This window comes from Schistocerca americana, chromosome 2 (assembly GCF_021461395.2).
Source record: "Schistocerca americana isolate TAMUIC-IGC-003095 chromosome 2, iqSchAmer2.1, whole genome shotgun sequence".
Taxonomy (NCBI): Eukaryota; Metazoa; Arthropoda; class Insecta; order Orthoptera; family Acrididae; genus Schistocerca; species Schistocerca americana.
This window is the reverse complement of record NC_060120.1, coordinates 450426-594604: the sequence shown is the minus strand read 5'-3', so window position 1 is coordinate 594604 and position 144179 is coordinate 450426. Positions and strand designations below refer to the sequence as shown.

The 144179-nt window shown below is 42.2% G+C and overlaps 1 protein-coding gene across 1 annotated transcript; it reads left to right on the top strand.

The window, feature by feature from the left end:
- The first annotated feature begins 40732 nt into the window (after nt 1-40732).
- On the top strand, nt 40733-122288 carry LOC124594880 (cytochrome P450 9e2-like). Its single transcript, XM_047133352.1, has 7 exons — nt 40733-41123; nt 52931-53068; nt 70781-70989; nt 71076-71268; nt 83635-83859; nt 98536-98805; nt 121825-122288. Exons 1-7 carry the CDS (start codon nt 40733-40735, stop codon nt 121986-121988), a joined length of 1590 nt encoding a protein of 529 aa, XP_046989308.1. The 3' UTR covers nt 121989-122288.
- The last annotated feature ends 21891 nt before the right edge of the window (nt 122289-144179 follow it).

Here is a 144179-nt window from a genome sequence, read left to right as displayed (position 1 = left end):
ATTGCTAACTCCTTGTACATGTCTCTCGTGATTGTTAAGCAGAAAGTACTACCTTTTGCGAGGTTGCTGTTACCGTATCTTTCGATATTTGTCCTAAAATTCTTTGTTATGAAAATGTCATCAGGATATGTTTTTATTGTCACTCCCGCATTATGATCACCTATAGTGAAATTGCTCTTACAATGAAGTGCAATGTTCAGATTCCGTTTTTGATGGTGAATTAAAGATATGTCCAGTAAAACCATAACGCTCCACTCCCACCACCCGCGCTTCTGCCGTATCAGTATCTATCGTGTAACAAATGATTTCCTAGCAGATTTTTGTAAAGAAAACATTCCCTGTTTATTTCATTTGCAGTTCACACAGTCCAGTCAAATTAAACAAAAAATCTCCCCAAGATGGACCTTTTAAAAAAAAGCTGAAAACTGGCAGAAACGCTCAGGATGATGTCTAGATCAAAATCCCAATGATCCCCAAAAATATACTTTACCTAAAGTCCGCCATCTTGAAATTTTTTCGTTTTAACCTGTGTAACTGATGAAGTGTGCGATTGGCTTCATTTTTGCGCCCAATTCCCGAGTAGTTGAAAGGAAAAGCATTACCTGTTTTACAGAAAATGATCATGTTTTCAATGAAGCGTGGTGCAAACGAGACGAAAGAATGAGAATCGTCGAAACAGCGGTAACAGTTTTCCGTGAGGAGATTCGCACCCAAGTTAACTAGTGTTTCACCTATCCAACGGTAGAACTAATTTGGTCTGGAAATGCAGAACTGATACCGCCGACCCTTCAGAGTTCCCTGAAAGTTGTTCTTGAAACTCGGAAACCATTGGAAGAAGGCACTGTTACGAAAAGAAAGGCCACAACCGTCACTCATTCGATAGTTGCTGCTGCCCGCCCTCGTTCGTTCATTTCTCGATTGCAATTTGGAACAGGGATAATTCTTCATAGACGCTGTGGCTCGAAGCTCTTGCCTGATGTGCTTTCAGAACTTGGTGTACGCCCGTTGCTGCAGTCTCAAACACATGTTGAGACCGCCACTGCGCAGCAGAGTCAACCCAAAGTGAAAGAATATATCACATCCTGAGGGCATTCGATGGTCACAATACCTTTCACGCTAAAGGGAGGCATTTGCTGCATCACGCCTGCAACGGTTGTTGAAGCATGCGATCCGGTCCCAAGAAGCAACAAGCCACCTTCGACAGCAGAGTTAGAGCGTCTGAAGTTCACTCGATCTGTTACCGGTACTTACGCTGTTAATAAAATATCGACATTTCGATATTTTTTACAGGATATGTCGATACATACCGGATATGTCGACGTAAATAGCAGTCGATATACAACGGCTATGTCGATATATATCGAACATGTCACTTCAGCTTTATGTATATCGATATATCAATATCGAAATGCAACATCGAGGACCGATATTTTTATTTTGTTATATTTTTTCGCATTTTTCGGTAAATATAGAAATTGTAGTAGAATACGTGAAGAAATAGCATACCAGGCGCGTGAAAAAAACTATTCTTATCGCAGCTAGTGTGCTACTTCTTCACGTCGGTATTCTTCAAGAACAGTTGCTAAAAATTATGAACAGAAATATAAATGACCAGACTGCTCTTTGCCGTGGTTGGAGACGTGTGAGGATAAACTCTGACGTAATCAGCGTTCGGCGCTACCAACAGAAACAGCAACGTTTAAATCCACCACGCAGTTTTGACACAACTGCCAGGTCGCTGGCTTTTGCAGAAATAATATTAAAAAAAAACAGGTATGTTGACACGAAGTATATACGAGAAATCCGACGTGTGACGAAACCGAACGACGGACCCATGGAACGTCTTTCACTGTGCCACTTGCGTGCAATAACCATTGTTAGCAAAGTGGCTACCGCGCAGTGTGAACGTGCCTCGTTTTCCTTTCAACTCTTCCTCTAAGGAGGATAATCAGGCTGCTAGCTCGTTAATGTACAGAATATCTAATAATGAATCAATACTTAAAACTACAGCACTAAAACAGGTAATATATTTATGTGTAGCTAATATTTTTACAGGCCGGTACGTCAGTATGTTTGCCGTCGAAATGTTGACATTAATTTTCAATTTATCGATGACCGATTGTACTACTTCTTAAAATATCGATGTATCGGATTTCCGATATTTGTAAAATATCAACAGCCCTAACCTCAGACTCGGGACTGCACACATTGTTGTGCAAAACGTCAGCACCACAATTCCAGCACCCATAACAAAATCTCGTCTCATTAACGTCCTGTGGATGTCGCGGTGCCAGCCCCATAACACGCCAGGATGTGACTGGAATGGATTAATAGATGCAGTTATTAATACCGGTTAATATATGTGCAAAAAGTCTAAAGTTCATCCATTGCCATTCGTCAGTCTAGCTCCTTCCAACCGTACCATCGCTCATACCCGTGTTCTTTCTGTCTTCGAGATGTGAAAAGGTAGAAAGCAGTCCCGATGTGTGGTGACGTTCGATCAACATTGTTTCTTGAACATAGTTTTTTTCAGCTGGGGAAGCCAGCCAGCCCATTGTCTTGTGTTTCGCGTCTCGGTGGGTTTCACATGCTCATGTCGTTCTTGGGAAGCGTTGGGGCAATCGTCAGGAAGCGGACTGGAGGATCTCTCAGAGGTATTTAGCGAGTCGTGGAACGTATATCGGAAAGACAGAGCCCGTAGCAGTGGGAGTGTTCACTGCAGTTCACAGAAATACTGTCTCTGTTGAGGTCGAAGTTGAGTGTGACAGTGAAGTCACGTGATCGCGTGTAACAGGTCTGGGCGCAACCAAGTTAATTGTTGGATGTTTTTTCCGGGCACCCCATTCTGTTGTGACAGTTCTATATACATCTACATCCATACTCCGCAAGCCACCTGACGGTGTGTGGCGGAAGGTACCGTGAGTACCTCTATCGGTTCTCCCTTCTATTCCAGTCTCGTATTGTTCGTGGAAAGAAGGATTGTCGGTATGCCTCTGTGTGGGCTCTAATCTCTCTGATTTTATCCTCATGGTAACGGAAGTCATGCTTGACTCTTCGGTGAAGGTATGTTCTCGAAACTTTAACAAAAGCCCGTACCGAGCTACTGAGCGTCTCTCCTGCAGAGCCTTCCACTGGAGTTTATCTATCATCTCCGTGACGCTTTCGCGATTATTGAATGATCCTGTAACGAAGCGCGCTGCTCTCCGTTGGATCTTCTCTATCTCTTCTATCAATCCTATCTGGTACGGATCCCACACTGTTGAGCAGTATTCAAGCAGTGGGCGAACAAGCGTACTGTAACCTACAAGAGACATTCAAAGAAAATCTACGGTCAATAATACGTAAATACACAGATCATGCAGTACTGGTTGGAGACGACTTTAACCTCCAGAGTACAGACTGGGATGTCCATGAATTCGTTGGAGGGGGGGGGGGGGGGGAGGGGAGGAGGGTACAGACACTGTCATGCGAAATACTTTAGGAGACATTTTCTGAAAATTGTCTTGAGCAGCTAGCTTGGCAGCTCCGACGCAGTGGCAATATCTTAGACCTTGCAGCTACAAATAGGCCGAATCTTATCGACAATGTCAGTACCGAAACGGGGATAAGCTATCATAATGTCATCTCCCCGTATGGGTGACGTAGTAATAAGCACATCTGGCGTAGAGAAACAACCAAAAACTGCAGAGCAAGTAAATCAGCAGGTGCTGATGGAATCACAGTTCGATTTTACAAAGCGTACTCTACGACATTGACCCGTTACCTCTCTTGCATCTCTCGCCCAGCACAAAGTCCCAAGCGACTGGAAAAATCGCATGTTTCTCCAATATGTAAGAAAGCTAAAAGAGAACGGATCCGCAAAAATAAAGACCAATATCCCTGACTTCTGTTTGCTGCAGAATCCTTGGACTTATTCTCAGTTCGAATACAATAAACTTTCCTGAGAAGGAGAAGCTTTTGTTCACGAATCATCGTGGGTACAGAGAACATCGTTCGTGTGAAACTCAGCTTGTCCTTTCCGCACATGATATACTGAGAACTATGGATGAAGAGCAACAAATGGTTCAAATGGCTCTGAGCACTATGCGACTTAACTTCTGAGGTCATCAGTCCCCTAAAACTTAGAACTACTTTAACCTAACTAACCTAAGGACATCACACACATCCATGCCCGAGGCAGGATTCGAACCTGCGACCGTAGCGGTCGCGCGGTTCCAGACTGTAGCGCCTAGAACCGCTCGGTCACTCCGGCCGGCGAAGACCAACAGGTAGCTTGCATATTTCTGCATTTCCGAAAGGCATTTGACACGGTGCCACGTTGCAGGCTGATAACGAAGGTACGAGCATATGGAATAGGCTCACACATATGTGAGTAGCTCGAAGACTTCTTAATAATAGAATCCAGTATGTTGTTCGCTATGGCGAGGGTAACTTTAGGAGTGTCCCAGGTAAGTGTGACACAACCGCTGTTGTTCCCTATATACATAAATGATTTGGCTGAAAGGGTAGTCAGCAATCTGTAGATGGTTGCTAATGATGCCGTGGTGTACGGCAAAGTGTCGAAGTTGAGGGACTGTAGATAAACATAAGACGACTTAGGCAAAATTTCCAGTTGGTGTGATGAATGGCAGCTAGCCCTAAATGTGGAAAAATGTAAGGTAATTCGGATCAGTAGGAAAATCAGATCTGTAATGTTCGGATACAGTATTACTAGTGTCCTAGTAGTCGCTTAAATATCTGGGCATAACGATGCGAAACGGTATGAGGTGGAACAGGGAAGTCAAATGGTCGACTTCGGTTTGTTGGGAGAGTTTGGGAAAGAATAGTTCGCCTGTAGAGGACGCTGGTGCGACCTGTTCTTGAGTACTGCTCGAGTGCTTGGGATCCGTACCATATCGGATTGAAGGAAGGCATCGAAACTGTTCAGAGGCGGGCTGCAGATTTGTTAACGGTCTGTTAGAACAACCTGAAGTGTTACGGACTTGCTTCGGGAACCCAAATGGGAATCCACGGAGGGAAGGCGCCGTTCTTTTCGAGAAACATTATTAAGAAAATTTAGAGACCCGGCATCTGAAACTGACTGCCGAACGATTCTACTGCCTCCAACATACACTTCGGGTAAGGACCACGAAGATAAGATACTAGAAATTAGGGCTCCCACGAAGGCATACAGACAGTCGTTTTACCCTCGGTCGATTTGCGAGTGGAACAGGAAAGTAAATGAAAAGTCGTTGTACAGGGTACCCTCCGCCACGCACCGTACTGTGGCTTGCGGAGTATCCATGCAGATGTAGGGATTGTGTATGTGGGGAATACGGTGACCAACATGATGACCGGACATGCTTATACTCAAGCCATCCACTCACATTTTCTGGTGCGGCTGTACTGGTGATCTTGATCACTAAGGAAATGGAAGAAGTCGACTCTTGTCTCAGTGATCGTTTGAAACAAACGCACTAGGACCTCTTTTCCGGAGAGATTTCTGTTTTTCTTATGTCAGAATTCACCGCCAAGCAGCAGATTTGATCGACGTAAAACTAAATCGCCTTACGTCATCTTGATGGCACGCTGTGCAACTTTGGGTGGCATGCTTCTAAATGGTAAGCATCACGCAACTGTCTGTCAAAGCAGAACTTCGCCTGTTCTGCGTCGAAGGCATGATTCTATTTCTTTACTCTGCGAGACACTTCAGCTAACAAGGGAGGCCACGTCATTGGGAGCACGGATTTACTTCAAACTTTGTACACCTTTAGTAGGCCGTCAAAACAACATAATGTGCAAATAGTAAGTGCGCTACTCTGGCAAATCCTAGGAAACCGCAAGAGAAGTCTTAGGAGTTGTAAGCAGGCTGTTTAGGTTTTTATGTTGGTAACGCCACGTAGTGCTCTGTATGAAAGTCGCTGGCTGCGCTGCGTGCAGTCTGTGGCTGGTTGGACTCATTGTTGGAATATTCGCTAGTGTAGCGTTGGGCAGTTGGATGTGAACAGCGCGTACCGTTGAGCAGTTGGAGGTGAGCCGCCAGCAGTGGTGAATTTGGGGAGAGAGATGCCAGAGTTTTGAGAGGTTACTATGAGAGGACGATCTGGACGTGTGTCCGTCAGAAAAAGGAAATTTGTTTAATTGTATGCCACAAAAGGGTGCTGCAAAGCAGTTCATCACAGCAACATTTGATTTGGCCGCACTTCCACCAACATCCGCTGCGGACAAACACCATTCTTACGGAGCTCAGCACCAGCTGAGGAAGGCGTTATCTTCATTAATCTTGTCTAATATAGACACAAACCATTGGATCTTTAATTGATTTCTATCATTCCCTTTGGGTTCAAATACGAATGGGAAATCACCTTCCGGAAAAAGAATGGTGGTGGGTAGGGGCGTTCATGCCGGTCAGCTTAGGGCAATTCCGACTCAAGACCACCCAGCACCAGAGCAAGTACCTCACATTATGTAATGCAATTGTAAATCTGTTTGCGAAAACATGTGGATAGGCAGGACAAGCTGCCTAAGCTGTACTAATGTGTGTGGCTACCGCGCTTGCCATCTGGGTGCACGAACTGGATGAACTTCGCCGACTCACATCGAAGACGACGTCGAAACGGTAACTGAAGTCCTTGCATAAACACGGTAATAACCACAAAATGCAAAAATCCTGTCCACTGTTTCTTCCATTTTTATAAAAGCAGTTCTGGAGCTAGTTTTTTTTTCAGATAATGTTTTCCTATCATTAAATTTTGGCCAGTGAGTGAACTCTGCCTACTTTTGTCGCTATTTTTCCCTCTCGCCTAAATTATTTACATTGTTTTGTGTTTTTATTGTACGTTACAACATTACTTGTAGTTTTAAAAAATCAGCAAAGTGTGATAAAAGTTGCAAACTTTTAGTTCAATTTTTCTCAGCGCTAGTTGAGTTAAATGAAATATAACTGAAAGGCAAAACTGGACTATAGTAAATAATTTTTAGTACATAGTGATGCGTGAACTCATTCATTTGGCACAAAAATTAACCCAATCGGACGCTTGGTTCAGTTACTATGTTTAAAGCTCGAAAATTCCACTATAGCGGAGATCTTTTCAAGATGGTGGATTTTCCACAAAGTGGATTTTTTGAGACTTGTGGTATTTTGATCTCGACATTATCCTGAACGTGTTCGCCAAGTTTCCCTTTTTTGTGTAAGTGCTCAACTTAACGACTAATTTGATTGAACGACAACAAAAATTCACCAACGTGAGTTTTGACCCCCTGATTGGCTCTACAGCTCAGGCTTAACATCCAGCACAGAATTTTCGTTGCCAGAACTTCTTCATTCCCAGAACCCGTCCAAGCTCCCTCACAGGCCGAAATAGCTCGTGAAAGGAAATCCAAACAAACAGACACGGCCCGCAAGCACCTTCTGTGCCGCTCCTAGAGCAAGAGCGCCACAACGTTGCGTTCCACAGAACTTCAGTTTGAAACATTACTAAATCATTTAATAGTCTTAATTTGACTTTATTATGAGACAGGGTGAAAGTGAGCTTTCCATTTTAATTATATATCAGTTCTTTTAATTCATTACTTTTTCTTTCTGAAGAAAAAGAGCCTATCGTTCTCTAGAGTGCCTGATTTCCTAAAGATTACTGGTATTAAGCGTAAGGATGTCCATCAGATATTGTAAGCGGTTTGGAATATCCTCAGCTGCTGGTACTTTCTCATTTTCATCGCTGCTTTTTGGGTTGTCACCATATACTTCCTAGTGTAGGTAGGAAGGTATCATTGAAAGGCCTTACATAGTTCTTAAGAATTTGGTGGCACGAAACGAAATCTTCACAGATAGCACAAATAGAGATGCACTCTACAGTGAGATATTCCTCAGGAACGCAACATCTTTGTTTCTGAGTCTCGGTCTCGATTGGTGCAGTAACTTATTCCTCAGTTGCCTACATCTTTGTTTCTGAAATTCGATCTTGTTCGGTGTAATAAGATATTCCTCAGATGCACAGCATATCTGTTCGTGATTGGCGGTATGGATCGGAGCAATAAGATATTCCTCAGACATCAACATCTTTTTTTCTTAGAGTTAATGTGGACTATAGTGAGCCTGTTTTTTCACAATTGATTAGGCTTGCACAGACAACGTCAAATCGAATTAAATTCTTTCGTACGGAACAGTGTATCATTCTATGTGAACTATTAAACTAAATCCGAAGTTTTATCGATCAGAAGTGAGTCTCTTCAGGGTGATGGAACCTCTGATTTGGTTTAAATGCTCTAATTCATTTTAGGGAATGACCCTATCTTACACTGAAATACATCCCACTCTTGTTTTCACACTAACTGAAGTGACGTAGAGGATAAGTGCCAGATTACAAGTCCATAGGCGTAGCAATCGATCCCCGGTCGTTTCTAAGACTTTTTTGTCTATCAATGATTTATTAGAGTGAAAAATACCACATGTTCAGAGTTCACGTCAAAAGGTAGGTCCAACTATAAATCACTACTTAAGTCATTTCAAAGGTCAGAGAAAGTCAAGGCCATATCAGTTACGAACAAGGCCGTACCTAGTAAACCACTGTAACATTTGATACAATCTTCGACTGGGAACAAAGAAATCAATTTTAAACCGCTCTGTCCGTGGTTCAAAGTTCTTTGTTTTTATATTAACTATGTTTGGTATCCTTTGCGGACATTAGGAACAAATTTCGTAAATGTGTTGGTGGTAGTATGCTTAAACAAAGTGTTTTGAATAGCAGTAGTACTTGTTGATAGACCTTCAGATGAATCTCGACAACTGATTTTTTAGTAGCTATACCTATGCGACTGTTTCATCTTTTCCAATCCAGACGGTAACCTCTGTCTATTTGAATGTCGTGATGAGCTCTAAACATTTGACTGTGATAGTGTAATCGGACAGTATACACTACCAGGCAACATGACGGCTCCGAGAAGGGAAGGAGGAAACGAAATTACTTCATCGGTTGAGAGGGTGTGCCGTGTTACTTCGGTGCTTAAAAAATCGAGTCAAATTTACAAAGAACTTGGCAGTATGAAGCCACTTGCCAGTACGATGTGCATACACTGGTTTAGCTGAGAAGGGAGTTACGAAGCCGTTGTATTCTCTCACGAGGCAGGCTAACCCACAGCTGCGGTAACTGGTCGCTGGTATCGTATGTACTGGGACTGAAACTGAACGGAGTTGGCGTCCGAGTTAGTCGCACACAAGTTCTATCCAAGAACAGGTCTGAGGTGCTTGCTGGCCAAGGGAGTATCTCAACATCACGCCGATAGATAGTTTACAGAAGACGTGGCAAGCGTGGACAAGCTTCTCTGTGTCCTCCACAGTGGTCCAGCAACATTTGAAACTGTTCACGCGCCTTATAAAGGGTGGTCAGAGACAGTCTGAAAAGTTTGTAAGGGTGTTGCAGCGTAGATTGTGCTGAGAAATACTTAAGGAAAAAAGGCGATATGTAGCGCCGTTTCCATTAGCATTGAAGTTAGTCAATAACGTCGTCGCGCGTGCATTTCAAACAGCCTGCTAGATACAGTTACTAGTGTCAGTTGTTGTCACAACGTAGATGACAGCACACGAGACTGCCCAGCCTTTGGTTCGGGTTCGATCCTTACTACCTCCCCATATCCAATTTTTTAATCTCTCTCCTGTTGGCCTTTATGAAACCAAGCGAAGAATGCGTTTGGCGACACCCCCTCTGGCGGGGCATTTGAATTTCCTCTCGCAACGGCCTGATTGGATAACTTCAGTGCTAATTAACTCGGAAACAGCGCAAGTATAGAGTTTTTTCTTAACAGTTATTTCTCTATCCCGCAACACCCTTACAAGCTTTGTAGAATGTTTATGACCACCCTCCATAGCCTACCAGGCCATAGTTGCCAACATCGATTGGACTTCCTACGCTGGACGGTGTCTTCTTCTGTCACAAGATCTATACGTGTCCGCGTCGCTCCTGCATGATTGGTAATGGCACCTACTTACCATCCATTAGGCCTCCGTCTGATTCTGTTATGGCCCCTTTTAATTCAGCAAAGAGTTTACTTCATTCGTCTTCCATCAATCAGCGTGGCTTTATGTCCCACTCACAACCATTTCATTTTCGTTAGCCACAGAGGTGTTGAAAACTATGTGGACTGATAATGTTGTGTCGGCTACTGTGGGATTCAGCACTGACGCAAGAAAGGAAGGACAAAAGTTGCCATGGCCAGTAGCAGGAATCAAAATGATCTGTGCATAACACTTTCCAATTATGGAATACTTTATAGGATATAGAAAAATTTCCGCTACAAGTCACAATAAGACTATTTATGCGTTACACGACCGGTTTCGGGCTTGTGCCCATCCTCAGGTGTTTATACATTCATGTGCATGTTCATATTGCTGGATATCACTGAATACAAAGAAAATTATTTACTGGCGACTAATCAGATACAAGTGGAACAACTGTTAACTGGCAAAGCAGCATCTGTCGAAAATGTATCTGCATTTACATAAAGATCAAGTACCGGTATCCTTATTATAATTATGTTGTGGCGACAGTTTTTCCATTGAGTTGTACATTTTTTACGATTTTCACATCCATGTTTTAGTTTTTTTTTTATTTTAGCTGCATATTTCACTACTGTGTCATGAACTCGTGATATACCCCGTGTTTACATTCAAACATGTAGATGATGGCCAAAGGACTTCGACATAGGAGGTGCAAAGATGTTGCTCATACAGAAACATGTAGGTTATGGTCAAAGAACTTAGACATAGGAAGTGCAAAGAAGTTGCGCCCATAGAAACTTAAAAAGCTATTATGAATTGCGAAATTTTTAATCCACATTTTTGTCAGAACTTAGACATGGGAAGTACAATGATGTTATACACATGAATTTACTGAGAGCTATTACAAATGACGAAAATGACAGAACTGTTTTGAGCTACGCTGTTGTCAGAGAACTTATATCTAGGAAGTACAATGATGTTCATCACATGAAATTTTGAAAGCTATTACAAATCGCGAAAACGACAGTTAAAACTCGTGTTTACAATATGACTTTTACGAATTCTTACGTCGGATTTCCATAACATATTACTTTGTTATTAGATATCAGAGGATAATGAGTTTTTGTTTCTGAATATTTCATGAAATTGTAAGCTCCACTAATTCGTTGAGAATAAGGTGTGGTGATTAAAGCTGTGGATGTAAACTTCGAGCTCTTCCAGCAAATTCATTTCCTCTCCTTTGTTGAGTGTGTGTAGTGTTCGTTGGTTGTCTGTAATGGCTGTGGCTGAGTGACCATGGTCTTTTAGATGCACTGAAAAAGTGGATTTGTTAAAGTTATTTAGCCAGAAGACATCCATATGCTCACAGTCTCTTGTAGTGAAACTCCTTCCAGTTTGGCGCATGTAGAACTGTGGGCGATTGTCACATAAGAGTTTGTAAATATCTGCTTTAAGTTGGCGTTGCTTACTTGTCTTACTTTTTGGATGATGTGCTGTTGTAGCTTGTTGTTAGTGCTGAAAGAAATTTGAATACCAGTCTTCCGAAAGAGGATGGGAATCACCTATAAAGGGTATGCGAGCAATTGTGGTTTTACCTTCTTGTGAATCTGATTTAGGAGGTGTGAATTGTTTGTTTTTGATTTTGATGATAAGTTTATCAATTACATCTGGGTTGTATCCTTATCTATTTCTACAAGCAATTTCTTTGATAATCTTAATTTCTTTTTGTTCATCATGGGGGCCTGAGTGGGTGCAGTTTACTTTTATCTGCTATTACTGCACGCAGAACTAAGGCTAAGTATGGTCTTCCTATTACTCAGTGCTGATGCTCTCGAAGTCTACCAGCGATGGGTGGCTGCTAAGTCAGCGTGGACAGGGGGCGCTGAGCCCTCGTCTTCCTGGAGGCGTGGCTGGCTCTGCCCGCTGCTGCCACTATCGGGCTGGTCGGCGCCCCCTTCTTGCAGTTTCGCGGCGCTGCGCTGGTCGGTGTACAGTCGTTGCTTTAGGACCGCACAGATAAGATAAGAAATGAGTATGTTCTGAGCAGAATCGGCGAGGAGAGAAACGTGTGAAAAACATCAACAATAAAAAAGGGATAGGATGGTAGGACATGTCTTAAGGCATCAAGGTATAACTTCCATGATGCTACAGGAAGCTGTAGAGGGTAGAAACTGTAGGGGAGGACGGAGACTGGAATACATCCAACATATAATTGAGGGCAATTGGTGCAAGAGCTTCTTTCATTTCAAGGGACATCAAAAGCTTTGTTTTAAATCATGAACGAAGTGCTGACCATAAATTTAGTAAGGGTTAGTTTCATCAGTTTATCTCCACATTCTGCCAACAAATAGTTCCATATGTACCGCTAGAAAACGCTGTCTCCTTTGGTTTACTGCGTTCGTATTCTTACCTTTGAATTTAACCAAACATACAACATGCAATACCTCAAAAGACTTACTTGTTAGTTACCATTTCATTTCGCCGACCCCTTCAACTTTCCGAAATCACTCCATACTAATTTTTAACCCCCCTGTTTATTTCTTTTGCCAACTATTCAGTCATAATCTTCATCTGACCTGCATAGGAAGACTCATGAGCTATTTCTATAATTTCGTTATTAATTCGTACTGTTTTGTTCTCGATTTGTCAGGTGAATCATTATTGTACCAGCATTATAGCTGATTTTCAGGTGTGCTTTCAGATTTTGGCTCTGAAGTTCCTCCATTCAATGTTGTCGTTTATCTGCACTAGATTTAAATAGTACAGTTTCACGAGCAAGTTGAAGGTAATTTCGGTATGTCCACTAACAAGTATTTCTTCTTCCTTTACCCAGTTAGAACCTAAAAACTATGGCTGCTGAGTGCAGTTTTGGTGTTGTGGATATTTTTTACTTATTCCACTTTCAGTTGTGAATTTCCCACGATTCTGATGAAGTCTGATTGGAGGTTTAGTATTGACGTATATATTTTTCTGTGAGCTAACATACAACGAAGAAATGTCTTGTTACTCAACGACTGTTAGACTATATTTTGCTGGACATACGCCAACTACTATTAAGGATATTGGATGTAGCAATTATACATAGTTGATGAGATTGGTATGGACATATATAAACGCATAATAGCAGCAGGAATAGTGTTTGCAGGGAAGAAATGCCAGTTGACAGCCGGACAGTCGGTCAAGGCTCCCCGGGCGCGGCAGGTCGTCAAGGCAAACGGCTCCTGCCTCGTGTACTGTTCCCCACACGTGCTGACAGCCCGTTATGCAACGTTCACCATGTGCAGCGAAATTCACAGACGTTCTCATAGATAAATCGAAGATGTAAGGCGAGTCACTTCCAAGACATATCCTTAGTTTTGAGTTAGAACTCCGTACGAAACATATTTTCACAATTTTGTTGTAAGTTTGTAGTCCGTAAGTATTATAATAACGTGTGTACGCATATATGTGTGTATGTATGTACACTCTAAGACAGACGCATACGAAGGAATTATTTGAATGGGACGGAAATGGGTAGATGTGATGTACATATACAGACAAACAAATGATTACAATTTAAGAATAATTGGATAATGCATTCAAGAGGATGAGTTTCACAAATTCAGCAACTCAATAACGCTTTGGTCCATCTCTGGCCCTTATGGAAGCATTTATTCGACTTGGCATTGATTAATAGAGTTGTTGGGTGCCCTGAGGACTATCGTGCCAAATCCCACGGCTCCAGTTGGACAGGATGTGGCACGGTATCTCTCAGGAGGATACTTAACAACTCCAAGTCGAATAACTGCTTCCATGAAGGCCAAACGTGGACCAACGTGTTATTGACTTGCTCAGTTCTAAAGCTCTTTCTCTTAAATCATCCAGTTTTTCTCAAATGGTATTTTTTTCTTAGTGTATATGTAGGTTACACGTCTCCTCATAAACCACTGGACCGGTGTCAACCAAACATGGTACACATCCCACATTCTAAGTATCACTGTGCGGTAAGAACCACCAACCTATCAAAGTGGAGGGGGGGGGGGGGGGGAGGGGGTGAGAGGGAAAAGGCAGCGTGGAACACGACTTGTGAATACCTGTACTTCAGTCATCCACTATTTGAGAATCAGAGCACACAGAGACTTGCAATAAACTTTACAAACTTAACACATAATTTCAAACCTTCACAAAATGATAAAAGGGAAAATATGAACATTTGCCACATTTTCGCTGTTCACACAGTAAACCTGCCTCATGAAATTTTAATTTATTACTTATTTACTACTGCTAACTGTATTCACGACACATTTTGCGGATACTATTCATCTATTCCTACATCTTCGTGACTACTCTGCTATTCACAATAAAGTGCCTTTCAGAGGGTTCAATGAACCACCTTCAAGCTGTCTCTCTACCGTTCCACTCTCGAACGGCACGCGGGAAAAACGAGCACTTAAATTTTTCTGTGCGAGCCCTAATTTCTCTTATGTTATCCCGATAATCATTTCTTCCTATGTAGTTGGCTGCCAACAGAATGTTTTCGCAATCGGAGGAGAAAACCGGTGATTGAAATTTCATGAGAAGATCCTGTCGCAACAAAAAAGGCCCTTGTTTTAATGATTGCCACTCCAATTCATGTATCATGTCTGTGATACTATCTCCCGTATTTCGCCATAATACAAAACGAGCTGCCCTTCTTTGTACTTTTTCGATGTCGTCCGTCAGTCCCACCTGATGCGGATCCCGCACCGCACAGCAATACTACAGAATAGGGCGGACAAACGTGGTGTAAGTAGTCTCTTTGGTAGACCTGTTGCACCTTCTAAGTGTTCTGCCAATGAATCGCGGTCTTTGGTTAGCTCTATCCACAACATTATCTATGTGATCGTTCCAATTTAGGTTATTTGTAACTGTAATCCTTAACTGTTTAGTTGAATTTACAACCTTCAGATTTGTGTGACTTATTGCGTAATCGAAATTTAGCTGATTTCTTTTAGTACGCATGTGAATAACTTCACACTTTTATTTATTCAGGGTCAATTGCCACTTTTCGCACCATACAGATATCTTATCTAAATCATTTTGCAAGACGTTTTGATCATCTGATGACTTTACAATACGGTAAATGACAACATCATCTGCAAACAATCGAAGACGGCTACTCAGATTGTCTCCTATGTCGTTAATATAGAGCAGGGACTATAGAGGGCCTATAACACTTTCTTGGGGAATGACGGATAATACTTCTGTTTTACTCGATGACTTTCCGTCTATTACTAGTAACTGTGACGTTTCTAACAGGAAATCACGAATGAGGCGATACTCCGTAGGCATGCAGTTTGGTTAGAAGATGTTTGTGAGGAACGGTGTCGAAAGCATTCTGGAAATATAAAAATATGGAATCAATTTGACGTCCTCTGTCGATAGCATTTATTACTTCATGAGTATAAAGAGCTAGTTGTGTTTCACAAGAACGATATTTTCTGAATCTGTGCTGACTATGTGCCAATAAATCGTTTTCTTTGAGGTACTTCATAATGTTCGAATACAGTATATGTTCCAAAAGCCTATTGCAAATCGACGTTAGTGATATAGGCCTGTAATTAAGCGGATTACTCCTACTTCGATTTTTGGGTATTGGTGTGACTCGAGCAATTTTCCAGTCTTTAGGTTCAAATGGCTCTGAGCACTATGGGACTTAATTTCTGAGGTCATCTGTCCCCTAGAATTTAGAACTACATACACCTAACTAACCTAAGGACATCACACACGTCAATGCCCGAGGCAGGATTCGAACCTGCGACGGTATCGGTCGCGCGGTTCCAGACTGCAGCGCCTAGAACCGCTCGGCCACTCCGGCCGGCCCAGTCTTTAGGCACGGATCTTTCTGTGAGCGAGTGGTTGTAAATAACAGCTAAATATGGAGCTATTTTATCAGCATACTCTGAGAGGAACCTGACTGGTATACAATCTGGACCGGAAGGTAAGTGATTTAAGCTGCTTTGTTACACCGAGAATATCTACTTCTATGTTTCTGATCTTGGCAGTGGTTCTTGATTGGAATTCAGGAATATTTACTTCGTCTTCTTTGGTGAAGGAGTTTCGGACACTGTCATTTGTGACTTCACCGTTGTTATCGCGCAGTGAAAGTATTGACTGCGTCTTACCACTGGTGAGCCTTATGCACGACTGTTTCACACGAACTATCTACTTCAATTTCGCTACAAGGCAAACTGCCTCTGACATCAATAAATACTCCACCACAAAATGTATTTAATCTTCCTTTCTGAACACTGTTGGATCGTTTGAAAAAATTTCCGTTGAACATATTTCTGGCTCTCTGTACCTATAACTATTTGTGCTTCAGTGCTTTCTGTTAGGGCTTGGAGCTCTGGTTCTTTCCCAACACAGCTACGATAATTTACAGCTACAATACCAGTCGTTTCTGCAACTACCTTACTGTGTTTTACCTGCCCACTTTTAGACGGACTCCCCTTCTGTGGTTCCCTGAGACCATCTAACCCAAAAAACCGCCCAGTCCCTTCCACACAGCCCCCGCTAACCGTGTAGCCGCCTCCTGTGTGTAGTGGACTCCTGACCTACTAAGCGGAACCGGGAAACCCACCACCCGATGGCGCAAGTCAAGGAATCTGCAGCCTACACGGTCACGGAACCGCCTGAGCCTCTGATTCAGACCCTCCACTCGGCTCTGCACCAAAGGACCACAGTCGGTTCTACCGACGATTCTGCAGATGGTGAGCTCCGCCTTCATCTCGGAAGCAAGACTGGCAATCTTTACCGTTTCCGCTAGCCGCCCGAAACCAGACAGAAACTGCTCCACCTGCTCCAACCTGCAGTTGGTTGCACTCTGTACTCTTCATGACATCTGGAAGCACCCTTTCCACATCTGGAATGACTCCCCCCCCCCCCCCCCCCAGAATGCACCGGAGTGCACACTGGCTTCCTTCCCCTCCATGGCAGCCATGGTCCCAAGGGGCCCCATTACGCGCCTAACATTGGAGCTCCCAATTACCAGCAAACCCACTCTCTGTGAATGCCCAGACCTTGCGGGCCGAGAAGCTTCCTCTGGAACTCTGTGGACGACTGCATCCGGCTCAGAGACATCGTCAGCCACAGATAACGCCCGAAATCTCTTCATCAAACTAACCCGGGAGGCCCTAAGATTGGCCCCTCGGAAAGTTTTTCGCTGCCTGCCAGACTTTGGAATGATCTCCCACTCGGCCACGGGTGAGGGGTCAACCTCAGTGCAGGCAGTACCCGGGGCAGTCACAGCAGTGGACCGATCGGAAACGTGCTCTACGTCCCTCGCATCCCCGCGTTCGATCCCCCACAGTGACGCCCCTTGGCAGCAACCTCAAGCTGTGTTACGGAAGCCATCGCAGCCTGCAGCTGGTTCGCCAACTCATCTCGCATCTGTACACAGCAATCACAGTTCCTATCCATTACTTCATTAGCTCCTGTTTGAAGCTTGCAAAAATACGTAACAAATGAACGGTGTACTCGCCTTACTAGCAGCGGGATATCGAAGTGCTCTCTCGACACTGAGCTGTTCTAACCAAACAGACAAAAGTCTGTACGATACGATGGTCGATCGCAACGGCGGTACTGTACACTATACTGTTATTGAAATAAAAGGTTGTGCCTAGTAAGCACTCGAACACATAAGAAATTACAAAAATAAACTAGTAACTACACAGATAATTGAAAATAAGTTGCTCCTGGTTGAAACTCGTAAAAATATGTAACAAGCGAACGTTGTACTCGCCTTATTAGTAGCAGGAACTCGCGGTGTGCTTTCGCTGACGGTCTAACCGACACATGTAGTACTAAAAGTACCAACAAAATTATATCAGTATACGGCACATAGCGCAAGAAATATGACGTCATAGGCACTGAGATGCATGAAAACCTGCTGTATCATGTACGACGTTTTCATTTATTACTTCCTTACTACCAGCTCTACTCACGTATAGTATCCACATGTACCACATGATGTACCTGCAAGCTATATCATTTTTATGGCATATAGTTCAGTAGAGTTGAGCGAAAATGAAACTGCAGGGCGAAATTCGCTGGAGGTACATGTGAAATATGTGTACGTTTACGTATGAAATGTGTTAAAATACGTGGAATATATTTGACATATGCGTACGTGAGCGAAGCCATGGGTAAAAAGGCTTGTCCGAGATCCACAGAATTATTTCAACCAAATTATACACATTTAGTTAAGATCTGAAAAAATAAATTCTCTGGGAGGGAGGGGGGGGAGAGGGTAAGAAGTACCAGCCTCATATTGGGGTGAGTGTGATAACCCGGAGAGAGAAAGGGAAACGAAGAGACAGACAGAGACGGGAATGGGTTGGGGGAGGGGGGTGGGCGTCAGGGAAGAGGAGGGTTGAGCAGAGAGAGGGAGAGGAAGTGATACACAGAGAGAGGTGGGAGGAGAAGATGGAAAAAGTGAGGGAAGGAGAAGATGGAATTAGAGAAGAGCAGGAGAAGGTAGATGAGGAGGAAGGAGAGAATAAACAGAGGTGTGAGGAATAGATGGACAGAGAGAGAAGGAGGTGGAGGTGGTGGACAGAGAGAGGGCTGGAGGAGGACAGAGAGGGTGTGAACGAGGACTAGTACAGAATTGGAATGAATACCAAGGCAAGGTCGGTTACTCAGATAGTTTCAAAGTAATTTCTTGAAGCACACCAGTTATCTTTGTCAGCATGTACCTTCATTATCGAATTTAGGCGGTTCAGCGCTTCACCCATCAACCCTTTCTGTAGCTCATAATGAGCTTTTGCTAATGGCGAGCAAGTAGCCATTCGGGTCTATTTTTATTTCAATTCTGTAGCCAGGCATCAATCACTCGCAATGAAGATAGCCGGGTGCATCGTCTCGCTGCAACTCGTATGACATTTGTTCTACGTGTATTCTTATTCTAACTTATTATGGTATTGGTTTCCACATGTTTACGCAAACCACAACTTTTTATGTCATTTTTCTTGTCCAAACATGTTTCAGAAAATTTGTGAAATCATCAAAGCGTTCTTATTTCATTGACATATTAATCATTATTGGGTTAGGCTAATAATTAAATCACGCGATGCTGAGGGAACTATGAAATTAGAAACTGAAAACAGTAAACGATTTCAACTGTTTTGGGGGTTAAAATAACTAGCGATGGAGGGGTAGCGTACGTAGTACAGACTGACTACGGCAAGAAAAGCGTCCCTGAACGATGGAAACACGTCAACGTCTAAACTAACTCAAGTGTTAGGAAGTCTTTCCTGAAAGTATTCTTTTGAGAGTAGCCTTGTACAGAAGTCAAACGCGGACTATGAACACCACAGGCATGAAACGAATACCATACTGCAAAATTTAGTCGTACAGATGATTACGGAAGATCAGAAGCGCATATCGGATAACTGACGAAGAAATAATTAATCGACTCGGAAAGGAAAAAAATGCAAGGCGCAACTTAAATAACGGAAGGGATCAATTTACGGGACGCATACTGAGACTTAAGGGAATAGTCATTTCGGTGATGAAGGAAAGTGTGTGTGTGTGTGTGTGTGTGTGTGTGTGTGTGTGTGTGAGGGGTAGTGGTAAAAGGCTAGACAACAGTAAGCAGAATAAAATGCAAATAAGTTGCAGTCGATATGCAGAGATGACGGACAATGCGTATGATAGACCAGCGTGGAGAGCAGCAGCAAAGGAGTATGAGGAGCACGACAACAAGAATAGGCTAAGAACTAAGAATTCAATACAATACGACGACTGCACAAATTTACTGTAGAAAATTTGGAGAGTAAAATTGGTATTAGAAGAATTGTGGTTTGGAACCCTGCACCATATTTTGTTCCACCCAAACAGGTCGATCTTTACCTGTAAAGAGTGGAATACCACCTGAAAATTACACCGAGGTTACCTACACAAAGAGAAGGAACATGAACACTCAGTTCGAAAACTACATTGACGGAAAAAGTCCCAACTCCAAAAAATGATTAATGTAGAGTAATTAAATTTCTAGAATACATTTGACTAGTTAACATACGTATGTGATTAACATTGCAAGATCAGAGGTTAATGTAAGCGGGAGGTAAGCCATTGCAAATACGCGATGCTGATACATCAGTAACTCCAGGCTGTTGAATGGAAGCACGAAAACGTGCATGCATGGTATTGTACAGATTCTGGATGTCGGTTTGTGGGATGCAGTTCCACGCCTGTCGCACTTGGTCGGTCAATAAAGGAACGGTTGATGCTTTTTGTGGGTCACGCTGAAGTAGTTGTCCCTTATGTTCTCGACTGGAAAAAGATCTGGTGATCGAGCAAGCTGAGGGAACATATCGACTCTCTGTAGAGCACGTTGGGGTACAACAGCGGTCTGTCGGCAAGCGTTATCTTGTTGGAAAACACTCCTTTGGATTCTGCCCATGAATGGCAGCACGACAGGTCGAATCACCAAACTAACGTATAATTTTGCAGTCATGGTGCGTGGGATAACCAAAATAGTTCTCCTGCTGTCATACGGAATCGCACCCCAGACCATAACTCGAGGCGTAGCTCAGAGACAGATTGTGTGCAGGCCCTCAACTGACCCCCTTCTAAAGGCCATCGCTGACGCAAAATACAACAGACCTCCACCCTGCCCTACAATGAACTCTCCCTCGCCATCACTAAAATCGCAAACGGTGGTGGTTTGTGGTCGACGAATGAACGCTACAATGCGTCTGGCTCGGAGCTATCCTTGAAGTAACCAATTTGTTGTGTCACGGTGGTGCCAACTGCAGCTCAAATTGCTGCTGCAGAAGCGGTTCGCAGACTCAGAGCCCCACGCCGAACTCGACGGTCTTCGCTGTCGGTAGTGCCACGTGACCGTCCGCAGCCCGATCTGCTTCCGACTGTATTATCATGCGCAAAAGTATCCGAACGACCTGGATTGAGATCCGCCTGATTTGCATGCAACCAACATAAAATGGCTGTCTAGCGGGTCCTCTAATCACTTTGCTGTACAGTCGTTAGACTACGCAAAATGAATAGCACGAGAGACCACTAGACAACACTGTTCTTTAAGGCAATCAGTGCGATGTAACATCACACCATGATACTGCAAAAACTAGAAAAACGCTTAATTAGAGATGAGTTAGTCCTTAACGCTTGTACAGGTTACAATAATTTTCAAAAGTATTACCATCTCATTACAATCTGAAACAATTGACTATGCACATAAACTATGTAGCAACAAAGTAAATGTTTGAATGAACAAGATATTCTGAGACAATGTCTGGACTAATAAAGGTCTATGACAGTTCGAAGTATTTTTCCTCTCTATAAGGTTTTCCCGCTCCTGCTAAATGACCCAGTGACGATTGGTTTTTGCATTAACTGGTCGTTAAAGAACCTAGTTAAAGAAAACACGACAAACAGCTGTAAACGCTCTAAAGAAACCTCAATATTAATGGATTATAATCAGTAACATCACTGCACTAATTATTCATGAAGAATTATTTGGCCACATGTTTGAACTATAAATGACATGATGAAATGTTTTGTCATGGATCTGGACAGAAACCCAGCACACGTAGCCACTACTAACCAAAATACACTTTCGTACCTGCCCGCTACTTGATCAAGGCAACGATCATTAATGCTGACCAGCCGTAAAGAGGCGTGAAATATAAAGGTTTTCACCAGTATTAGTTAACACATGTGAACTTGAAAAGAAATGACGAAATTATTTCTGCTACATCAAAACCATTACCGCCCTGTTAACTAACTATGAAAGACGTTTAATATACTGTCCTTCACAAGCAATCAAGTATGCATGTGCTGAAAATTGAAAAGCTATGAATTAAAAATGTTGTGACGGGATTTTCTACTCAGCACGTTATCGGATTGTTAACTAAGTGAAATCAAATGTTAAAATCGAATTTATTTACCAGCAGCGAGCTGCATCAATACGAGATGAGGGTACAATTTGTTTTGCTTCCCCGGGAATCGAACCCAGTGCATACTGTCGCTGTTTCCCATCCATAAATAGACGTTAAGTATCAATTGCTTGCTCATCAGTAGCGAGATGCTCGCATGTTTCACTAGAAATAACAGTACCTAACGTTATTGTTGACTATTCGTGAACAGACATTAATTATGCAATTTTTTCCGGTGGTAGATTAGTGTGCACATGCTAGGGCATAAAATGAAATTATGAATTTTTTTGTGCTGGACCAGAATTGCAACCCAGACACGTTCCATTCCTAGACATCCGAATTCGAATTCCAGTCGAGGACAGAAAATTGCAACGTCTCAAGTTCAAATTAAATATGAACACGGTGAACGAAATAACCATTCCTACATTAAATGAAATAAACTTTTAGTGCTAGTTTACTGGCGACGGAGTTTGTGCCTTCGGCGGCTGCCGCCTTTGTTATGGCGCCATTTAAACAGGCTCTGACGCTGTTGGTAGTGAAGGGATATTGTGTTTAATGCAGATTCTGAACCACTGTGCGACATAACATTCTGGACTTGGCGTTACCATAGGGGAATTAGATCTTTTCGTGAATGTTAAAAATGGACGCCATGAGTGACAATCGAACCTATACCCCGCAATTATCAAACTACGATCATCCCAGCAGACCACTGCAACTCCCAGGTGGCAAAGACCTGATTGTGTTGTTGTGTCCAACAATGCGCCTAGAAACTGTGAAAAGATCCGGAACTCTCAATTAAGTGGTTAATAACCTGCTAGTGTCTAATGCATGTATTATGCTAATCTCAAGACTGCGTGATATAAGGACAATTCTAGTCTTCATAGCTCTCATTTGATAACAATATGAATTTTTTTTCTATTGCAACTAATGTTTTAGTTCGAGAAGTACAACTGCGACGTGTGAGGTTACCAGATAATTCGATGATTACTGTCATGATTGCTTTTATTATCTTCATTATGCTGCTACTACACATGTGACTGAAGGAAAGGTATATGCTCTTTGATCATTTTTAGAACCATCTGCCCAAATATAGTAATTATGTAGTTCCTTCCATATACAGGGAATACTTAGCGATTTAATGTCGGAAACCCCCAGTTCGTCACATTAAAATTAAGTTGCTGAAACCTTTATTTAAAAGCAGAAATCGTGTTGCCTTTCTTCATTTATTTGCGCTTAGCAACAATACATGTAAAATGTGAAACCTGGAGGTAAAACACTATTCAAAATGCAGGGATGTAAATTTCTGCCGTTAAAATCGAAGTGTATACTTTAGAGATGACTTGGTCAGACTGTTGTGAATCATATGGGAGTTACATTGTTTCTGATTAATATCTCCCTCATTTTTGTGTGTCGTGTTTAATGAACTACTGGAAAGACCATATGCAGTATGCGATATAGTAATAAAAACTGATTACAGCTTATTATGACAACGGTACAAAAATGTCTGGCTTCTTAAGGCAAAATACCCCAAATCTTTAGTAATTAGCAAGAGAAAGTTAAAAAAACCTTTCAGTGCCACACTTGAGCCAATGTCATTGATAGAAGCAGAAAAAAGGGATTAACATGCGTGCAATTCTGTGAAGGTTGTGTCTATACATCCACAGACTAGAGAATAGAGGTAGCGATATAATGGTTGGTAGGTTTTCGTTCAATGTCTTTACTGATTGTTGATCTGCCTTCACGATTTTATTTACAGAGGAGGGAGAAGTACTGTCGCCACCAGTATTTGAACCAGCAGCAAGCACAGTTTGAAATTTCATGTGCAAACACTTTACCCCTACGATAGCAGCAATCCGCAATAAACCTTGCCTCCTTGTCGCCTCAAGCGCAGATTCGTCAGCTAAACAGCGACGTAAATAGCGAAACCAGCTGCAGTTTTTGTTGAAAATTATTGATTTGAAACCTTCTGTATCATCCTCTAAGGGAGAATCATTCAGGATACTTCATGAAAATGATTAGATATTAGAGAGTGAAACTTCCTGGCCAGGAAGTTTCATATCAGCGCCCACTCTGCTGCAGAGTGAAAATCTCATTCTGGATTAGAGAGTGAATTTAGAAGGAAACTTTTGCACCAGTCCAGGAAGTAATTCGAAACTATGTTTGGCTTATAAAATAGTACCTAACTAATGCTTACACCTACTTTTCGCCAACTAATTTATAAATGCAACTTTTATATAATACTGTAAACAACACAAATATTAATATGTGTACAACAAATTTACATTTAAAAATAAAAATAGAACACACTGACGATAGCACAAAAGAGCTGAAACATGTGTGGGTGAAACAAAAGAAAAAAGGTGTCTTGCATAAGGCGGAAGTTCTCATCCCATTTTCTTAGCAACCACGGAGACAACAAGAAGAACTGCACCACAAGATGATTAATTCGAAGGCCACATGGCTGCCAAATGTATGCTGCAATGTTGTCACTTCTCCATTACACTGGTGACAGGCAGAAGACACCTGCTAACTTGAAAAGTCTCTTCAGCTTCTAACTATAGGACACGCTAGCCCCGGTTGCTACTACTTTGGAGGGGACCTGAATTGACAAACGTAAAGGCCAATTAGCTACCGATTGCAACTTGAACATCAGATATAAATATCGGGGTAAAAATTTACGGGGCCCTCCTTTTAAGTAGCTGTCATAGCAATTTTTGTTATTATGTCTTATAAGAACTGCTAACTAAAAAAGTTATTCTCCAGAAGCATATTGGTTCTGTAATACCATCTGACGCCGTTAACAGAATGAGTAAATAATATTATTTTTGCTATTAACTACGTGAAAATAATTTTTATGACGTAAGATTTCATTCGTACTACTGCTGACACAGAATAAAACAGATGAAACCACACTATAACACTGATTACAAAACGCAAACATCAAGAAAGACAGAAACTGCGAATAACACATTGTTTCATCTTCATCTCAAAAGCCGTGTATTAGTGTGTGATACAGGGCAGTTTCTACATCAATATCGCTTCTCCAATTGTTTGCTCCAGGCGGGATGGTTTCGTGGGAAGGACGATTGCTGGTAAGTATCTATGTGCATTCTTATCTCTCTAATTTTATTTTCACTGTCTTTCTGCGAGATATAAGTAGGAAGAAGCAATTTATTGCCCGACTATTCAAGTTACCTACGGTGTAGGTATTAAACTGAAGACCATACCGCCGTGGAGGTTGCCTCTTTTGCACTATCTTCGCCTGGGATTGAATGAGCAATCCTCTGACGCCTTTGTGCTTACTAAATAACCGTGTAACTAACGGTGTTTCTCTTGTTTGGCTTCTAGAATGTTGAGTAGCTTTCGCGTATTTGTCAAACGATTGATTTGTAAGCCATCAGTTAGCACACATGAACCTTAATTTTTCGTGCTAAATGAAGTCCCTTATCTCCCTGTTAACTAACTACGAAAGCCGTTTAATATACTTTCCTTCAGAAGTATCCACCTGAGAATGAAAATTGCAATGGTGTGATGTAAAATTTTGCGACAGTATTTTGTACCCAGCACGTTAGCGGATGGGTACCTAAGTAAAATCAAATGTTAAATATCGAATTCACCAGCAGCGCGATTTATCAATATGTAATAACGATACACTCAATTGCCCAGCAAACAAACCCGGCACCTACTGTCGCCCTTATCCATCCATAACTTGTTTTGAACGGCCAGTGTCGGTTGGTCACAGTCAGTGTGCTCCCTGCCGCCGTTGGATAAGCAGCTGAGCAGCAAGTCGTATACTCCTAGCTCACTCATTTGTTACATAGTTTAATTCTTAATTTCTTTGCGTGTGTTTGGTACTTGCATTGTTTAATTCATAAATTTCGGGCGTATTATAGTATTTGAGAGTTGTAGCATCGCGTTTTAGTACCTGAATAGTGTAAATTCGCGTAGTCGTTTGTCTACTGTTTTTGTTTTGAACGGCCAGTGTCGGTTGGTCACAGTCAGTGTGCTCCCTGCCGCCGTTGGATAAGCAGCTGAGCAGCAAGTCGTATACTCCTAGCTCACTCATTTGTTACATAGTTTAATTCTTAATTTCTTTGCGTGTTTTTGGTACTTGCATTGTTTAATTCATAAATTTCGGGCGTATTATAGTATTTGAGAGTGTAGCATCGCGTTTTAGTACCTGAATAGTGTAATTTCGCTTAGTCTCCTTCCGCCGCCGAGCAGTGTCAGCAGTGCGCAAGTAGCAGCATTACTGCATTTACTAGGCAATCTTGTATTTTAATAACCGTTTAAATTTTGTCGATTTGTTTGCGCTCTCTGTAAATTAGTTCAGACGTTCTTTGCAAAACAGTTTTTAGCATGGATAGGGACTGCAACTGCTGTGCTCGGATGCAGGCTGAGTTGGCATCCCTTCGCTCCCAGCTTCAGGCAGTGTTGGCTTCGGTCACTGTGGGGGTCTGGATGGGGGTTTGTCGGGGATGGCCAGCTCGTCCCACGCATCCCCTGATCGGACTACGACTGTGGTTGCCCGGGATACTGCCCGCATTGAGGCTGATCCCTCACCTGTGGTAGAGTGGGAGGTCGTTTCAAGGTGTGGCAGGGGGCGAAAGACATTCCGGAGGGCTGAACGGAAAGCCTCTCCAGTTTGTCTGACGAACCGGTTTCAGGCTCTGTCTCAGGCTGATACTGATCTTCGGCCTGACATGGCTGCTTGTTCTGTTCCAGAGGTTGCCCCTCAGTCTGCAAGATCCGGGCAGTTGCAGAGGGTGGGCTTACTGGTAGTTGGGAGCTCCAACGTCAGGCGCGTAATGGGGCCCCTTAGGGAAATGGCAGCAAGAGAGGGGAAGAAAACCAATGTGCACTCCGCGTGCATACCGGGGGGAGTCATTCCAGATGTCGAAAGGGTCCTTCCGGATGCCATGAAGGGTACAGGGTGCACCCATCTCCAGGTGGTCGCTCATGTCGGCACCAATGATGTGTGTCGCTATGGATCGGAGGAAATCCTCTCTGGCTTCCGGCGGCTATCTGATTTGGTGAAGACTGCCAGTCTCGCTAGCGGGATGAAAGCAGAGCTCACCATCTGCAACATCGTCGACAGGACTGACTGCGGACCTTTGGTACAGAGCCGAGTGGAGGGTCTGAATCAGAGGCTGAGACGGTTCTGCGACCGTGTGGGCTGCAGATTCCTCGACTTGCGCCATAGGGTGGTGGGGTTTAGGGTTCCGCTGGATAGGTCAGGAGTCCACTACACGCAACATGCGGCTACACGGGTAGCAGGGGTTGTGTGGCGTGGGCTGGGCGGTTTTTTAGGTTAGATGGCCTTGGGCAAGTACAGAAAGGGCAACAGCCTCAACGGGTGCGGGGCAAAGTCAGGACATGCGGGGACCAAGCAGCAATCGGTATTGTAATTGTCAACTGTCGAAGCTGCGTTGGTAAAGTACCGGAACTTCAAGCGCTGATAGAAAGCACCGAAGCTGAAATCGTTATAGGTACAGAAAGCTGGCTTAAGCCAGAGATAAATTCTGCCGAAATTTTTACAAAGGTACAGATGGTGTTTAGAAAGGATAGATTGCATGCAACCGGTGGTGGAGTGTTCGTCGCTGTTAGTAGTAGTTTATCCTGTAGTGAAGTAGAAGTGGATAGTTCCTGTGAATTATTATGGGTGGAGGTTACACTAAACAACCGAACTAGGTTAATAATTGGCTCCTTTTACCGACCTCCCGACTCAGCAGCATTAGTGGCAGAACAACTGAGAGAAAATTTGGAATACATTTCACATAAATTTTCTCAGCATGTTATAGTCTTAGGTGGAGATTTCAATTTACCAGATATAGACTGGGACACTCAGATGTTTAGGACCGGTGGTATGGATAGAGCATCGAGTGACATTATACTGAGTGCACTATCCGAAAATTACCTCGAGCAATTAAACAGAGAACCGACTCGTGGAGATAACATCTTGGACCTACTGATAACAAACAGACCCGAACTTTTCGACTCTGTATGTACAGAACAGGGAATCAGTGATCATAAGGCCGTTGCAGCATCCCTGAATATGGAAGTTAATAGGAATATAAAAAAAGGAAGGAAGGTTTATCTGTTTAGCAAGAGTAATAGAAGGCAGATTTCAGACTACCTAACAGATCAAAACGAAAATTTCTGTTCCGACACTGACAATGTTGAGTGTTTATGGAAAAAGTTCAAGGCAATCGTAAAATGCGTTTTAGACAGGTACGTGCCGAGTAAAACTGTGAGGGACGGGAAAAACCCACCGTGGTACAACAACAAAGTTAGGAAACTACTGCGAAAGCAAAGAGAGCTCCACTCCAAGTTTAAACGCAGCCAAAACCTCTCAGACAAACAGACTCTAAACGATGTCAAAGTTAGCGTAAGGAGGGCTATGCGTGAAGCGTTCATTGAATTCGAAAGTGAAATTCTATGTACCGACTTGACAGAAAATCCTAGGAAGTTCTGGTCTTACGTTAAATCAGTGAGTGGCTCGAAACAGCATATCCAGACACTACGGGATGATGATGGCATTGAAACAGAGGATGACACGCGTAAAGCTGAAATACTAAATACCTTTTTCCAAGGCTGTTTCACAGAGGAAGACCGCACTGCACTTCCTTCTCTAAATCCTCGCACAAACGAAAAAATGGCTGACATCGAAATAAGTGTCCAAGGAATAGAAAAGCAACTGGAATCACTCAATAGAGGAAAGTCCACTGGGCCTGACGGGATACCAATTCGATTCTACACAGAGTACGCGAAAGAACTTGCCCTCCTTCTAACAGCCGTGTACCGCAGGTCTCTAGAGGAACGGAGGGTTCCAAATGATTGGAAAAGAGCACAGATAGTCCCAGTCTTCAAGAAGGGTCGTTGAGCAGATGCGCAAAACTATAGACCTGTATCTCTTACGTCGATCTCTTGTAGAATTTTAGAACATGTTTTTTGCTCGCGTATCATGTCATTTCTGGAAACCCAGAATCTACTATGTAGGAATCAACATGGATTCCGGAAACAGCGATCGTGTGAGACCCAACTCGCCTTATTTTTTCATGAGACCCAGAAAATATTAGATACAGGCTCCCAGGTAGATGCTATTTTTCTTGACTTCCGGAAGGCGTTCGATACAGTTCCGCACTGTCGCCTGATAAACAAAGTAAGAGCCTACGGAATATCAGACCAGCTGTGTGGCTGGATTGAAGAGTTTTTAGCAAACAGAACACAGCATGTTGTTATCAATGGAGAGACGTCTACAGACGTTAAAGTAACCTCTGGCGTGCCACAGGGGAGTGTTATGGGACCATTGCTTTTCACAATATATATAAATGACTTAGTAGATAGTGTCGGAAGTTCCATGCGGCTTTTCGCGGATGATGCTGTAGTATACAGGGAAGTTGCAGCATTAGAAAATTGTAGCGAAATGCAGGAAGATCTGCAGCGGATAGGTACTTGGTGCAGGGAGTGGCAACTGACCCTTAACATAGACAAATGTAATGTATTGCGAATACATAGAAAGAAGGATCCTTTATTGTATGATTATATGATAGCGGAACAAACACTGGTAGCAGTTACTTCTGTAAAATATGTGGGAGTATGCGTGCGGAACGATTTGAAGTGGAATGGTCATATAAAATTAATTGTTGGTAAGGCGGGTACCAGGTTGAGATTCATTGGGAGAGTGCTTAGAAAATGTAGTCCATCAACAAAGGAGGTGGCTTACAAAACACTCGTTCGACCTATACTTGAGTATTGCTCATCAGTGTGGGATCCGTACCAGATCGGTCTGACGGAGGAGATAGAGAAGATCCAAAGAAGAGCGGCGCGTTTCGTCACAGGGTTATTTGGTAACCGTGATAGCGTTACGGAGATGTTTAATAAACTCAAGTGGCAGACTCTGCAAGAGAGGCGCTCTGCACCGCGGTGTACCTTGCTCGCCAGGTTTCGAGAGGGTGCGTTTCTGGATGAGGTATCGAATATATTGCTTCCCCCTACTTATACCTCCCGAGGAGATCACGAATGTAAAATTAGAGAGATTAGAGCGCGCACGGAGGCTTTCAGACAGTCGTTCTTCCCGCGAACCATACGCGACTGGAACAGGAAAGGGAGGTAATGACAGTGGCACGTAAAGTGCCCTCCGCCACACACCGTTGGGTGCTTGCGGAGTATCAATGTAGATGTAGATGTAGATAAACAGATGTAAACTACTAACTGCTCGCTCACCAATAGTAAGATGCTCACATATTTGACTATAAATAATGACAGTTATTGTTGACAATTCATGAAGCGACATTAAAAATGAAAATTATGTTTCGCTAATACTTCAGTGTGCACACACTATGGCTTATAAGGAAATTATATTTTTGTACTGGACCAGGATTCCAACCAGATACGTACCATTCATAGAGAACCGCATTCGAACTCCACTCCATCACCAAAATTTTCTACGTTTCAAATTTACATTAAATATGAGCACTGTGAACGCAATGCCCATTAGGTCATTAAATGAAAAAAAAAATTAATGCATGTTTACTCGAACAGAATTTCTGTCTTCTGCGACTACCGCCTATCTTGTGGCGCAGTTTAAACAGACTCTGACCCTGTTGCTGGCAAAGGGATATGGCGTTTATGCGGATTCTGAACTATGGTGTGACATAATATTCTTCACTTGGCGTTACTAGAGATGGAGTAGATCCGTTAGTGAGTGAACGACCTATTTGAGAATAGAACCCACACCACGAAATTATCAAACCAGGATCCACCACTATACCGTAACAGTAATTTCGTGTGCAATGGATGCATACCGACTGCAGAATGTAAGAATTTAAGGCTCTGCATCCATTCCAGTTCAGGTAGTGCAACATCGTACACTAGCAGTGTGTTCGTGATGTCAACTGTACTGTTCTTTTCACTTGATTCTGTAATCACTGAAATAAAATCACATAACCTCCCAACACGAGAGGTTTAATTGCATTGCTGCATTGCTGCTGGAAGATTTGTTTTCTCATTGATCAGCTCTTTTCCTTCTTGCCAGCGAAATGTGACAAAATGTGGTATGTAATAGATTCACAGCCCGCCATTTTAATGTATTTGTAGGTGAAGGACTTTAGTTTCCTCTTAAAACTTCTTAAGCAAAAACGTTCTCTGATTTCCCAAAAATGAAATGCTCATTGTCGAGGTAGGAACAGTTTTAAATCAAAGTCCCCTAAGTTTGGGCAGTTATATCTCATCGTCTGACGGTACTGTGTAAGTACTTATCCTAAGAGGCATCACAAGTTGTGTTCGTATAGTTGTAGAAATCATTAGTTGAAGCACAGTCTAGCACCTGTAGGTATGGTACTGCTAGAAATACAGAAATATTATGTATTGAAGGCTGAGTTCATCTTGAAAACTAAAGCGTATTTATAATACAGAAGCTACTGGAGATTAAATGTTCTTGATTTTCTCCACAGGGCATTCGAAGGCGTTTACACACAATACTACAAATAATGTAAAAGATAAAAGTAGCATTGTCCATCCAAACTAATAACTCGTTGTTCACATTAAATTAAAAAATTATTGTAATGGCAGGATTAGTACCTCATTCTAAAAGTTTTCGAACATAGCGCTTTAGCTGCTACGCTGATCCTCCACTGACGCGTGTAGCGTGCTTTAGCGGGAGCACCATGACATGAATCAATACATGAATCTAAATGTTGCTTTAAATCTCTGAAAACGATTACATTATTACTATGTATGAAGATTAGAGACAAAATAATTGCCACGATACTAAAAATAATACTTAAGAGAAATTTGTTACATAAATATTTTTCGTAGCATGTAGACGGGAATGAATGTGACTTCTGAGGCGATGAAAGTGCTGTCCCGCTTGTATGGCACTTGGTTTCCTCTTGCCTTGTCACTAGGTACTTACCTGCAATGTCTTAGCTCAAGGAATCCGATAAACGTCGCATTCTTGCGCTTTATGAAGATGGATACTGTATCAGCGCCATTTCCCGTGCCCTAGGACACAGCAAAAATCTACGAGTCATGTCTGGATAAAGAGGTCGGCGGGTGGAGGCCACGCCTACCGCTGTCGTCGCCCTGGGCGTCCACGGACCACCACGGAGTATCACGACAGTAGTGTACTCAGATGCAGTGATGGCGACCCATTCAGGACCAGCGCAGAAATGAGGAACATCCTTCAGCTAAGCGTGAGCAGGTCCACCATAAGACGACGTCTCAACGAGAAGGGAAGGTGTGGACGAAAATCTGCTGTTATGGAAATGTTGAAAGAGCAGCGTAGGGCTGCCAGGTTAAACTAAGCTCTGGAGTACAGGAATAAGTCACTTTCATACTGGGAGCAAGTTATATTTACGGACTAGAAGGTGTTTACCACTGCGCCAAATAGTTCTGTCCTTGTATATCTTCCACGTGGGGTGAGATTTGACAGAAACTATGTTTATCAAAGGAAAAGGTGTGGGGATGGATATCAGCAGATGGTTGTGGCGTTTTGTGGGAACTGGACCGTCCGTTTGCTATTCATTACTACTGCCAAATACTGGAGTACATAATGCTTCCTTCGGTTCGTCAGAGGTTTTCGGGAGGCAGTATATATTCCAACATGACAGTTCCCCAGCCCATACTGCGAATTGTGTAAAACAATGGATTCAAATGAATGGAGACATCGACCTCCTGGACTGGTTTCCAAATGGTGCTCACCTCAATCCTGTAGAACACATGTGGGCAGAGATGGAGAAAATTATTAAGTGTAGAAGACCTACACCAACAACCGAGGCATAGCTGTCCGAAGCAGTTCATGATCCGGGAAGAGCTGTCGCAGAATAACAGATTCATCCGGAAACTTGTTGCCTCTGTACCCTGGCGGCTAAATTCTGTTGTAGTGGAGGATGGAAATTGGACACGATACTGAATCCATTGTGTCATTAGGGAGAAAACTTTATGACAAAAGGACGTTTTGATTACCGTTCGATTACTCTTATTAAGCTTTTACGTTACTATGAACAAAAGGAAAATGTGTTTGCCTCAAACTTTTTCTCAATGAAGGTATAATATAAATAAATCGAAAACCACTGATCATCACCAGCTAAGACATTTAATTGAAAGAAGAAAGCCATAATATACACATAACTCAATTAGTCTATTTCACTCTTTTTCAATCATTTAGAGGACTATTGATTTTAAATTATTTTGTGATCATTCATGAAGAAGATCAAGAGGACTATGGGAAAATATTTTTTTTCACATGGCAAATGTCAAATCCGATGAGGCCATCAAAGTGAATGTGTTTTACATCAATGAGAAGGCATATTACTTTGAGTTATTTGTGCAGGCAGGACTCCAGTACCTTCAGGAGCATAGAACAGAGATTATTTTTATTTAAAACTGAGTGGAAAACACAATACCGAAAGCAAATAATTTGAAAAGTGCGAGTATGACTCGCACTATGTGAGTTCTGTACAAACACAATTACGTTCTCAGATAGCAGTAATTACTTTTGCTTAATGCCCTGGTGCAAGTTTTTGTATTGGACACAACGTCTGTGACTTGTGTGTCCCTAAACTACTCCAGTCATCCAAGTGGGGAGAAGCCAAGTACAGTTAAATTGGTAAACTGAAACACGCGATGTTTCTGGCCAATCGTTACATCATTGAGAGGTGAACACTAGGTTAAAACGAAACCTGAAAAATCCATTGCAGGTGCGCACTTTACCGTTAAACCAACAGGCCCAATACTTCCGACAAATATTCGTCTGTAGCTTTTATGGATTGCGTTTGCGAGTATCAGAACGTCGGACATACCAGGCTGTATCTTTCGTGAGAAATAACTTAGGAGCTTAAATTTATTTACACGGCTACAGGACCGAAGACCTTAGCACGTGGCATAAATTTCTACTTCATATCTTTACATGTCCTGAGAACAAGAGGACTTAGCAGATGGAAAGACAGAGAGATGGATAACAAATGGCAAAGAAAACGTATTTTTCCATGCCGTATCACTACAAATCAACAATTTTCGGATTTATTCCTTTACTTGTACTTTATTTCTTTATGTATCTGCACACACTGCTAAATTCCAAACTTTTGTGGTAGTTATGTGAAGCTCCTGTATGACTGTGGACTGAACATAGACAAAAGCATTTCGCTGCCGAATTTATATAATCTGTTGATAATCCTTAACGATTTGGGGTACTTTGAATTAATCAGACAGACTTTTTTGTACCTTCATCGTGATATTTCATTTTTATGAATATAGTGCATACTAAATATGGGCTTAAGTAACTTCTGTCAACGAAACTTCATCCCCCCTGTAAATCGTCGCATGAACGACAAAAAAGATACAGAACTACGATACCACGGGATAGTAAAGCTACAGAAATCACTCATCAGAAGAATGGGCACAGCACCTGCAAGTATACCAACTGGATTATACGCAAAGTATGCGAAAGAACTTGCTCCTTTCCTAACATCATTTTACCGTAGATGTCGTGATGAGCCATCCTAATGACTGGAAAAAGCACAGGTTATTCTTACTTTCAGGAAGGATCGTCGGAAAATTGCACAAAACTATAGGTCTACATTTCTGATGTCCATCTGTTGTAGAACTTCATAATATGTTTCATGCTCGCAAATTAAACAAGTTTCGGACTTTGAAAATCTCTGTAAAAATCAACACGATTTCCATAAACAATGATTGTGTGCAACTCAGAACGCTCTGTTCGCCCACGAGATTCCAGAAAATAGTACCAAGTGACCACATAGTTGCAATGTTTTTTGACTTCTTACAATCTTGATTTCTTACATTCGTTTGATGAATACTTAAATACTGCTCATCATTCTGAGATCTGCATCAGGTAGGATAGCCAAAATAGAGAATATCGAAGTAATCCTTTAGATACTGGATTATTTAGTAAGCACGAAAGCGTCAGAGAGTTGCTCATTCAATTCCAGGTGAAGGCGCTGCAAAAGAGGCAGTCTTCACTGTGGTAACTTGAATAGTCGGGCAATAAATTGCTTCTTCCTACTTATATCTCACAGAAAGACTGTGAAGATAAAATTACAGAGATAAGAATGTACATAGATACTTACTTACTAGCAATTGTCCTTCCCACGAAACAGTCCTGCCTGGAGCAAACAATTGGAAAAAGTGATATTGATGTAGAAACTGCCCTGTATCACACACTAATACACAGCTTGCGAGATGTAGATGAACAATGTGTTATTCACAGTTTATGAGACGTCTTCTTGATGTTCGTGTTTTGTAATCAGTGTTGTATTGTGGTTTCATCTGTTTTATTCTGTGTCAGCAGTAGTGCGAAAGAACCTTTACTTCATAAAAATTATTTTCACGCATTTAATAGCAAAAATAATATTATGTACTCATTCTGTTAACGGCGTCAGATGGTACTACAGAACCTAATCGCTTCTGGAGAATAACTGATTTTAGTTAGCAGTTCTTATAAGACACAATAACAAAAATTGCTACGACAGCTACTTAAAAGGAGGGCCCCGTAAATTATTCCCCCGATATTTATATCTGATGTTCAAGTTGCAATCAGTGGCTAATTGGCCTTTACGTTTGTCAATTCAGGTCCCTGCCAAAGTAGTAGCAACCGGGACTATAATTAGAAGCTGAAGATACTTTTCGAGTTAGCAGGTGTCTTCTGCCTGTCACCAGTCTAATGGAGAATTGGCAACATTGCAGCATACATTTGGCCGCAAGTGGCCTTCGAATTACTTCCTGGACTTGTGCAAAAGTTTCCTTCAAAATTCGCTCACTACATCGTATCATTCTCATTAAATGTCCTGAATGATTCTCCCTTAGAGAATGATACAGAAGGAATCAAATGAATAATTTTCAACAAAAACTACAGCTGGTTTCGCTATTTACGTCGCTGTTTAGCTGACGAATCTACAATTGAGGCGACAAGAAGGAAAGGTTTGTAGCAGATTGCTGCTATCGTAGGGGTAAAGTGTTTGGACATGAAATTTCAAACTGTGCTTGCTGTCGCTTCAATTACTGGTGGCGACAGTACTTCTCCCTCCTCTGTACAATAGAATCTCGAAGGCAGATCAACAATCAGTAAAGACATCGAATGAAAATCTCTCCACCATTATATCGCTACTTCTATTCCCAAGTCAGTGGATGTATAGACACAACCTTTACAGAATTGCACACATATTAATCCCTTTTTTTCTGCTTCTGTCAAAAATATTGTCTTAAGTGTGGCACTGAATGAGTTTTTACCTTTCTCTTGCTAATTAGTAACGATTTGGGGTATTTTACCTCATGAAGGCAGACTTTTTTGTACCGTTACCATGATAAGTTGCAATCAGTTTTTATTACTATATTGCATACTGCATATGGTCTTTCCGGTAGTTTATTAAACACGACACACAAAAATGAGGGAGATATTAATCAGAAGCTATGTAACTCCCATATGATTCACAACAGTCTGACCAAGTCATCTCTAAAGTGTACACTTGGATTTTAACGGCAGACATTAACATCCCTGCATTTTGAGTAGTGTTTTATCTCCAGATTGCACATTTTACGAGCATCGTTGCTAAGCGCAAATAAATAAATAAAAGTAACACGATTTCTGCTGTCAAATAAAGGTTTCAGCAAATAACTTAATTTTAATGTGATTATCGACAAACTGGAGTTTTCCGACATTAAATCTAAAAGTATTCCCTATATATGGAAGGAACTACGTAATTACTATATTTGGGCAGATGGTTCTAAAAATGATCAAAGAACATATACCTTTCCTTTAGTCACAAGCGTAGTAGCAGGAAAGTGAAGATGTTAAAAGCAATCATGACAGTAATCATCGAATTATCTGGTAACCTCACACGTTGCAGTTGTACTTCTCGAACTAAAACATTAGTTGTCATAGAAAAAAAATTCATATTGTTATCAAATCAGAGCTATGAAGACTAGAATGGTCCCTATATCACACAGTCATGGGATTAGAATAATACGTTCATTAGAAACTAGCAGGTAATTAACCAGTTAATCGAGAGTCGGAAAGGGGAGGGGACATGATGGCGTTAAGAACCTGGTCGCCAGGTTTTGCGCCACAGTCCTTTGCACCTTTCCGCAGTGCCTCGTGAGGTGCTTATGAGGCTACTGATGGTGACCCGTTCGTCGGATGGGGTCGCAAAGCCTGGAGGCCCCCCCTCGGTGTTACTCGCGAGCAGCGGGCCGCGTGCCGGCAACGCAGCGGGTTCCACCCTCTCCCCTCTCTCATCATCATCATCGTCACCGTCATCATCACATAAGATAAATGTTTCACTACACTCTACACACACACACACAGTGTATACAAGTTCTATAACAAATATTGTAACGGAGCATGTTCCAAATAAATAAATGAAAACAGAGCCGAAGAGGTATACCCAGTGTACATGCGTATAGAGTAAACTCTTTGTGCAAGTATGAGAAAGTGCACCAAATGTTTGCGTAGCGAGTATCTGAGGCGGAACGTGGGAAACAGCCTGTTCTTCACCTACTGGGATGTGAGAAAGCGTCTAAAAACCATGTCCGGGCTGACCGGCATGCTGACTTCTCATCGTTAACCCATCGCACAGTGGGCCATCTCGATTCGAAACCTAGACATAATAGAAAATTGGATATAAAATTCTACAAAACTGCGTTCTTATTGGATTTCTGGGGTTACTGATTACGAATCCGATGTCGGAATTACAGAATTCCAAATGGCAAATATTTTGGTTGATCAGAAACCATAAATGTAGCAGATTCGAGTAAAACTTTGAGTATAACGAATTTTAAGGTCACTGATAGCGATGTAGAGGTCAAAATTGCCACTTTGAAACATTTTATTCGGCATTTTACATTTTTCAGTCAAAATCGTAATAAAATTCGTCGTTTGCGTCAACAGCGCTATCAGGAGAGTCGCTGTCCGGTTTTCCGCTGCGAGATGGTTCGAAAGGCAGATCATTCACTTCAGGTTGCCTATGTTTATCTTCTCTGTCATTTCCTTGAACTCGAGATGAGTGAGTCCGAACATGGCAGAAGCCGATGGAGTATATCATACATCGTTTTGTCCCCGGAATATTTGCTCCTAAATCTCGGCGTCGCCAGATACCTTTATTCCGGGCTTCTTGTGTATCTTCAGACAGACGACTAATCGGCAACGGATCAGCTTCGATTATGGCATCTCTGTGCATCAAAACCATGTGAACAGACGCCGGCGTCAGGCAGTACTGCAGAATACTGTGAATTGTTCTGCAATAATCGTCTACCGTGTGGTACTGCTGCGCTGTAGCTAAATGATCGACCACTATAAACGCAAAAATACGCGCTAGCAAATACGTTTGAACTCGTCAGCTATCCTATTAAGGTAGTAAGAGAGCGATTTAGAAATGCGAAGCCACGCACAGGAAATTTTTTAGCCAACGATTTCGGACAATATCCGCAGCAGTTCAGTTTTAAGTCGATATACATGGCGACAATTATTGAACTATATCAGAAAAAGGTAAATTAATTACAAACTACGGCATACACACACTTTATTCAACATGTAAACGTCACCACAGATATTCAGAGTTAGGTTATGACATCTTCGATATGCCTGCCATCATTGGAGATTTGGCGCAAGCGAATAGCGAGATACGCATGAGCCGCTGAAGTGTCGGAACGTGGATGCTGTCGATGACCTGCTGAATGGCTGTCTTCAGCTCAGCAGTGGTTTTGAGGTTATTGCTTCACCTTGTCTTCAATACAGTAGCCCCACAACAAAGAATCACATGTATTCGGATCTGGAGAATGCGGCGGACAAGCGAGGTCCGTGCCAGTGGCCTCTGGGTACCCCAGAGCCAGAACGCGGCCTCTAAAGTGATCCTCCAGGACATCGAACACTCCCCCGCTTCGATGGGGTCGAGCTCCGTCTTGCACGAGCCACGGCTTGCCGAACTCATGATCGCTTTTTATAATGGGGATGAAATCATCTTCCAAAACGTTCACGCACCTTTCGGTAGTCACCACGCCATCGAGGAATATCGCACCGATTATTCCGTGGCACACAACACAGTCACCCATTGCGGGTGAAGATACTTCTCGATCACAAAATGCGGATTCTCAGTCCCCCAAAATGGGCCAATTTTGCTTATTGATGAATCAATCCAGATGAAAGTGGGCTTCGCACACTAATTCGCATCATGCCTCGCAACCAACGGTGCAGTTTGAACGTCCTAACGCAAACCGTTCAGAAGCCGTGACGATTTTATTTCATACAGGTCAATAATGGTGACCCCCGTATGTCATTAGACCGGCTGAAGTATCGTAAACGCACCTCCTGCAGTGCTGCCCATCTTATTTTATCGTGGAATCGGGACGAGATCACCGTCATATGCCAAAGAGACCACACAAACAGTAGCTGAAAAATGCGTCGTTGTCCGGTTCACTGTTTACCGGCACGTACCATTTAAGTTTGTGACTGGAATGCTAGCGCAGCATTGGAAGGTATGCATCGGTGCATTTTACACGAGGTTTAGCGGGATTTAAATCGAAACGCGCACCTTTTTTCTATTTCTACGATGGTCGTTCATTAAGTAATGCCCCACATTTTTTTTTCAGATCATATCTATCGTTAAGAGAATTAGTGACAATATACGTCAACATGTCTTGTCCATGTCCTATTTTTCTACGTAGTCCCCATCACGTTCTATGACCATTCGCCAATGTTGTGGAAGAGCACATATTCCGTGCTGGTAAAAGCTCTTGTCCTGTCCTGTAGCCGTCGCCATGTTTTCGCTGCATGACTGACACTTGTTCATCTTCAAAGTGTGGTCCCGGTAGAGAATCTTTAAGCTCCAACAATTCAGATGAACTGGCCTCTCTTTGAATCTCGTGGTCCGCTGTGAGCATTCGTGGGACCCATCACGAGCACCTCTTCGAATATCGGAGAGTCTCGATCATTGCAGACGCACTTGCAATGCTGCCTGACAAATGTAGAGTCAATTGTCGAGCAGTGATGCACCGGTCGGGACGAATAATGGCATCCGCACGATTCAGCATGTCTAGAGCAGTGGCTGTGACACGACTCCGCGCGCGGCTGATAATCAAGAAGTTCCTGGGTCTATAACTTTCTTTACCCATCCCCCAACTGTACTCCTATCAAATGCAACATCGCCATATACTGTACACAAACGTTTATGGATATTCACCACAGTTTTTCTTTCAGGACACATGAATTCAATAACAGCAGGCTGCTTGTAACGTGAGTCGTATTAGACGCCATTTTGACGCTGTACTACGGTTCTGCCATCTGCCAGAACGGTTCGAAACTTCACTGGTGCACGGAACAAACATCAGATGTGAACCACCAACAAGGACTTTGTCTATGTATATAAATGGCTTTTAACAAAATGTGGGGCATTACTTATTGAACGACATTCGTGTAATGTTGTCCAGGTTTTGAAACTAGCTTGTACAAGGGGCATCAAGCAGATTCGATCCGGCGTTAGCATGCCTGTCCTTGCCAGAAGCGGTCAGGTTAACACGCGCGGCTACCCGGGCGGGTCTCGAACCTAAGACCAGTGTCCTTTCGATTCGTAATCAAAGACGTTATCCCTCGACCAGCCTAATGATTAAAGAATATGTCGTAGTATCATATTCACTTGTAGGTGAAAATATATGAGAAAATCTGCTGGAGGCCTTTATCCAGCAACTGATGTCCAGTTACTGATAATGATGATCTTCACTGATTCTGATCTTGTCTCTAGTGAATCATTCTTTGATCATATGAATAGCACCTCCACATTGCCAGATTATTCTCACAGATCGCTCCACGCGTGTCTCCTGTCTGCAGATGATGTCGCCTGACTGGTGGACGCTGCCGCTGCCGCTGCCGCTGCTGCTGCTGCTGGTGGTGGTGGTGGTGGTGTGGTGGCGCCGCTGGAGCAGACACTTTGCGCGCCAGGGGGCTCCGTCCCTGCGGCCGCTGCCTTTCGTGGGGAACATGCTGCCACTGGCGTTCCGCAAGTTGGCCATGCACGACATCGTCATCCAGCTGTACCACAAGCTCGACCCTCACGCCTACGGAGGATTCTTCCTGTTTTCTGTGCCACTCGTAATGATAAGAGACCCTGAAATCATACGGACGGTCACTGTTAAAGATTTTGACCACTTCACAGACCACTTTGTGCTTTTCGGCAACAGTAAACATAATCCAACGTTGCGGCGGATGCTGTTTTCGTTGAAAGGTAAGAGGAACTCATTGGTACAAAAGGGTATTCCGTGTACAATGAACTACATATTACGAATGTTTTACTTCGTGATATCTCTTCGTGATTAGCTGCTTGCGTCAATGTTATTGTATTTTTATAAACGACACTGTGTCGTAGGAAACCGTTATCTCTGTTGTTATAATAAACAAACACCATCTGGACCACTTCTTTTACTACCGACTACCAGTTTCAGTCTGCGCTGCACGCCATATTCAGTTTTAATTAGAACAGGTAAAAGAAGCAACTCCAAATGGTTACAAAAATGTGACGTTAGTGACACAATCATCACAGGCTGCACCATTAGCAACGAAACATTATAAGAACCCACTCGTACCAGGCGCCGCAAACTACAGTTTGTCAACTAACGTAAAATCTACATCTACGTGATTCCTCTACAATCCACAATGGAGTGCCTGCCTGGCGCAGGGTTCACTGAACCACTTTTAAGCCACTTCTCCACAGCTCCACTCTCGAACAGCACGCGGAAAAACTAGCACCTCAATCTTTCCGTGCGAGATTTGATTTATTTTATTATGACGGTGATTTCCCCCTACGTAGATGGGCGTTGACAAAACATCATCACATTCTGAGGAGAAAGTTGATGATTGAAATTTCATGAGAAGATCCCGCCGCAGAGAAAAACGCCTTTGTTTAATAATTGCGACCCAAAAAAAAAAAAAAATTGTGTCATAAGCGTGGCACTCTCTGCCCTGTTTCGTGATAACACAAACCAAGCTGCCCTTCTTTGAACTTTTTCGACGTTCTCCATCGATCCTACCTGATCCAAATCCCTCTCCGCACAGGAATATTCCAGAAGAAGGCGGAAAAGTTTAATGTAAGTAGTCTCTTTAGTGCACTAGTTACATTTTCGAACTGTTCTGCGAATAAATCGCAATCTTTGCTGTGCTTTCCCCACAACTTTATCTATGTGACCGTTCCAATTAAGTTGTTCGTATCTGAAATCCCTATGTATTCAGTTGTGTTTACAGCCTTTAGATTTCAGTGATTAATCGTGTAACTGAAATTTAGCGGATTGGTTTTAGTGCCCGTGTGGATAACTTCACACTTTTCATCATCTAGTGTCAAGTACCGCTTTTTACACCGTACACATGTTTTATCTAAATTAATTTGCAATTCGTTCTCATCATCTGATGACTTTTCATGACGGTAAATTACAGGATCTGCAAAAAGTATAAGACGACTGTTCAGATTGTCTCATACATCGTTTATGTGGATCTGGAACAACAGGGAGCCTACAAGACTTCCTTGGGGAACGTCAGATATTACTTCCGTTTTACTTGATAACTTCCTGTCAGTTATCACAAACTGTGACCTTTCTGACGAAATCACGAATCCAGTCACAAAACTGAGACGATACTCCATAGACAGGCAATTTAATTAGAAACCGCTTGTGAGGAATGGTGTCAAAAATCTTCTGGACATCTAAAAATATGGAATCAATTTGACGTCCACTGTCGATAGCAATCACTACCTCACGACAATAAAGAGCTAGTTGTGTTTCAGGAGAACAATGGTTTCTGAATGCTTGTTGGCTGTTTGTCAATAAATCGTTTCTTCGAGGTGATTCCTAATTTGTGATGGTATTTTTGATCCGTCGTTGCAACTACAAAAATGAGTGTTTTTCTCACCAGATACGTTTCGCTTTATTGAGGTAAAGCATCATCATTGGTCTGTAATTAAGTTAGTTACATTTTGATTTGCTTTTTAGATCGAAAAACAGTTCGTTAGGAATAGGTTGATTTGTATTTACGGTGACTTTTCGGCTGATTTCTCGCTTACATCGGGAAATGCCGTCTGCTAGAACATAATGTTCAAGCACAGTATATGTTCCAAATCCCTGCGCAAATCGACGGGTCTGTAACTCAGCGGATTACTCCTACTTCCTTTCTTGGGTACTAGTGTGACTTGTGCAACTTTTCAGTCTTTGGGTACGGATCTTCCTACGAGCGAGCGGTTGTATCTGATTGCTGAGTCTGGAGCTATTGTATCAGCATAGTCTGAAAGGAACCTGACTGGTTTAGAATCTGGATCGGAAGCCTTGTCTTTATACTCGTAGACAGGTTCTGGGTCGGGGAAAAATTATTGTAGTCACGTGCATATGTCAAATTTTTTGTAGTCAGATGATTATGGTTCAAATGGCTCTGAGCACTATGGGACTTAACTTCTGAGGTCGTCAGTCCCCTAGAACTTAGAACTACTTAAACCTAACTAACCTAAGGACATCACACACATCCATGCCCGAGGCAGGATTCGAACCTGCGACCGTAGCGGTCGCGCGGTTCTAGACTGTAGCGCCTAGAACCGCTCGGCCACTTCGGCCGGCCACATGATCATGAAATAGATTTCTGTATGTATGATGTGTCATATATTACTGTATATATATATATATATATATATATATATATATATATATATATATATTGTATGATGCATCATAATACGGAAATCGATTTCATTATCATCTGTTTTAGTCCTGGATTTCATTACTTACTGTATTTTAGTTTTTTTTTATGGTGGAGGAATCTCTTTGACTCTGTTTCAATACACTATCCTATGACATACGCATGCGTCACGTGGCTATACAAAATTCGCTGGGCTACGTTATATACATTTGTCATGTAATAAAACAAACAAAATTTACTTCACCCACAATCTTCCTGTTTTATGTTAGTTGCCAGACTGCAATTTGCGGCGGGTATGTGTGGTTTTTCGTAATACGTTTTTGGTAACTGTGCAGCCTCTCGTTATAAGGGGCGTTCAAAAAGACACGAGCCGGAGGCATATTTACAGAAACCAGTACCTGTGTGTTGGAAGTACTGACCCTGGCTGTTGAGACGCTTGTCCCACTGTGACACAAGGCGGTGAATGGCTGTCTCATAAAATTCCCGGGGCTGCGATGTTAGGCAGGTCGGCACGTACAGCTGGACGTCGTCGTCCGAGGTGAGTCGTTCGCCCCTGGAGAGCCTTTTTGAGGGGACTCTGGCTTCCACCGTCACTCGGCGGTCCTGGGTAGTGAGTGGATCCACCAGCTGGACGACGTCGCCGGTGGTGCAGCGTGGTGCTCCACAAACCGTGCGTCATCGGCTGACGGCGCCCGTGCCTCCCTGAAGCGCTTGGGCCGCGCCTCGACCCTTGCAAGGGTCGTGCAGTGCTCGCCGTACACTTGTGACTTCCGCCGGTGACTGTCCGTTCCTCCGGCTCCTTCCGCTGTCAGGAAACGACCAACACCTCTTTGCTCTTCTTCCGACGCCTCCACGTCTCCGTCTGCAAGGCGTCTGGCATCCGGGCAGTGAGCTTGCACGCTCTGGCCGGCGCCACACCACCTCGTCACGCGCTCCACGCACGACACTACCCTCCTCTGGTTTGCGCGTTCCAGACTCCGGCTCGTTTCTTTTTGAACGCCCCTTATATAATGTTTGTAATGTCAGTCTTTCGTAATTTTTATTCTTACTGTCTGTTTTTCCTATTCCAACAAGATCTGAAGCTGAATTGCAGCGCAGATTGAAAATGGTAGTCGGTAATAAAAGAAGTGATCCAGACGGTGTTTATTTATTTGTTATTTTATTTATTTCTTTTATTGCAAGTGTTTTTTCTGATTTATTTGAAGAATGTTTCAGGCTGCTCAGAAAGATTAGCACACTTATGAGAGTCCAAGAACGTAATTTGATAATGAAAGTTATATTATCTTTCTTGGATGAAAATGGATCTTATTAACGTCTTATTAAAGTAACTGATATTTACCTTTTCTTACGATTTCTTTAGTTTAGCACGAGTTCTTTAGTTTAGCGCTGGGCCTATGTTGCCGTACTGCCTTTCCATATCTATTAAAAACTGTACTGCAGTATTAAATATGCAATGAAAAAATGGAAACATGTCAAAAAGAATTTACTTAACATATCTTTTTATTTGCTTCTTTTTATTTGCTACTTTACATTTTTCGTTTAAAGTTAACATGGTATATCTTAAACGTTTACGATGGCAACTATCTTTCTTCCAGTGTCATTCCTAACCAGTCATCCCTAGCGACAGGAACAGAATGGTTAAATTATTCATATCATCTTCACATGTCTTCTCCTATTTTGATGAAAGACGAAACTGAGGTGGCAGGAGAGATACAGTATGAATGCTAAGGCAAGCTCTTAAATAGCAGTAATATACGTCGCGACGAAAAATGTAAATGTTACTGCAAATCACGAAACTAAAGGGATCAATTTTCGTCGTACCAGAAAAAATTATAGGAAATGGAAAACATACTTGAAGAAATTTTAGAACTGCTTAGGAAAAATTAAGATCACTGAAAACGAGGACACGGTGTAAGAAGATGTTAAGGATACAATTCTCATTTCTAAACTTCAGAAAAGTTTTGCACAATTTCGGATGCAAAAAATTTACGTGCTTTGATGAAATACCAGCGGAACTCAGTTTGGGCACCAGTAAAATGAGGGGGATGGAAAGCTAAAACGATTCAGGCTCGCGATTGAAAGTTATCGCATTATAGCACTTCCGAGGAAAAGAAGAGCCCATAGATGAGGTAATTACCATACAACCAGTCTAGTGCGAGATGCATCAAAAGTACGAGAGTATCGAAGAATGAAAGGCAAAACTGAAAGTACCAACAGATTAGGGAGAAGCACGTGGGTTTAGAAGGACCGGAGCCACTCGCGAAGCAACGCTAGTACTGCGGTTAATATAGAATACAGGTCTGGGAAAGATACAACCAGTCTAGTGCGACATGCATCAAAAGTACGAGAGTATCGAAGAATGAAAGGCAAAACTGAAAGTACCAACAGATTAGGGAGAAGCACGTGGGTTTAGAAGAACCGGAGCCACTCGCGAAGCAACGCTAGTACTGCGGTTAATATAGAATACAGGTCTGGGAAAGATACAACCAGTCTAGTGCGACATGCATCACAAGTACGAGAGTATCGAAGAATGAATGGCAAAACTGAAAGTACCAACAGATTAGGGAGGAGCACGTGGATTTTGAAGAACCGGAGCCACTCGAGAAGCAACGCTAGTACTGCGGTTAATATAGAATACAGGTCTGGGAAAGATTAGGAAACATACATCGCATTCACAGATTTAGAGAAGGTTTTTAATAATGTGAAATGGGGTAATTTTTCCATTCTAAGGTTGTCTAGCATCAGTTGCAGGGAGTAAAATGTAAGGCAAACCATGCGAAGTAGACTTGAGTAGGCAGTACCAACGGAGTGATACAAGAGGGCAAAATCAGCAATCGCGGAAAGCGAGGCTGTACGTTGTCACCCACGAGTTTAACTTGAATATTGAAGAGGCAGTGAGCGAAGTTAAGATCTCAAAATAGGAGCTACTTGCAGTAGCATTATCTGACAAGTGCTTTATCTGTAAACTACCTTGAGCAGTTAAACAGAGAACCGACTCTTGGCGATAACATATTAGATCTTCTGGTGACACAGACCCGAACTATCTGAAACAGGGAATCAGCGATCATAAAGCGGTTACGGCATCGATGATTTCAGCCGTAAATAGAACTATTAAAAAAAGTAGGAAGATTTTTCTGTTTAGCAAAAGTGACAAAAAGCAGATTTCACAGTACTTGACGACTCAACACAAACGTGTTGTCTCAAGTACAGATAGTGTTGAGGATCAGTGGACAAAGTTCAATTCCATCGTACAGTATGCATTAGATGAATATGTGCCAAGCAAGATCGTAAGAGATGGAAAAGAGCCACCGTGGTACAACAACCGAGATAGAAAACTGCTGCGGAAGCAAAGGGAACTTTACAGCAAACATAATCATAGCCAAAGCCTTGCAGATAAACAAAAATTAAGCGAAGCGAAATTTAGTGTGAGGAGGGTTATGCAAGAGGTGTTCAATGAATTCGAAATCAAAGTTCTATGTACTGATTTGGCAGAAAATCCTAAGAAATTTTGGTCTTGTGTCAAAGCGGTAGGTGGATCAAAACAAAATGTCCAGACACTCTGTGACCAAAATGGTACTGAAACAGAGGATGACAGATTAAAGGCCGAAATAGTAAAGGTCTTTTTCCAAAGCTGTTTCACAGAGGAAGACTGCACTGTAGTTCCCTCGCTAGAATGTCGCACAGATGTCAAAATGGTAGATATCGAAATAGACGACAGAGGGATGCAGAAACAACTAAAATAGCTCAAAAGATGAAAGGCCGCTGGACCTGATGGGATACCATTTCGATTTTACACAGAGTACGAGAAGTAACTTGCCCCCCTTCTTGCAGCGGTGTACCGTAGGTCTCTAGAAGAGCGTAGCGTTCCAAAGGATTGGAAAAGGGCACAGGTCATCCCCGTTTTCGAGAAGGGACGTCGAACAGATGTGCAGAACTATAGACCTATATATCTAACGTCGATCAGCTGTAGAATTTTGGAACACGTATTATGTTCGAGTATAATGACTTTTCTGGAGACTAGAAATCTACTCTGTGGGAATGAGCATGGGTTTCGAAAAAGACGGTCGTGTGAAACCCAGCTCGCGCTATTCGTCCACGAGACTCAGAGGGCCATAGACACGGGTTCACAGGTAGATTCCGTGTTTCTTGACTTCCGCAAGGCGTTCGAAACAGTTCCCCACAGTCGTTTAATGAACAAAGTAAGAGCATATGGACTATCAGACCCATTGAGTGATTGCATTGAAGAGTTCCTAGATAACAGAACGCAGCATGTCATTCTCAATGGAGGAAGTCTTCCGAAGTAAGAGTGATTTCAGGTGTGCCGCAGGACCGTGCTATTCACAATATACTTAAATGACCTTGTGGATAACATCGGAAGTTCACCGAAACTTTTTGCGGATGGTGCTGTAGTGTATCGAGAGGTTGTAACAATGGAAAATTGTACTGAAATGCAGGAGGATCTGCAAAGAATTGACGCATGGTGCAGGGAATGGCAATTGAATCTCAACGTAGACAAGTGTAATGTGCTGCGAACACATAGAAAGAAAGATCCTTTATCATTTAGCTACAATATAGCAGGTCAGTAACTGGAAGCAGTTAATTCCATAAATTATCTGGGAGTAGGCATTAGGAGCGAATTAAAATGGAATGATCATATAAAGTTGATCGTCGGTAAAGCAGATGGCAGACTGAGATTCATTGGAAGGAAATGCAATCCGAAAACAAAGGAAGTAGGTTACAGTACACATGTTCGCCCATTGCTCCAATATTGCTCAGCAGTGTGGGATCCGTACCAGATGAGGTTGATAGAAGAGATCCAACGGAGAGCAGCGCTCTTCGTTACAGGATCATTTAGTAATCGCGAAAGCGTTACGGAGACGATAGATAAACTCCAGTGGAAGACTTTGCAGGAGAGACGCTGAGGAGCTCGGTACGGGCTTTTGTTGAAGTTTCGAGAACATACCTTCACCGACGAGTCAAGCGGTATATTGCTCCCTCCCACGTATATCTGGCGAAGAGACCATGATGATAAAATCAGAGAGATTAGAGCCCACACAGAGGCATACCGACAATCTTTCTTTCCACGAACAATACGAGACTTGAATAGAAGAGAGAACCGATAGAGGTACTCAAAGTACCCTCCGTCACACACCGTCAGGTGGCTTGCGGAATATGGATGTAGATGTAGATGTAGACTGAAAATTGGCACTGTATGGTTTACCGATGACCTAGCATTAGTCGCCGAAAGTGGAAAACAATGAAGTCAGATCCTTAATGAAATTGGACTTGTCTAAGCTAACATCTATTTTATGCATGCAAACGCAAATAATTCTAAGGTAATGATGTGCACAAAAGGTGAACATTCCGGATCACTAAATGCTAAACTTACACAAGACACATTGTACGAAGTGGACGAATTTTGCTGCCTTGTTACTGGAACAGATAAAGATGCAAGAAAGATGTAACTGCCGTTTTGTACAAGGTAAAACACATTGCTATAAAAGAAAACAGCTGGTAAAATCCAAAAATATAAAACCTGAAACCAAGAAAAGATTCGCCAAGAACTGTGTTCGAACATGCACTGTTGGGTTGCGAAACTGTCGATGTGTAATATCAGCTGTATTCATCAACTAATGGAAAATGAAGTCGTGCAGTGGGTGAACGATAAAGAAGGCCAGTAAAGAACATAATGAACTGAAGAGACAGAATGCTGGGACACATTTACCTGGACAGTTGTTGGAAGCTATATTTAAAGGAATGGTGGAAAGGAGGAATCGCAGGGCACGCATATTGTTATTATTAATTGTGTGCCAACTACACATCACTTCAGAAATACAAATAACATATGCATATATTTTACAAGTATATGAACGTATCATTTATATAATTTATTACATCGACTAAAGTGTCAAAGAAGTCCGAGGGGTTTCCGAGACACGAATTTTCAAAGCACTCTGCTCAGTGTGTCCGACAGTCTGTCTTGGGAAGCTATAATGCAGTCATACAGTTCCCCCATCTGTATCTCCCACGGTTAGTCTGGGGATCCTGCTGAGTGTATACCATGTCCTCTGGAGTAGGTCAAGTTCACATGTTTGTTGCTGCCTTGGAGAAAGGTGTAGAGCTCTGTGGAGTATTACTGCACCATTCTTTCCCCAAAGTTTCGTGGTGACTGAAGTTACCGTTCACCAGGTTGCTACCTGTTCTGAGGTTGGGATGTCGTGAGCGTGAATTGGCGGATAGGTTTCAGTATGGCGATGCACAACATTCTTGAGATGTTGTATATTAGTTATCAACTCGTCGTTTAGCCGTTTTACTGTACGTTATAGGTTTAGTATTTAACCTGTGCTTGCTAAAAGTAAATCAACACTGTGTTGTAAATAGGGTGTAACTAGTGTAATAAAAGCCACTCTCACCTTGAATCAACTTTGATCATCGCGGGTTAGGACCCAGTGACGAACCTGTATTTGTCAAGTGTTGGAACAAAAGGAAACAGGAACACGTTGCAAGGAACACCACAACAACAACAAAAATTTCCACAAATTGTGGAACATTCTGCAAAAATAAGGACTACAAATACCATTCCTCCCAAACAAGTACGTTACAGAAAAATCTAAAAAGTAACGAAGCCTCCACATTTAAATTTATCAAACATGGATTCTGTCAGTTAAGTTGTAGTTCCTGCCAGTCTGTCTACATAGGACAAACATACATGAATTTTAATACTAAGAATTCCGAATACCTCAGAGCCTCAAAAAGTGACGGTACACATTCCACTGTTGCAGACTGCTTCATATAGGAAATCCACCACTGATCTCAACATACTCGAAGAAAGCAATAGACTCTAAGGAAAACTTGCAATAGACGAAAAACAGCACATAAAAAGTATTAATTCCCGTAAATAATGTTTTAAAAACAGGCGTGACACTGTGCAATAAAACAATTTGCAACACTTAATGAATTAAACACACTTCCTCGAATGAAATAAGAGTGTATCAACCATTCTCGATTGATGGAAAACTTCTGGCGCTTCTCAGTCTCTCCCCAACCCTCGCTCTCTCTCTCTCTCTCTCTCTCTCTCTCTCTCTCTCTCTCTCTCGGATTACACACACATGCACAGACGTCAGATGATTTTTCCTTTAGCAGCCATCACAACAATATGCGTCAAACAGTCGAAACTGGCGCCAAATTTGAACAAAAACAAACCGAACAAATGAGCGGCGACAGTAATAAGCGTCTCTCGATGCGAGTAGCGACGTAAGCCGGCCGAAGTGGCCGTGCGGTTAAAGGCGCTGCAGTCTGGAACCGCAAGACCGCTATGGTCGCAGGTTCGAATCCTGCCTCGGGCATGGATGTTTGTGATGTCCTTAGGTTAGTTAGGTTTAACTAGTTCTAAGTTCTAGGGGACTAATGACCTCCGCAGTTGAGTCCCATAGTGCTCAGAGCCATTTGAACCATTTTTTTGAGTAGCGACGTAAGTGTTTTCTCCGATCTCGTTTTTTATGTAACAGATGAGGAAAACAGTATATACCCACAATAGAAAGACAACTGAACTAAAACGTTAGTAGAAGACACACACAACTATTACTCTTGAAAAGGTATTTTCATGATAAACAACTTCTTAAGCATACTCTTCCGACTACTTTGCAGATGACTCTATATGAAACGATAAAAAGGCATAAAATCTAGCCGACATCTACAAATCAAATTCCACAATTAACGTAATTTTCAGGTGAGCAATCGAAAAAAAATAAATGCAAATGCTACAGTTTTTAGGTTCTAAATAGAAAAACCACCACTAAATTGGTTTAATTTTTTAACAGAAATAAATCGACATATACGGAAGGTGATACATGAGTGTCGAATAATGTTGGTGTAAACATAAAAAGCATGATTTTCAGAACCTGAATTTTAAAAACTCACATTTAACTCGCAAACACGGAAAAAATCGTCGACAGGAGATTCCAACAGTAGCAAAACTATTATAAGCTATTTACGTCAAATTATGGTCTTATCACTGAGCAATGGCTTTGTTTCTGAAATTATTACCATGTTGTTGTTGTTGTCTTCAGTCCAGAGACTGGTTTGATGCAGCTCTGCGTGCTAATCTATCCTGTGCAAGCTTCTTCATCTCCCAGTACCTACTGCAGCCTACATCTTTCTGCATATGCTTAGTGTATTCATCTCTTGGTCTCACTCCACGATTTTTACCCTCCACGCTGCCCTCCAATACTAAATTGGTGATCCCTTGATGCCTCAGAACATGTCCTACCAAGCGATCCCTTCTTCTAGTCAAGTTGTGCCACAAATTTCTCTTCTCTCGAATTCTATTCAATATCTCCTCATTAGTTATGTGGTGTACCTACCTAACCTTCAGCATTCTTCTGTAGCACCACATTTCGAAAGCTTCTATTTTCTTCTTGTCTAAACTATTTATCCTTGTTTCACTTCCATACATGGCTACACTCCACACAAATACTTTCAGAAACGACTTCCTGACATTTAAATCAATACTCGATGTTAACAAATTTCTCTATTTTGCTCCCCAAATAGCAAAACTCTTTTACTACTTTAAGTGTCTCATTACCTAATCTAATTTCCTCAGCATCACCTGATTTAATTCGACTACATTCCGTTGTCCTCGTTTTGCTTTTGTTGATGTTCATCTCATATCCTCCTTTCAAGACACTGTCCGTTCCGTTGAAGCGCTCTTCCAGGTTCTTTGCTGTCTCTGACAGAATTACAATGTCATCGGCGAAGCTCACAGTTTTTATTTCTTTTCCATGGATTTTAATTCCTACTCCGAATTTTTCTTTTGTTTCCTTTACTGCTTGCTCAATATACAGATTGAATAACATCGGGGATAGGCTACAACCCTGTCTCACTCCCTTCCCAACGATTGCTTCCCTGCCATCCCCTCGACTCTTATAACTGCCATCTGGTTTCTGTACAAATTGTAAATAGCCTTTCGTTCCCTATATTTAGCACCTGCCATCTTCAGAATTTTAAAGAGAGTACTCCAGTCAACATTGTGAAAAGCTTTCTCTAAGTCTATTACTATACTACATCATAAATTTTGTTCAGCGTAATTAAAGTTAATAAGGCACGTCTCGTATCTTCTTTTAATTACACTCCGTGATACATGCTAATCAGATATCACAACTTACTCTAAGTAGTTTAGGTACTGCCTAAACGCAATCACAAAATGTTTTTGTATCTTAAGGAAAGAGCATCATGGCCTTAATCAGATGCTAAAAGCTAAGAGCAGCGTAGAATATGCATTCTTTTGTTCCAGTTACAATTCTGCCCATTTTGTAGGGAACAAATGCACTGCATAATCTTCACGTCACTTTTCCACCTTAGGTAGAGAGTGGCACGACATGCGGTGCACCCTGAGCCCAGCTTTCTCTTCGATGAAGATGAAGAACATGTTCTTACTGATGACCGAGATTGGACACCAGATGGTCGAGTATTTGACGAAGAAAACAGCGGAGCATGAGAGTGAGTATGTGAGGCTAATAAACAAAATCTGTTTGGACATGCGAACGGATGTCCCCGCTTTTAACCAGGTGCAGCTTTGAGATGGAAATTGGACTTACGAAATGTACTAATTAAGATGATAATATGAAACACACTTCACATGGGTTAATAGTAGTATATGTTCTTACTAATATGTTTAATGTGTGTTACCATGAAAAAGTATAGGATTATCTGTGCCCACCAGTCATTTTTTCCCTTTGTACTAACATCACTAATCACTTTCATTTAATATCTTTTTGCAAAATTATTTGGTTTATTTAGTGTTAACCGGATTATTAATTTATGCAAATAAATATAGCCTGATTATCGCCTCTACTTCCCGTAAGGATTGTGGGTTCTGGAACTTACCGCAAATCCTCCTGCATACAATAATTACTGCAGACATTCTTTCGTTAAAATCTTTTTAGGTGGGCTTTTCTTAATAATCGCAGTATTATAGAGTATGCTAAATCTCTGTTTTGGATGAAGCGTGAGGATCACCACATTGTTACAAGCAAATATGGAAAAAATGTTATGAGTAGTATCTAGCAGTAAATACGGTTATAACATACATGACAGGATTATAATTTACCTGTGATACTGAGAATGGGAATAATTCTAGCGGAACAAGGTTTAAAAACTACAAATCGTTGACTAGCAGCAAAAAATTTCGACATTGTAAAATCAAATGTGAAAAGAGCCTTTTTTACTTGTACTTTTAAGAAATTAGGAAAAATTTATTTCCATTACTCGATCCCGGAATTCTTCCATGGTAGAGGTAGGCAACCATTCAGATTTAATACAAACTGCAATCATGGAAAAGTCTTTATCGCATAATTCTTTATTTAATGTTACGGGTTTAGAAAAATCATCGTCAGACATAAGCTGTGGAAAATGTACATAAATCATGAAAAATAAGTAACACATAATCGTGAAAAAACATTCTATGCTCAATTTTTTCAGTACTTACTCATGAATCTAGTTTTAGGCTCAATAAACTGAGCGTATGGACTGTATATAGCAACGCATTTCTCATTTCATAAAGATTGCTCTTTGTGAAATATTTATGAAATGAGAACTTTAATACTATATACAGTTCATGTGCTCAGTTTCTTGAGACCAAGTTAGATTCAGTATTGAATTAATTACTCAAACAGTGTTTGTCACGATTATGCGTTATACTGGTTTGTGTTACGTATTTTTCATAATTTCTGTACATTGTTCACTGTTTACGTCTCCCGATGATTTTTTGAAATGCGTAACATTTAATAAAGAATTGTCCGACCAAGATTTTTTCCGTAATCGCAATTTGCGTCAAGAAAATTACTGGTTCAGTCCTACTGACAGAATGTGTGGAACTGAATTTGCTGTTCATTATTTTTCTCGGATCATCTGTCTTCTCCCTGATGTGACGCAGCCTGCCGCAACTTGTACTCCTGCGCCAATCTCTTCCCAACGTCCTCCATTATTCGTTGAGTGTTTTCCAATCCCTGTCTTACCGTACAGCTTTATTCCCTTTACGGTTGCCTCTAGTGCAGTGGAAGTTGATCATGGATGTTATAACACGTCTCGTCATCTTGTTTCTTGATATAGTGTTCTGCACATATTCCTCTACTCGCTAGTTCTGTAGCAAATCTCGTCATTTCTTAACAGACCACCTTCTGCAAAACTACAGCAAACGCCCCGGTTCTCTCCATTTACTGCCTCCCTGCAGCCCATGATTCACTTCTATATAAAATGCCGAGCTCCAGAGGAATACGCACAAAAATATTGTCCTTAAATTAATGCCTATGTTTCATATTAACTGGTAGATGTCTTTTAACGTGGCATGGTCATGCGTTGTTTTGTTTCTAAAGTAGCAGACTGAGACATGGAAACAAGAAATTGCTCTGGGCTTGAAATTAGTACATGACATATTTTTAATATAATCACAATGCTTTTTGTAGACGACCTTGCAAGTGTATAGGATAGCGAAACTTCGCTAAAAATATCCGTCTACAGACTTAACCAAATTTCTAAAGAATATAAGATAAAAATATCCGTTGCAAAAACAAAAAGTGATGGCTTTCAAAGGGACAAAACCACTGAGGACTAAGATCATAATAGAAAACAAAACCATTGAAAAAGTTAACTGTTTCAGTTACGTGGGAATTATCGTAAGCCACGGGAAAGAATTCGACACTGAGAACAAACTACAGACATATCAAATAAAGTGCAGAGCAGCCAACAGAACACTGAGCAATAAAGAGAGAAACGACACAAAAAACAAGTTTTATAAGGTAATTGCCACCGCCATATTGCTTTTTAGAAGTGAAGCTTGGACAACTACTAAAAAGTAGAATCTAAGTGGCAGAAATGAAATGTCTGAAACACGTACAAGGCTGCACAAAATTAGATACACTAAGAAAAGAATACGTAAGAGCAAATCTTGGAGTATATGCTACAAATTAGACGATCGAATCTAATCGACAAAGCTGGTTACAACCGCTGCATAGAATGCCAGATACGAGATACGAAAACAAGCCTTAAATTTCAGACTGTTAGCTAAGAGATCCGTAGGAAGACCAAGATTAAGATAGCTGGATACTCAGAAATCGGAACAAACCTATGGCTTAGACCACAATGAAAGAGAAAGACGAAGGTAGCACAAAATCTTCAGTTTGTCTACTATATGGTCCCCGGTTTTGATGTTCAAGTTTATCGCTAATCTCATTTCGCTTCTCCTCATTACTTTTGCCTTTCCTCGGTTTACTCTCAGTCCATATTCCAGTCCCCCAATTACATTCATCTTTCTTCGGTTTACACTCAGTCCGTATCCTGCCACTCTTCTTCACTTTAATATATTACAGCACTGTCATCAGGGAAACTTATCAACAGCATCATTTCACCACAAATTTTAATCCCACATCGGAACTTTTATTTCCGTCATTGCTTCTTCAACAGTAGGGCAGAAACACTGCATCTCTTCATATCCCCTTTTTAACTCAAGAACATCTCTCTTGATCTGCCTTTCTTATTTTAGTAGTTTATTGAGTAGTTACTGAGAAACATCTGTTGTTTGTAACCACCACACCACTTGCGCCAGTGCCTCCGTCATTTGCCAATTACCCACTTCCTTCGCTGCGAACCTTCGAACTTAAGAGACGTTGCTTCAAGCATTGCCTTGTGTACAGAACGTCGCAAATTTGATGGTGAACATCCGCTGCTGTCATGTTCACGAGTCGAGATAGAAAGACAACGTCAATTTCACGTCAAATCTCTCATGCAGCAGTCATATTAAAGTCGGTTACTAACATATCAGCTTTTGCACACTTTTACAAAAATAAAACAATTGCACATGCTGCAAGTCACGTACTCAAAGTGGCACATATTCGTAAAGTCAACTACATCTGTGTTGCTAGAATCCATCAATTGAAATTTCTTGGTGAATACTATACCATATAGGACTGTTAGAAAAAATTTTCATTTATATTTATATCATACTAGAAGAGTTGTAGTTCACAACAGAAACGAGGGAAAGGGGTGGGGGAAGGGCTATGCTATTATCATTATTCATAAAGAAAAAAATTCCGAGTAACTAAAGGCCACGGGCATCGACTCTAAATTTTCATTCATTTCAAGCCGCGAATGCTAATAAAACAGTCGTCCATTCTCAAATCGCAGGCACATGTAGCACTGACTACAAAACAAGTACAAATTTAGTACAATAATGCCTCCAGTGACTTCCATGTAATCACTTCAGTGTCCTGAAAACGTTTCTGTTTTTGTCCTTTTTCATCGTAGAGAACAGGCAGATGTCACCGGAGGTCACGTGCAGAGCTTATGGAAACAGAATTCGAAGCTATCACATTGTTCTGTGATGATCAGCGACTTCGTATTCAACTGCTTCTACGCAAATGGTCAGATTCATTATAGACTAGATGCGCTACTTGTTTCACAAATCCAAACTGACGTTATCCTCAAGGATTTATAATATGTCATAAGACAAAAATACCTAATGCACATTTACGAAAAAGAAAAAAAGATATGGTAATGTGTACATCCTTTCACAGATCTAAAAGCGAAATGGTTCTCAAGAGTGCCTAGGTCATGCTCTGTCCTCGGCAGAATTCCCAATGCTGCGCCACACTTCATCCCCCCCCCCCCCCCACGCACACACACACACACACACACACACACACACACACACACAAACTATCTTGCTACACATATTTGGCAAACAGTATAACACTGCAAGTAGCAAACAGTATAACACTGCAAGTAGGTTTAATAAAATTGAGCCAGTATTAAGAATATTACTTAAGTGAATTATACTGCGATAAAATATTGCCCATAAAACTGATATGTTTGAAGCAAATAAACAATTGTATAATCTCTCCAAAACAGTTGAAAATAAAACAAAATTTTTATTTTATTATTTACAGGAGCTACCACACATTTGTACAGTATGATGTATAACAAAGAAGAGGTTTTATTTGTTCCCCAGAAATTGTTAATAATGCGTAAGTTTCTGTTTTTAGTCTTCAATCTTCTGTCTGGTTTGATGCAACCCACGACGAATTCCTCTGCTGTGGTAACTTTTTCATCTCAGAGTGGCACTTGCAGCCTACGTCCTAAATATTATTTGCTGGATGTATTCAAATCAGTCTTCTTGTATATTTTTATCTTCTATAGTACTTTCTGTTACCATAGTTTTCGCTGACGTCTTAACAGATGTCATAGCATCCTGTCCCTCCTCCTTGTGAGTGTTTGCCATATTTTCTTTCCTCGCTGATTCTCCAAAGAATGCCCTCATTCCCTATCTTATCCGTCCACCTAATTTTCAACATTCTTCTGCCGTACCGCATCTCAAAAGCTTTAGTCTTTCTTTGATTTCTTCACAGACCACGTTCTGTACTCATTAGACTGTTTATTCCTTTCAGCAGATCCTGTAATTCTTCCTCGCTTTCACTGAGGACGTCGTCAGCGAGTTTTATCATTGGTAACCACTCACTCTTTCTTTTATTCCTGTCATTGCTTCTGCAATGTATAGATTGAACAGTAGGTTTGGAAGACTAAATCCCCGTCCTTCCCCCCTTTTAATCCGACATCTTGCTTCTTGGTATTTCAGTTTTATTGTTCCCTCTTGGTTCTTGCACATATTGTGTATAGCCTATCTTTTCTGTAGCTTAATCACAGTTTTCTCAGAATTTCGAACATCTTTGTTCATTTAACGTTGTCGAACACTTTTTTCTGGTCGACAAATCCTATGAACGTATCTTGACTTTTCTTCAATCTTGCTTCCATTATCAACCGCAACGTTAGAACTGTCTCTCTGGTGCATTTACCTTTTCTGAAGACAAACTGATCGTCGTGTAACAGATCCATTCTTTTCTTCTGTATATTATTCTGGTCAACAATTTAGATGCATGATCTTTTAATCTGAAAGTCACAGATTTTTGTACAGTGGTTGGAGGGAGTGTCATTAACAACTTGCTAAAAATTCCCACCGATGGGGTGTGAATGTAGGGGTGGGTGAGCGTTTAAAGACAACCTTCCATGTTCTTCTTGAATAACTCGTGTATTGCGGTTTCTAACGTAAATATTTCCCAGTGCAACATTAAGCTACAACATATCACCTACAAAAGACCTACTCATATATTCTCTAGAACTTAGTCTCCGTGTTGCAAGGAACAGAAGAATTTCAAATTATTAGAAGTAGTGTCTTAAGGGTATAAAACTAGTTTAACGGCAATTATTTCCGAAGATTTATGTAGTATGCGTTTCTTGCACAATAGTATTATTAGTAACCCCTATCTGTGTTCCATGTAGTGTTAACGTATTTTGTGGAAAATAAATATCCCCTTCCTGTCCCCCCCATCCCCTACACACACACACACACACACACACACACACACACACACACACAGACACCTGCGTCACCAGTGATTCATTAGGCAAGCTTCGGAGAGTCGGTATAAATTTGTTAAATATTCTATATTTTGCTTCTTGTGATGTACTTGGGTAGATAGGGTGCGGAATCACCGGCTCGCTCTCATTTTGCAGACCTGTGAAGAAGGGGCCTGCATGGCCACAGTCCAGCAATCTACCTTACCTCCCATTTCCACGGCACACGTCGCCCCTCCTCCCACATGTTATACCCCTGAGAACATAACTTATCCCTAACAGAGCTCTGCTGCACTTATACGTGATACACACATTTAATATTTGCTCTATATCTACTTGTTTTAACTAAACCTTGTTTCCATGCTAGTAAAACACTATTTTTAATAATCTGAGACATTTACATCCCCTACAAAGCGGAAACTATTAGTCTTGTAAGTAGGCTGTTTAGGTTTTTTTTATTGGTAACGCCACCTCTGTATAAAAATCACTGGCTGTGCTGTGTGCAGTCTGTGGCTAGTTTGCATTGTTGTCTGCCATTGTAGTGTTGGGCAGCTGGGCTGTTAACAGCGCGTAGCGTTGCGCAGTTGGAAGTGAGCCGCCAGCAGTGATGGATGTGGGGAGAGAGATGGCGGAGTTTTGTAATTTGTCATGAACTGCTATATATATTATGACTATTAAGGTAAATACATTGTTTGTTCTCTATTAATATCTTTCATTTGCTAACTATGCCTATCTGTAGTTAGTGCCTTCAGTACTTTGAATCTTTCATTTAGCTGGTAGTAGTGGCGCTCGCTGTATTGCAGTAGCTTGAGTAGCGAAGATTTTTGTGAGGTAAGTGATTTGTGAAAGGTATACTTTAATGTTAGTCAGGGCCCATTCTTTGTAGGGATTTTTGAAAGTCAGATTGCGTTGCGCTAACAAAATATGTGTGTCAGTTTAAGGACAGTCGTGTATAATTCTTCAAAAAGGGGACGTTTCATATAAAAAATTTCAGAGGTCGAGAATTTGCGTTGCAAATGTGTAGATACAAAATCTTATGAATATAACAGTGTCCAAAAAATTTTTGCCAGCATTGTGATACAGTCACGCATTTACACACATTTCATAACTCTTAAAGTACGGTTCTTGGTTTCCAACATCCTTTTTCACAAGTCAGAGTCCCTAACCAATACTCATTATTCCTTACCTTATTACACATATACATATTCGTCGACACTTCTTCAATATTTCATCATAATAAATACGTAGCATACTCAAATAACTCATATAGCATCAGCTTATTAATCATAAACATACCGCAAGAGCATAATACACATCATCATCGTAATAATAACATCATAAAACCTCAGCCAAATCTGAAAATCGTCGTAGCTTCCTCCAATAGTTTCAAAATCTAAAAAAAAATTCTCTGCTCATGTCAGTAGTGTCATTTACCTCAAACTTACTTTAAAAATCATGATCCCATACCAAATACATCATTCAAAGCTCTCATAGTATCACAATGGTTCCGAAAAAATATGAACAGTTCACAAAGTACAGACAAAATACAATTTCATAAGTGTGAAGTTACCCAACTGTGAAATTGCGTAAACATGTGTCACTGATGTAGTAAAAAAAGTTTATCTCTCAGTTAAATGATCAGATAGCTGTGTAATTTGTGTATTAGAAAAATATAGTACCGATGTGTAAAGTTGTATAAGCAAATACCATATTAGCTAGGGCTCCTTGTGCTTGCCAAACACATGGTACACAAAGTAGGCGTGTACCCCCCTGAGGATAAATGTGAAACGTCCCCTTATTGAAGAATTAGTGTCAATTACAATTTTGTAACATAAGAATACAATTACAAAGGTACAAAAACATCATTAAAGAACATAACAATACAGAGAACATTTGTAGTACAGGCTTTACAAAAGAATCGAAATAACATATACGTCAGTGTTACAGGAATTATGACATGAGTACATACATAAAAGATCAGAATAACTTTCGAAACATCAACTTCACACATGAGCATTAAAACAAAACAGAATAAATAATGTCTAAACACCTTTATGAAGAAAATAACATAGTATTTGAAAAATTCTACAACATAAATCTTATTAGCTAAACACATAAAGACAGGAAAAACACAACTACACAAGGGAACACAAACACATAGTGGGATAACACAAGGAAAGGACAGGGTTTCCTTTACTGCAGTATTTTGCATGGAGATCTCCCTTTGTTCATCGTTATTCCCAAAAGTACTATCTAAGCCGGCTTTCTGTATTCTGTTCACATCCTCTTTCAAAATAGTTTTTCTCCACTGTACACTACTTTTTTTTTGGCCAAACCATTTTCTTATATCTTCTCAATGCATTTCTTCCAATTCATCATAGTTAGTTTCTTATATAGTCTACCCCCTCTTAAGCTAACTTAAATCTACTGAGCTCAGATGCTAAACTAAGGGACGAGGCAATGCAGCAGCACAAAACAATTAACACAAACAGCAATGACAAAAAATGCAGATTTGCAAAGGAAGCAGCATTATAGAAATTAGCAAAGCAATTGCAATATTACAACTAACATAAGGCAATGTGCAGCAAACAAGAAAAATAAATCTGGCTTAGCAGAGTAACACAAATTAAAATTCAGTAGCACTATGCCTGGCAACCAGCAGCAGAAAATGAAATAACTTATATCTAAACATGACACAGCTCAAGCAGTAAAAAAACATTACACTAAAGACAATAATGCAGACAAGGGAAATGTATATTCACATCTTAATGTCTATGTAATTAAAGTGGTGCACCACAAGAAGTTACTCTACCAAAAAAATTACCAAGTAATTGAAAAGAAAATTATGAATGCAGTTCCTGTGAAGGTAAATGTCTTTTTGTGCTCCCTCTTTTTTTGAAAAAATTATTATTTACTCGATCTGTAGACAGAAAATATTTATATTAGTACATCTATAAAATTTTATTTTAACCAATGCTGCAGTGCAGCTAGAAACTAGATATTAAACAAAATGAGTAAATAAATACATAAAGCAAGCCATATGGCATTTCATAAGGTAGTAAAAAATATCTCTCAACTAGAAAGACAGTAGTCATAATCAGGTGTATAGACATAAAATATTTCTCGTCATTTCATTAGGCATTTCAGTAAATATCACAAATTAAGAGCTCCACAGTGTTATCATATGTTTTCAAATTCGACCATGTCGTTTTTGCGATGCTTTCTACAAAGGAACGTCAATAGCGAGGATAATGGCCTCCCTTTTTTTTTCTCCACCTGTACCTCTGAAAGGGGCACACGCTAATGGCTTTTTTCCAGGCGACTGTCGCCCAGCTGAGTGCCCACGACGCATTACGTGCAGGTGGTCACTTAACTTTCTTAGCGAAATATTTACGACACCAGTTTCCGCTACAGTGACAGTCTCATATAAAAATATTTCACGGGTCGAAAATTTACGTTACAAATGTGTAGAAACAAAATCCTATGAATATAACAGTGTGCAAAAAATTTTCGCCTGCATTGTGATACATTCGCGCATTTACACACATTTCATAACTCTTAAAGTACGAGTCTTGGTTTCCAACAACCTTTTTCAAAAATCAGAGTCCCTAACCACTATTCATTACTCCTTACCTTATTACACATATAAATATTCGTCGACACTTCTTCAATATTTCATCATAACAGATATGTGGCATAATCAAATAACTCATATAGCATCAGATTATTGATCATAAACATATGGCAACAGCATAATACACATCATCATCATAATAATAACATCATAAAACCTCAGCCAAATCTCAAAATCGTCGTAGCTTCCTCCAACAGTGTCAAAACCTAAAAAAAAATTCTCTGCTCATGTCAAAAGTGTCATCTGCCTCAAACGTACTTTAAAAATCATGATCCCATACCAAATACATCATTCAAAGCTCTCATAGTATCACAATGGTTCCGAAAAAATATGAACAGTTTACAAAGTACAGACAAAATACAGTTTCATAAGTGTGAAGTTATCCAACTGTGTAATTGCGTAAACATCTGTCACTGACGTAGTAAAAAGAATGTTTGTTTCTCTGTCAAATAATCAGGTAGCTGTGTAATTCTGTATTAGAGAAAAATGGTACCGATGTGTGAAGTTGTATAAGCAAATACCATATTAGCTAGGGCTCCTTGTGCTTGCCAAACACATGGTACCCAAAGTAGGCGTGTACCCCCCTGAGGATTAATGTAATTATACCCTCAGGTGTTACAGATTACAGCAATGGAATGAAATATATCACGGAAAACCCTTGTATCATTGTACTTCAAATATCTTAAACAATACATGATTTAAGTGCGAAATTAATCACTCAAATACGTGTCCTGTAGTGCTAAATGTGCGTCTTGCTGTAAGTTAAATCTCTGTGGAAGTGTCGTAGTTATCGTCATTCCAGATGTGGAAAGGGTCCTTCCGGATGCCATGAAGGGTACAGGGTGCACCCATCTGCAGGTGGTCGCTCATGTTGGCACCAATGATGTGTGTCGCTATGGATCGGAGGAAATCCTCTCTGGCTTCCGGCGGCTATCTGATTTGGTGAAGACTGCCAGTCTCGCTAGCGGGATGAAAGCAGAGCTCACCATCTGCAGCATCGTCGACAGGACTGACTGCGGACCTTTGGTACAGAGCCGAGTGGAGGGTCTGAATCAGAGGCTGAGACGGTTCTGCGACCGTGTGGGCTGCAGATTCCTCGACTTGCGCCATAGGGTGGTGGGGTTTCGGGTTCCGCTGGATAGGTCAGGAGTCCACTACACGCAACAAGCGGCTACACGGGTAGCAGGGGTTGTGTGGCGTGGGCTGGGCGGTTTTTTAGGTTAGATGGCCTTGGGCAAGTACAGAAAGGGCAACAGCCTCAACGGGTGCGGGGCAAAGTCAGGACATGCGGGGACCAAGCAGCAATCGGTATTGTAATTGTCAACTGTCGAAGCTGCGTTGGCAAAGTACCGGAACTTCAAGCGCTGATAGAAAGCACCGAAGCTGAAATCGTTATAGGTACAGAAAGCTGGCTTAAGCCAGAGATAAATTCTGCCGAAATTTTTACAAAGGTACACACGGTGTTTAGAAAGGATAGATTGCATGCAACCGGTGGTGGAGTGTTCATCGCTGTTAGTAGTAGTTTATCCTGTAGTGAAGTAGAAGTGGATAGTTCCTGTGAATTATTATGGGTGGAGGTTACACTAAACAACCGAACTAGGTTAATAATTGGCTCCTTTTACCGACCTCCCGACTCAGCAGCATTAGTGGCAGAACAACTGAGAGAAAATTTGGAATACATTTCACTTAAATTTTCTCAGCATGTTATAGTCTTAGGTGGAGATTTCAATTTACCAGATATAGACTGGGACACTCAGATGTTTAGGACGGGTGGTAGGGACAGAGCATCGAGTGACATTATACTGAGTGCACTATCCGAAAATTACCTCGAGCAATTAAACAGAGAACCGACTCGTGGAGATAACATCTTGGACCTACTGATAACAAACAGACCCGAACTTTTCGAATCTGTATGTACAGAACAGGGAATCAGTGATCATAAGGCCGTTGCAGCATCCCTGAATATGGAAGTTAATAGGAATATAAAAAAAGGGAGGAAGGTTTATCTGTTTAGCAAGAGTAATAGAAGGCAGATTTCAGACTACCTAACAGATCAAAACGAAAATTTCTGTTCCGACACTGACAATGTTGAGTGTTTATGGAAAAAGTTCAAGGCAATCGTAAAATGCGTTTTAGACAGGTACGTGCCGAGTAAAACTGTGAGGGACGGGAAAAACCCACCGTGGTACAACAACAAAGTTAGGAAACTACTGCGAAAGCAAAGAGAGCTCCACTCCAAGTTTAAATGCAGCCAAAACCTCTCAGACAAACTGAAGCTAAACGATGTCAAAGTTAGCGTAAGGAGGGCTATGCGTGAAGCGTTCATTGAATTCGAAAGTAAAATTCTATGTACCGACTTGACAGAAAATCCTAGGAAGTTCTGGTCTTACGTTAAATCAGTAAGTGGCTCGAAACAGCATATCCAGACACTACGGGATGATGATGGCATTGAAACAGAGGATGACACGCGTAAAGCTGAAATACTAAACACCTTTTTCCAAAGCTGTTTCACAGAGGAAGACCGCACTGCAGTTCCTTCTCTAAATCCTCGCACGAACGAAAAAATGGCTGACATCGAAATAAGTGTCCAAGGAATAGAAAAGCAACTGGAATCACTCAATAGAGGAAAGTCCACTGGACCTGACGGGATACCAATTCGATTCTACACAGAGTACGCGAAAGAACTTGCCCCCCTTCTAACAGCCGTGTACCGCAAGTCACTAGAGGAACGGAGGGTTCCAAATGATTGGAAAAGAGCACAGATAGTCCCAGTCTTCAAGAAGGGTCGTCGAGCAGATGCGCAAAACTATAGACCTATATCTCTTACGTCGATCTCTTGTAGAATTTTAGAACATGTTTTTTGCTCGCGTATCATGTCATTTCTGGAAACCCAGAATCTACTATGTAGGAATCAACATGGATTCCGGAAACAGCGATCGTGTGAGACCCAACTCGCCTTATTTGTTCATGAGACCCAGAAAATATTAGATACAGGCTCCCAGGTAGATGCTATTTTTCTTGACTTCCGGAAGGCGTTCGATACAGTTCCGCACTGTCGCCTGATAAACAAAGTAAGAGCCTACGGAATATCAGACCAGCTGTGTGGCTGGATTGAAGAGTTTTTAGCAAACAGAACACAGCATGTTGTTATCAATGGAGAGACGTCTACAGACGTTAAAGTAACCTCTGGCGTGCCACAGGGGAGTGTTATGGGACCATTGCTTTTCACAATATATATAAATGACTTAGTAGATAGTGTCGGAAGTTCCATGCGGCTTTTCGCGGATGATGCTGTAGTATACAGAGAAGTTGCTGCATTAGAAAATTGTAGCGAAATACAGGAAGATCTGCAGCGGATAGGCACTTGGTGCAGGGAGTGGCAACTGACCCTTAACATAGACAAATGTAATGTATTGCGAATACATAGAAAGAAGGATCCTTTATTGTATGATTATATGATAGCGGAACAAACACTGGTAGCAGTTACTTCTGTAAAATATCTGGGAGTATGCGTACGGAACGATTTGAAGTGGAATGATCATATAAAACTAATTGTTGGTAAGGCAGGTACCAGGTTGAGATTCATTGGGAGAGTGCTTAGAAAATGTAGTCCATCAACAAAGGAGGTGGCTTACAAAACACTCGTTCGACCTATACTTGAGTATTGCTCATCAGTGTGGGATCCGTACCAGGTCGGGTTGACGGAGGAGATAGAGAAGATCCAAAGAAGAGCGGCGCGTTTCGTCACTGGGTTATTTGGTAACCGTGATAGCGTTACGGAGATGTTTAATAAACTCAAGTGGCAGACTCTGCAAGAGAGGCGCTCTGCATCGCGGTGTAGCTTGCTGTCCAGGTTTCGAGAGGGTGCGTTTCTGGATGAGGTATCGAATATATTGCTTCCCCCTACTTATACTTCCCGAGGAGATCACGAATGTAAAATTAGAGAGATTAGAGCGCGCACGGAGGCTTTCAGACAGTCGTTCTTCCCGCGAACCATACGCGACTGGAACAGGAAAGGGAGGTAATGACAGTGGCACGTAAAGTGCCCTCCGCCACACACCGTTGGGTGGCTTGCGGAGTATCAATGTAGATGTAGATGTAGATCGTCCTCCGAAAGCTAAGTTCTGCAGAAGCCAATGTACCAATTTGTAAACTTTTTTGTGGGGAGCATGGGGGCTATGTAAGCAGGCTGTTTAGGTTTACGACACCAGTTTCCGCTACATCTGTATAAAAATCACTGGCTGTGCTGTGTGCAGTCTGTGGCTAGTTTGCATTGCTGTCTGCCATTGTAGTGTTGGGCAGCGGCAGCTGGATGTGAACAGCGCGTACCGTTGCGCAGTTGGAGGTGAGCCGCCAGCAGTGGTGGATGTGGGGAGAGAGATGGCAGAGTTTTGTAATTTGTTATGAACTGCTATATATATTATGACTATTAAGGTAAATACATTGTTTGTTCTCTATTAATATCTTTCATTTGCTAACTATGCCTATCAGTAGTTAGTGCCTTCAGTACTTTGAATCTTTTATTTAGCTGGCAGTAGTGGCGCTCGCTGTATTGCAGTAGCTTGAGTAGCGAAGATTTTTGTGAGGTAAGTGATTTCTGAAAGGTATAGTTTAATGTTAGTCAGGGCCCATTCTTTTGTAGGGATTATTGAAAGTGAGATTGCGTTGCGCTAACAAAATATTGTGTGTCAGTTTAAGGACAGTCGTGTATAATTCTTCAAAAAGGGGACGTTTCAGTCTCAAAGAAAAAGTGAATAGGATGTTTTACAGCAAATTTAATGTAGTTTTTTTTTTTAGTTGATAAACAATTTTTCTCGAAACCGCGGTTTCCGAGTTATTCAAGAAAAACATAAAGAAGTGACCCACCGTGACGTTGACACCCCACCAGTGCGGATTTTTAATATGTTGTTTATGACACTCCCTCGTACCAATGTACAAAAATTAGCGACTATACCATTCTTGTTCTCCTATTCGCCTTTTTCTTATATTTGTTGACTGGGCTTTTACCTTTTCTAAAATGTTCGAGATTTCAGACAAAGGTTAACCTTGTTAAGTTTGTCGGTATTCCTTTGTCTTTTTTATACAATGGCTTACGTCAGCCGTATGTGGAGACGGACATATTCATATTACAGAAGTTACTTGAACTGGCTGGGCCAAGTTATTCCTTGGCTTCATCTACTGAAGCTGATAACCATAACTTTTCAGAAACATTGATAAGATGCTTGTTAAAAATTTTCTCTACATTGCACATATTTGTCACCATCGTATTAGTTACTGTTAATTCTAGCTGGTGCTTTTCATTTCTGGTTGTGTTAATCACTTTCTTCCTATATCCTACAGTGTCTTTATTTTGGTACGTGTTATGACTATCTGTTGCCCGTAATTCATTTGCTTCAATGTATGTATTAATATCTTGAGTATTTATCAGCATATCTTTTAACGAACTATAACATCAACATCAGAGCTGTTTTTCATTGGCAGTTGTTGTTGTTGTTGTGGTCTTCAGTCCAGAGACCGGTTTGATGCAGCTCTCCATGCTATTCTAGCCTGTGCAAGCTTCTTCAACTCCGAGCAACTACTACAACTTACATCCTTCTGAATCTGCTTAGTGTGTTCATCTCTTGGTCTTCCTCTACTATTTTTACCCTCCACACTTTCCTCAAATACTAAATTGATGATCCCTTGATGCCTCAGAATGTGTTAGGTTCAAGTAGGTCTAAGTTCTAGGCGACTGATGACCTCAGAAGTTAAGTCGCATAGTGCTCAGAGCCATTTGATCCAATTTTTTTTTTTTTTTTGTCTTTGTTTTGGCTGTAGCCTGCATTCCTTGTGGGGGTGAACAGCTATTATAAGATAAGGACTTCACTACTGGAAGTGTTTAATTTTTTTTTACTTGTATATACTGCACGTTTGGATGAACAGACATTTTTCTTTCATGTTATGAGCTCCAATTCATGTCTTTGCTGAATTTCATAAGATTGTTTATGGCTTACTGACCACCCTCCTGAACTCGGGTGTTGTAGATTTGCACCCTAATCAGTATTATCGGTATTAATGTTTAACATAAGAAACACAAGTCATGGTCTGAGAGGCCATTAACTAACGGTTTTGTTTGTTTTGTAATATAATTTTGTTCATTAGACCATCTCTAAAGATATTATCAATGAGAAATTAGCTACCCTATTTGAGAACTCTACAGTACGAATTAATTTAATGACAATATTACCGACTGCAATAAAAAGTTATCGTACTAGAGAAATCCTTAAGACAATCTGTATTAAAAGCGCTGGTAACCTCTGTTTCGTTAGTTTTTACTGTTAAATAAGCCAATGAGAGCTTAATGGCGATATTTAAGTTATCTGTGGGTGCTCGGTATATACAATACACTCCTGGAAATTGAAATAAGAACACCGTGAATTCATTGTCCCAGGAAGGGGAAACTTTATTGACACATTCCTGGGGTCAGATACATCACATGATCACACTGACAGAACCACAGGCACATAGACACAGGCAACAGAGCATGCACAATGTCGGCACTAGTACAGTGTATATCCACCTTTCGCAGCAATGCAGGCTGCTATTCTGCCATGGAGACGATCGTAGAGATGCTGGATGTAGTCCTGTGGAACGGCTTGCCATGCCATTTCCACCTGGCGCCTCAGTTGGACCAGCGTTCGTGCTGGACGTGCAGACCGCGTGAGACGACGCTTCATCCAGTCCCAAACATGCTCAATAGGGGACGGATCCGGAGATCTTGCTGGCCAGGGTAGTTGACTTACACCTTCTAGAGCACGTTGGGTGGCACGGGATACATGCGGACGTGCATTGTCCTGTTGGAACAGCAAGTTCCCTTGCCGGTCTAGGAATGGTAGAACGATGGGTTCGATGACGGTTTGGATGTACCGTGCACTATTCAGTGTCCCCTCGACGATCATCAATGGTGTACGGCCAGCGTAGGAGATCGCTCCCCACACCATGATGCCGGGTGTTGGCCCTGTGTGCCTCGGTCGTATGCAGTCCTGATTGTGGCGCTCACCTGCACGGCGCCAAACGCGCATACGACCATCATTGGCACCAAGGCAGAAGCGACTCTCATCGCTGAAGACGACACGTCTCCATTCGTCCCTCCATTCACGCCTGTCGCGACACCACTGGAGGCGGGCTGCACGATGTTGGGGCGTGAGCGGAAGACGGCCTAACGGTGTATGGGACCGTAGCCCAGCTTCATGGAGACGGTTGCGAATGGTCCTCGCCGATACCCCAGGAGCAACAGTGTCCCTAATTTGCTGGGAAGTGGCGGTGCGGTCCCCTACGGCACTGCGTAGGATCCTACGGTCTTGGCGTGCATCCGTGCGTCGCTGCGGTCCGGTCCCAGGTCGACGGGCACGTGCACCTTCCGCCGACCACTGGCGACAACATCGATGTACTGTGGAGGCCTCACGCCCCACGTGTTGAGCAATTCGGCGGTACGTCCACCCGGCCTTCCGCATGCCCACTATACGCCCTCGCTCAAAGTCCGTCAACTGTACATACGGTTCACGTCCACGCTGTCGCGGCATGCTACCAGTGTTAAAGACTGCGATGGAGCTCCGTATGCCACGGCAAAGTGGCTGACACTGACGGCGGCGGTGCACAAATGCTGCGCAGCTAGCGCCATTCGACGGCCAACACCGCGGTTCCTGGTGTGTCCGCTGTGCCGTGCGTGTGATCATTGCTTGTACAGCCCTCTCGCAGTGTCCGGAGCAAGTATGGTGGGTCTGACACACCGGTGTCAATGTGTTCTTTTTTCCATTTCCAGGAGTGTATATGTACTTTCTACCATGAAGGAATATTATGAAATCCTACTTCTTTCGCCCATGCTCCCATATGCTGCTCTAAGCAAAATTTATGACTGCGTGCATCCTTCAATATATGAAAATTTCTCATGAATATGGGAACTTCTCCTTTCACCAACCCTTCCCTTCCCTGTAACAATTAATTTATTCACAACGTCGTGCAGCACAGACATCTAGAGGCAGAACCGACCCCGTTACTCATGGTTCCTCCTTAGCAGATAAACACAGTAGTATTTTCTTCTCCTGAGTGATGAGTACTGCTTCGATTATAAAAATAGTGTTCATCCACTGTCATAAAAATAATAACGTACACGCTTTTTACTTCTCTTCCTGAAGTTTCTTCTGGCGGGGAAGGCACCCTCACCCTGGAGATGAAGGACTTCTTCACACGCATGACCAACGACATTATTGCAACCACAGCATTTGGAGTCAAGGTGGACTCGCTTTCGGAGCCCAATAACTCTTTCTACACGATGGGTCGTGATCTCACCACCTTCAGACCGACGGTCGCTTTTGGATACCTGATATCACCGAAACTAATGGAAGTGAGTAACTTGTGCAGAGTACAAAAATTAGCATTTATTCTCTTTAGCAAATAAAGACGCTGTTTATGGCTTTCCTCGTGTTGTAGCTACTGCGCATACCATTCTTGGACCCAAAGGCCGTGGACTACTTCACGTCCATAATCTCAGAAACTATTCGAACGAGAGAGAAACACGGAATCATTCGCCACGACATGATCCATCTAATGATGCAGGCGCGACGAGGCGAACTAACATCGCAGGAAGAAGAGGTAAACGGAACCACGGAAGTCAAAGGAAAGCGTAAGTAATTTACACGTTTCAGAGTTGTTAATTATTACAGCATCATAGATTACAAATTTTTCCCAGTCTTTTTAACAATATTTGTCAACACTGATTTTTTATTCAAGTCGGTCTTAATAGCAAAATTTTTAACAAGTAATTTATTTGTTAATGACATAATAGCGGGCCTGAAGCAGGGAGTGAGAAAGTGCTAAGCACACAAGTGAAATATTCCATGCTTTAAGTATTTTTTCTTTTCAATTTTCTCAAATGTAGCAAATATTTAAAAAATTGTCCCAGTGGCATTCAAGAGTATCGCGTGAATAACACTTTAAAAACCAAAAGTTGTAAGACAGACACATTTAAAAAAATATACACTTAAAAGGTAATCCACCAAAGAAGAAAATGAGAAGGATTTACTTGCAGTTTTAAAAGGCAGTTACAAGAAACATAATACAGGCGTTAATAATGATTTCAAAATTATTTAACCACCATAACAATTAAAAAAACCTTTAGATTCCAAATCCTTTAAATTCACTAAGAGAACAAAAGTAATTCAGTTGAAAAAATATTTTAAATGACCGAACAACCACAAAGCGAAAAACAAATGCGTTGACTGATTCATAACACAATTAAAAGCGGGCCGAAAATTAATGAACCAGTGAAAGGCCGACAGCTTAAGCTCAGTCCGTCCACCAAACTGTTGCTTAGTTCAGCTCGAACTGTAAAGACGTACATACAAACTACAGAGCGTAAAATGGCGCTTGCCCTCAGGTCGACGGGACTGCGCCAATTTAGACCACAAACACGAATAGCCAGTTGAAGATAAAAATACTTTAAAACCATCTGAACGTCATATCATGCAGATATAAACAAAACACAATAGATATTATAAGGTTTGCGCCCCCGAGTGGTTAGAAATAAGGCACGGGTTCAGATTTTACGGGAACAGCGTCTGTACCTAATGGAGTAATAATGGAACTATAGCCGGTCAACCTGGTATCCCTTTTATAACTGTCTTAAAAATAACTCAACCGTGTTCTCATTACAAGGATGTTGATCCACTTCTGAAGCCCACTGCAAACAATGGCCCCTACAGAAAACTAGGCGTGAAACCAAAAACAACTCTCATTTATCAGGAATTAGCATAACAGTAGCTTTAAACACAAATCGCACTCAACTCTCAATCATACACAAATGAGGATCTCGCCATTTATTTCTACGACGGATACTGTGGCCGAACGAAGGCTGGCAAAATCACAATCATTCACCAAGGCACCAGAAATCGGAATTGGACACACGCGATCATGAAGACAAACGGGGAGTGCTGAATCTTCAAGAGACATCCACGCACTCTCCACGGTAAGCAGCCTTCGGCCACAGTGGCACCACCTTGTCCTCGGCGAGCGACCCCCTTAGCGTGCGGGAGAATACCCGAGACCAAAACTCTCAGAGAGCCACTCGTGGTGTTAAAATTCTTCAAGCCGCTGCAAGGCTGACCCTAGCGAGACGCCAAAAAGGCGGTCGCTGCGGAACGAAACTACAGAGGTTGAACCAGCGTCCAGAATCGATATGGGTGCACGCATGGCTCAGTTCGCATGTGAAAGGTATTATTCGCGTCTGTGGAACGTCAGAACCGTAATCAGTATTATGCATTTATGCTATTACCACGCTCTGTATGAGTTAAATGTGGAGAATCATGGGAAATAGCTATAAGAAATTTAATTAGGTTTCACTAAGCCTGTGAGTCTGCGATTGCCATTCGGATTCAGTTAAATTAGTAAACCCTTATAGAGGGTTCCGATTCACTCATTATTTACTGTTGTAACATTATATCTGGAGTAGCAGAAACAATTACAATTACAGACCAACAGTACGAGCGGTTCTGAGATACCAGGTATCGACCCACGCTGAAACACCCGTAGTGCTGTCAGTATGTGGTGTGGCCTTCACGGGTGGCAATGCAGGCGCTGACTCTGGCGTCCATTGGATCGTACAGACTGCGAACAGTGTCTCCTGGAACCCGTTACACCACGCCAGCTCCACCTGTTCACTTCTCGTCTAATCGTATCCAACACGTGCTCGATTGGCGACAATTTTCTGCACTTCTTGCAGAGCACGTTGAGTTTCACTGGCAGTGTGAGGGCGAGCAATATCCTGTTGGAACAACACATCACCTTCCTGTTGCTAGAATGGCAAAAGAGCAGGTCTAATGGCATTCCGCAGTACGTCCCAACCACCACCAGTTTCGTATAGGCAGAATCTGCTTTCATCGCTGAAGACCACGGTGCGCGGTTCTAAGTGATCCTCTGAGGCATCAGTAGATTCAGGCATGTCGGTTCTGTGGCGTGAGTGGAGGACGGGCTAGAGGTGTGCACGCCCGCAGTTCCATTCTTCATAACTGGTCCCCAACAGTTCGTGTTGATGTGTCTGGGCTCACAAGGCCTCTTATCTGTGCTGTGGTGGCCGTACGATCTCCCACTGCTGCCCTTACAATACGGCGGTTTTTGCGGGCGTCTGTGCTTTGTGTGCGCCCGGAATCACGTATACGGGTGTGAAGACGTTCGAGTGGCCGTTGATACCAACATCGTCCAACTTGTGACAGTTCTCCAAAAGGATCATGCCGCCACTCTGAAGCCCACAATTTGACCCCTCTCAGACTCGCTCAGTTGCCTGGCCAGTTCATCCACTGTCCCCAGTGTGGCAGCTGCCCTCGTCGGATCAAAGTCGACGACGTCTTTCCAGGTTTCTGCCAGTTGCCGGGCGGGGTCGGCCGTCTACGTTTTTGTAATCGCTATTATCCTACCTCGACAGGATTCTTGCCGACGTCTTTTCACTCTGTGGTAGCAGATACGTGCTAGGCAGTGTAAAGCAGCGTTCATGAAACCACCATCTAACACCTACCGCACACAGGCCGCGTAACTCTAGCTGAAAGTTAGTTCTTGAAAGTTCATGATCAGAAAATCGCGCGTTCGGGATGTTCGGTCTACTTACAGAAAAGCGTTTAACATTAGATTAACTCTGCTTTTTGTTCACATTGAAACACGTGAAATAGCTATCAAGTCCTTATTTAATATGGTAAAACGTTATCATTCGAGGTTCACTGTCTGTATAACAAAAATTCACTCGGAAAGCAGCCAGAATTGTAGTTAAGTCCGACCCGACAATTTTCACGTTCTACCAGTCACAGACCCACAACTCTTCGCGAGTTAAACACTCGGTCGTTTCAGTGGTCTTCTTCGTAAGAGGTGCTCGCCAAAGTATTCAGTACAGAGCACGAAACACGACACTCGGAGTTGTTACTACGATCAGAAAGTTCACACGCTCATATCTTTCAAACTATTTAACTTAGAAACACCACACTTTCATTAAAATGTTCGTAACTCCAGTCGCGTCAGTCACGATATGTTCAAACCGAAATTAACTCACTATTTCCTCATCTCACAGAGTATTTGTTACGAGCGATCTGAGATCGTGTTATTCGTAGACCGGCTAGCAAGCGACCCCTCTTGAGGTACTCTCCTATATGCACACTCCTCTTTTCGCGCGGGAATAGCTTAATTCTGATTGGCTGCTGATCTAAACGATCCTTGTAGAAACGAACTCTTCCTTCCAGATCATTCTCGCGGCAAATCTTGTCTTATCTAATCCCTAACTTGATAGTAATTAATATCAGCAAAACTTTAAATTCTTGTATTTTATTTAATTAAAATAAACAAAGTGTGAAATATTCTTCAATTTGAGAAATAAACTTATTCCGCCTCCACCTTCCATTCTGGGTACTTTTATACAAAAGAAAGCGTACACCGACATGGATCACCTGAATCGTGGTTGCAACATAATTTCCCACAGTTCGTTTGTACAAGGTTTTACGAAGAATGAGATATTAAATTTAAACGTATGTCCCACATACACTCTCTCAATAATTCTCACGGCAAAACATAATCAAATAATAATTTTGACTGATTTTTGTATTACGTAATGCACAGTGACAGAAGTCTTAAAAACAAAATTCTAATTAATTGATTTTTATGCATTGATAACTTTCGAATGCCTTCAAATGATAATGAAAGTCCATCTGTTATTGTTCCTAACTAGATTTTAAAAAAAACAGGCGTAGGTTTTGGGAGTTTTAGGTAATTCTCTTTATCTGCAGAACTATAATAAAGAAAAATCTGAAATTTTGACATCATTCCATTAATAACAAAAGGCTGTGCACCAAATTTGAACAAAATAACTAATATGGATTATTCAGATTTATAGATTGATGACACTGATCATTATTTAATCTGCAGTGAAATTGGGATTGTGAGGCCGAAAGTGCAGGAGGACAGGTCCATATGTAGGAGGATAAGAGTGGAGAAAGTTCAGGATAAGGAAATCAGGCACAAGTACATAACAGTGATCTCAGAATGGTACCAGTTAGTTGAATGTAGTCAATTACAGACATTGGAAAAGGAATGGACAAAGTACAGGGACACAGTACTAGAAGTGGCTAAAGAATGTCTTGGAACAGTAGTGCGTAAAAGTAGGATGAAGCAAAAAGCTTGGTGGAATGACACAGTCAAGGCAGTCTGTAAAAGGAAAAAGAAGGCGTACCAAAAATGGCTACATACTAGAACTCAGGTAGACAGAGAAAGTTATGTTGAAGAAAGAAACAAAGCCAAACAGATAATTGCAGCATCCAAGAAGAAATCTTGGGAAGACTTTGGAAACAGGTTGGAGACTATGGGTCAAGCTGCTGGAAAACCATTCTGGAATGTAATTAACAGTCTTCGAAAGGGAGGTAAGAAGGAAATGACAAGTATTTTGGACAGGTCAGCAAAACTGCTGGTGAATCCTGTGGATTCCTTGGGCAAATGGAGGGAATATTTTGAAGAGTTGCTCAATGTAGGTGAAAATACGATCAGTAATGTTTCAGATTTCGAGGTACAATGGGATAGGAATGACGATGGAAATAGGATCACATTTGAGGAAGTGGAGAAAATGGTCAATAGATTGCAGTGCAATAAAGCAGCTGGGGTGGATGAAATTAAGTCGGAACTCATCAAATACAGTGGAATGTCAGGTCTTAAATGGCTACACAGGATAATTGAAATGGCCTGGGAGTCGGGACAGGTTCCATCAGACTGGACGAAAGCAGTTATCACACCAATCTTTACACACGGAAACAGAAAAGATTGTAACAACTACAGAGGTATCTCTTTAATCAACGTTTTGGGTAAAATCTTCTCAGGTATTGTTGAAAGGAAACTACGAGTATTAGTTGAGGCCCGTTGGATGAAAATCAGCGTGGGTTTAGGCCTCTTAGAGGTTGTCAGGACCAGATCTTTAGCTTACGGCAAATAATGGAGAAGTGTTTAGAGTGGAACAGGGAATTGTATCTATGTTTTATATATCTAGAACAGGCAAATGACGGGATTCCTAGGAGGAAGTTATTGTCTGTTCTACGAGATTATGGAATAGGAGGCAAACTTTTGCAAGAAATTAAAGGTCTTTACATGGATAGTCAGGCAGCAGTTGACGGTAAATTGAGTTCATGGTTCAGAGTAATTTCAGGGGTAAGACAAGGCTGCAACCTGTCTCCACTGTTGTTCATATTATTTATGGATCATGTGTTGAAAACAATAGACTGGCTGGGTAAGATTAAGATATGTGAACACAAAATGAGCAGTCTTGCATATGCGGATGACTTAGTTGTGATGGCAGATTCGATTGAAAGTTTGCAAAGTAATATTTCAGAGCTAGATCAGAAATGTAAGGACTATGGTATGAAGATTAGCATCTCCAAAAGGAAAGTAATGTCAGTGGGAAAGAAATATAAACGGATTGAGTGCCAAATAGGAAGAACAAAGTTAGAACAGGTGGACGGTTTCAAGCACTTAGGATGCATATTCTCACAGGATGGCAACATAGTGAAAGAACTGGAAGCGAGGTGTAGCAAAGCTAATGCAGTGAGCGCTCAGCTACGATCTAGTCTCTTCTGCAAGAAGGAAGTCAGTACCAAGACCAAGTTATCTGTGCACCGTTCAATCTTTCGACCAACTTTGTTGTATGGGAGCGAAAGCTGGGTGGATTCAGGTTACCTTATCAACAAGGTTGATGTTACGGATATGAAAGCAGATGATTGCAGGTACTAGTAGATGGGAACAATGGCAGGAGGGTGTCCACAATGAGGAAATCAAAGAAAAACTGGGAATGAACTCTACAGATGTAGCAGTCAGGGCAAACAGGCTTAGATGGTGGGGTCATGTTACACGCATGGGAGAAGCAAGGTTACCCAAGAGACTCATGGGTTCAGCAGTAGAGGGTAGGAGGAGTCGGGGCAGACCGAGGAGAAGGTACCTGGATTCGGTTAGGAATGATTTTGAAGTAATAGGTTTAACATCAGAAGAGGCACCAATGTTAGCACTGAATAGGGGATCATGGAGGAATTTTATAAGGGGGACTATGCTCCAAACTGAACGCTGAAAGGCATAATCAGTCTTAAATGATGATGATGATGTAGAGGGTTGAATCTTCGTATCGACTGAATGTTACGCTATGCAGTTCTGTCAGCTGTGCTGTGAGCAAAGCGAAAAAAAAAAAAAAAAAAACATAGCCATCCTGCAGCCACCGTACTAGATAGCTGCGTGCCTTACGACAACAGAAGGTCTTGAACCATTCCTCTTTCTTGGTAATGATAAGTTTAAAACACGCGTAAGAGATCGTATTATGTCGTCTCCTACGCCACATGGTCGTAAACTCATCCTGATACTGAAAAAATACTTTAGGTAAGTAAGGGCACATAAAGGGGCGAGTACTCTACTGCGTGAGCACCACAGGCTCAGAAGAGGGAGGGACAGAGCAGAAAGTGGACCTCATCCGTTTCAAAGAAGACATTCGGGAAATTGATGAAGCGATTTAAGCAAGCAGCAGAAAAACCTAAATCTCGATCATGGGAGAGGATTTGATCTGTCATCAACTCAAGTCCAATGACAGTGTCTTAATGCAGCGCTATGTTACTTGCGAATAGAGTGAGGTTTGACATGATCGTTTTGCTCTTTGTAGAATTAAATCAGTGACAGTTTCTGTTCTTGTGTGAGAATGCTTACCAGGATGATTCTGTGCAACACCACAGTGCTTTGACAATAGCGGGCCACGTGTTGGGAAGCCACAGGTCGATTCTGTGGAGGTGGAAACACGTCTAAAATGGAAGACAAATAAGATTGTATTGAAGATTTGAATATTAATTCTACTGACACATTCCATGCTGTTGTTTATGTTGTTCAGTCGGCAAATTGGTTTGATTCAGCTCCCCATTGTAGTCGGTCCTCTTAAACGCTCTTCATCTTTACATAACAACTGTTACTTACATCCACATAGACATGCTTACTGTGAAGCAGCAAGGGAAGTCAGATGGCGTCCAGAGTAACGACACTGTGACTATCAAAGTTTTAATTAAGTTCCCAAACTTACTGCCCTCCAGAAAAGTTCTTGCGCTCAAACTATTCTTGGGACCGGGAGTTGGATAAAACCCGAAGTGGAAAGCGCTGACATATTTAGCGAGTCGTGGGACGTATATCGGAAAGACAGGTCAGAGGCCATAGAAGGGGGAGTGTTCACTGCAGTTCACAAAAATATTGTCTCTATTTCGGTCGAAGTTGAGTGTGATAGTGAAGTTATCTGGAAAAGTATAACAGGTGTAACTGATCCCAAGTTAATTGTTGGCTGTTTTTACCGGCCACCTGATTCCGCTGTGACAGCTCGGAAGTCATTCAAAGAAAGTCTACGGTCAGTACCGCGTAAATACCCAGATCAAGGAATACTAGTTGGAGGCGAATTTAACCTACCAAGTATAGAGCAGGATGTCTACGGATTCATTGTGGGGGGTGCAGACAAACAGTCGCGCAAAATACGTGGACGTGTTTTCTGAAAACTGTCTCTAGCAGCTAGCTCGGAGCTCACACGCTATGGATGTATCTTAGAATCTTAGACCTTTAGCTGCAAATAGATCGGGCTTTATCGGAAACGTCAGTACAGAAATGGGGATTAGCAATCATGATGTCGTCATGGCAGCTATGCTTTCGGAAATTTATACATCAGTTAAGAAGGCTAGGAGAGTGTTTCTGTTTGATAGAGCAGATAAGCAGTTGTTAACGTCTCACCTATATAGTGAATTGACATCATTTAGTTCTAGTAAGGTGGACGAAGAGGAACTGTGGGCAAAGTTTAGGCAGTTCGTTTTGCTACCTTCAACTGCCACGCCATATGCGTCCGAAAATACATTGTGTCTATTCTATAGGGTACATATTAATGTCTCATATCAGTGCATGGCGTGCTGCGATGAGACGATCATTAGACCAGGTGCTGTTTGCTGTTTGCTGCAAAGCAGAGCATACACGAACACGACGCGGCAGCGACTCGCGCACATGTTCAAATGGGCCACCCTGCAACTGCCTGGCATGACGGACAGAATGGCCTCTGAATCTGAGGTGGTCTCTGCATACACGACTTCTTTCAGGGGCCCCACAGGTATAGATCTAAGGGGCTGATGTCCGTTGATTGGATGGGTCATGTGACTGGACCACCTTGGTCGATCCATCGGCCGAGTTAAATGTTGCACTCCAGAATGTATGTGGTTGTGAAGACAAGGAAGCGGGAGGTGTGACTGAGAGAAAATTTTTTCCTTCTGCGTCACTTCCTCAGTGGACTTCATTTCAAGCGATTCAGGAAAAAAATGTGCAGCAGGGGAACGAAATAACAACCGACTTTGTACCAGTGAATGTCGGGAGTCACAGTAATCAGAAACTTGCTGTGGTAGCCAAGGAAGTTTGCTGCGGACGCCCTGTACGAAGTGTGCCGAACACTTGCAAGACTTTGCCTCGCTGCTAAAACAGTCACCTGGTGACGGATTGGGGGGGGGGGGGGGATGAATGGCTGGAAGTTACGTACAACAAGCTACAGCCAGTGTAACCAAAAGTCTAGCCGTGGTGGTCCTCCATTTGGCCACAGAGAGGGGACGCCGTGACACACACCATGGATATCTACTTGGGGGAGAGGTACTTGCTACGAAAGCGCCACGTAACACCAATTTTGATATTAAACTGATCACTGGGTCTGATATAAGAGATAATGTCGTAAAATATCTTCTGCGTATAACGAAGTAATACAGAGCTACACTATTCGAACAAAAACGTCCAAACACCTATTAGTGGACATTAATATGCGGTGTGTTCACCCTTCGCCTTTATAAAGGGTTCATCTCTGTGCAAATAACTTATGGGAATGCAGCCGGGTGAAGTCGTCGGCAACAGCCGATGTTTCGACAGGAGCACACCTTGCCATTTTCAAGGCGAAACTGCAGCAAGTACGCGCTGTACAGAGAATTTAAAATCTTTGTTTTCAGAGAAACTCTGTAAAGATGACTCACACGCACGCACTCACACACACCTACACACACACACAAACCAAATATGACGTCCTCAGAGGTAATCGATAGTGAAATGAACTATGCTGAGGACACTTTCAATGAGGCGTCTGAATGCCTGTGAAGGTATGACAGCCCATTACTCCACAACAGCCAAATCCAGAGAAGGTATTGATGTTGGACACTGGGGTCTGGGGCAGACCAGTACATTTCAAGGATGTTATTATCCAAGAACCATTACCTTACAGATGCTCCTTCATTACAAGGTGCACTATTATGGTGGTACAACCAGTAATCGTTTACCAACAATGTCTTTACTGTAAGGAGTAAACAGTGCTGTAAGTTGAATGCATATGCTTCCGCATTTAGCTTTGCCCTAAGTGTAATGACAATGTCTTTACTGTAAGGAGTAAACAGTGCTGTAAGTTGAATTCATATGCTTCCGCGTTTAGCTTTACCCTAAGTTTAATGACGGGACGCATCTTAACCACGAAAAACACCCCCATTCCGTTAGACAACATCCTCCATACTCCACCATTGCCAGTGAACATGACGGCAGGAAAATTTGGAAATATTTGGTAAGATCCTGTGGGACCAAACTGCTCATATCATCGGTCCCTAAGCTTACACACTAACTAATCTAACTTAACATAAGTTACACTAACACACACTGTGGGGCGGCGGGTGGAATAATTGTTAATGTTCCTATTATTTATTTAATGCTGTTGTTTGCCGTTCTCAACATTGGCTCTCTAACTACAAAACGTGAAGCCTGTAATTAGAATTCCTAGTGCCCATTTCATCTGAGAAATACATTTATAGCTACAGCTTATACCTATGAGGAATTAGGAGATTGTCTGGGATTCATAATCAAAAACCATTCTCTCTAAAATGTTTGCTATATTCTGAAAGTCACAGACCAAAAAGAATCCACACAATCCAACTACCAGAGCAGTTCAGAGTCTAATGCGCTGATCCAACTATAAATGTTCAAATTAAATGTTTAAGTGAATGCTCGCCATAATTTGATGATAATGTTCATCAAACGCCATGCTAATAATGGTAGAATGTCTGTCCTGCGGCAGCTTGTGAAAATACGACATACGCAAACTAAAGATAGATCATTAACGTCATCCCAAAATTAACACATCACTCGAAAACGATTTCATTGTTACGCGTATCCCGAGTAACGTATTACTGCATCCGAGGCTGTTTATATCAGCGAAACCGACGCGACGCAACTCCCGGCACAGGTGGTGTGCTATTCAGCGTCTGGAGAGAACTGGGGCCTTTCTTCCTCTCACGCAGCGTTCTTACATATAAAGCCGCGGTGCGGACGGCTAAGGAAACGCCTGATAAAATCTGCTCTCCCGACAAGCCGCTGGGCTAGTTTATGCACCACTTTAAGTTATCGAATAAATCATTGCTTCCTTTGCTGATGGCCGATGAAGCTTTCAATTTAATTGTGCAATCAGCACACAAGTAAGTAATCATAATAAAAATTCTGACGTGGCTAAGTTAAATATTTTGGGCGAGAGAATTAATTTAATTACACTACACGCAGTAGACGAGCTCTGAACTTGCCCTTTGGAGATACGCTATCGCTATAGTTTTATAGTTATTCAGTTGAAACTTCTCACATCTTTATGATTATAGCGGATCTCCCTTCTACTTAAAGTTAAACATCCTAGCTTTATTTATTCGCCTACTTAATCTATCTTGCTTCCTTAATTTTTAAGATAAAAACCAGAAAATCATGAATTTCAACTAAAATTTTAATTTGTGAGGTCCAGAATACTGTTTCTACCAAATTATTATGCAAAAGGAATCTAAATATAATTTTTTAAGTTTCTAGCTCTTTTCTGTTGCGCCAATGATTTTTACAGAAAAAACATCCAAATTTCGAAAATGGTTAAAGTTATTGAACTGATATCCAACACATATTGATTTTGTATTACTCCTGACATGCTAGAAACGTTTCAGGTTATTTACTTCGTTTTAAAGTTTTTTTATTGCGCAATATTTATGACGTCAGAGCTAGTTACAGCGGACTGGCTGGCACACAATGGAAAGACTGTTGTGAATTTTATAAGGCGTGAGTAGGCTGCTCCCCTACAACACCCATGCCCGAGGTAGGAGTCAAACCTCCGACAGGCGGAGCCACGCGAACCATGGTAAGGCACCTCAGACCGCGCAGCTACCCCGGACGGCATGACGGCAGGACATGTTCTCCAGGCATTCGGATTGGCACGTGGCACAGCGTGCTTCACCACTCCAAATCACTAGTCTCCACTGATCTGTTGTCCAGCAGCTTCGTTTTTTGCAATACCTCAAGGGTCACTTAGCACAGACTGCAGAAATTTATGGCTTATGAGGAAATGTTCGATCATTGTACCTCACTCTGTTTAACTTTGGTCACAGTCATTGTGCTGGACTGCTGGTAGCACTTTAGAACTCACGAGTAAATCTTTCCGCTGATTTCATTAGTTTTTTTTTTTCACCTTTCCTCAACGCCCGACGGTCCCTGTCTGTCAGTGCTGGCCCACCTGCCCCACCTGGCCTATTCGTTCTGCTACAGTCATTCCCTCGAGTTCCCACCTCACAGTCACATCACTTTTCAGTCGAATTGGGCAATTTTAGAATGATTTAAAACTCCATGGTGAATCCAATGACTGACCCACTTTCGAAGCCACTGAGCTCTTCCGACTGACCCATTCTGCTGTCACTGCCTCTCCACTGAGAACACAATATTCCCCGCCTCTTGTTACACGACCGGAACCAATTCTGGTGACGTCTAGTGGTCAATTCCGCCTCACATAGGGATCTCCAGGTACTTTATATCAAATAGTGTACAACAGTTGCTCATGAGTAACATTTGTCTAAAATTTCAATTTTTTTAGTCTGGAAGCTGTAGCGGAAATGTTGGGATGAGGAGTTCGTTTATTTATTCACATTTGTTTTATTTCTGTCTGTAACAGCACCCCTTACCGATGAAGACGTGACGGCGCAGGCGGTTATATTCTTCTTCGGCGGCTTCGATACCGTTTCGTCTCTGATGGTGTTCAGCAGCTACCTGTTGGCCACGCATCCGGACGTGCAGCGGCGCCTACAAAGAGAAGTGGATGACGTCATGCAGAAGAGCGGCGGCCAGCCCAGCTACGAGGAGGTCCTGGGATGCCAGTACCTCGACATGGTGCTCTCCGGTAAGCCATTGCTCGCAGAAGCCTCGTGTCATGGGCTGCAGCTTGTGCCGTAAATATTTGTCTTACTCTGAAGAGCCACAGAAACTGGTACAACTGCCTAATATCGTGTAGGATCGCCGCGAACACGATGAAGTGCCGCAACACGACGTGGCATGGACGCCACAAATGTCTGAAGCAGTGCTGGAGAAAACTGACACCATGAATCCTGCAGGGCTGTCCAGAAATCCGTAAGAGTACGAGGGGGGTGGAGAGCTCTTCTGAACAGCACGTTGCAAGGCAGCCCAGATATGCTCATAAATGTTCATGTCTCGGAAGATGTTTGGTGGTCAGCGCAAGTGTTTAAAATCAGTCAGTGTTCCTGGAGCCACTCTGTAGCAATTCTGGACCAGTGGGGTGTCCCGCTGGAATTGCCCAAGTCCCTCGTAATGCACACTGGACATGAATGGATGCAGGCGATCAGGCAGGATGCCACCCGTGAGAGTCGTATCTAGACGCACCAGGGGTCCAATGTAACTCCAACTGCACACGACCCACATAATTACAGAGCTCCCAACAACTTGAACAGACTCCTGCTGACATGTTGAATCCATGCATTCATGAGGTTGTCGCCACACCCGTACACCTCCATCCGCTCCATCCGCTCCATACAATTTGAAATGAGTCTCGCCCGACCAGGCAACATGTTTCCAGTCATCAACAGTCCAATGTCGGTGTTGACGGGCCCAGGCGAGGCGTAAAGCTTTGTGTCGTGCAGTCATCAAGGGCACACGAAAACCCATATCGATGATGTTCCGTTGCATTGTTGGCACGCTGACACTTGTTCATGGCCCAGCATTGAAATCTGCAGCAATTTGCCGAAGTTTTGCACTTCTGTCACATTGAACGATTCTCTTCAGTAGTCGTTGGTTCCGTTCTTGCAGTAGCTTTTCCGGATGCAGTGATGTTGGAGATTTGATGTTTTACCGGATTCCTGATATTCACGGTACACTCGTGAAATGGTCGTACGGGAAAATCCCCACTTCATCCTTACCTCGTAGAAACTGTGTCCCATCGCTCGTGCGCTGACTATAACACCACGTTGAAATTCGCTTAAATCCTGATAACCTGCCATTTTAGCAGCAGTAACCGATCTGACAGCTGCACCAAACACTTGTTGTCTGCCGGCCGGTGTGACCGAACGGTTCTAGGCGCTTCAGTCTGAAACCGCGCGACCGCTACGTCGCAGGTTCGAATCTTGCCTCAGGCATGGATGTTGGTGATGTCCTTAGGTTAGTTAGGTTTAAGTAGTTCTAAGTCCTAGGGGACTGATGACCTCAGATGTTTAAGTCCCATAGTGCTCAGAGCCATTTGAAACTTTTTGTCTTATATAGGCGTTGCCGACCGCAGCGCCGTATTCTTCCTGTTTACGTATCTCCATATTTGAATATGCGTGCCTATACCAGTTTCTTTGGCGCTTCAGTGTAGATGCGTTTGTTCAAAAATGGTCAAATTTGTGTGAAATCTTATGGGACTTAACCGCTAAGGTCATCAGTCCCTACGCTTACACACTATTTAACCTAAATTATCAGAAGGACAAACACACACACCAATGCCAGAAGGAGAACTCGAACCTCCGCCGGGATCAGCCGCACAGTCCATGACTGCAACGCCTCAGACCGTTCGGCTAATCCTGCGCGGCAGATGCGTTTGTTGCTCGCTAATTTTACACGCTGTTAAGTTAGACAATTCTATTCAAACTCCCATCATTTCACATTCTGTGTGCCCTCAACATGTTTCGTGAATCTCTTTCAACATCTACATCTACATTTATTCTCCGCAAGCCACCCAACGGTGTGTGGCGGAGCGCACTTTCCGTGCCACTGTCATTACCTCCCTTTCCTGTTACAGTCGCGTATGGTTCGCGGGAAGAACGACTGTCTGAAAGCCTCCGCGCGCGCTCTAATCTCTACAATTTTACATTCGTGATCTCCTCGGGAGGTATAAGTAGGGGGAAGCAATATATTCGATACCTCATCCAGAAACGCACCCTCTCTAAACCTGGCGAGCAAGCTACACCGCGATGCAGAGCGCCTCTCTTGCAGAGTCTGCCACTTGAGTTTATTAAACATCTCCGTAACGCTATCACGGTTACCAAATAACCCTGTGACGAAACGCGCCGCTCTTCTTTGGATCTTCTCTATCTCCTCCGTCAACCCGATCTGGTACGGATCCCACACTGATGAGCAAGTATAGGTCGAACGAGTGTTTTGTAAGCCACCTCCTTTGTTGATGGACTACATTTTCTAAGGACTCTCCCAATGAATCTCAACCTGGTACCCGCCTTACCAACAATTAATTTTGTATGATCATTCCACTTCAAATCGTTCCGCACGCATACTCCCAGATATTTTACAGAAGTAACTGCTACCAGTGTTTGTTCCGTTATCATATAATCATACAATAAAGGATCCTTCTTTCTATGTATTCGCAATACATTACATTTGTCTATGTTAAGGGTCAGTTGCCACTCCCTGCACCAAGTGCCTATCCACTGCAGATCTTCCTGCATTTCGCTACAATTTTCTAATGCTGCAACTTCTCTGTTTACTACAGCATCATCCGCGAAAAGCCGCATGGGACTTCCGACACTATCTACTAGGTCATTTATATATATTGTGAAACATCTGTTCTTCGTTCCAGCAAGTCGGGTGTGGTTGTGTGTGAGTCCCTCCCGGGCTGCTTTACACATCGGAAGTTCTTGCCTTACGTCATTACTGATATTTGTACATCTCTTGCGAGTGTCTGTCAGGATTTGTCTCTCCTAAATATCATAGGGTCTTCGTCTTTCTAACCCTTGGATGCATAACATGGGCCTTTTATATCCAGCAACGTTTCGTTTTCAAAAAAACATCTTTTATACCTAGCCACGTTTCATTTTCACAACAAAAGTATTAAAATATGTATACTGTAGTTTATGTCCAGTGCAGTCATTGGAAAGACAATAGACTTTCTTAATAAGAAGCATTATTTGTTGTAGCACAATTAATTTATTTACATTTTGAATTTAGTAATCCTACACGTCTAACGCGTGACTGGGTCTTTTAGACCCCTCAGCGAACTAAGTGTCTTTCCTAGGTTTATATACCTTTTACCTGAATAGTGCGTTAAAGTAGCTAGATTTCTGATAACAATTATCAGTTAGGCACAGTTATACTCTTTGCTGAGAGGTCAAAGGTATTGTAAAAGCTACAACCGAGTGCTCTTTTGAAGGTAGGTGTATTCCTCATTGCCAATGCCGAAATACTTTCAGATCAGCGTTAGGGTTTTTTTATAAACAGGATAGTAACTTTTATTCTTCATTTATAACATGGATACCACACTATCCCTATCATCTGAAGTCAGCGAAGTGATCGAAATTTTGAATGAACCGTTACTGAGTGGCTTGAAGATGAAGCTGTCCTCGATGAAAGTGATAGCAGAGACTAGGACACTGGTGGTCTCCAGGATAATAGGCTCATGTCTTCTAGCGTACCAAGCGAAGCAAACAGTGGTGAATCAGTACAGAATTACTGAGTTTCTCATCAGTCATGATGGAATTCAGCAGAGTAAATCACTGCCGCCAATCAACAGTGTCCTCAAAACTCCACCGGCTCCAATGAAAGGTAGCGTAACAAAAGAAACAGGAAATTCTACTCGGAATGAAGGCTCAGTGTCCAGAGAAGTTTTATGATTATTGTTTTGGCTTGAAAGACAATTCGACAAGAGTTCTTCGTGCGGCCAAAAAGAACAATAGTATGATATTGCGAAAGTTCAGTGCATCACAGCACCTCTGCAGATGAAGGAAGTAAAAACATTTACTTGAGAGAGAGTTTTATTGCGTGATGAATCTAAATCAGGAATTGGTCGACCAGAAGGCATGTATACCTGCAACTAACAGTTGAAACGAAGGTATTTTGTCTTATGGACAAATTTGTTTTCTATAGAAGCAATAAATATCTTGTGCTTTATTTTCACAACATCGCAACCGATATGGAAGGTCAATCTGATAAAATGAAAATTGTCTCATGCAGAGAGGATAACCAAATACTCACACATTCAGAATAAGGTTACTCGCTTACTGCGGAAACTGGAAATCATCAAGAAGAAGATGCCTCCGGTGCACACATCGATTAGACAGAAATGTGGTCCATTATTCTGCAAATGAACAAAAACTATTTGCAATGAACTCAGTGAAATTATTTGTGAGGTGCTTTACTGTTTGTGAGCAAGTCTTCTGTTGTGTATCAGTAAAACTGAGAGTTAGTTATTCAATTCAGGGAAATTATAATGTAATTTATAATACGGTATTTCATATTATACTAAAATAAAGGTCACAATATCATAATAAATACTTTCTTATTAATTCTCTATCACTAACCCCTTCTAATTTTGATAATATCTGTTTTAATAACAGCATTTAGAGTTGTTTCAAAACAGGTGTTACAGAATCATGCCACTCATGCATCCAAGGCCTAATGGCGCACCTCTTCCAAAACACTGTATCGGATTTGTACTTAAAAATGGTCTTTTGGTATGATTATACCAGTGCTGTCTTTTGATGGTAGTAATATCAAAATCCTTTCTAAATAAAGCCGCTGTCGTATGTTCTCATTTTTTTTTATTTTATCCTTCTGATCTCTTGAAAGCAATACCACAACAGCTTCAAGTAATTTGCCTCGAACAACCTCAGCTGAGATACTCACTATCATTGTTTTCAAAGTACATGCGAAACCTGGGATTAAGTATGCTTTCTGAAGTGTGGTCTTTGAAGACAACAGAAATATTCTGTACCACTGATGATCACAGTGCTATAATATGCAGGAAGCTCATATTCTTTTATCCGTTTAATGATGTATGCTATTGTCTGAAACTCTTGCAGCCACGATTAAAAATATTGAGGCAGATTTTACGAAGGAATCTTTCTACAGTATTCCCACGAGCTATTCTACATTGATCGGAGGAATTCTCCACTTAGTTGCACGGTGTTCCCCGCGACCAGTGAAGTTATACTAAATGCTGCTTGAAATCAGTTCTGCCGTAACTGAACAAACGTTTTCTATGAATATGCCCCATAGCTAGCAAATCATGGGCATTAGGCGCAGCATTTTATTTGACAAAAAGTTTTGTATAATAGAAGTTGTTATTTTATCCATGTTGGATATTGTGAATTTCCTTAGGCTGTTCACAAAAATCAGACACAAATTACACCCCTAACAGTCACATCACTGCATTTTGAGATACCAGTTTGTTATTGCGTAAATATAAACCACGATGATGAACAAAAGAGTCGCTCTCTTCCCACTCTCCAACTTTTTAATTTTATTTTTCCTGCAATTAAGTTATGAACGGTTGTTGTTGTTGTGGTCTTCAGTCCTGAAACTGGTTTGATGCAGCTCTCCATGCTACTCTATCCTGTGCAAGCTTCTTCAGCTCCCAGTACCTACTGCAGCCTACATCCTTAGTAGTGATGTCCAAATATCTGTATGTGTAAATTTGTGTACATATATGTCTACTTTGTGATATGTAATAGGTTAGCTTTGTAATATTTCATTAATAATTACCACTGACAGTATAAAAAATCACAGTAACAACAATTTATCATTATCCTACTGTCTTTTAATAATACGTTCATGCTTAAGGTGCAAATATTTTCCTGTTATTAACATGTTACATTTTACACATCCCACAAATCAGCTTTGCTTACATCCTTGGTCGATATTTTATGGTTGGTTGGCTGGTTGATTTGGGGGAGGGGACCAAACAGCGAGGTCATCGGTCGCATCGAATTAGGTAAGGAGAGGAAGGAAGTCGGCCGTGCCCTTTCAAAGGAACCATCCCGGAATATTTAATGAACGATATCTTTGTATCTTTGCTTAATGATAATCTTTGCACTGTAAAGAAAAACACCAAGTGTGTAACACAAGTGAGGTGCTCAACATGAGTTTAAAGAATATTGTGAAGTGTGCTACAGTAACTTATTTGCAATATGTGTGTTACGGTGGAATTCATAAACATCGAGCTAGAAAACCATATGGAACACCACAAAACGAACCACCATCTCCTGCAACATATGTAAGCAAAGAAAACTATTTTGCAGCACTTTAGCGTATTTTTATTAACGAAACAACAGATAAAGTGGTACTAAATACTTAAATATTCTTGTGCAGTTTGGAGCAGACGACAAGCTGTTGACCAAAACATCTATGTAATGAAAAATATTATCCATTTGTAGAAGGGCATGATAGGCCGAAACCGGCTAAGGGAACAAAATAAAACATTCAAAAAAGTATTTTTCGCTGGTTACGTCATTCAAGAACTGTAGAAGTTATTTACGGACTGTCTAGTTTTAGCGTAACTGCCAAGTTTTTGAAGGGGCGTTCTGAAATCAATGTTTCATACTGAAATAACTCTTAGCAGTCCATTGGTAGCATTCTCCGACAGGCTGAATCTTCCCACGAAAGTTTTACAAGTTACTTTTATTGCCTCCGGACAAGCCCATTTCACGAAATACAATTACATGACAGAGTAAGACGAACAGGCCATTACCCAGACTTCTCCTGCCATTTTCTTTTTCACGCAAAGATTCAGCATTACGGCGTTTAGGAGACGGGCGTTTGATTTGCAGATGATTTCATAATAGTGATAGCAGTAGTAACAGTTTTTTTCATTTGTTCCTGTACCATTTTGTTAGATTAATATTAGACAAGTGAAATTATAGAGACGTGAACAGTTGATACCAAGTGGAGGAAATATTCAATCTAAAAAGAAGTATACGTACCATAAATAGACCAAGAGACTTCAATAAATCATCCAAATCACACTGTATACTTAATTTCATTTACAGTTACTGCAGATAATCACTGTCCATCATTTAAAACATGCGTTGCATTACTATTATCATTTCACTATTTCTCCTTTGCCGAACTATTCGTAATAGTTTCCTATGTATCAGCGTGTAATTGAAAATCGCCTTGTGTGGTTCCCTTGTTTGGTGAATGAATCTTTCTGGTGGCTTGCATGTGGAGTTTCTTTATGATCTGTAGACTGGATAAGACCAGATGTCCGTTCACTTTACTGGTTTTTTTCTGTAATTTTTATGTTGTGTGGTACTATATTATCTATACTGTCCCCAACATATAATAAATAATCATACAATAAATTTTTCTTTTTGTGGTTGTCCACATAGCTTCGATGCCAAAATAATCTCCTCTAGATGTACGGGCAAGAACTATCTTTGACCAATCACTTCCTCCACAGACTTTAAGAGTGAAGTAGCCAAGGTCAGATTTACATTCCATAAATACAAAAAGAAGTGCAATAATGTGCTGATAACAGGCCACGAGAACATCGAAAGCCGTACGAGGCTATGCGTACCCTCTGACGACAGGCGAACGTTCAGACGGGTGGTGAAGGCACACAGACGTGTGAGTGAGACACTGGCTTTTGAAACGGCACCCTGGTAGCTCTGACATCATCTCTCTTCAGCGAACGGTACTGAGACGAACCGCACACCAGTTCGTTCGACTGCAGTATCCCACTTCCGACACGTACGTGAAGCAAGTCAATTCACGACACCGTCACTACCGAATCGTGTCATAATGGTTTGAGCAACAAACAAAAGAAATGAGGGTTACTTTTTGCCTTTTAGTTCACCTTATAACGTACCTATTAGAATTAAGGTGTATGTAAGGTTTTACTGTGACACATGTATCTAATGTCACGCGGTTAGTGGAGACAAGATGTCGAATCCGAAGATCAGTGTTTACTGACAGAACGCATATAGTCACAACCTGATCGCTATCGTTCGGGTTACTGCGTACAACAATGACCTAAACGTAAAAAAATGGTAATAAATTAAAGTTTCACTGTAATTAGCCGAGTTTTGAATGCCAGAATATGGTTTGAATAAATTTAGACTGCAGAATGAGATGGTCGCCAGCTCCAAAACGAGCAAAAACTTATCTTTTGTAAGAGACTGTAATGACTCTAAAAACATGTAGGAAAGTAGCAACTTGACAAAATGCACATGCGTTAGCTTACTTGTAAAAGACACATGTGCCATGAACACAAGAGACAATTTGGAATGTAATAATGTTAGTTACCGTTAGCCATAACCAGTAATCATCAATGACTAGCAACACTTTATGGAAACTGTACTGTGTTGTGTAATTCATGATTGTTATCTTTCAAACAACAGCTGAACGTGACAAAAACTGTTCATCATTCTTTACTTATTATTTTGCAAGTGACTGCGTCTTAAATTAATGCCCTAATTACTTTCATTCATGGCAATGACTATTTTTCGGTACCAAAGTTGCTTAGACGAACACATAATATCATTTACAAAATACAACATAAAATTCTAAAACTACCTTGACTACAAGGAAGCCAACATACTTCAGTAACTTAAAATGAATTTCAATTAAATCACTTTTAATTTAAGCTAATTATCTGCAGCAGTAGTGCAATACTCTCTGAATCTCTTTAGTTACAACTGCTTTTGAACACAATAAGTGATTGAAAATCAACTGTAAATTTAACCACCATTGGCTTCTTTTGACTATTTCTTTCACTTGGTACTAACTCAGAATTTATGCTGAAAAAATAAAACCCTTGTGATGGTTAACGACCCGGGCCAATGAAGTTTCTCTGTCTGCATTCTTCATTACTTCCAAAATCTTAGAGCTCTAGAATTTGAGCGCCAAATATATTCCTTAGTTACCTTATGTTCTCTCACAGTCATCCACCTCCGACACCTTCGCGTACACCAAATCATCATCAGCAAACAAGCTCAGGTTGCTGCCCGCCCTCTCCGCCAAATCATTTACGCATACAGAGAATATCAGCGGTCTGTCACACTTCAGTGGGGCACTCCTGGCGGTACCCATGCTTCTGATGAACACTCGTAGTCGAGAACAACATACTCGATTCTATAACTTTTTTAAGAAGTCTTCGAGCCACTAACATATCTGTGAACTTATTCCATATGCTCGTAACTTCTTTAACAGCTTGCAATGGCGCTACGTGTCAAATGATTTCCAGAAATATAGAAATATGGAATCTGCCTGTTGCCCTTCATCCATAGTTCGCAGTATGTCATGTGAAAATGGGCAAGCCGAGTTTCGAGCAAGCGATGCTTTCTAAAGCACTGCTGATTCGTGGGTATAAGATTCTCGGTCGCAAGAAAACGTATTATATTCGAATTGAGAATGCGTTCAAGGATTCTGCAGCAGAACGATGTTAGAGATATTGGTCTGTAATTTTTCGGGTCCGTTATTTTGCCGTTTTTATATGAGCTGTCACCTGCGCTTTATTACAGTCTCTTCGGACTTTGCGCTGGGCGAGAGATTCGCGGTAAACGCAACCTAGGTTAAGGGGCCAGCGCTTAGTATTCCCCGAAACACCGAAATGGGATTCCATCCGCAGCTGGTGACTTCTTTATTTTCAACTCTTTCAGTTGTTTCTCTACGCCAATGATGCTTCTTACTATATCGTCCGTACTGGACTCTCTTCGATGGTCAAACGACTGCATCTTTTGTACGATTCTCCTGCGCGAACGATGTCTTGAAAATGAAATATAAAACTTTGGCTTTCGTTTTCCTATCTTCAACCGCGGCACCAGACCGGTCTGTAAATGACAGGATGGAAACCTTAGACCCATTTACCGATTCTACACAGGACCAGAATTTTCTCGGGTTCTCTCCCAGATTTTTTGGTAAGGTATGACGGTGGTAGTTATGATATGCTTCGCGCATAGATCTTTTCACAGACGCATGAATCTCTACCTATCTCTGATTCTCGTCATTCACGCGTTCTCGTTTGAACCTAGAGTGCAACAGCCTCTGCTTCCGTATCTCACTATTAAACCATGGTGAGTCTTTTGCGTCCTTAACAAGGGGAAACTACAGCCGTAATTTTTCCCGAGGGCATGCAGCTTTACTGTATGATTACATGATGATGGCGTCCTCTTGGGTAAAATATTCCGGAGGTAAAATAGTCCCCCATTCGGATCTCCGGGCGGGGACTACTCAAGAGGATGTCGTTATCAGGAGAAAGAAAACTGGCTTTCTACGGATCGGAGCGTGGAATGTCAGATCCCTTAATCGGGCAGGTAGGTTAGAAAATTTAAAAAGGGAAATGGATAGGTTGAAGTTAGATATAGTGGGAATTAGTGAAGTTCGGTGGCAGGAGGAACAAGACTTCTGGTCAGGTGACTACAGGGTTATAAACACAAAATCAAATAGGGGTACTGCAGGAGTAGGTTTAATAATGAATAGGAAAATAGGAATGCGGGTAAGCTACTACAAACAGCATAGTGAACGCATTATTGTGGCCAAGATAGATACGAAGCCCACACCTACTACAGTAGTACAAGTTTATATGCCAACTAGCTCTGCAGATGACGAAGAAATTGAAGAAATGTATGATGAAATAAAAGAAATTATTCAGATTGTGAAGGGAGACGAAAATTTAATAGTCATGGGTGACTGGAATTCGAGTGTAGGAAAAGGGAGAGAAGGAAACATAGTAGGTGAATATGGATTGGGGGACAGAAATGAAAGAGGAAGCCGCCTGGTCGAATTTTGCACAGAGCACAACATAATCATAGCTAACACTTGGTTTAAGAATCATGAAACAAGGTTGTATACATGGAAGAACCCTGGAGATACTAAAAGGTATCAGATAGATTATATAATGGTAAGACAGAGATTTAGGAACCAGGTTTTAAATTGTAAGACATTTCCAGGGGCAGATGTGGACTCTGACCACAATCTATTGGTTATGACCTGTAGATTAAAACTGAAGAAACTGCAAAAAGGTGGGAATTTAAGGAGATGGGACCTGGATAAACTAAAAGAACCAGAGGTTGTACAGAGATTCAGGGAGAGCATAAGGGAGCAATTGACAGGAATGGGGGAATTAAATACAGTAGAAGAAGAATGGGTAGCTTTGAGGGATGAAGTAGTGACAGCAGCAGAGGATCAAGTAGGTAAAAAGACGAGGGCTAGTAGAAATCCTTGGGTAACAGAAGAAATATTGAATTTAATTGATGAAAGGAGAAAATATAAAAATGCAGTAAGTGAAACAGGCAAAAAGGAATACAAACGTCTCAAAAATGAGATCGACAGGAAGTGCAAAATGGCTAAGCAGGGATGGCTAGAGGACAAATGTAATGATGTAGAGGCCTATCTCACTAGGGGTAAGATAGATACCGCCTACAGGAAAATTAAAGAGACCTTTGGAGATAAGAGAACGACTTGTATGAATATCAAGAGCTCAGATGGAAACCCAGTTCTAAGCAAAGAAGGGAAAGCAGAAAGGTGGAAGGAGTATATAGAGGGTCTATACAAGGGCGATGTACTTGAGGACAATATTATGGAAATGGAAGAGGATGTAGATGAAGATGAAATGGGAGATATGATACTGCGTGAAGAGTTTGACAGAGCACTGAAAGACCTGAGTCGAAACAAGGCCCCCGGAGTAGACAATATTCCATTGGAACTACTGATGGCCGTGGGAGAGCCAGTCCTGACAAAACTCTACCATCTGGTGAGCAAGATGTATGAAACAGGCGAAATACCCTCAGACTTCAAGAAGAATATAATAATTCCAATCCCAAAGAAAGCAGGTGTTGACAGATGTGAAAATTACCGAACTATCAGCTTAATAAGTCACAGCTGCAAAATACTAACACGAATTCTTTACAGACGAATGGAAAAACTAGTAGAAGCCAACCTCGGGGAAGATCAGTTTGGATTCCGTAGAAACACTGGAACACGTGAGGCAATACTGACCTTACGACTTATCTTAGAAGAAAGATTAAGGAAAGGCAAACCTACGTTTCTAGCATTTGTAGACTTAGAGAAAGCTTTTGACAATGTTGACTGGAATACTCTCTTTCAAATTCTAAAGGTGGCAGGGGTAAAATACAGGGAGCGAAAGGCTATTTACAATTTGTACAGAAACCAGATGGCAGTTATAAGAATAGAGGGGCATGAAAGGGAAGCAGTGGTTGGGAAGGGAGTAAGACAGGGTTGTAGCCTCTCCCCGATGTTGTTCAATCTGTATATTGAGCAAGCAGTAAAGGAAACAAAAGAAAAATTCGGAGTAGGTATTAAAATTCATGGAGAAGAAATAAAAACTTTGAGGTTCGCTGATGACATTGTAATTCTGTCAGAGACAGCAAAGGACTTGGAAGAGCAGTTGAATGGAATGGACAGTGTCTTGAAAGGAGGATATAAGATGAACATCAACAAAAGCAAAACAAGGATAATGGAATGTAGTCTAATTAAGTCGGGTGATGCTGAGGGAATTAGGTTAGGAAATGAGGCACTTAAAGTAGTAAAGGAGTTTTGCTATTTGGGGAGCAAAATAACTGATGATGGTCGAAGTAGAGAGGATATAAAATGTAGGCTGGCAATGGCAAGGAAAGCGTTTCTGAAGAAGAGAAATTTGTTAACATCCAGTATTGATTTAAGTGTCAGGAAGTCATTTCTGAAAGTATTCGTATGGAGTGTAGCCATGTATGGAAGTGAAACATGGACGATAAATAGTTTGGACAAGAAGAGAATAGAAGCTTTCGAAATGTGGTGCTACAGAAGAATGCTAAAGATTAGATGGGTAGATCACATAACTAATGAGGAAGTATTGAATAGGATTGGGGAGAAGAGAAGTTTGTGGCACAACTTGACCAGAAGAAGGGATCGGTTGGTAGGACATGTTCTGAGGCATCAAGGGATCACCAATTTAGTATTGGAGGGCAGCGTGGAGGGTAAAAATCGTAGAGGGAGACCAAGAGATGAATACACTAAGCAGATTCAGAAGGATGTAGGTTGCAGTAGGTACTGGGAGATGAAAAAGCTTGCACAGGATAGAGTAGCATGGAGAGCTGCATCAAACCAGTCTCAGGACTGAAGACCACAACAACAACAACAACAATCCACTTTCTAGGCACATAATTCTCCAGTCCACGATTTACACTCTGCATAAACTTAACCTGTAATTTCTCAACTACTATCGTACTGGAAATAAGTAGCGCCAGTCCATTGTCTAAGTTAGTTACTGACAACTGCTTAGCTGCTCTTTCTAGCAGAAACACTGTCCTAGCATTCTTAAATGATTTACTAACTTCCGTAATCATAGTTGCTATAATGACATAAAGGTCGCGAATCACCGTTTCTATACTGACGTTCTCGATAAGGTCCGGACTGTTTGTAGCTACAATGTCTAATATATTTGCTTTGCGTGTGGGCTGCTGAACGAGCTGCTCAAGACAGTTTTCGGGAAACGTGTTCAAAAGTGCTTCGCACGACTGTCTCTTTATACCCGCTGCAATGAATCCATAGACATTCCAGTCTATAGTGGGTAGAGTTAAGTCGCCTCCAACCAATATTGCGTGGTATGACCGTAGACTTTCTTTGAATGACTCTAGACCTATCAGCAGAATCGGGTGCCCGGTAACAGCATCCAACAATCAGCTTGGTTTCAGCTAGACCTATTATAAGTGAGTAGATAACTCCACTGTCACACTCAACTTAGACCTCAATGGAGACAGTATTTTTGTCTGTTGCAATGAACACTCCCCCTTCTATGGCCTATAAACTGTCTTTCCGATATACGATCCATGACTCGCTAAATATCTGAGCTTTGCACTTTGTATTCCAGCTAGCTCTCAGTCACTAGAATAATTTGAGGGCGAGAACTTTCTTGGAGGGCAGTAAATTCTGTAATTTTGTACGAATACTTCGACAATTTACTGATAAAATTTTTACAGTCAATGTGGTTTATGTGCGTGTCGTTTGGCGTTGTTGATCAGAACACCTCCAACTACCGCCTAACATAAAAAAACCGCGTGCCTTCAGGAAGTACTCTGCTTCCTGAGTAGCTCCTTCGTTTGAGTAGCGCACCGCTGACCTGTCAGGGGAAGTCCTACATTTGCGCACTCCATAATTCATGCCAACAAATTTGCGTCCAAGGCAGTCACAGATTCGAAGAAACGTTTGGTTGAGCCCTTCCACTTGGCTCTAGACCAAAGGACCCCGATCAACTGTGAACAATGCTGGGAACTGTTATTTCTGCTAGCACCCCACGCGAACGGCTAGAGGCCTTCACCACCTGCGCCAGGAAATCAAAAGTAGTGGTACGGAGTACCCTCCGCTATGCGCCGTACGGAATTTCGATGTAGATGTAGATTTTTCGCAATAGCTTCTCTTCCCTCATCTCTACGACTGCGCGCACTTGAGCCAACTGACTTTACCGACATGCCCAGCGTGTTTACTACAGCGATTTGAGAAAAATGATACTTATCCTATCAATTACATTTTGATAAACACTACTTACTGAAAAAAATTGATTAATAGGTACATTTACAAAAAATGGTTATAAACTCGACAATTCAAGTATCTGAAAAGTATGTGAGGCAATGGGCTGCAGTCTTACAATCTGTCTTCAGTCTCCGACTGTTCGTCGACCCGTCTCCGATGTTCTGCGCGACCTTTGCGTGACCACGAGTCAGGGTGTTTCCTGGCCCCATCCACCTCACCATCACTTGCAGCGTCTCGCGGAGTCCAATCTACGTCTCGTTGCTGTCTTCATCAGTGCCAAATGGGAGCTCTGTGCAAGCGCTACTAAGCTGCTGGGTGTAATTCATGTTCGCAGAGACCCTGCGCATGTACGCGCCGCTGCCGTCCCTGGACCGCCAGTGCGTCCGCCCCTACAGGCTGCCGGCGGCGGGGAGGGGGAGCTGTCCAGGGCTGGAGCTGCGGCCCGGAGACGGGGTCTGGCTGCCGGTGCACGCCATCCACCACGACGAGAAGTACTTCCCAGATCCCGACCGCTTCGACCCGGAACGCTTCAGTCCGGAGAACAAGCACCTCATCAAACCGTTCACGTACTTTCCGTTCGGCTGTGGACCACGTTTCTGCATTGGTAAGTTTTTTTTTCTGGCTTTCCTGTTTGTATATCTCGTTCGTTTCGATTCAATACGTGAGTGACTCCAGAAGCACCATACCGTGTAACATACGACTGGGGCCGTCTCAGACATGCACAACCGACTCTCACAATTCTGACAGGTGTGTATCAAGACACACAGTGCGAGTTTATCCGTCTAGTAAATTCACCAGACAAATTAATAGTCACTCCTTTAAAAGAGTGCGTTGGGCGCTTTGGAGCGCTGTAGATGGTGTAAAAGAGGTACCAGGTCACATGACCTCCCGCCGCCGATGTAGGTAATGGCAATGAAATGGTATGTAAGTTTCGCTAGACTGGATGGAATCAGCGCAGTAACATGGATAGACGTGGCAGATTGGTTGGTTGGGTGATTCGGGTGAGGGAACCAAAGAGTGAGATCGTCGGTCACATCGGAAATGGGAAGGATGGCGAAGGAGATCGGCCGTGCCCTTTCACAGGAACCATCCCAGCATTCGCCTGAAGCGATTTTGGGGAAATCACGGAAAACCTACGGGATGGCCGGACGCGGGTTTGAACCGTCGTCCTCCCGAATGAGAGTCCAGTGTGCTAACCACTGCGCCACCTCGCTTTGTGGCAGATTGGCAGAAAGGAATTACCGTATTTGGACCTACCCATGACAATACTGTGGACGATGGTTTCTTGGTGTATCAGAACGGACTGTCCAACACCTTTACAAGGGCTGATGTACCAATCGTAACCACGCGACATGGCCTAAGGACAGTGGTCGTAAGAACACTCCAACCGACTGGAATTTGATACTAGTTACATGTTTCAACCGTGACAATCGGTATCAAACCCAACAGGTAATGCTACTGCCGCTGAACGGGGGTATCTTTCAAGCAGAGGCCACTGTGAAGGGACCTGTATGTAAATCGATGTCTCGAGTCGGGAACCACACAAAAGAGCAATGCTCACATTGCCAAAAAACGTTCCACGTCGTCATCAGGCAAACAGGACAGAACATGTTCGGTAGCTAAAAGGAAGAGTAATATGTGATCCCGACGTCGAATGCATCGATGACCCAATGAGACATTTTATCCACCGTTTATGGAGTGCAGTTCGCGGCGGCGGTGAGTCTATGATGCTTCTGACGTGTTTTTCGTACCAAGACTCGAGCCAGGATTATTCAGGTGAACCAGGATGTCAATTTAACATCGTCCATGATCCGGTGTTACTCCTTTTTCTGCATCTTCATGATGAGCATGCTGCAGGCACATCAGTCTTCCAAGATGACAACAGCCACGTTCACAGGGCTGTACGAATACGTTCCTGCTCCGACGAACACTGAGGCACCGCATCGCCCTTCGAATAACCCGCTCAACGACCCCCATCGTTGTCACACAGACGATGTCTGGCACCATTTGGAACGGTGGCGGGAAGCGTGATGGGTGATGTTGTTATACGATGGAAGTGTTTATTCAAGAGTCGGGCCAACAAAATGAAACAATTCACCTTATTTGCAAATTACCATTATCTAGTAGCAAGTATCACTTCGATTTATATAGTGAGACTAAGAGATGGCGGCCGGGGTGGCCGAGCGGTTCTAGGCGCTACAGTCTGGAACCGCACGACCGCTACGGTCGCAGGTTCGAATCCTGCCCTGGGCATGGATGTGTGTGATGTCCTTGTTTGGCTACTGAGTGGAAGCTACTCAAATGTGGTGCTGCAGAAGAATGCGGAAGATTAGATCGCGTAACTAATGAGCAGGTACTGAATAGAAACGGGTGAGGAAAAAAAAATTGTGGTACAAACCAGCTGAAAGGAGGTTTAAGTATTTCTAAGTTCTAGGGGACTGATGACCTTAGAAGTTAAGTCCCATAGTGCTCAGAGCCATTTGAACCATTTTGAACTAAGAGATGAATACAGTAAACAGATTCTGAATGATGCAGGTTGCAGTAGGTTTCGGAGATTTTTACCCCCCATCCCCCGCCCCCCCCCCCACACACACACACACACTCACACACTTCCCTCCAGTACTAAATTGGCGATCCCTTGATGTCTCGGCAGGTATCCTATCAACCGATCCCTCCTTCCAGCCAGGCTGTGCCATATTTTTGGTTCTCACCAGTTCTATTCAGTATCTCCTTATCAGTTACGTGATCCACCCATCTAATCTTCATAGCACCACATTTAAATAGCTTTCTGTTCTCTCCTTGTCTAAACTGCTTATAGTCCACGTTTCCCTTCCATAAATGGGTACACTCCCTAGGAGTACTTTCAAGAAAGTCTTTGTGACACTTAAACCTATATTCGATGTTAAAATATTTCTCTTCTTCAGAAACGTTTTTTTCTTGCCATTGCTACTCCACATTTTATATCCTCTCTACTTTGGCCATCATCAGTTATCCTGCTGCCCAAATAGCAAAACTCATCTACTACTTTAAGTGTCTCGTTACCTAATCTAATTCCTTCAGCATCGCCTGGTCTAGTTCGACTACATTCCATGATCCTTGTTTGGCTACTGTGTGGAAGCTACTGAATGTGGTGCTGCAGAAGAATGCGGAAGATTAGATCGCGTAACTAATGAGCAGGTACTGAATAGAAACGGGTGAGGAAAAAAAAATTGTGGCACAAACCAGCTGAAAGGAGGTATCGGATGATAGGGCACATATCGAGACGCAAAAGGATAACCAATTTAGTACCGGAGAGAAATGTAGGGGGTAAAAATCCTAGAGGGAGACCAAGAGATGAATACGGTGAAGAGATTCAGAAGGATGTGGGTTGCGGCACTTAAAGACATGCACAGGACAGAGTAGCATGGAAATCTGCATTAACTCGGTCTTCGGCCTGAAGACCACACAACGTAATGTGGTGTCACCTGAGGATAACTAATATTTGTCTCGTGTGCATTCCGAACTGGGACATTGTAGTACGGTTATCGATTAAGGAAAAAGGAAGTCAAAGATCAACCTGATACTGGCTATTAGATAACGGTAATTCGCAAATATGGTGAACTGTTTATTTTGCTGGCTCGACTCTTGAATGAATACATCCAGCATATAATAACATCAACCATGACTACCTACTTCGTTAACAATGCAGATTAAACTGATTGCACAATATTCAAAAGATAAAAGTGAGCAGCGTGTTCCCGGAAAAAGGGGCTTAACGATAGGCCAAAACGTCGGATCGGAAGATACTGCAAGAATGACGCGGACTAATACCCAAGAACTTTTGGCATCGTCTTCATATGGTACCTTTCCTACTGACGTCTGCAAAGATCGAGCAGGTTTAGTGACAGCCGCTATCCGATCGCTCCGGTAATTTATCCACTTGTTTTACTATGAACCTGTTTCGGTCAGCTGTCCACAGTTAATGTGGTTCACTCACCGTTCCTTGTTCCCATTGCAGGCGATTGACAGCGACGCTGGCACACTGCCCAGGTAAGGCACGTCACCGACTTTACCCTGTATACTCATAAACAAATACACTATCAAATACACCGGGCTTGCTTTTCCGGTCTGGGCCATCTCAGAATTAAACTAAAAGTAACTCCAATTCTCCTGTTCTGACCAAGTGCTTTGGGAGGGTATCTGTTGGCTGTAAGGCCCATCCCAGAACAGGAAACCTCCGCCCAAATACTTCAAATTGCAACTTTCACTATTAGTCTACAGGGTTGAATGTGTAACCTGCATTCAGCTGCAAAAATGTGCAATCTGAAGGTCTCGTTCAATAAAACTAAAGTTGTCGCCTTCATGGAGGAAGACTATGAGAGAACCAAAATGTAAATAGACAACATAGCCTTCGAGTAAATACATTCAGATACACAAGGTTCATCATGTGCATGCTCGGCTACATTCTAGAAAACCACATGCACCACAAAAACTTCAAAAAAGTCACAAAACTAATAAATGCCATCTTCAGACCATCTCCTGTTCAGACTGAAACTATACGACACCCTGGTCGAACATACCCTTTTGTATAGCAGCGAAGCTTGGACACTCCGTAGAGATGACGAACGGAGGCTAACGAGATGCGGTTAATGAGAAGAACTGGCTACACACTGTATAATAGCAAAATAGAACTACATTAATCTTGAAAAAACCATATACTGTGGATGAAGACCGGCAGGATCCCCAAAAAATCTCCAACTGTCAGTCCTGCGGTAGAACAGATGCAGGAAGACCAGCAGAGACATGGACCGAGACCATAACGCTCACTCGGTCTAATTCCGGATAGGAAGAAGAAGAAGAAGAAGAAGTAAAAGAGTGCTCCCTCTGTCCCACTACCAGCTTGCCTGGTACATGTGTCATTACCAGAACAGCAAGTCGTTCCTTGTTGCCTAGGCCTATTTTTTGCCGGTCACGGTACATGGGAACGAAGCACATCATGTACAGAGGGGTTCAGGAAAATGTAGAGACTCTTTGATAGTCAATATCTTCGGAACAAAATGACATATCGTTGCAATGTTGCGCGGTAGCATAGTCCATTGTTTTCTGGCGCGCGTTTTCCAGCATACGACAGTGCAGCAATGAATGAAGTAAGATTGTGGTTTGAGCGACGCAATGCCGTATTGAAATGGTTCTGGAAGTACGAAAATATGATGGAGGTACAACGGCAATGGCGCAACGTGTACGTAACTCAGCCGCCAATAGCTGCAACAATTTATTGTATTCGGGTTAAATTTGAAGTGGACGTTACTGTTCAGGATGTACATAAGGAAAGATCAGGCCAAATAAAAACATCAACAAGTCCAGCTTCCAGTGCTACTGCGTTGCAACATTTTACTAGGTCATCTCAAAAATCTGTGAAGCAGGGTGCACATGGAAAAGAAGTAAGCTAATCAAGCATACGACGAATTGTGAAGACTGCGAAGTGGAAAGTGCACATTCCAAGATCGCTGCACGCTGTGAACGAGGACGAGCCGGATAGAGCGATGGAGTACTGCGAGTGGTTTGAAGGCATGCTTTGCGAGATGGGACGGTTATCTCGTGTGACGAGGTGCAGTTCAAATTGAACGGTAGTGTCAACCGCCACAGTTGCATGTACTGGGATGCTGACAATCCTCAAATTCACGTGGACAAATATGTTAATCTCCCGGGTGTTAATGTGTGGTGTGGTCTGTCATCGACCGATTTGATTGGCCCACTCTTCTTTGAGGGTTACGTAATTGGTTAGCTGTATCGTCATATGCTGAAAACATCGAGTTTACCCGCCATCCGATAGGTGTTTGGAAACGAAAGATTTTACCTACAACAAGGTAGCACTCCGCCGCCTTGGATGAAAATCGACTGGGACGATAGATAGATCAGAGAGGAGCTGATGAGTAACCGCCACAGTCTGCAGACTTTGCAACTCTTGACTTCTACCTATGGGGGACCTTAAGAAATGAACTTCGTCAACGGAAGCCAGCTAACCGAAAGGATTACGAGAAACCACCGAGGCGTCCAGTGCGCCTACCATACCGGCAACACTGACAGTCATAGCTCGGTCAGCAATTCAGCTGCAGTGACCTTGTTGGGCAGCTAACGGGGATTACTTTGAACACATAAAATAACCTTCCCCCGTGCAGCAGCTTTAACGGTATGTCATTTTGTTCCATTCCGGACCCCTCTGTACAAGTATTTTCTTCTTACTACTGTCTCAAATGAAGAGCATAGGAAAAGAACGTGCTTTCACACATTATGAAACTGTTCAAAAGAGCAATTTTAAAGCTTGAATCCGAATTTCAGGGCTATCTATGGACAAAATTAATGAATACTGAAGTCATTATAAGGACATGTTATATACATTATATTCAATACAGATTTCTAGAGTGAAATTTTCACTCTACAGCGGATTGTGCGCTGATATGAAACTTCCTGGCAGATTAAAACTGTGTGCCGGACCGAGACTCGAACTCGGGACCTTTGCCTTTCGCGGGCAAGTGCTCTACCACCTGAGCTACCCAAGCACGACTCACGCCCCGTCCTCACAGCTTCACTTCTGCCTGTACTTCGTCTCCTACCTTCCAAACTATACAGAAGCTCTCCTGCGAACCTTGCAGAACAAGCACTCCTGAAAGAAAAGAAGTTGGTAGAGCACTTGCCCGCAAAAGCCAGAGGTCCCGAGTTCGAGTCTCGGTCCGGCACACAGTTTTAATCTGCCAGGAAGTTTCATATCAGCGCACACTCCGCTGTAGAGTGAAAATTTGATTCTAGAAACATCCCCCAGGCTGTGGCTAAGCCATGTCTCCGCTATATCCTTTCTTTCAGGAGTGCTTGTTCTGCAAGGTACGCAGGAGAGCTTCTGTAAAGTTTGGAAGGTAGGAGACGATGTACTGGCAGAAGTGAAGCTGTGAGGACGGGGCGTGAGTCGTGCTTGGGTAGCTCAGTTGGTAGAGCACTTGCCCGCGAAAGGCAAAGGTCCCGAGTTCGAGTCTCGGTCCGGCACACAGTTTTAATCTGCCAGGAAGTTTCAATACAGATTGATTCTTAAATTATTTAAATGTTGGTTTTATTGACTAAATATGTACAGTAACAGCATGAATTACAAGAGAAAAAGTTCAGTTTGTTTGTAGCAGAATAGACGATATTGCAAGTAAAACCGTATTTTTTGTTAAATATTGTTTCAGATTGTTTTGTAGTGAAAAACTGTGATTGAAACAACTCAGAAACTTCTGTTTAAACAAATTCTCTTTGTCTTTTTAACTTCATTAGATAAAGTGGTAATAAGAATAAAATTTAGTATCACTTTGTCCCATCATACAACTTGGTGTAAAACGCTCCTAGCTTCTTGTCCACTATACTCCTCCAATACCTGGATGTCCTCATACATTTCTTTAAGTGTTGCCAGAAGTCGTGTAAAGACAATAATAATAACAATAATAATAATGATAGCTTATTATGATTAATATTATTATTGTTTTTGTTGTTGTCTTCAGTCCTGAGACTGGTTTGATGCAGCTCTCCATGCTACTCTATCCTGTGCAAGCTTCTTCATCTCCCAATACTTACTGCAACCTACAACCTTCAGAATCTACTTAGTGTATTCATCTTTTGGTCTCCCTCTACGATTTTTACCCTCCACACTGCCCTCCAATGCTAAATTTGTGATCTCTTCATGCCTCAGAACGTCTCCTACCAACCGGTCACTTCTTCTTGTCAAGTTGTGGCACAAACTCCTCTTCTCCCCGATTCTATTCAATACCTCCTCATTAGTTATGTGGTGTACCTATCTAATCTTCAGCATTCTTCTGTAGCACCACATTTCGAAAGCTTCTTTCTCTTCTTGTGGAAACTATTTATCGTCCATGTTTCAGTTCCATACATGGCTACACTCCGTACAAATACTTTCACAAACGACTTCCTGACACTTAAATCTATACTCGATGTTAACAAATTTCTCTTCTTCAGAAACGCTTTCCTTGCCATTGCTAGTCTACATTTTATGTCCTTATATTTTGTTTGCATCACTGCTTTCTCAATATGCAGATTGAATAGCATCTGCGATAGGCTACAACCCTGTCTCACTCCCTTCCCAACCACTGCTTCCCTTTCATGTCCCTCGACTCTTATAACTGCCATCTGGTTTCTGTACAAATTGTAAATAGCTTTTCCCTCCCTGTATTTTACCCCTGCCACCTTTATAATTTGAAAGAGAGTATTCCAGTCAACATTGTCAAAAGCTTTCTCTAAGTCTACAAATGCTAGAAACATAGGTTTGCCTTTCCTTAATCTTTCTTCTAAGATAAGTCGTAGGGTCAGTATTGCCTCACGTGTTCCAACATTTCTGCGCAATCCAAACTGATCTTCGCCGAGGTAAAGAATTCGCGTTAGTATTTTGCAGCTGTGACTTATTAAACTGAAAGTTCGGTAATTTTCACATCTGTCAACACCTGCTTTCTTTGGGATTGGAATTATTATATTCTTCTTGAAGTCTGAGGGTATTTCGCCTGTCTCATACATCTTGCTCGCCAGATGGCTCTCCCAAGGCCGTCAGTAGTTCCATGGAATGTTGTCTACTCCTGGGGCCTTGTTTCGACTCAGGTCTTTCAGTGCTCTGTCAAACTCTTCACGCAGTATCGTATCTCCCATTTCATCTTCATCTACATTCTCTTCCATTTCCATAATATTGTCCTCAAGTACATCACTCTTGTATAGACCCTCTATATACTCCTTCCACCTTTCTGCTTTCCCTTCTTTGCTTAGAACTGGGTTTCCATCTGAGCTCTTGATATTCATACAAGTGGTTCTCTTTTCTCCAAAGGTCCCTTTAATTTTCCTGTAGGCAGTATCTATCTTACCCCTAGTGAGATAAGCCTCTACATCCTTACATTTGTCCTCTAGCCATCCCTGCTTAGCCATTTTGCACTTCCTGTCGATCTCATTTTTGAGACGTTTGTATTCCTTTTTGCCTTCTTCATTTAATGCATTTTTATATTTTCTCCTTTCATCAATTAAATTCAATATTTCTTCTGTTACCCAAGGATTTCTACTAGCCCCTGTCTTTTTACCTACTTGATCCTCTGCTGCCTTCACTATTTCATCCCTCAGAGCTACCCATTCTTCTTCTACTGTATTTATTTCCCCCATTCCTGTCAATTGTTTCCTTATGCCCTCCCTGAAACTCTGTACAACATCTGGTTCTTTCAGTTTATCCAGGTCCCATCTCCTTAAATCCCCATCTTTTTGTAGTTTCTTCAGTTTTCATCTACAGTTCATAACCAATAGATTGTGGTCAGAGTCCACATCTGCCCCTGGAAATGTCTTACAATATAAAACCTGGTTCCTAAATCTCTGCCTTACCATTATATAATCTATCTGAAACCTTTTAGTACCTCCAGGATTCTTCCATGTATACAACCTTCTTTCATGATTCTTAAACCAAGCGTTAGTTATGATTATGTTGTGCTCTGTGCAAAATTCCACCAGACAGCTTCCTCTTTCATTTCTCTCCCCCAATCCATATCCACCCACTATGTTTCCTTCTCTCCCTTTTCTCACTCTCGAATTCCAATCACCCATGACTATTAAATTTTCGTATCCCTTCACTATCTGAATAATTTCTTTTATCTCATTATACATTTCATCAATTTCTTCATCATCTGCAGAGCTAGTTGGCATATAAACTTCAACTACTGTAGTAGGCATGGGCTTCGTGTCTATCTTGGCCACAATAATGCGTTCACTATGCTGTTTGTAGTAGCTTACCCGCACTCCTATTTTTTTATTCATTATTAAACCTACTCCTGCGTTACCCCCTATTTGATTTTGTATTTATAACCCTGTATTAACCTGACTAAAAGTCTTGATCCTCCTGCCTCCGAACATCACTAATTCCCACTATATCTAACTTCAACCTATCCATTTCCCTTTTTAAATTTTCTTACCTACCAGCCCGATTATTATTAGCTTGATATAAAATTATTCTAAAATAATATTTTATTATATTTTTTATAGTTTACATCTGTAAGCAGGAGATGGATATTCTCCAGACTTCTGCTCTTGAAGTCTCTATCAAGCTGTTACCACCAATGAAATCGAAGCTCCATTATAAGTTTCTCGATTTTGAATGATGCGGAGATGTTTTTTGTGATGACTACTTGTCTGGCGGGTGTTCTTAGCAACGAATATTGCTTCTTCAGAAATCTCTTCCAGTCTTGTATTTTTATTGACCACAATAACATCAATAGTTTACACTGGGCTTCAAGCATGATCCGCACCCAGTCGATTGGAACATCAGCTACTGAATTTGTGTTAATCAGTACAATATTCCTATCACATTGCATTAAAGAGTATCGTGTAATAGGGGAAGCTACTTTCAATGTCTTCAAAACTATCAGTTTACTCACAAGATAATTAAGAGATCTTAGTACAGTATAATTCTTGTTCTGGTTTGAACACAAATCACAAAAGACTTAAAGATGTTTGACTTTCCTGTGCAGTAATTCCGTTATGAAGTGATTTAAAAATGAAACAACTTCACTGGCGCCTCATCTTCTCGTATTTTTCTTCCACTCTTGAGCTGTTCGAGTTGCTCTTTCATTTGATGTAGTATTTTGTAAGTTGAATGAAATAAATGCCACATAGCCTTAAAAACCCAATAATCCATTTATAAGTACCTGGTATAACATTGTTTTCTCTGCATACTGTGCACACGTGCATGCATTATTTCCTGTGTCTTCCGTTAGACAGCGATAGTACCAAATATGGCGACTAGTGAACAAAAAGATTTTTGTCGTTCACAGATTGCAACGGCTGAATATGTTGTTGCAGTGCAATGTGCGTTGTGTATTAAGTTCCATTATAATCCTCTAGGTGACAATAACATCCATAGATTGTATCATTTTGAAGACACTAACTGTCTTTGCAAAAGGAAGAGTGCAGGGCAACCGAGAATGACAAAAGGACGTATCGAACAAGCTGCCTTTCACGCGTAGCCGCAAGAACCCGATTCGGAGCGCAAGTCGTGAATTAGCAATTTCAGTGACGTCTGTATCGAGACTTTTAAGGAGAGGCTTAAGCTACGGCCTTACAGTTTACAACTTCAACAGGTCTGGAGCCTACAGACTGCAGTTTGCATGCCAACTTTGCAAACGAAACGTTGCTGCTTGACAATGAAGATTTTCTGGATCGTATCTTCTTCAGTGATGCATCGCCATTACGCTTTATGGGAAATGTGAACACACACAGTTTGCTTATATGGTGGTCACCAAATACCCACGAGATGGTACAATTGCAGAGAGACTCCCCTAAATTGAAAGTTTTTTGTGCCATGTCCCAACGGAAACTTTATTGGCCTTTCCTTTTTTGTAAAGCAGCTGTCAGTGGAGTTTCTTAACTTGATGCGCTACAACTGTACCTCCTGCCTCAACGGGAAGAACCTGAACCACAGAACTTTATGTGGCAGCAAGTGGGTGCACCGCCTCACTGGCGTCACTCAACACGCGACTGGTTAAACGACGTTGTTTGTAGCCGAGCGCTGGAGTGGCTGGAAGGGGCCGGATGACCGAGCTTGTCTCACATGGCCTCCACGTTCACTCGATCTAACACCATGCGATTTTTACATTTGGAGATTCATAAAGGACCACATGTATGAGCATCCGCTAGCAGCTGATCGACCCGACTTGAGAAACATGATTGTAGTAGTTGCTGCAACAGTTACTCAAGACACACTGATTTGGGCTTGAGAGGAACTCAACTATCGACTCTATGCGTGTCGGCGGACGAAGGGTGATCACATTGAATGCTTTTAAGAAAACCTATATGAGTTGTTCTTTCTATTGATGTATTACTTATAATTGGAAGTTGAATGTAATAAATCCTACAAAGCCTTAAAATCCCGACATTCATTTTGAACCACGCATTACTACGATCGTATTAAAAGTGGCATTTTTGCGTTCAGAGTGTTGCAAATTACTAGAAGTTTCATTTAATAAATTATTACTGACAAAGTCTACAGTGTGTTAATATAGATTCAAAAGTTCAAAAAATCGTGTACAAATTTCTTTTTCTCCTACAAGGTACAATTCATTTAAGTAATTTATTTCAGTCATCTCCTTAGTCATCCATAGGCAATACTTACCATCATATATATGTTTGGTCCGCATTTCTTTAAAAATCGTCGATCATATAATTTTGATAAACGGTTAACGGTTGGAGATGTTATATTATGAAAAAATTAACTGTTTATTTATAACACTTTCTTACTTTAGTCCCATATTTGTTTTTCGTCACAGAATCTCGTGGCAAGTTGTTTTTCATTTACTGGGATCTCTTCTACATCTAGCTCTGTTCCTTATACATAGTTTTATCACTATGTCATATCTACAAAACGATTCTTCTGTGAGAGCAAAAATTAATGATTTGCATAGTTTGTCCTATTTATTTTATAATAATAATAATAATAATAATAATAATGGTTTATTTGTCCATAATAACTTTTACAGTCGTGGACATAGTCAGTCAGAACATATGTGAAACAATAATAATAGTTTAGCAGTAGAAATAAAGTACATACAACATTAAAAATCCTTGATGGAGTACAAACATTTAGCAATTAACAGCTGCTTTAATTTTATTTTAAATATGTTTCCTTTTGACATTTTTATGGTATTTGGCAGTCTGTTGTAAAAAAATCTTCCAGCAGAAAATGGATTATGATCTGTTGCTTTTTTATTTCTGAATTGTATGTGGTAATCCTCTTTCTTCCTTGTATTATAACTATCGATATCACTATTTATTATACTGTGCTCCATATTTTCTTTTACAAACAGTATAGTCCTTAGGACATATAATGAATACACTGTTAGTATATCATACTTAATGAAGTATTCTCTACAGGACTGACGTTTACTAATGTTCGCTATTTTCCTAATTGCTCTCTTCTGGGCTCTAAAAGCCCTATCCATGTATACCGTTGGTGCCCCGCCCCGAGTCTCAATACCATATTGTAGGTGGGAGTGTATAATACCAAAACAGATTTGTCTTAAGACTGGTGACGCTATTATGCTAGAAAGGCGTTTTAGCAGGTAGGTATTACACGAGACTTTTTTACACGTGTAGCTGACGTGCTCCTTCCATGTAAGATGTTCATCAACTATAATACCCAGAAATTTACGTTTATCAGTTGTTTCAATTGATAACTCTGGCTCAGTATCCACTTGTCTTGATTTGTAATTTAGCATAAACTCCATTAGAATTGTCATTTCCTTATTTAATGCCAATTTATTTTTATATTCTGCGATGAGGTTAGTGTTCTTCATATTATTTTGCACTGCTAGCTGCTTTGTAGGGCCCCAGCTTATGAAGGAGGTGTCGTCGGCATAATTCACAAGGTCTGCATTTTTTGGAATTATTATATCATTAATGAACACAATGAACAGAAAAGGCCCAATAATACTTCCCTGAGGGACTCCACAGTTTATAAGATGATTTTACTGTTTGTATAAGTCCCGCGGTTGTATGATACAACTTAACACATTGTCTCCTGTCCGCAAGTTATGATCTTAACAAATCTAATGCCACTCCTCTGACCCCATAAGTTTCCAACTTATGTAGAAGAATGGAATGATTTACAGTATCAGAAGCCTTAGATAGGTCTAGAAAGGTGCCAATAGCTTTGTTTCCATCATCAAGTTTGTTCAATACTGTTTGAATAAATGTGGCTATGGCTGTTATTGTAGAATTGCCCTTCCTGAAATCGTGTTGAAAACTTTTTAATATATTGTACTTAGAGAAAAATGATTCCATTTGATCAAGAAATAGCCTTTCCAACAACTTACTAAGTTCTGATGTCAATGAAATAGGCCTATAATTTTGTACATCAGTAGTTTTCCCTTTTTATGCACTGGTCTTATTTCAGTGACTTTTAACAAGTCAGGAAATGACCCCTGTCTGAAAGAGCTGTTTATTACATGTTGCAGTGGCTTTATTAACTCATTACTGCATACTTCCAGAAATTTGGCTGAGATGTCGTCCCAGCCACTGGATGTACTTGCTTTTAAGTTGTAAATGGTTCTCAGGATTTCCTGTTCTGTAACACACCTCAGGAAGACAATACTGGGATTTAGCACCTGCGGTGGGATGATCACGTCCTCCTTACTCATCTTACTAAATTGATCTATGAATCTCTCGCATACTTCTTTTGGGTCACTAACCAATTTTTCATTGCCCCTTATTATGTTGTTACACAATGCCTTGTCATTCCCCCCACTTTCCTTCTTTACTATATTCCACGCTGTTTTGCTAACATTAAATGTTTGACTCATCTGTTCTGCATACTTCTATGCCTTTAATGTCTTAAGTGCTTCCCTATAGGTTTTTCTACAGGCTTTGTATTTAGACTGAAAGTACTGCAGTTTTGTGTCTTTAAAAAGAATATATAGCTCATTCATGTCATTCTTTATCATCCTCAAACATTTTAAAACTGGTAGCGTTTGTAAGGACTGTCACATAATACAGGGTGAAGCGTCGGTCGAACGAAGAAATAATGCATGAATTTACACAATGCGCATGTAAGTTTATTGACAATCTGTGTATACATTTTCACCGTACTTCAATACGACCTCCGTCCGTTTTGAAGCATTGCTTCCTTCGTTGAGGAGCAGACATGAGTGTAATCTGAAGCGTGCCTTATCTAATAACCAACGCTGCATCCCTGTTTCGTGCACTTAGAGTCTAAAGAACGCTTTGTTTCGTTCATTCTTCATTCATGTACCCCCAAGCAGAGAAGACAGAGGGTGTCAAATCAGGTGAACTCGATCGCCAAAGTCTTGATGAACCTTTAACTGTCCATCTGCTGGCGAGTTTTCCATTTACGTACTCATTATGACAGCAAAATGGGGCCGTCCTGTTGGAAAAAAAAACATTATGAGCAATGCCTCCTTGTTGAAGTCGTGGTTTCAGGAGTTGCTCCAACATATCATGGTATATGTTTTCTGTAACTGCTTTTCCGCAAAAATTAATCCAAATAACGCATTCACTTTTGGAGTGCCTATTTTCCGTTCAGTGACAGCGTTTGGTGGCTCGTTATCCCATATGCGGCAGTAACGTTCTCAACCTTTCCGCAAATGTGGAACGTGGTCTCTTTAATAAAAAAAAATCATTATTCTTCAATTATGTATGATACATAACAACCCACCACCTTATGCAATTAGTGGGTCCTAATTGATACAATTTAAGTGTTAATACTACAGCATACTTTATGCTAGTTATTTTGCTCTCACTATGGGCACTACTGTTATGTCTTTACTATGTTGTTCTATTTCTACTTATGCTAATCTGCTTCTACCTGCAGCGTTACAAACGTGCCAGCGTTGTGTAAACCTATGATGTTGGCCGTGTTCACCGAGCTAGTCCCGATGGACGTGCCCCTGGCACCGGGCTGGCCGGAGTTGTTGATCGCTGCAGTACTCTGCTAGTGTTACTACCCTAGCTTGTCCTACATCTAACCTAACTTAACCTAATGTCAAAATCGGTGAATGTCTGGATCGGTAATAGGGCGCACCCTCCCCCTAATCCCAGACGTGGCGGATTCCAGCCGTGAGGCGGCTGGCCAAGTCCACGCCTCGGCGGAAACGGGACAGGTGCGCGGAGTCAGATCGGTTGTGATAAAGTCTTAATCGTTGTTCCTAAGAAATTCCTTTATCACTTTAAGTGAGATCTCGTTTGCTAGTTTTTTCAGGATTGAAAAATGGTCCTCATGCCTGAGCAGGTGGTACGTGTCGTGGTTGGGTATCTGATGGCGTAATTGCGCCGATACGTCGTTGAAGAGGTGGCATTCATACACCACGTGTTCTGGGGTGCCTGGTGTGGCCCCACAGTCACACGATGGTGTAGGCCGTTTCCCGAACCGGCATAGGTATGCCGGGTAGGGTCCATGACCTGTGAGGAAGTGCAGCAGTCCTCGTGACGGTGTGAAGTATACTAATTGCAGTCTCTCCCTGATACTGGGCAGCAGTTCGTATGTTCTGCGACCAGATTCTTCATTGTCCCACTGTTCTTGCCAGAGTTCTTCCCCCCTGCGTTTGATTTCCATTTTGTTTCCCACGTGAATCCCCATTAGATCAATTATCCCTGTTTCCCTTTTTAACCCAATACCACGTCGCCTGCTCTCTGATCTTTATATCGAGCGGACAGAGCCCCATTAATACTGTTAGCGCTCCCCCTGGGATTGTTCTATATGCCCCTACTGATCTGAGAAGCATGTTCCGCTGCAGTCTTCTCACAGCCATGGCAGGCATGACCCTCGTGAGTCTGTGGGCCCAGACTCCTGACCCATATCCTACGATTGATGTCAGAATGCCGTTGTGATATAGTTTGATTAGTTCTGGTGGCAGGTAGAATCGTTTATTTCCAATCGCTATTAGACTGTTTAGTGTTTCTAATGATTTCTGTATGACAGTGTCAATGTGTGACGTATAAGTCCACCTCTCATCGACGACTACTCCTAGGTATCGCACCTCATGGCGTCGAAGAACTGGTGAGCCATCTATTCTTACGGTTGGATTCCTGACTAATAGTCCTTTCAGGAGTAAGTACGTGGACTTGGTTGGTGAGACCTTCATTTTGGTCATGTGGCTCCGTGTACTCAGGATTGATATGGCCCTCTCAATTTTTGGCTCCAAGTCTTCGCGGCTGCGGCCACCAACCAGCAGGAGGAGGTCGTCCATGTAGGCTATGCCCTCTAGCACCTCATCGCTGTTTTGTAGGTTGTCCAAGAGGGGTTCCATGTTAATATCCCAGAAGAGTGGCCCCAGGACAGATCCCTGTGGACACCCCTTGGTGATCTCTTTACTTATTCTCCAGCTAGGGGACGATAGCCAAACCTCCCTATTCTCACAATAGCTCCTAAGACAGTCATATAGCGATCCCGGGCACTCCTTCTCTCGCAAGCGGGAGAAGAGCGAGGACCACCACAGGTTGTCAAAGGCGCCACTGATATCCACCATGATGCCGACCATGTATTTGTGCGGGGTTGAGGCACAGACCTCCGCAGCCAGGGCGATGGCGCCAGACGCCGATCTCCCAGACCTGAAGCCGAACTGTCTGTCGCTCATCCTGCACAACACTCGGTGTGCTGCCAGTCTGTCTGCCAGCAACCTCTCAAAAAGTTTCCCCAGTGTGTCCAGTAAACAGATGGGCCTGTAAGACTTGGCTTCTTGGGGTCTTTGTCTGGGCCCTTCTTAATTATTACTACTGTGGCCTGTTTCCATATTTGGGGGAATTTCCCGAGCCACAAGCACTCGTTGTATAACTTTGTGAGAGGTGCTACCAGTTGGGGGCCAGGAATTGCACCACCTCCGCAGTGATGCAATCTGGGCCAAGACCCTTGCCTCTTTTAAGGGCTTTTATCTGAGCGGCTACTTCCTCTTCGGAGAAGGGATATACCATGCTGTTGTTCTGGTATTCCTCTTGATCTTGTCTCCAGATCTGTTGTTGTGCCTCAGAGTCGTCATTCTCGCTATCGTCAGGCAGCAGTTCACAGAGGAGGACCTCAGCAGTTTCCTGCCAGGTTTCCGTCATCTCTCCCTGATCCCTGACGGTAGACAGCACCATGGGTGACCTGATCTTTCCCGTACTAACTTGTACGGTAAGCCCCATGGGTCCGTAGCTAGTTGTGTTTGTACATACTTCTCCCAGCTCTGTAGCCTTACTGCCTTAAGCTCCTGTTGGAAGTGCTCCTTCGCCTCTCTGTATCTTTGCAACCAGCGTTGCTTTTCCTCCCAGACGACACTCCGCTGGTAGTACCTCCTCGCCCTCCTTACAGACTGGCGCATCTGTCCAAGTTTGGTTGACCATGGTGACGGAGAGGCCGCTACGGCTCTCCTCCTGGTTGGTACGGCAGCTTTCACCGCCCTAACAACTGCTTTCACCAGTTCTTCGGCGTATCCTTCGACATTTTCGTCACTTTCTGGCAATATCTGTATTTCACACTCCCTTGACAGCCAGTCCCAGTCAGCCCTGTGGCACGCCTCGTCTCCCAATGAGAATGTAATGAGGTTATGATCACTGGTTGTTACTTGACCCCAGACCACCCAGTTTGCTACTCTGGTGGTGAGATTGGGCGTGACCAGTGTGACATCGATGTTCGTGCCCTCGCCCCCACCTCCTGCGTAGGTGGGTGGGTTCCCTTGTTTGTTGGCGACCATTAACTGTAACACCATGATGGTCTCCTCGGCTTTTTCTCCTCTATCATCCCGTGTGCTCGTGAACCATACGGGAGACTTTGCGTTTATATCTGCTGTCATGACACATCGACGCCTCCGCAGCGCCGTGGTTACTTGTGTGAGTTTATCTAAGAATTCATCTATTGCCCTGCCGTACTGGAAGTACATGTTGATGATGTACAGTACTCTGGCTGGTGACTGTAGCTCCACGACGTTGCACTGGTTGTCGGAGATGTGAGCAAGGACTGTGGCTCTTAGCGCTTTATTAATGTTCATTATTGCTGCTCTGGGTTCTACTCCACTGTGAATTACTTGCCAATTTGCTGCTGCAAATGGGATTCGCCCAGCCTGGGAGTATGGTTCCTGCAAAGAGAGCATATCCAGACTCCTCTCCTCCACGACTCTGTCGAGTTCCTGCATGACTAATTTGCTGTTGTGTGAATTAATCTGTCCTACTTTTAAACGGTTCACGTGCAAAGTATGTTCTAATGTGTGATTCAGGCCAATTTTTGATCCAGTCGTGAGCTAGTCTTCCGTTTGTAATGACAGATTGACTGTAAAGTTCGTCGACGTCGAATTTCTCGTTTCTCCTTTCAAAGACTTTTTTGACTAGGTCATGCAGGGCTCCAAAGTCGGAAGATTCGTTGTCTTCAGCTGTATTTTATCAACAGCCTCCATTGCCGAGAAGGTGACGTCTCTGCCGTATTCATGACCGACCCGCACCACATGTCTCAGGGCTGTGGTGAGGACCACAGGCTTCTCCAGGCGTGCTAATTGTAATGCGTGTTCTAGGTTGGGGTATACCGTATTGGGATCAAAGCCCGAACCTTTTTGTGTAAAAGGGTTTGTAGAGGATGATGTACTACTTACGGTGTTAACTTGTATTTTTTGTTTTTCTGGTGTTTCGATTTGTTGTTTTGCCACAGGATGCCCTTTTGGTCGTTCCAGCTCTTCAAGCGACCTTAGTCCCCGGTTTGGGGGAGAGGGAGCACTTATCTGACCACAGGGGTCAGTTTGTATACCTGCATCTTTCGTATCTACTTTTTTGGTCTCCGTTTTGGTTGCTCCTTGTAAGAATTCTCTAAATCTGCTGGCCCTTAGTGCATCCCTTACCCTTTTACTCGGGGACTTTCTTTTAGGGTTCCTGTTACCTGATATGGACTCAGCCATAATCAGTCCTCGAGATTAGTCTTTGTTCTAGTACCCTATATGTAGGGCAGTTCCTTCCTGTGGCATTGCAGTTCCTTTTTCCTCTCCTTGTGCAAGGGATACATATCCCTGTTTTGCCACAGGTTTTCCTAGTGTGATCTTCAGCGTCGCACCTGGAGCAAGCCGGCTTTCGCTCACAGTGTTCGTGAACATGGTCGAGGTCTCCACAGTTGTGACACCGGGGAACTATGAGGTAGTCCCTTACATTAATCTAGTGGAACGCCATGTGTATTCTGCCCGTACTGGTGAGCTTGCGCCACATACTCCCCGAAACTTCGGCTACATGATGTTCGGTTCTAAAGAGGAGTTTGAATTCTTTTTTGAAGTTCTCCAAACTCATGTCCTCAAAGTTCTGTTGATTTATTTTTTCGTAAACGTCATTTTCATTTATTGTGGTGGGCACATCATACAGGATCACTAAGGGATTCCGCTTTTTGGGCGGTTCACACTTAACAACCTTCTTAAGTTTGTTGTGATTGAGTATCTTATCTCTGTCTTCTTCAGTGGCAACATCTACTATTACAACATTTTTTGTTGCCTTAACCTTGTTTATTTTTATCCTGTCTGCTGCTGGGTTTACAGTAGTTGTGAAGAGTTCTTGTACTTTTTTGATGTCCTCACCTGGCAGGGGTCTTAGAAAGACTGCCGTGTCAGGTCTTTTGGACACCTTTGCAACGGTCTCTCTCGTTGTCTGTGTTTTTGTAGCCGCCTGTGCGACCACCCCAGCCCATGTTTTGGTGGACTGTTTTCGCAGTCGTTCATTCTCTTTTCCAAATTCTTCTAGTCGCCTCTCGAGCTTTGCACTAGCGATAGCCCAGGCGGCGAGCCCTTTTTTGATGGAAAGTACTACTGTATTACTAATTTTCCCGTTTTTTGTACTAGAATCTAATAGTTGGTTGATTCTAGTATGCCATTCGGTTGCATTTTCTGCGCCTTGCCCCAGGCCCTCTTCAAGGGTGGGAACAGTAAGTGTCGAACACCTCGAAAGAACACTCTACCCGAATCACTCGTCTCTTGGTCATCCATGATTGATTTGACAAGTGAAAAGGGTTGGGAGCCCGTCTCTTGCCCCGGACGGGCTCCTCTGGCATTGGGGGGGGGGGGGGGGGGGGGGGACTGATGCAGCTCGCCCACCGGCCTCGCCCCAAGGCCAAGCGCATCCTCGAACTGCTGGGTTGCCAGCGCACTGGTCCCCGACGGTGGCTCCGTCGTCGACGATTTCACCCGACGCTTCTCGGCAACTGCACCCCGCACTCTGGAAAGGCGGATGCACCTCTCGTCCTTCGCCGCCTACTAGCCCGAGCTTCCACCTCTCGGCCAAGCACCCACTCCCACTCAGGTGGTGGGTCGGTCCCCCAGTCGTTCAGCGGTCTGGACCCATCTAACCTGGCCCAGGCGATGCCACCACCTCCTGGGTTTGGCAGAGCACGCCCCGGTTACCCAGGGGCGCGGCGAAGCACCCTTGCCGACTCGCGCCGCGATCCCACGCCGACAAACGAGGTCGCCGGCATGCAGAGCACCCGCTGGTCTGTGCCCTGGGAACAGAAAGGGACTGGTGTTCGGTCCCTCGACACAGCTCCCCCTGTGCCACGCACCCTTAGCTTTCGCATCCGGGTTGGGTCGCAGCTCTCTCTTTTGTCGCAAGGCAGAATGCCGAGCTTAACGTCTGGCACCACGGGAAGGCGGAAAGAGCCACTTGGGAAGGAGAGGCTGTGAGACGCGTCACTTCCCCTTGTGAGGACTGCCGCAGCACACCCGACTAGAAGCGATATGCCCCAGTGCGAGCCTCCGTGCCTTACGGCGCGCCGGCAGCGGGCAGGGCCGCGCCGTCAAGCGACCGACCTCACGCCTCTCGTTAATAAACAAAAAAATATTACCCATTAGATGTTCGTTGTGCGCAACTTCTGTCAAATCGTAACAAGCAATTTGGCAAGCTCCATAATTTTCGCGGCCTACTTGTGAAGCACCTCTAAGTGGTACGCTTTTTTCTTTAGCGTGAAGTGCAAAACATCCAAAATTGTTGATTTTGGCACGTCTAACTCTTTGCTTGAAGGTGATTTCATGCATTGGGATTTGTTTCGGTTGTTTCTCTGACACGCTGAAGAGTGTCTTGTGGTTCAGGAGGCCTTCCGGATCGTGACTCACCTCTTGTTGGTGCTGGCCTTTGAAATCTCGAAGTAAACTCCGGTTGCATCTCCAGACTGTGCAATCGCGTCGTAACAAAAGCCACACATTCTTCTACCGCAAGCATTCTTCTCGATTACCCTTAAAAAGAAAAAATAGGCACTGAAACATGTTATAATTATGTATTCTGTAACGCAGCCCTTATTTTTTAGAAATGGATCGAGACTTTATGACCACCATGTATTATGTTCATTAACCCTTATCTCATTGCGTGTCAGAACAAAAAAGTTGGGATTATTGGAAAATCAAGTAAACAATTATGATTAATTTTAATCTGATAATTAATAATAAAGTATAATGCCCACAGTGTTACCATCAGAAAACAGGACTGAAACTTCAAGTTTATTTTAATGCTCAGTTGCATAACATGACTGACAGATGCTACACTATTTCTTAATCAAAGGTCAGGTTTCTAGTACACAGGTTTGCCTTGAAGATATTACGAGTTCTATCTGATATCTATGGTCTTTTATCAGTATTAGTATCCAGAATGTTCACTTTGTCACGTGCGCTCAATTTAAACGTTAAATTATTTTTTATTACGTGAATATTCATATTTCATTTTCTATACTGGTACATGTACGTAAGTGACTATAACTACATTTTCAAAGACGTATACAGTGTGATTCCGTATCCATGTTACAAACTTTCAGGGGTAATGGAGAAAGGAAAATGTGCCTGTTTGAGGTAAGGGACCCTGCTCCGGAAACGATTGATTCGAACGTTATATGCAAAAATCGTTCTGCCACCATTGAGAGTGCAATACATTTAACGGCATTGTGGGTAGGCAACTTCCATTAAAAAATACCTAGTAAGCATGAGCTCTAAAATGCATACGTTTAGAGCTAAGAGCTCTTGTTCATCTTGGAAACTATAAACACATCTCTTCTACAGCAAGCTCTTTGGTTTCCATGTTTTTGGAGGATGCACTAAGGACGAAAAAACGAAAAACTTCCGGTAAACATCGCCACTAAAATGCATACGTCAAAAACTGTGGTCACTCGTTCAGAAGAAGGGATATGTTTTACAGTATCTAAGACGAAAAAGTGCACATAGGTCAAAGTCATGTATTTTAGAGCCCCTATTTAACACTTTTTTCTTGTTTAGGTCCTTATTACCACCTCTGAAATTTGCCTAAATTACAATTTTAGGGACAATAGTACCAGTTCAAGTATTCCAAAGGTATCAGAACGATTTTTGGTTATAATTTTCGACTCGGCCGGTTTCGGACTAGGGTGCCTTATCTCAAATTGGTACATTTGCCCTCCTCCATCGTACCTGAAAGTTTGTAGCGGAATCACTCTGAAACCCATTAAATATCTGGGAATAAGCGTACGGAAAGAGTTATAGTGGAATGACAACATAAAACTAACTGTAGGATAGGCAAATGTCAGACTGGAATTTATTAGAAATATCCTCAGGGAGGGTAGTCCACTCGCGAAGAAGGCAGCTGACAAAAATCTCGTTCGACCGTCATCTGAATATTGCTCGTCAGTCTGGGATCCTTTACAGGTAGGGCTGATAGAGAAAATAAGATCCAAATAAGAGCAACGCGTTTCGTCACGGCGATGCTCATCCAACTATAGTGATAGACGTTACAAGAGAGGCCGTTTGCATCACGGTACTGTTTGCTATTAAAATTCCGAGATCGTTCTTTCCTAGAAAGTTACCCACATTTCTCCTTCCTGTTTCGCGAAGGGACCATGTCTTTTAAATTAGACATAGTTCACACAGGGGCCTACCAGCCACCGTTCTACAAACAGTACCAGCCGCCATACGACATAAGATGGCGTTCAGAGAATAAATATAGTACCTAAGTTCCAATAATAAAAAAAGACGGGAGTTCTTCTCCCCCTTTCAGTATGCCAAAACATACGCCTGCGTGCAAAACGAGCCCTATTGGAAGAAGCTGAGAGAGTAATATTCTTTTATCGAAATTTTTTCCTGTTTTTACGTATATTTCTCACCTGCTTCCTCATGTTTTGTTGTTGCAGCTCAGAGGTTCGCACTGATGGAGACAAAGGTGGTACTGCTACACATGCTGTCCAAATTCAGCCTGCAAATAGTTCCCAAGACTCCAGTGCCGCTCAAAATTCAGCCAAAGCCAAATCTCTTGATCCAAGGTGGCGCTTGGCTGGGTCTTCGACGCCGAACTTGACTGATTGAGTGCAGAAACGAAACTTAGTCTATGGCGACCTCAGCAGTGTGTCACATTAAGCGTAATGTACAAGAGAAACCGAAAGTTAATGTCACTTATTGAAATATTTACTTGCTGAATCAAAGAAAAGTTTCATAATATGCCGTTAGCCAGGGATATTCGAAGTATAGAATACCGCCATATTATTCACTCACATGAGTTTTCGAGGTAATTAGTTTTCTTGCTTCCAGACCAGATATTCCTGATTTGACAAACATCTTTGTTAATCCAGAATGAGATTTTCACTCTGCAGCGGAGTGTGCGCTGATATGAAACTTCCTGGCAGATTAAAACTGTGTGCCCGACCGAGACACGAAGTCGGGACCTTTGCCTTTCGCGGGCAAGTGCTCTACCAACTGAGCTACCGAAGCACGACTCACGCCCGGTACTCACAGCTTTAGTTCTGCCAGTACCTCGTCTCCTGAGCTTTGGTAGCTCAGTTGGTAGAGCACTTGCCCGCGAAAGGCAAAGGTCCCGAGTTCGTGTCTCGGTCGGGCACACAGTTTTAATCTGCCAGGAAGTTTCATATCAGCGCACACTCCGCTGCAGAGTGAAAATCTCATTCTGGAAACATCCCCCAGGCTGTGGCTAAGCCATGTCTCCGCAATATCCTTTCTTTCAGGAGTGCTAGTTCTGCAAGGTTCGCAGGAGAGCTTCTGTAAAGTTTGGAAGGTAGGAGACGAGGTACTGGCAGAAGTAAAGCTGTGAGTACCGGGCGTGAGTCGTGCTTCGGTAGCTCAGTTGGTAGAGCACTTGCCCGTGAAAGGCAAAGGTCCCGAGTTCGTGTCTCGGTCGGGCACACAGTTTTAATCTGCCAGGAAGTTTCATCTTTGTTAATCTCTAGCCTATGTAACTTCTTCATACTGTTTGATGACTGTAATTAGAGTCTTCTACATTATGTGTTACATGTTGCAGATTACGCTATCTTGTCAATAAAGAAACTGGTTTATAGAGTTTCACAGATCTTGTCTTGGTGGCTGAGTTGATGGGGAGTCGCGTTGAGACGCTGCCTGTCACCCGGTTCCGTAAAACGGAGGGACACGACGGCTGTTGATTACCTCGCTACGTGAGAGCGCTGCTAGCGGACAAGCCCACCAGCCTCGTTACTTACTGGTGGGCTCTTTTTCCATAGAAAAGTGATGGCTTGAAAGTGGGTGCTCTACCAGGTGGACCGGCAGTCAGTGAGCACCTCAGGCCCCAGTTTGGACTCAGTCACAGCCCCTATATTACCGGTAATGCTGGCGGCATCACAGAAATTCACCTACACTAAAACTGCAGCGACAGTGCGAAGATTTTTACGAAAGAGTAAATACCTACAAAATAATTAATGATCGGTATTTGGCAAGCAGGATGGAAGTATATGGAAGGAGAAGGGAAATGTATGGAAATTATCAGACTTGCTCAACCAATTGATCGCACAACGAGAGCTACATGAAGATAGAAGTTTCAGGAAAATATACTCGCTGAGTTACGTTAAATGAGTGAGGAAAAATTAGTGTTCCAGAATAGGAGAGAGGTAGGGGAGATTTTGGCACGTTTACGCACGGTCCGCGTTCGGGCAGAGCAGTTTTCTCGGGAATCATTCTTGCTGAAGCGCTTCCGATAATGGTTGATAAGTACTGCAATAAGCTTCGTGGCTTCAGCGGAATGAACATTTTAGCGTGAAGATCATATTTGTATGAGCAAGGTGAGTGAATTCTGATACTCAAATATCGAAGCTCCTAGGGAGCACCACCTTTAGAATTGACAACAGGTGAATTTACACTGATCAGCCAGTACGTTAAGACCACCTACCTAATATAATAGCCGGTGTGTCCACTTTTGGTACGGATAACAGTGGCGGCGCATCGTGACATGGAAGCAGCGAGACCTCGGTTGGTCGCTGGAGGAACTGGTACATCAGTAGCACACACGAGTCACCTAGGTCCCGTAAATTCCGGGGGGAAGGGCGATGAGATCTGACGCCACGTTCAACCACATCAACCGGAACTCTCCGCTGTGTTCCTTGAACCACTCCGTCACATTCCTGGCTTCGTGACGTGGAGCATTATCATCTTGAAAAATGCCACTGCCGTCGGGAAACGTGATCGTCATGAAGGGGTATACGTGGTCTGCAACCAGTTTACGATATTCCTTATGCGAGCTCCTCTGGACCCATGAATGCCCACGTGAATGTTCTCCAGAGCATAATGGAGCCGCCGCCACCTTGTCTTTCTCCCACAGTACAGGTGTGAAAGAACTGTTCACCTAGAAGAGAAAAGATTCGCGCCCTCCCATCGGTAAGAAAGTATCGGAATTCATCAGACCATGTAACGCTCTGCCACCGCGCCAGTGTCCAGTTTCGATGGTCTTCTGCCCACTTCAGTAGCAGTTACCGGTGTCGTGCTGTCAACACTGGCCCATGCAAGGGTCCTCGGCTGCGGAGGCCCATCGTTAGGAGTGTTCGGTGCACTGTGTGTTCAGACACACCTGTACTGTGCCCAGCACTAAAATCTGATGCTAGTTTCGCCACAGTTCGCCGGCTGTTCTGTTTTACCAGTCTGCCCAGCCTACGACGTCCGACATCTGTAATGAGGGCTGGCCGCTCAACCCCACGACAGCTTTACAAGGCTTCACCTTGGTTCCACCAAGTGTTGAAGACACTCATCACAGCACTCGAACATCCGACGGGTGGTGCGCAGTTTCCGAAATGCTCGTGCCGCGCCTCCAGGCCGCCACAGCCTGCCCTCGGTCAAACTCAGATAGATCGCTCGCTTTCCCCGTTCTACACACGGACAGAACGCTCACTGGTACCACATGCACAGTGCGTGGGCCTAACTAGCAGTCATTCCTCGCCAGGAGACGCTGCTATCGCCCGGACTGCTTTATATCGATAGTTGGTCGATGGTCATAATGTTCTGTCTGATTAGTGTATCTGCGTATACAGGAGGTTATGCTACATTACAAGATACATTTGTACAACGTGAAAGCCTCAGAGTTACAACTGTAGTTTCGAAACTAATTCTAACATGACAATGTGGCACGTTTACGCACTGTTTTGGTTTGCAGTCCAAACTGATATGCCAGTCAAGAAAACTTCAAGACAGTTGCAGACACAATCTAAAAAAGTGGCAGCACAGGAGAATAAGAGATAGAAATTACTAAAAAAGGTATTTGAACGTAATGAATCTGAAGCAGAAAGAATTAATTTTATGAGATCAACGACTGACAAGGGCAAGAAATTGCTAAAAGCAAGAACAGGCAAAAATGTGGGTAGGCCTCCTCTGATGTCACTAGCCTAGCATTCTGCCGAAAGGCAGGTCTGTCACGAGGGAACTCTCCAAGCTCTCCTGTCTTCCGCCACCTTTTTCGGGTCCGCTTCACTTTATGTCGTCTATCATTTTGTCTCTCCTCCTTCATCTCCGCCGCCTCTTTGGAACCAATCCTTTAAAAGCGTCAGTTAACAAGCGCTCTCATCTCAACGAATGTCCCGTACAGATCTTCTTGCTTTCTTTTGCAACCAGTAGTAGTCTGGTGAAGAGAATGAACGCTGCCTTTGTATTTATTGATTGAAAAGATACAACCTATCAAAAAAAAAAAAATCACGAATGGTTCCACAGCTTTAGATGTAAAAGGTGAGCTCACGACGAATGTGTCGTAGGAAACACATTTTTCGTGTGCAGCGCGGACAACGATAATGAATGGTCGTTCAATTAGCATTCAGACTTCTGAGTACGCCATAGCACGCTAACAGCTGCAACTTCGCAGAAAAAAAATTTCCACTATAATTTTTGTGTTTTTTGTGTTAATTGATGTAGGTAAACCTGTATAAAATAAATTTAAAAATTTTACTAGTGCGTTTTATTTACTCATTAGTGTGTTCTAGGATACGCGTAAATGGACTCTCACAGGTGCGTAATCCTGCCCTTTACCCGATGTACGTTTACGCACTCGACCTCAGCCTATGTAAAATAGTTTTGCGCTCTTAAATGTAATGGTGAGTCAGAAGTATGTATTCCAATTTCTACTTTAAAATCGTGTTGTAAAGTTAAACTATTTTAAACACGATAAATCCAACCATTTTTTTTTAAAAAGATTCCGAAAGAAATCCTCGCAATTGTGCCTGAGTCTCCCTAGTGTCAGACGTAAAGCTGTGACGCAACGGATAGCAGAGGGACGACGTGCTGGGCGTTTGCCCGCGAAAGACAAAAGTTATGGGTTGGAGTCTGGCCAAGATTTAACCTGCAACGAAAATCCAGAGCTGGTGTCCGCGCAACGACGACGGGTCGTGCAAGCGGCCCGTGGCTCGGTTTGCATTTCTGGGCCAACGGTGGGCGTCTCCACCTCTTATCTCGAACTGAATGGGGGAGGGGGAGGGAATCTGTGCGAAGAAACAATCAGAGATATCCGTGCTGTTTGCGTTCGCGTGCCCTGTGCATGAGATAGCGAAGTGCACCAGTAAAACAAAACTGGGAATCACGAAGATCCATTCCGAATGACGTCTGACCGTACACGTGAAGTCGTCTTGAGGTGCTCTGTCTGGTCCATGATACAGCCTCTGTGGCAACCACAAGACACGGACTGGAATGGTACGAAGTTCTGGAAATAACCTGAAAAGAGAGAAACGATCTTTCCAGGCGTAATATTTTTTTTGTTTCCGCTACACCTGTTCATTAAAGCACGGAGAAGCGATTGTACACAAATACAGTGGTAAGCCTTCAACAGCGTAATAGGTTAAAGATAAATCTGGTTGATTTCCGTCTGGCTGTTTTTGTGATGAATTCTAGCACTGCGGTGAAGTTCCGCCAGGAAAGAACGTCAGCCTCTCGCCAGGATAGTTCAACGACAGTGCTGCCGTTTCTAGGCACGTACACCTGTCGGATTTTTCTGTTGGGGTTTCCTATCTTTAGCCGAACTATCCTTTTCAAGGCACCACAAGCTCGCCCTTTGCCCTCTCCCGTTTCCTACAATCCAAGTGATCTGCATAGCATCGTGGACGTGGGAATACAATTTATTGTAAAAGCTGCGAAGAAATCGTAGAGATGTTTCTCAAAGTATTGCTGCCACAATTCACAATGGAAATAATAAATATCCGAACAACTTAATAGAGGCCACCAATGCTCGCTGACTTTCATGAACACAGAAAGCACAAATACAGACTAATTTTAATAAATAAAGACGTGCTGTAAGTGTTCCTAGTACCAACTACATAAAATTCATACAAACGATATCATTCATAGATGTAGGATCTCTAATCATAAAGGTACCAAATTTTTATTTTACTCTGTGCATACTTCAAGGATAGGAAGACACTTTACAGAGTGCATTCTATCATTCAAAGAAGTTATCTGATGGAAATCACGACGGAATTTATAAAGCTAATACAACGGTAATGTTTTACAGAAATAGTGCAGTCCGAATCAAAACTGTTTTTTTCGATATCAAGACATTCAACAAAGTCTCATCATCCAGATATTTTGGTTTGTCTGAATTGACATGAAGCCAGTAAAGCTCTTGAAATGAAATAGTGGACTACTTTCTGGCCACCCAAAACCAGCCGTTTACAGATGTAAGAAGCAAAACGTGAGTCACGTACGCTAAAGACAGCAGTAAACATTTCAGACAGATAAATGAAAGGAGTAAAAACTCTAGAAGAAGACAGAGATTACGATACATCCATAAAGTAATTGAAGACGTTTACGCACGGAGAACATTACTGCTAAAGGGTGTACATAAAGCCCGGGAAAATTTGCAATTATTTATTGCACAAGAACTAAACACTGTAAACATTCGATATGCGAACCATGAGTGACCCGGCAGACGTCAATACGGAAATTGAATTCTTGCCATATTCGTTCCAGTACGGCATCGTCGACTGTGGCAGTCGCTTCCCGTACTGTCTCCCGGAGCTCTATTAGATCACGTGGTAGAGGCGGTATATACACCAGATCTTTAATGTGTCCCCACAGAAAAAAGTCACACGGAGTGGGAATGTTTCCGCACAGTTTTGCATTGCGGTCCTAACTGATACCCCAGTGAAGGAAACTTTAAGACAATATCAGTTGGAAACGCAATATAAAAATTTGAGGTCACATGAGAATAAAATTTAGCAATTGCTAAAAACGCTATTTGAATCCAGTGATTCTCAAACAAGAAATTCTACGGGATCATGGACTGATAAGGGAAAGAATTTGCTGAAAGTAAGAACAAGGGAAAATGTAGATAGGTCTACTTCTGATATCATTAGTGTTCTGACCAAAGGCAGGTTCTCAAATCGTAACGCTTCTATCTTCAGCGATACTCTTCTGGTTATTGTAATTTCCGCTTCTCTTCATGTCGTCTTCATCTTGTATCTCTTGCGTAGTCTCAGTCTGCTCCCACAAACTAGTCCTTCCAAAGCGTCTATTACCAAGCACTCCCGTCTCAACAAAGAAAATCTCATCCAGTTCTTCTTTCTTTCTCTTACAGCTTAGAGTAGTCTGATGAAGAGAATGAAAATTGCTTTTGTATTTAGTGACTGAAACAATACAACCAATCAAAAATAAATCGTCAAGAATTGGTCTAGGGCTTTACTTGTAAAAGGTGGGCTCACGATGATTGTGCCACAGGAAACACATTTTTTTGGTGTGTATAAATTGCATCTAAAACAGTGATAATGAATAGGGCTTTAATTAAGATTAAAATTTTTGTGTAGGCCATATTACGTTATCAGGTCGAAGTTTGCCAAAACATTTGTTTGGTACCAGACAAATTGTTTTACTATGTTCATTAGTGTAAGAAAGACTGTAACTTTGTTTGCTGCCAGTAAAACATATTTTGAAAAGTTTAGTAGTGCGTTTTATTTGCTCATTAGCTGTGTTCTATATCTGCGTAAACGTGCTCCCATAGCTGCGTAGACTTGCCCCATGATCGGGGTACACTCACGCATCGACTTGAGTCTATATAAAATTATTTTGCACTCTTAAATATTGAGTGAGAATTATATACACCAAGTTTTACTTTAATAACCATGTCGTAAGAGTAAACAATCGTAAACAAAATAAAACCAGCCAAAGAAATTTAAAAAATACCGAATGTAAATCCGCCTAAATCCGGCCTCCCTGTTCTTCCTATTTCGCACTGGCTTCAGGACGTGGGTCGATGTCGTTACAGACAGAACACGATTGTGCCTTCACAACGGCCAGACGTCACAGCAATAAAGTAATCTGCCCGCCAATTGTTCCCCAAGGTTACTACGGCCGCAATAGATTACATCCGGTTGCAAGAGGATGCAAGTGACGGACATCACTGATCAGCTGAGACGTTCTTCTCGCTACTTCTTACACAAATATGCATCAGTTCACCCTTCCTGTTTTAAAAACAAGTTTGTTAATAGTCAGTACTTCTTCGGTTTCCCTGTGCTCTTCCCCTGCTTCAGGTCAAGACAACTTCCAGTTTATAGAACACACTACTCGCGTTTTCCTCAGCAGTCCAACCCATTCCTCCCATCTTCCTACAGCTGTCTTCACCCAGTTAAATAAAATGTTAATCAATATTTACAGTATTTACTATCAGTTAACTCATTCATTCATCTCCTTTAGCAGACAGTGTGAAATCTGCTGCATGCCTGAGCATCTTATAGTCTGATAACATCAAAATTTTCTAATTTTTAATTAGTTCCTTCATTGCAATTTACAAAAACAATAGTTCACGTCTAAAGTAGTTAAGATAGAGTACTTATTGATGAGTTGATAGAAGTGTGCCAAAACAATGTGTCTTCTGCATAAGCGAGAAGCCTCAAGACAGTTGTAATGGGAATGGAGAGGTGTTAGAGAGCAACACTGCACCAAACCAAAATACCTGGGAGTCAGCCTAGATCGTACACTGTCATTTAATCTTGCTGTTATCTTCAGGTCAGTATGACCTAAAAAGGAATTTGTTCTTCCATAACCTTTTAACATTTAAATGGTATTGCTACAAGCCTGGTGACTGTTTTTCTAAACTTTCTAAATGCCTTTAATCTCAAATCTAAAAAATTACTTGTCCCCTTGCTAGAACTTAATTTGTTAGACTTTTATTCTTTGGGTCAGTATGACGCGGGGGGCCATTCACAGAATGTGCAAATGTCAGAGTCAAGTTTTATTTGTACAATCCTGACGTATAAGCATAACTGTTTTTGTAGCCAAGTAAATACCTGATTCCTTATTGTTGAATGTCGGAAGCTCAAGTAACAATACAAGTCGCCCACTGCATTCAAATTATTGTAGCACATTATCTCTAACAGTTACGTTTTGTCAGTTGTTCTGTGGAGACGTAGTTCACGCACCTATCGTAGTAATTTTTTTATTGTTACAATGACAAAACGAATTCTTTCCGATGAGCATTTGGAAGCATTAGTAACCGCATCTGACAGAATAATAAAATGACACCAGTGATGACAACGTTCGTGCTTTATCTCATACAGAAGAAATTTCGGATATTGATACATCAAATGACAATGAGTAAGCTGTTCAACTGACTCACTCTAAAGACAAAGTATCACTTGGAGCTTTTCCAAGTTATGACAAACGATAATAATCAGAGCATTGTGGTGGAAATGACTAATATTGAGAGTCGAAGAGTTTATGGGGATAGCTGGGAAGCATTATATGAAATTACGCTTCAAGGTTGTATTGACTTGTTATTATGGGCTGGTGTATTGGTCACATGCTGAATCAACAAAGAGTCTGTGGGATCCAGAGACAGATTGAAAGTTAGACGTTCATATTTTTCTGGGCCGTTGGCTATTGATTCTGTTGTTGCATGCATACACAAACTCTGAGACTGAGATGTTATTATCGCGAGAGGTAGCGAGCAAACAGTTGCTAGCAGTTGTCCTGGAGAAAAGCCGCGCTCCAGGAAACGTCGCAGCCTGCTAGTGGCGCCAGAGGAGATTTCGATATTAATTGAGAATTTTTTTGGTGCTTTGCCTTTCTGCTACGCGTAGTTGTTGGTAGCTTGCGCACTGGAGGGACTTTGTCAGATTTGTGTACGCATACATTGAAAGTAATCATGTCTTTGCTGCGGCCAGGTACGTGCTTATTGATTATAGACATTGTGGAATAATTAAAGTTTTTTGCTAAACAAACTGTCCAAGGAGAAGAAAGATCTGAGTAAAGCTGCCAATTTATCAATCTCCAATTTTCCGAATATAGCAAGTTAAAAGTTTTTATTGATTTCATTCATTTCTTTACACTGCTTAAGGCTTGTTGACTAAAGGCCTCTGATCATTTAACTTCTACAAAACTAAAACAAAGGAAGTGTGATCAGTAGTTGCGTCCAGCATTTCACTCTGCATGGATTGTGGTATTTCTTTTGAAATATTTTAGCACGTTGCTGGATCCGATATTTTCATGCAGTTGCAGCGGTAAGATAAGGTACGTTGCCTGCTGCGTGCATCAATATAGCGGTATAACTGTTTGGAGATGTTACAGAATATTCGCAAAGTCACAGTCAGATACTAGAGAACTGATTTTTTTCGATGTATAGGAAGAGTAATTAATTTCTGTTTTGTTATCTATCAGAATATTGACATGTCGGAGTAAGGGTTTTCATAATACAAGTTGTACGGCTACATATCAGATTTCGTGATAACGCTAGTAAAGTTTCATTAGATGGCCTTTAAGTTTTTTTAGAGAAAAAGTGTCCTGTCAGAGATGGAGCTTTACACATTCCCGTACGTCTTTCCCCAAGCTAATACTAATAATTACAATTTTTGATGATAGATTGAACTTTCAAGGTAGAGCCTTCTTTCCTGCCGTAATGTTGCTGAAACGGTCCTATCGCATCTCACGTGTGTCACGTGTCGATGACAAGTATGATCGAAGACCACGAAGAGTAAGTGACGAGTTGATACCTGTAAGAGTTCTGTCGGATAAGTGGGTGGAAATGCTTTCAGTCCGTTATAATCCTGGCGTAAGCAACCGTGCGTGAACAACTGGTGGCTTTCTGAGGACGTTGTGCCGAGCAAACCCTCAATATTGGGTAAAGAATGGACATTGTGTGGTAGTGCTACTACTTATGTTTTGAAGACACAGACCTATACGGGAAAATTATCTGGACAAGCAACCGAAAAAATCAAAATATGCAGTTTATCGTGGATCTGACACATGAACTAAGAGGACAAAGTGTCACATGTGACAACTTCTTCACATCATATGCATTAGGCCAAGGACTTATCAAAAGTCATCTTACAATGCTGGTGACAGTAAGAAAAAATAAGCCCAAACCCCGCTAATCATATATATATCAAGCAAAGAAGATGTTCAGATTAAGAGTTCTTTTTTACTCAGGACACCACGGTCGTACTTTCCGTTCCAAGGGAGAACAAACGGGTTGTCCTGATGAGCACAGAGGACAACAGTGAGGAAATAAGCAACAGAGAAGATAAGAAACCAAAAATGATATTGGGCAAGTGAGGGAACAGTTGGCACATTGGATCAGCTTAATAACAGCTACACATGCAAGAGGAAAAGCAACCACTGGTAAATGATTATCTTCTACAATATTATTGATGCTTCTGTCTACTATTCTTTTGTGCTGCGGAGCGAAACATATCCAGGGCGAAAAACAAGGCCTTTACAAGAGAAGAATATTTCTTTAACAATTGCGAAGTCTCCTAGTCATTCCTTACATTGAAGTTAGAAAAATGCTGCCACAAAATGAGCTGTCATCGGCCATTGTTAGAAAAATACATACAGGAAGTTCCTCAGCACCAAGCTAGGTGGTGGCAACCAAAACTGCAAAGGTTCCGGAAGCAAATTCTGTCCTTGAAGTTGTGACGACAAGACACAAATGAAGTGTTCAGATTGTAATAAACATTTTCTTAATGCTCACGTTAGGTACCACTGTCCCAATTGTGAAATTCTAAGTAAAACTATTTTAATTTTTGCTGTGATTGAAATTTGTACGCTAAGTAAAACACTGTTGCGTAACTGCTCACTGAGGGCAAGAAATTACGTAATTATTGAAATGTTGGCTTGTTTATATTGTAACAAATAAACCTACATTTAAAATAATAATTTTAACAATTTATAATAATTATGCCCTTTAAGTATCACAGCGGTTCATTAACACCCGAAAGAGCATATGTGTATAACTTTTTTAAGGAAGTGGGGTTAAGGAACACTGCACTAATCTAAAAAGAAAAATTTGTGAAAGGAAAAATATTATACGTAAACCAACTAGTTCAAAGAGGAAAGCGCAACGAGAACTTTCTCGATCGGCACTGGGAGTCTTCAGGCCGGAGAATGTTCGGAACCAGCATGGGAGGCGTCTGGCCATAACAAAGAAGTAGATGTCGCCGTAAATGAGACTCTGTGGATTGTCACCAGACGCCTGACGCCTACACCTCTCCACGAACTTTACCCACTTGCGGCCACAGTACCACTAAATATCAGATGCAAATTAGCAAATGAAAAAGCAGCTAATCGGCAACGGCATTTGATGTATAACCACCAATCAGTTGCAACGCGCAGTCAAGGTAGAACTTTATCCAGCGGGCAGTACCCCTAGAACACCGGCCTAAGATCCGTCAAGTATCATTCCAGTATGACTCTCCGCAAAATAAAAATCTGCACCCCAAAGCGGAAATCACACAAGGCCAGCAACTACAGTATAGTACATGGAGAGCACTGAACAGATTAAGGACACGAGTCGCAAAATGCAAAATAAAATCGTTAAGTGAGGCTACTCTGTAGATGATCAGTGAATGCGGAGAAACACAGGCTACTGAACATTCACTCATGTGCCGAGGATCGAGTTTGGTTGCACAGCGGAAAACCTGCTTTCATGCAATGACAAGGGATTAAAGCTGCAAAGTTTTGGAAGAAGAGAGTGCAGATGTCCTGTCCCGCACACCGAAGGTAAAGTAATATGTCACAGTCGTAAGTGGCACAGACACTTCCATTGTGGTCGAACAAATCCGTATAACAAAGAACGGAATGGTAGGCCATCTTCCTGTGAAGGACGTAGGCCTCGAAGATCAGCGTATCACACGCGAGGCGATAGGGTAAAGTGGAGATTGGACTTGTGCACCATTTCGAACGTGGCAAAAGTCCCCTCCCGCTGGGTTCCGTGATTGCTCACACTCATTTAAGAAGTCCGCTGAACGAAGGCAACATTGAAAATGTTGCGGCTGTCTCAGGACACTCCACATAACTTGTTTAGTCACTTTATCTTTGTGGATGAGCGCTGGATGGGTCCCTATCAGCCCGAGACAAAGGAGCGTAACAAGTGGTGGAAACATATAGTTACCACCGCCGAAAATGGCGAAGACCGAACCGTTACAGGGCAACAGGGTACACAGTGTTTTTTTGGGACTGCCATGGTGTGGTTCTAACAGATTTTGCTCGTAAGTATCAAACAGACACAGAATCAGCTCGTCGCATGAATATGTCTAGTGGGATGCTTCTACACCACAACGCCCTAACTCATTTTGCACAGCAGTTATACATGCTGCCTCTTTGCGCTCTCAAATACTGCCTTACGCCCCATATTCTCCTAACACGGCACCCAGTGAATTTTTCTTCTTTCCTCGGATGACGAAACCACAGCGATGCGGGATTTTCCATAATTAAAAACATGTGATATTCGGGGTGGAATATTTCCTCACAAGCCTAAATGCAGATTCCTACAACCTTTCTCTGCCATGTCATCAGTCGTTGGGAAAAATGTGTTGCATTGAAGGATGAGTAACCAGAGAAGAACTAACGCGACTGCTTAGTTTCCTTGTCGTAGTTTGATTTTCTTCGAGGTGATAACTAAAATTTTGTGGCTGTTCGTCATATCATGTTGGGGTCTAACGGAAACTAACACAGGTTGAATCAATAACCGGCTTGTTTACAGCTTTTGTTCTTTACTGCTCTGCTAAAATTGAGTGAACATCTTTCTCAAAATCTATGAATCACAAAGTAGTTACACTCGTTGGTCGGTTCTATAAATTCGGTAACGATTTGCAGACGATCCGTCGTGCTATATCGACTTGTAATCCATCTTGTGCTCGTGATTTATCAAAACCAAATGATTATTCATTACGGTAAATTATAATTTTGATGAATATCTTACGGAGCACGAAGAGAAGGTTGATACGTCTATAAGTCTATAGTGGTTTTTGTCTTGTCTGGCCATTTTTGTGAAGTGTGAACAGTTATTATATTTCTTCAGTTTAGGAGAATTATTTTCTTCCTGAGGTATTCTTTAGACCTTGAATGGCTCTAAATATCTCATCTGACATTTCTTAAATAATGTCTTTATCTTCAGTATTAACTATTTGTGTTTGTGATTCATCTCTTGAACTACACAAACATTTAAAAATCTGGGACTGTTTGTATAAATTCCGTTCTGTTGTTAATTACTGTGGCATTTGCCATCTTAACTGATGAAATGTGGTCTCTATCCAACAGTGATTTCTATGTTGAATTCTTCATGTCCTTGTTAGTTCAGTCGATTCTCTTACCATTTTTTTGTTGTGTTTCTCACTTCTTCTTTACGAAATTTTTGAATAGTATTGTTCAATTCTGCTGAATGCGTAATGTTCCTGCAGTTGTCTACTTGAAGTACTCATGTTCTCATTAACAGCAGCTTTCTTCCATTTGGAATTTCCTTTCCCTTTGATTTCTTTTCACCTGCAACTTCTTTCACTGTGTATCTACAGTATGTATCACTGTTAAATAAGCCCCTTTCCACACAATCTGTGTAACCTTACATCCTGAAATGCTGCACCCAGTTGTTCAATTTAATGTCTTCCCTGTGTTAAAGTAGTTTTTCTTGATCTATAGAAGGTGGCTTTTAATGGTGCACAATCTGATTACTCACCTGCAGGTTTGGGTGTCCCACAAGGTTCTGTACTTGGTGCAATTTTATTTATTATTTATATAAATGACTTACCATGTAACATAGTTGGGCCGCCAACTAGGGCTTACTTATTTGCAGATGATCTTGCAGTCTGTATAGCTGCAGAAACAGCACAGAAGGTGAAATATGAAGCAGACCAGTGCACTGTCAAAGTTGAAAATTGGTGTAAAGCTAATTCCCTTTGTGTCAACCGAAAAAAGTACAAGACCTGTATGTATCATGGAATAATAACTCTGAATTTGAGCAGAGCTCAAATGTTGTTAATATCGCTGGAATCTCAATTGATTCAAAATTATCCTGGGGTAGCCATATAGAAAAGGTGGGAAGCAACATTGTCATAGGAATATTTGCTCTAAGGAAGCTTCGTCTTTGTCTAAATGTGCTAGTACTTAAAGTGGTTTACTTTGCTTTAATACACAGTCACTTTTTCTATGGCACAATGCTGTGGAGACATCAAAGCAAGGCAGCTAGTGTCTTCAAACTACATGAGAAGGCAATAAAACTGATGTGTAGCTTGGCACCCAGAGCTCCCTCTAGGTCAAACTTTAAAAAATTACAGATTATGACCCTACCATCAATATTTATACTACAATGTATAATACTTATTAAGGGAAACTATTCCAGATATCAACAGTATGACATGCAAAATAATTATAACACTAGAAACAAACAGGACATAGTTCCTTTCCAATGTAACTATAAAAAAAACACAAAAGTGCTTCCTACATGAGTCCATAAAATTTTTTAATGTCATACCCCAACATATCAGGGGTCTTCCAATTCAATAATTCAAAAAAGTAAAAGAATTTCTTCTTGAGCTCAGCATTTATGAACCTGGTGAATTTTTAAGAGAGCAAAGAATTTGGTATGACAACACTTTATGTGATTACTTTCTATATGCTTCTATATCTGAGTAAGTCTGTAATTGGCTAAATTTACTATGCAGTAGCAGTTGCACCAGAAATTTCTCTGTTTTGTATTTGTGTGAAGGTACTATAATTATTGTGTAGTGTAATATTTTTCTTGTTTTTGTAATTATTTGTGTAACAGTTATACTGTGTAATACTGACTTTCTTAATGCCTCAGATGATCTCTGAGGTCTCTACAACAATAAAAATCAATCAATCATTCATTACAACCGTTCTGACGAAAGGTGACCTCCAGAAGAGCTGACTCAGCTGACAATCACTCAGGGTCCGAGGTGACAGGGGCTCTGTTAACCAAGGTAAGATGTACACCTTCACGTTGAGCCAGATGGTGACAACTCTTACCCCGCAGAAGTCAGTGTGAGCAGGCTTCCTACAAAGGGCACGTCCCAATGTACCATCAACCTTCCTTCTGACCAACACGCCAAGGAAGGGAAGGTACCATCTTGTATTCTGGTGGAGCGAATTCAGGTGGTCTAAAAAGTCTCTCACTGTCATGAGGTCAAGCTACAAAAGTATCGTCTACGCACATGAATGCGATGCACATTCCTCGAAGCCTTCCACAAGCAAATTGGCAATAACAGATGACAATGGGCTTCCCACCACAACTCCACCTGTCTGCTCGTACTACTGGTCATCGAATAAAAGGTAAGTGGAAGTCAACACATATCGAAACAGATTTATTAATGCAACACCAAACCTAACCTCAGATCAATTACACTCGTCGACAGTTGTATTTCGTTTCAAAGGAATTGTTTAGGCCTCATTTACCGATTGCATCAAAAATTTCAGCTTTTCTTGGGATTGGCTGGATGGCTCTTCAGGGCTGCAGTCTTACTGGGATTTTCATTCTGTAACTTACTGGCATTTGGCGAACTTCGAACGTTTCCGTGGCTCGGAGTCTAATACAACTTCCTGCGATAAATCTTTGATGACGTAAATTGCGTGTTAGCAATGTTGGAAATAACTTCAGTGGAGGTTAATGGATTACTACAGAAATTTTAATTTAAGTTTCAAGAATCACGGTTAAATAAAGATATTGACGATGTTAATGAGCACTTACTTTGCCAGTTACTTGTACTCTAGTAGTTATTTCTTCTTCTACCAAGATCAGCTATAAATGGTAAAAAAGTAAACTGTCTACTCTCCTTACACGGTCAAAGTTGTTAAAAATATGCACAATGTCTCAAAAATAATTCTTCTTCTAAGTATTAAATGAACCCTGGTTTATCCTGTGTGCGAAAAGTCATGGGTGCGGCTAAATGACATTTAATGTGTCTCCTGCTATGACCGCTAACCATACGGTCCTGTCCTTGCTTCTTGTCGGTATCTTTCATATATCTCCCTCCTCGCCGATTCTCTGGAGAACCTCCTCATTCGTTACCTTAACAGTCCACCTAATTTTCAACATTCTTCTGTAACAGCACATGCTTCGATTTTCTTTTCTGGTTTTCTCACAGTCCATGTTTCATTACCATACGTACATTCACAGAATTTTCTTCTTCAAAGGAAAATCTATGTTTGATACTAGTGGACTTCTCTTGGCCAGGAATGCCCTTTTTTTCAGTGCCAGTCTGCTTTTGGTATCCTCCTTGCTCCGACCGTCATAAGCTACTCTCCTGCCTAGGTAACAGAATCCCTTAATTTCATCTACATAGTGATCACCAATCCTGACTTTAAGTTCATCGCTCTTCTTATTTGTGCTACATCTCATTATTTTCGTCTTTCTTAGATTTACTCTCAGTCCATATTCTATACTCATTAGACTGTTCATTCCATTCAGCAGATCATGTAATAGCATCATTGTCCTTTCACCAGGAATCTTAATTCCACATCGAAACCTTCCTTTTATATGCATCACTGTTTCTTTGATGTACAGACTGAACATTAGTGGTGAAAGACTACATCTCTGTCTTAACAGCCTTTTTAATACGAGCACTTCGTTCTGATCGTCTACTCTTATTATTCCCTCTTGGCTCTTGTACACATTGTATATTACCCGTCTCTCCCTATAGCTTACGCCCATTTTTCTCAGAATTTCGAACATCTTTCATCATTTTACATTGTCCAACGCTTTCTCCAGGTCGACAGATCATACAAGCGTGTCTTGATTTTTCTTCAGTCTTGCTTTCATTCTCAACGGCAACGCCAGAATTATCCCTCTGGTGCCTTTATCTCTCCTGAGCCCGAACTGATCGTCATCTAACACAGCCTCAGTTTTCTTTTCCATTCTTCCGCATATTATTATGGTCAGCAACTTGGCTGTATGAGCTGTTAAGCTGATTGAAAGATAATTCTCACACTTGTCGGCTCTTGCAGTCTTCGAATTTGTGTGGATGATGTTTTCTCCAAAACTCATGTGGTATATCGCCAGACTCATACATTTTCCACACCAACGTAAACAGTCGTTTTGTTGCAATTTCCCCCTCTGATTTTAGAAGTTCCGTTGGACTCTTGTCTATCCTTCTGCGTTATTCCACCGTAAGTCTTCCAAAGCTCCTTTAAATTCTAACTCTAATACTGGATCCTCTACATCTTGTGTATGGACTACTGTTCCTTCTACTCCCTTGTCATCAGACAAGGCCTGCCATTCGTAAAGGTTTTCGGTGTAGCTCTTCCACCTATCTGCACTTTCTCTCTCTCTCCTCTGCAATTAGCAGTGAAATTCCCATTCCACTCTTAATGTTACCATCCTTGCTTTTAATTTCAATGAAAGTTGTTTTGACTTTTCTGCGTGCTGAGTCAGTCCATTCCACAATCATTTGTTTTCGATTTCTTCACATTTTTTCTGTAGCCATTTCGCCTCAGCTTCTGTGCACTTCCTATTTATTTCATTTGTAAGTGACTTGTATTTCTGTATTCCTGAATTTCCCTGAACATTTTCGTACTTCCTTGTTTCATCGATCAACTGAAGCATTTCTTGTGTTAACAATGGTTTTCCTGTTCAACTTCCATGATTTCCCTTTTAATGATATCTATTCCTCTTCAATTAAACTGCCTACCGAGCTACTCGTATTCCTTATCGCAGTTTCTGTAGCCTCAGAGAAATTCAAGCGTATCTCCTGCTTCCTTGGTACTTCCACATCCCATTTCTTTGTACACTGATTTTTCCTGACTAATCTCTTAAACATCATCGTACTCTTCATCCCTACTACATTGTGATCTGTATATACATATGCTTCTGTGTGCAGCTTACAATCCAGTATTTGAATTCGAAATCACTGCCTAAGCATAATGTGATCTAATTTAAATCTTCTTATATCGCCCTGCCTTTTCCAAGTATATCGCCTCCTCTTCAGATTCTTGAATAGAGTATTGGCTACTACTTGCTGAAATTTAGTGCAGAACTCAGTTGGTCTTTTTCCTCTTTCACTCTAAATACCAATCCCATATTCTCCCGTGACCCTTACTTCTGCTCCTTCCCCTACAACCGCATTCCAGCCCCCCTTGACTATAAGATTTTCATCTGCCTTTACGTATCGAATTACCTGTTTAATATTCTCATATACTTTCTCTATCTCTTCATCTTCGGCTTGGGACGTCGGCACATATGCGTGGACTACTGTTGTCGGTGATGGTTTCTTACCGATTCTGTTGAGAACGACCCTATCACTGTACTGCACACAGTAACTCATTTTCTGTCTTACGTTCCTATTCATAACGGATCCTACTCCCGTTATACCATTTTCTGCTGCTGTTGGTAATACCCTACTCTCGTCTGACCAGAAATCCTTATCTTCTTTCCATTTCGGTGACCCACACTATATCTAGACTGAGCCTTAGCATTTCCTTTCAGATTTTCTAGTTTTCCGTTCACGTTCAAACTTCTGACATTCCACGCCCCGACTCGTAAAACGTTATCCTTCCTTTAGATATTCAGTCTTTTTCTCTCATGGTTAACTCCCTCTTGGCAATCCCCTCTCAGAGACTGTTCCGGCATCTTTTGCCAAGGAGAGTTCATCACGACACTTTTTCATTACAGGCCACATGTCCTGTGGATATACAGTATGTGCCTTTAATTCAGTGTTTTCCTGTACCCTCTGCGTCCACATGCCGTTGATCATTTCTGTTTCTTCTGCCTTTAAAGGCAGTTTCCCACCCCAATGGCAACCCCTGGGCGCTCCACTGTCCTCTTTGACAAGGTAGTTGGCAGAATGAGGACCTGGGACTGAGGGCAATTGATTAGTAATCAAAGACGCTACCCCTAGACCACAGGCACGTTTAACGATAACATATACTTTTACACAGTCATCATTAACAAATACAAATACAACTCAGCACAAATAGAATGGACGTTAACTGCGCGTGTCTATTGGAGTTGGTTTACTGGAACTCAATCATAAAATGCTCGACTATCATACAAACAATATCTACCTGCCTTTTGGAGCAGTAACTAAACACATTAGATCACAGGTACAGACTCTCTCTCTCACACAGAGAGCATCGCCAGAGCTGGAACAAGTCACCTATTTGCTCAATGGTTTTCGGAAACTTCCCAAGTTAACGGTCTGGCATGGAGCTGTGTCACTTTCACGTGATCTGCCGCCTGCAAAATGCGGCTGCCGGTGTGACACTCAAACTGCGTCTCCGCCATGTATTGCCGCCAAACCAGATGAAGCGCAGACCTGCCTATGGTAAAGCGCGTGATTCAGTGGTATAGGTGATCGATTCTGGCCGGTGAACGGCAGCTACCACACTTTAGCTTCTGAAGGGACTTTATATTTCGAGAGTCTGAATGTGGCAGAGTTAGACTAAACCTTTGAGGCTTGATTTACGGTACTGAGAATAGACAGAGTACGTGTTCATTTGTGAATCCTCATGTTGAACTCTGAACTGTTTTGAGTTGGTCGATATTTCCTGTATTGTGAACACAAAATGTACATAGTTTTCACGTATTTTTGATGACTGTTTAGTTTGGGAATTTGGTATCATTGTTGTAACGCTCTCAACGCAGCTTTACTGCAGTTCATAAGGATATTTTACGCCTGTATTTTGACTGCCTGTGGTAGGACCACTTCCCGTTTATTTTACAGGTCCATTCTTGAATAAATATTATTCAGTATAATTGCGTGTGGTCTACATCTATTGCAGACGTTACAATAGAACGCTTCTTATTAATTATTAATTTAACTTTTATTTTATATCTCTGTGTATTTTATCAACTCACAATTCTAACCAATGCATAGACTATTTGATTGAAGGAACGCAGTTACAGGTAACTATCTGCAGCGAATTGGCTGCGGGGCGTGAAAGCAGCCGTGCGCGACTCGACCCTACGACTGCATCGAGCTGTTCTTGTTGAACAGAGCACAGCCCACACCTAAAGGTAAGGACGCAACTAGTTTGCTCATATGGACTGCTGTTTTGGAATCGAAACTACACTCAGCAGCAGCAACCGTTAGGTACTATCGCAGCATGCCCATGAACTTGCCTCTTCTGCCGAAATAATTACTATGAGCCAACCAGATAACCTCTTATAAGAATTGGAACAAACATTCCAGCAGACCGCGCAAGGACTTCACGTATGTTCCCATGCAATTAAGGCTTGTGTTTTGATCTGTCCTTCAGATTCTTATCTTAGTTGAAAAGGATTCCTTTTTGCTTCTCGCACAGTGCAGTTTTTATTGCACGCTGCTCGGTCTCCTCGAGGCCCCTGCAGGGCGGACATGCTAGCTGTCTTCCCCTGCTCTTTTCCTGTGTGGAGGACGGATTTGAACGTCAACTTTACCTAACGTTAGAGTACGTTGTGGTCAAGTGGAGCCGTGACAGTACGGTAGTTCAGCATGTTTGGTCAGAGGTCTAGTGCCCTCCGTAATAAAAAAAACTAAGGAATCGACGATCAACTTGAATGGATGTTGTGGTGGCGTAAGCTGGCGCCAACACTCCAGGCGGCAAAGAGATTGCGAGAAGATCGATAATAGACACCGGAGCAAGTGAGCCGATCAGGAGAGAGGCCAAACTCGCAAGAAGCGCGCCGCCAACGCCCTCTCAACCGACAGTATTTAGATCGCCGCAGCGAACCGGAGGACCCAGTCCGTCAGTAATCGAGTGAGTCAACGAGTGCAGTCTTCAGTCGCAGCCCAGTGGGAGTCTGAGTAGAATACACAGCAGGACTTGTGGTACACCAACAGTGAGGCTCGCGTGGGCTATTACGGAGAGCTCGTACCACAACACCTGGACTATCTTAAGTTAAATAACTTCTTGTTCTTATCAATAACGCATCCTGTCAATACATGGATGCAGTTTGTGTTATAGAAGTGGATACCAGCCATCAAACAACACGCTCTCCTTGTTTCCCATGTAACAAGCCTTCAGTGGTAACCAGACGACACAAAAACTGGTGATGAGTATAATTCAGTGCAGATTTTGCTTGCTAGTTTTGTGTTTTTGCTTGCGGGGGGGGGGGGGGGGGGGGTGCTCATTTCTCATAGCTAATATTTCTTGTTGTGTACTTGCATTTATTCCAGGAGAGGAGCCGGAGAACTAATCAAATTTCTCTTTTCAGAGTCTTTGCTTGCTTTTTGCTGTAACGTACTAGTGTAAACAATGGCAACCCCTTTACCTCCACCGCCTGCTCCGGTGTCTCAGACGTAGACGGTCAATACGATGGCTCTAACACAAGTTTTTCGGTTTCAGAACCAAACAACTGGTACAATTTTAATAAACATTTTTGGAACAGTGATCAAAAAATTTTCTTAAATTTGTATTCTTAAAATTCAGTCTTGATCGCACCACGTATGCTACAAGAACATAGGTGACCGTTTTCTGTTATATCACATGACCATCATCAGACCCACGGCATGCTTCGAAGATGGTAGGTGGAGCACTCTTCTCATCTGACGTCACAGCAGCTGAGAAGAGTGCTCCACCTACAATCTTCGAAGGATCCCATGGGACTGATGATGGTCATGTGATATAACCGAAACCGGTCACCTATGTTCTTGTAGCATACGTGGTGCGATCAAGACTGAATTTTAAAAAGAAAAATTTCAAACAACTGGTGCCTTGTCGGCGACGGTACAACAACTTCCGGCTGCACAACCCGCGTCAGCAGCACGACAACAGGCGACAAGCCCAGCGAGTGCCGCCCTGATCTGATCGGTTAGCGCGACTGCTCGCCGTATGTAGCAGATCTGGGTTGGAATTTCGATCCGGCAAGAACTTTCTGTTGCCTTCATAAATTTCAAATACCGCAATAAGCGTGTTTGAGCACTTACTTCTTTGATACTCACTACACTGCGATATTTCCTATAGAAATGATGAGAGAAACGTTCCGACAATATTCGATTAAGGAAATATTTAGAACGCGTATTTCGGTAATTCAAGTTGTCATAGACATCGTTATTATGTTGTGCCATTGTTCTCGTCAACGAAG

Coding starts and splice junctions, on each gene's coding strand:
- LOC124594880 (XM_047133352.1), top strand. CDS start 40,733: ATGTCGCCTGACTGGTGGACGCTGCCGCTGCCGCTGCCGCTGCTGCTG. Junction 41,124..52,930: donor GATGCTGTTTTCGTTGAAAG/GTAAGAGGAACT, acceptor TTTCCACCTTAG/GTAGAGAGTGGCACGACATG. Junction 70,990..71,075: donor TATCACCGAAACTAATGGAA/GTGAGTAACTTG, acceptor CTCGTGTTGTAG/CTACTGCGCATACCATTCTT.